The following is a 142,864-nucleotide window of genomic DNA, read 5'->3' as shown; positions in this document are numbered from 1 at the left end:
CACAGACATGGTAGAATTCTTCCAATTCTTCCAACTTGAACTGTGTTGAAACGCGACTGCCTCCAACTGTTTAATACAAAGATGCCCGCTTTCTGCACTCATTAAAAAATACATTACTCAACCTTTCTTAATTGGGCGGCTGACAGCGAAAGTTATTGTCGCATCTCGTGTTGCTCTGGATAAAAAACACATTAGCCAAGGTGGTTTAACGTACCTCGCAGTCCTGAATATTAAGAAAACCATAAATTTTAGTTATGAAGACGCCGCATAATCAACAGACTCTACCACGTCACATTATATCAACTACTTCTATTGTATGTGCACACAAGCTATTCTATTTGGACACAAGCGGTGGGTGTACGTGCCCGCCACAGCCGCGTGGTGTCATAGACAAAACAAAACAAAAAGCCAAGCTAGAGAAAAAAATGCAGTACAAGATAATAAGCACAAATATCTCAATTGAGATTTACGTTGATAGCTTATGTACTGATGAAGCTACTGATAAAGGAAAATTCAAGGCATGCAAAAACACTTATCTTCCGCTGTCGTTCCGGAGTCCTCGAAACACACATCCTGTTACCACCGTGCCCCGATTCTGCGGAGGCCCGCAGTTTGTCGCGCCATCTGGGAGCAACAATACAAAGCCTACAATTACCACGAGTTTCCTATAATCACCTAGAGGGAAAACTGGCTCTGCGACACTGTTGTACGTAAAGCCCCTGCATCATTTAAAAGCCGTCGCGCCCTGCGACGGCCGGTTGGCGACACGTGAACATTTCGGTTTCGCGCGGTGGTACAGGGCCGCTGATCACCCAACCACTCTCATCCCCACTAGCGTTTGCCTCAAAGCAGTGTCCCATTGCTGTTGCTGTTGTTTTTGGGATTATGCTATTTGGCTTTTCTTAGCGTTTCTTCAAAGCATTTCTTAGCGAACTTCTGCGACTTTGAGCGTATCTATCTATCTATCTATCTATCTATCTATCTATCTATCTATCTATCTATCTATCTATCTATCTATCTATCTATCTATCTATCTATCTATCTATCTATCTATCTATCTATCTATCTATCTATCCGCCTACGACTTTGTGCTCTCCTGGTCGCTTGGTTTATCGAATGTGCACCAAAATTGCTATGGCGTAACATGACTGTATGACGAACATAAATGACAAGTCATAACATGAAAATCATGACACGCGTGTCATGTACAGCATGATTTACATGCTACGCTCATGGGGCGCTGGCGGCGGTTTCGCTAGATTTATATACACCATAATTGGTATCTTGCGACGTGACTGTGTAACGAACATAAATAACACGAGTTAACATGAAAATCATGACACGCATGTCATGTACAGCATGACTTAAGTGCCACGCTCATGGGGCGCTCGCGGCGGTTTCGCTAGATTTATATACACCATAATTGGTATCTTGTGACGTGACTATGTAACGAACATAAATAACACGAGTTAACATGAAAATCATGACACGCATGTCATGTACAGCATGATTTAAGTGCCACGCTCATGGGGCGCTGGCGGCGGTTTCGCTAGATTTATATACACCAGAATTGGTATCTTGTGACGTGACTGTGTCACGAACATAAATAACACGGGTTAACATGAAAATCATGACACGCATGTCATTTACAGCATGACTTACGTGCCACGCTCATGGGGCGCTGGCGGCCGTTTCGCTAGCTTGATCTACCCCGAAATTGGTATTGCGCGACGTGACTATGTGACGAACATAATAACACGAGTTAACATGAAAATAATGACACGCGTGTCATGTACAGCATGACTTACGTGCCACGATCATGGCGCGCTGGCGGCCGTTTCGCTAGCTTGATCTACCCCGAAATTGGTATTGCGCGACGTGACTATGTGACGAACATAATAACACGAGTTAACATGAAAATAATGACACGCGTGTCATGTACAGCATGACTTACGTGCCACGATCATGGCGCGCTGGCGGCCGTTTCGCTAGCTTGATCGAACCCGAAGTTGGTATTGCGCAACGTTACTGTGTGAGGAACATAAATAATAGGAGTTAACATGAAAACCATGACACGCATTTTCCTGAATGTCATACAAGACGATGTATGCAGCTCTTTGCTGGCTGCTTCGCATTACATCGATTCCCACAATGCGTGGGATGTGCTGGCTTTTTTTTAAAATGCGAAGCATTTCTGAGCGAACCAAAGGCGCTCTGACTGTTTCTGCCTGCATGCCTGCCTGCCTCCCCGCCCGCCTGCCCGTCCGTCTGTCTGTCCGTCTTCTCAGTTGAAATGAGAACAACCAACCTTGTTCACAGAGCATTAATTGTATTTGAATTTCAGGAAGCTGCCGAGACCTTGGCTTCTACATCTCCTAAAGTTTTGCAATCACTGCTGCTAGCTTGGCCATATTAAAAATAAAAGTATCTTGATCTATAGAAGTTCTGTGGCATATAATCATATCCTTTTTTTTCTCAGTAGCTAATGAGTTAGTGACGTCCCGCTTTACTAAAAACCAACGAGGCTCTCAGCTTGATAGTGAACCTGCGTGTTACAGCAGTCTTACTGCACAAAAAATTTTACTTGCCAGTTTTTGCAATACCGAGTTTACAAGATGTGCGTTATCGTTAAATTAATCTGCGCGACAGACAAAAGCACCACGTGATCAAGTCCGCTACCTCAGCCGAGGCGGCCCGTCTGCGTCGTGCTCGTTACTTATTTTGTGCCGAAAACGAAGTGAAACACTCGCTAGGCCACCTCAAGCACGAGGGTATCCACGGCAGAGGCCGTGCCCGGCCTGGACCCGGCTCTTTCAAGCTTACCCTCCCGAACCCGGCCCGGCGACTCAAAGCGAGGCCCGGGCCCTGCCCGAATCCGTGAAAAAATATCACCTACCCGGCCCGGGTCGACCGCAAATCGGGCCCAACGGGGGCCCGAGCGAGTAATATATTAGTGGTGTTGCCCGAACATGGAATCGACAGCAAGACGTTTTAAGTAGCAAATGTCTACGCTTTGTTGGCGCATGCTTTGCTAACAATTACATACCTGCCAAGTTTGGAGAAACGGAATCCGGTAGATCTACTCAACGGGGGGGGGGGGGGTACTGTGATAGCAATTATATGGACACTGTCAGCGGTATTTTGCGCTCGCCGCTGACCTGTACAGAGTCCAAGCCGCTAACATCGCTTACGCATCGTCTGTTTCACGTGCGAGTAAATGCGCGCTAGCGATAGGGACGAAGGCGGTTGAAGCAGAGATGAAACGACCCGGCCGTCACCGTCGCGCGAAGGGCACATGCGATAATTTCGCTCCGCGTGCGAGGCCTGTCGTTGCTTGCTTACCAGTTATTTCGTCCACTTTGCTCATGTGGCCAGACAAAGCACTGTACGCGCGGGGCAAAACTGGATTTTCGGGAGATTTCTCTATGACCCGTACAACCGGGAGAAACATTCAAAATCCGGGAGTCTCCTGGGTAATCCGGGAGACTTGGCAGGTATGCAATTATGCTCTAACCTTCGGCAATTCTTTGTACAAAAGGGCATCACGGTGGAAACAGTTGAGCGGACATAGTCAGTACGATGAACGTTTTGTTCGGTAGCGGTAGATTGTACATATTTTTTTCTGCGAATACACTGGGAATCATCAAGAGCGTTTTGTAGCGGATATTGCAGCAAGGAAAGTGGTTTTGCAGCATGAGATTCAACAGGGAGAGCGATAAAAACAGAGAGGGCAGAGAACAGAACCCTTTGTTCTCTTTCTGTTTTTATTGCGCTCTCTAATGAAATTTAAATCATGCTCTACCCGCAAACCCAATCGTGCACCCTTTTGGGTACGTAGCATCTGTATTCAGCATAGTAGCACCATGCCTCATCAAGCGAAATAGGGGGAAAAATCAGGATTATGACCTTTCTAGTAAGTACACTAACCTAGATAAAACTTATGATAAACTGGAGCACTCCGTGTACTTTTCGAAATACATATAAACAGCCGAAAGGAAGAAAAAAACTATTTGTCATAGCATTCATTTCGTATATCACACCACTGTTAGTATACACAATCTATACGCTTATGTGACATGGTTTGCCGTTTATTTCTTCACATGTTATTGTGAAAAAAAAATCAAGTTAACTAGAGATTCCGGCTTTTAGCACGCCATACGCTGCTGCATGACATATCTTGCCGTGCTAAAGTTTCTTGCATTCTTTGCGCTAGATGCAGGGGAGCAGAACATCTGCCTTGCGAATTGTGAAGGCGTCGGCAGTCGTTCTTAGACTTCCCGCTCTGGAGCAAATTTCCGGGTGTCTTCGTGGACCTCTGCAGAATGAGCATAGCTGCCCGGCTCATTCCTTCATTTCTCTCGTTCCCGAACGTCGTGCCACTCTTCAATAGCATCTATAAAACTCCTCTTTTAGAGCTTTTCCTTGCAGGTTTCAGCAGTGTATCATGCACGGTGGTACCGTGCTCTCTTCTTTTTGTTTTCATATTATGGTGTATGCCTTCCTAACGATATAGTACCTGTAGAGGGTGGTGATTGGGCTACGTGGGTAGGACTGGCAGGAAGTGGACGAGGAGATCTCGATCAATTTTCGGGGTTCGTTCCAGTTTGGTAATAAAGGCGCGAATAAGCTTTTCGACACTTACTCAATGGATATATGGTTCGAGGTAAGGGGACATCACCCGACATAGAATTCGTAATTGTCCTTTTTCAAGTCAAATATTTCGTCAAGCGAATGTAATTTGCCCCACACCTTGTTAAATGGACCTATACAATTCCTGCACATTGCAGCGCTGTTGCGGCAGTATCATGCAGCTCTCGCATCCTAAAACGGAACAAGCTCAGATGTTAACAATGTGGACACACAAAGCAGGCTGTGCATGTCCATGTCGCGTCACATGACCAATGAGAGCAGTGACGGAGCCTTGAAAAAAGAATGTTTCTTTTTAAGCGATTCTGTCTAACGAGACTACGCGCAGTCTTTTCGTCTGAGTGGACCGCTGGAACTTCCAAGAACGTTTCCCCGCTCTGGAGCTCTTGCGATCGCTCTTGCGATGACAAATTATAGGTATAAATTTATTATATTACATTTGTTACTGCGATTACAACATAACATTTGGGATATAAAATAATAACAAATGCAAATAAAGCACAGAATAGCGAGGTGTTAACTATATAAGCGTCTGGGCTATATACTTTTAGCTCGCCCGTTTCAGATCGACCATGTAGTCCCATATGCAGGAAGCAAAAGAATTTCAGTACTTTTCCCTCAAAAAATCTTCTCCGAACAGCTTGCCCCACATTAAAAAAAACACGTTTTTCTTTTCGAGATAATATATGCACGAAATATGTGAAACAAAATCTCAAAGGGACACTAAAGAGAAAAACAATTTTTCTATTACCACAAGAGGGACCGCAAGGGGGCCACGGAGTGCAGACGTGTATCGCGTCGGCTCCGCGGTTTTCCTACGTTCTTTGGTGGATTTTCGAATGTTCTGTGAAATCTGGCTCACCCGTCATCGACGGAAGTTGCGACGACCTTCCCTATACCACAGTTCTCCAGGTGGGCCCTTTTTCTGGCCATTTTTCGGTGTTCTGTGCCACCACGTTGGTGGCAAAGAGAAGCCTAAATCGAACACATACGACACCATTGCCCGGCCGCTGAGGCGGTAGGGCGGGCTAGGCCTGACGTGTCGTGGGACTTTTTCGGAGACCCCCTTTTCCCGTCGGCAATGTAGTAGGCCTACTTTAGCGTAAAATGGAAGTCGTACGAGTTGAAGGTGTCGCGGGCGCAGCCACTAGGAGATGGCGCTATGTGTACCGCATCACGTGACTGGTGGAGGATCAGGCGGGAAGATCCTCTCTGGGACCTGGGTGTGTGATCGTGTCTGTTGAGCTAACATGTAGTCGCGCGTGCCCGCGTGCTTTAATCCTTAATGTTATATCGTGCATAATGATTAGGACAGCATTAGCGAAGACATCACTGTTTATTCTATCTTCTTCCTTCTCCCTGAGGCGGCCGCCAAGCGCGTGCCATCTCACAGCGCCGTCGTCGGTAGCGACGCCTTATATAACATATCCCCTTTTGCAAAAAAAAAAAAAAAAAAAAGGCACAGTTCTCCTTTACTGTCTAACATAGTCCTTCAACTTCTTCGGAGTCTTCCTCTTACGTGCGCTTCTTCTTACGCACGCCTCACATCCTGACAGGTTAGGGAAAACTTGCGTGCTCTCTGCCGCATATGCTCCAGGGTCTGCATTTTCACGGCTATCCACTCCTGATGTGTCAGGTTGTGATGCACTAGATGACTGATTAGATGTCGGTGACCAGTTCATGACAGCAGAGGTGCCGGATTTCATTTTGTTGACAGCTCCATGGTGAACAGCGGCTAACTTCGATGCGTTCCACACTCGCCCATCTTCCAACAGATACGAGGCTGGTCCACGTTTTTCAATTATCTTCTTGGGCGCGGAGAATTGTGGAGACAGCTTGCCATGAACTGTGGATAACTTAACCCGTACGTAATCACCAACGACGAAGCTGGGTACCTTGGCTCCACGTTTTTCATCGGTGTAGCTCTTCGACATCCTTTGCTTGTTTCTTACGCGCTCTCGCAACTGCTCAATCGCCCTTGACGGGTCCGCGCTGAAGCATTTGTCAGGCAATCCCACGATGTCGAGTCTTGTGCGAGGTTGGCGTCCATGAAGAAGAACAGCGGGTGCCACACCAGTAGTCGCGTGAGGCGTACAGCGATATACTTGCAGGTAATCAAGCATGGCTGTTCTTATATCACGGCGTTCAAACAGGGCTAGTTGAATATATGACTTCAGCACCCTATTAAACCTTTCCACCAAGCCGTTAGCTTGCGGGTAATACACAGAAGAGTTGTAATGAGTTATTCCGCGTTCTGTGAGAAATTCTTCAAAGCTTGCTGAAGAAAACTGTGGTCCATGATCGGATACGAGACCACATGGGTATCCTTCTCGTGCAAAAAGTTCAAGTAAAAACTTCTTTACTGTAGAAGTGGTCGCATCTCGTACGAAAGCAACTTCGGGCCACTTGCTGTGATAGTCAATAACAGTAATGGCAAATCGGCAGTCGGCTGAAGCTTGCGTGAAAGGTCCCACGATGTCGATAGCAATCTTTTCCCAGGCTCTGTCAGGAAGAGGAACGGGTTGCATCGGCGCTGCAGAGGTACGTGCAGACTTGTCACAAGACTGACAAATCACACACGTGCGCACAAGTTCTTCAATGTGGCTATCCATGCATGGCCACCAATAGGACTCTCTCAGGCGCGCTTTGGTACGACTAATGCCTGGGTGTGACTCGTGGGCCAGATCCATAAGACGCCGTGTCACAGTCGCAGGCACGACAATCCTGTCACCCCGGCACAGTATATCACTGACGACAGAGAGTTCAGCTCTCACGTAAAAGTAAGGCAGCAACTCTTTTGACAATGCTTTCTTGTCAGGCCAAGAAGTAGTCGTGAAGTGCTTAACTTCACAAATAACCTGATCATTGGCACTTGCTTCTTGAAGTTCTTGCATGGTAACTACTGGAGACAAAAGACATATAAATTCTTCTTCGGATGTATCGCGGATTGAACTCTGTACGGGTAACCTGGAGAGCGCGTCGGCCACGACGTTTTCGCTGCCCTTCCTGTATTCAACGGTATAGTTGTAGCAGAGCAACCGTGAGGACCAGCGCGCAATCCTTAATGGTCGGTGACCAGTGCCTTTCGTCGAAAGGAGCGTAACCAAAGCCGCGTGATCTGTTCGTAAGATGAAAGGTCGTCCCCACAAGTAAACGTGCCAGTGTTCGCAAGCCCAGACGCAGGCAAGGGCCTCACGTTCGCCGACTGAGTATTTCCGTTCATGCGGTTGAAGTGTGCGTGAGGCAAATGCGACAGTTTGCAGCGAGGTTCCGTTATCCTGCTGAAGTACAGCACCTAGTCCATATCCGGAGGCATCAGTTGTAACGTACACAGGTAAGTGAGGATCAAAAACATGAAGAACTTCGCAAGATGTAAGCAGAGATTTCAGCCGCTCCAAACTGCTGTTTGCTGCCGCACTCCACACGAAAGGCGCATTTCCCCGAAGCAAGGCACGCATTGGCTCGACAACATCAGAAAAATGAGGGATGAACTTGGAGTAGAAGCCTGCAAGTCCCAGCAGCGAGCGAAGTTCGTTTATGGTTGTAGGTGATGGTGCCTTGGTTATCGCCTCAATGGATGACATCAACGGAAATAATCCTCTGGCGGTGACAACGTGGCCTAGAAAAGTCAACTCTGCTACGTCAAAAACACATTTGTGGTTGAGCCTGAGGCCAGCATCAGAAAGACGTTTCAAAACAGCGCGCAAATTGCCCAAATGATCCTCTCGGGAGTGCCCATACACGATGATGTCATCAATGTAGAATAGGACACATTTGCACCCTTTCAGGATCATATGCATCATTTTCTGAAACGCTGAGGGCGCCGATGCCAGTCCGAAGCAAACCCTCTTGAAGCGAAATAGTCCGTCATGCGTTATGAACGTGGTAAGGTCACGGCTCTCTGGACTGAGCGGTAACTGGTGGTATGCAGAAGCTAAATCTAGCTTCGAGAAGCGCTGTGCCCCAGCCAAGCTGTTCAGGAGTTCCTCAGTTTGCGGCAAAGGAAAACTGTCGACTACTACAGCTTTGTTTGGCTCCCGTAGGTCAACGCACATGCGAATCGAGCCATCTTTTTTCCTGGCTACGACAATAGGTGAGACCCACTCTGAAGAGTCGACGCGCTCAATGATGCCCTGAGCTTCTAATTTCTGAACTTCGGCCGAGACTTGCTCGCGAATGACGAGTGGTAGGCGTCTCAACTTGCTGGCCACCGGTTGGACAGACGCGCGAACTTTGACCTTGTGAGTAAAACCTTTCACAGTTCCCAGCTCTTTTGCAAATAGGTGCTCAAACTCGGACCGTAATTCCGGAGGTAGCACAGGAGTTTCTTGCGTCATTAGAAGACACCTGAGAGGCGACCCGTGAATCTTCATATCCAGAGCCGCGATGCCATCAAGTCCAAGAATGGTTGTTCCTCCAGGCACAACGTAAAGTAGGACAGAAGTGCATCGGCCATGGAATGAGGCCGTAGCAATGAAACATCCTTGTATAGGAATTGCTGACTTAGAATAATCGAGGAGCTGGACGGACGTAGACGTCAGTGGATACGCTTTGGAAAAGTGGCGTTGGTAAAGTTCTTCGGCCAAGATCGAAACCGATGATCCTGTGTCGATCAAGAATGACACAGAAATTCCTTCAATTTCCAACGCTGCGTAAATTCCCTTTTTACGGCTCCAGATTTGACAGACACTTAGGTGGTCGTCTGGGTCAGCTGTGTCGTTATCTTCGGCGACATGCTGAACATGTTTCTCATACTTTCGTAGCGACTTGCACACCTTTTCAAAATGGCCCATTTTCTCACACTTTCGACACTTATGTGCCTTGGCCTTGCACTGCGAGCTATTTGCAAGGTGGGCCGTGGAACCACAACGGTAGCATTCCTGCTCTTTCTGAGATCTGCGACACTGACTTTGCATGTCATAGCAAGTACACGTGCTACAATGCCTTTCTCTCTGATATGAAATATTAGCATCTTTTACACGATGAACTTGTGATTCATTTTGTGCAAGTTCTCTTGCTTCTCTAGTCGCTTGATCGTGCTGTTTCGCAATGGTAAGAGCCCTAGAAAGCGTGAGAGACTCTTCCAGCAGAAGGCGTTCACGTAAATACCCACTTGTAGTTTTCTCAATGAGCTGGTCGCGTATCATGTCGTCCGCCAAGTCACCGAAATTGCATGCTCCTACGAGACTTCTCAGCGCGGTGACGTAATCAGCCGCAGTCTCACCTGGGGCTTGCGTACGTCGACGGAAACGGTGACGCGCTGCAGTGACGTTCACCGTGCTCTTGAAGTGACCTTCCAGCGTCGCGATGGCGTGGTCGAAGTCATCCGGGCTTGGAGACGACGCCAATGTTCCTCCCGCAGCGCTTGCAGCCATAAGGCATGGGTCGTCCGTTGTCGTCAGTGTCTGGAAAATGCGCTGTCCTTCCAATCCCAAGCAGTTGAGCAGGATCGCCTTCCGACGAATAGCAGGTAGATCGGAGGCGCCCGAAGCAATCATGTAGTTCTTGAACGCCTGAATCCATTGCTCCCATGGGATGTCCGGGTGTCCAGGTGAAGACAGGAACGGAGGTGGCGGTTGTAGCCCCGAAATACTCATCGTGGAGGAAGTCTCAGCTGAGTGTCAAGCCGGTAGCACATGGGTTGGTGAATCTTCGTCGCCAAAATATGTTATATCGTGCATAATGATTAGGACAGCATTAGCGAAGACATCACTGTTTATTCTATCTTCTTCCTTCTCCCTGAGGCGGCCGCCAAGCGCGTGCCATCTCACAGCGCCGTCGTCGGTAGCGACGCCTTATATAACACTTAAGTCATTAAACAGTTGTCGTTATCCGTCTGCTCGTTCGTGTGCTCTGTTCCCGACCACGACATGGCGGCAGCGGCGGGATACGTGGAAGTCACGACAACGCAGTGAAGAAGGCACCGGACAAGTAGGCCTAATAAACGCCGGCACCGCAACACGGAACTTTGCAGCACTCATGGCAACGCCTACAGTGCCCGCAGCTCAGCCTGCAACGCCGCTCAACCCTTTCGTCGTCGAACTGCCGGAAAAGCTCGACTTTCGGAGACCCGAGGAGTGGAAGCGGTGGTTTACATGATGGGAAAGGTACCGCGTCATCTCAGGTTTGAAGAAACAAGACGACGAAACCCAGGTGAACACACTCATTTACGCGATGGGCCGTGAAGCAGAAGATGTCCTGGCGTCGCTCAAACTTTCCGACGCTGAGAAACTCAACTACGACGCGGTAACACGAGCGTTCGCGAAACATTTCGTGCCGCGGACGAACGTGATATATGAGCGGGCGAAGTTCAACAGCCGGAAGCAAGAAGCGCATGAGTCAGTCGACGCGTTCGTAACCGAACTCTACAGACTAGCCGAAACCTGCGAGTATGGAGATCTGAAAGAAGAATTGATCCGCGATAGGCTCGTGGTCGGTCTCGCAGACACGCAACTAAGCGAGAATCGGCAACTTAACGCCGAGCTGACTCTTGAAGCCGCCATCACCGCTGCACGCAACTCAGAAACGATCAAGCAGCAGCAAAAAGATCTACGGCCTCAGCAACAGACGCCTGCGGCTATAGACACCATGCGTGGATGCTCGAAGAGCAAAGGAAAGCCAAATCAGCGCTCTCAAAAAACACAGCGCTATCAAACGGAGCTGACGAGCAAGTGGTGTGGCTCAACAACGCACCCACCACCACGCACTATGTGCCCGGCGAACGGGAAAATATGCAGTGCCTGCGGCAAAAAGGGACACTTTGCCGCCGTGTGCTTGTCTGCCTCTCCGAGGAAGAAAAAGAGCACCCACCAAGCCGTTTTGGAAGAGGTTTATTTGGTCAACTGACTGACCAACAGGACTCTGGGCCGTGGAGGACTGATGTTACAGTAAATGGCTTGCCAATGAAGTTCAAAGTAGACACCGGTGCAGATGTTACCGCTATACCTACAAGCCTCTACAACGAACAAGTCATGGGCAACCTGAAGCAGGCCCAGAAACAGCTGCTGGGACCCGGCCGGACCAAAATCGCAACAGTGGGTCTGTTCAGCGCAACCTTGTGCTGGAATGGCCGAGTGTGTCAAGAAGAAGTTTACGTGATCGACAAGTTACACGATGCACTTCTCGGATGTCCTGCAATCAAATCATTGGATATCCTTCCAAGCCTCCTCGAAGTCACAGCGTCAACAAGCAAGGTCAGCGACCCTGCCAACATTCTCTGCCACTACCCCAACTTGACTACAGGCCTGGGTTTTCTCAAGACGGAATACAGGATAATATTACTCCCCGATGCCAAGCCAAGCGCTATTACGTATCCGCGGCGAGTACCCCTGCCCATGCTGCCCAGTGTCAAACGTGAGTTGGAGAGAATGGAGAACCTTGGCGTCATCAGAAAGGTCGACGAGGCCACAGAGTGGTGCGCACCTATGGTAGTCGCGAAAAAGAGAGGAGGTGAGCTTCGAATCTGCGTCGACTTCGGAGGGTTAAACAAGAACATTTTGCGGGAACGAGTCGTAATGCCCACCGTCGACGAATGTTTGGCCAGACTTGCCGGAGCTACATGGTTCAGCAAGCTTGATGCAAGGGCTGGTTATGGGCAAGCTCCGCTAGCACCAGAGTCCCAGAAGTACACCACTTTTCTGACGCCATTCGGCCGGTTTCAGTTCCTTCGGTTGCCCTTTGGAATTTCGACAGCACCCGAGTTTTTCCAGAGAAAAATGCTAAGAGTTCTAGAAGGCATTGAAGGCCAAGCGTGTCTACAAGACGACATTATAGTGTTTGGCCCTTCAAGGGAAGAACATGACGCACGACTGCACGAAGTACTGCAGCGCCTGCAAGAAGCTGGCATCACCTTGAACGCAGAAAAATGCGTACTACACCAGCAGTCAGTGAGATTCCTGGGACACATTGTGTCTGCGAATGGTATCAGTGCCGACCCTGAAAAGGTCAGCGCACTATGTCACCTAGCAGAGCCTACAGATGTAACAGAAGTGAGGTCCTTTTTGGGAATGGCCAACCACTTGGCCAAGTTTCTCCCAGGGCTCTCGCAGCTCACAAAACCGTTACGTGACCTGCTTCACAGCGACGCTGTATGGTGCTGGGACAAGCCACAGCAAGAAAGCTTCAACGCTGTCAAGAAAGCATTGGCGACGACTCCAGTGCTTACTCACTACGACCCTTGTAGTCATCACACTGTGTCGGCGGATGCATCGTCGTACGGTCTTGGAGCAGTCCTCCTTCAAGAGATAGCGGGTCAGAGACTTCCAGTAGCCTATGCCTCAAGATCCCTCTCTGACACGGAGACGCGATATGCGCAAATAGAGAAAGAAGCACTGGCAGTTACATGGGCCTGCGAGCATTTCCGCTCCTATCTGCTTGGTCTGCAGTTTCACGTGGAAACTGATCACAAGCCACTGGTGCCATTGCTGTCATCAAGCCGCCTGGACGAACTTAGTCCCCGTCTGCAGCGGTTCCGTATGAGACTCCTCGAGTTCGATTACACCATTGCCCACATCCCAGGCAAGGAAATGCATACAGCCGATGTGCCCTCAAGGAAACCACAGAAGGAAACGGACAACAGCAGGCCAAGGAGCCTTAGCAAGGCCATCGTAGAACATGAAATTCTCACTGTGGAACTTCTGCCTGCTTCCCACGATATGCTTGAAAAGATAAAGGCAGCACAAGAGAACGATCCTGTTCTAGCAAGAGTTAGGGACTACTGCACGACGTCATGGCCCAAAGAATTGGCACTACCTCCGGACGTGCAGAGGTATTCAGCATTTGCCCATGAACTGACACAAGTGGATGGCATTTTACTCAAAGGCAGCCGCATTGTCATTCTACCAAGCATGCAAAGTGATGTGCTAGAACACTTGCATGCCGGTCATCAGGGCATTGGGAGATGTAGGGCTCGAGCCACTCAATCGGTGTGGTGGCCAGGCATTAACCAGCACATCCAAAGTTATGTGTCAAGATGCCCTGTCTGCCAACAACACCGTAAACCACACGCCGAGCCTATGATATTCTCCCCACTTCCTAAACACCCATGGGAAGCGATAGGAATCGATCTCTTCTGTGTGGATGGTGTTAACTACCTCGTAGTTGTGGACTACTACTCACGTTTCTTTGAACTCAAAAAGTTGAAGCGTACCACCACAGAGAACATAACACAAGCACTGAGTCAGATCTTCGCGCGCTTTGGGGCACCGGCTATCATACGATCAGACAACGGCCCTCAGTTTGCTTCGGCACAGTTCAAAGCGTTTGTCAGGCAATGGGGATCAAGTCACGTAACCAGCAGCCCCTACTTCCCTCAGAGCAACGGCGCGACAGAAAAAACAGTTCAGACTGCTAAACAGCTGATCAAGAAATCGCCGAACATCCACAAGGCTCTGCTCGCGTATAGAGACACGCCAGGGAAAGAAGGATTCACACCAGCGGAACTCCTCATGGGAAGGCGCCTAAGAACTGACGTGCCCGTGGCACCACACGTGCTGAGGCCGCAGTGGAGCACCGTAGAATTTACTAAACGAAACGAAGCCTACAAGGTCAAGCAGGGCCAACAATATAATCGGAGACATAGGACCTTGGCAAAAGAGCCCATTCAACCGCAGACAGCCGTCCGCATTCTGTCTGGTGCTCCAACAACAGGGACCGTCATTGGGTCAGCTCACACACCTCGTTCGTATGTAGTGAGCACACCTGGAGGTCTCACAAGACGCACCAGCAAACATCTCCAGCCGCTACAACCTGTGGCGACAACAAGAAGTGGACGAACCGTAAGAGCTCCGAGTCGGCTTGGCCTGTGACAAGAGCAGGAGGGTCACTTCAAAGAAGAGGAGGTGTCGCGGGCGCAGCCACTAGGAGATGGCGCTATGTGTACCGCATCACGTGACTGGTGGAGGATCAGGCGGGAAGATCCTCTCTGGGACCTGGTTGTGTGATCGTGTCTGTTGAGCTAACATGTAGTCGCGCGTGCCCGCGTGCTTTAATCCTGAAGTCATTAAACAGTTGTCGTTATCCGTCTGCTCGTTCGTGTGCTCTGTTCCCGACCACGACAGAAGGAGAGGAGTTGGAGCCGGACGAGTTCGGCGAGGGCTCAGGATGGTGTGAAATCAAGAGACACAGCAAGAATCAGCAGCAAGGGCAGCAGCAGACGGCTGCCACGTCACCTACGGAGACCTCAATGGCTGCCGGCACGGCAGTGAAGTACAAAAGACCGCCCGCCAATTGCGTCAGATAGCCAGGGCCAGCCGGATGCCAGATCTACCGACGAATGACTACAAGGTCGTCGTGCGCCCCCGAGGCGGTTTCAATGTCTCCGACTACAAGATGGACCGAATCTACTGTTGCCTGCGTAGCGCGGCGGAGATAGGTCGCGAAGCAGCCGAAGAGGACAGCATCTGCCTCAACTTCAAACAGAATATTGTGGTGCTGAGCACACCGCCGGAAGACCGAGCCAAGAGATACGGAGCCATCAGGAAACTCCGCATTGGAGAACGAGAGTTCGAGGCGAGCGCCTACAGAGCCGCCCCGGAAAACACCTCTAAAGGGCTCGTCAGAGGCATTTCCAATGACGAGAGGCCCGAGAACATCGTCAAGAGCTTGGTCACGCAGCGCAATCCCGCGTGCTGCACGCCAAACGCATGGGAAATACGTACAACGTGATCGTACTTTTCGACGGTTTCTACGTGCCGAGATACGTGTACTATGCCGCGATGCTCGTCAGATGCAGCCTATACAGGAAGCATATCGACGTGTGTTATGGGTGCGGCAGGCTGGGACACAGAGCCGATGTGTGCCCCAATCCAAATAACAAGATGTGCCGTAGGTGCGGCTACAGCAACCCACCACAAGAACATCTGTGCGATCCGAAGTGTCAACTATGTGGCAAGGGTCACCTCACGGGAGACCGAAAGTGCAAGGCTAAATACAAGATCCCTTATCTGGTTAAGCGGCGCCAATGGAAACGAAGAACACGAGAAGAAGACGCCGCCGTAGAAGCCTACGGCAACGGCTACAACAGCAGCAGTACCGCAAACTACGCCTCGCAAGACCGGCACCTGCGCAGGGAAGGACGCTCGGCCAGCCGCGGAGCGATCGGCGGTGCGGGAAAGTCTCGCTCGAGATCTAGCGCCCGCTCACGTTCACGATCGCTCACTGGTTCCCGTGCATCGAAGCCGCGAAGCAAGTCGAAAATGCGCGTTGCAGCCGGCCCAGGCGAAATGCAGCCGACCGGCTTCGTAAACCATGGCAATAGCAGCCAATACGGAAACGGAAGCTACTGGCAGCGAGAGCAACGTACAGGAGGTAAGCTGGGCGGACGTTGCTGCCTCCCCCGGCGGCGACATCACGGCGCTGCGGGGCGCCGTGGTGTGTCGTAGTCAGTGGTGGCGGTGGCCCCGGTACCGGTCGCGTGAGTGGTGATGAGCTCGAACGAGCCATACAGCAGCGCTTAGGGCCTTTAGAACATACAATTAATGAGTAAAGACGCGAAAACGCGCTTCTCAGAGAAGAAATATCCAAATTGAAAGGCGGGGCTGCACAACGGCAGCAACATAAACGGCAGAAACGACAGGAGATGTTATAGAGCCACAGCCTCTCCCGCCACAGCCCGTGCCGGTCGAGGTGAATACGGTGGACGACAGCTCGGTGGAGACAGCGGACGAACGCGAAGACCTCCCGGTATTTTCCAAGAGGGCCGCGTTAGACCCCGAAAGACCCACAACCGCACCGCGTAGCACTTCCTACGAAAGGCTAAAGAAGCGCATAGAGAATATTGAGACAAGCCTAGACGAGCGTTTCGCGAGCCAGACGGAACAAATTAACAAAATGTTTACCGTGGTCAACAACTCGGTGGCCAAGCTCACGGAGCAAATGACTCATGCCTCAGGCGATTGCGGCGCTCACGGCGCGAATGGACGACTTCGAAGCGAGGCCCCCGCCCCTTGCGGGCAGGCCGTTGCGAGCGACCGGGAAACCATACGCGAGACCGCAGCAGCAGCAAACTCCGATAACAGACGCAGAAACGCAGCACCAACAGCCGAGTCTATCGGGCGACGGGCTACATTAACACACACGCTTCACGATGGCTATACGCGACAAAAAACACACACGCACTAGACAACATCCACAACAGTACACGATCTGGCAGCGGAACTGCCGGGGTTACAGAAGGAAGCGGGGCAATCTCCAGCAATTTGTATGCAACTGCGAGAGAAAGCCGGACGTGATCCTGTTACAGGAGACAAATGATCCGGTCAAACTGGCGGGCTACAAAGCCATAGATGCGGCCGCGTCTAGCGAGGTGCAGAGGCACAGACGACGGCGAGTTGCGTCCAGGGTGTCGGAACGAAATGTTTTTCGTTTCGGTTTTAGTTTCGTTCCACCGCAAAAAGTTCCGTTCCGTTTCTGTTCCGGAACGAAAAAAAAATGTCCCGTAACGGTTTGTAACGGTTTTTTAATGGAAAAATTTGAAGTTAAGGTAATCATAATGAACAATGGATTTGTGATGTAGTACTTGCCCTCCTCTTAGGAAAGTGGGACAAGGGTAAAATACGTTCTTCAGAGGAGCGGAAGTAACTGTACCACGAGTTTCTACCAACTAGCACAAACCAGTATTAATTTCAAGGTCATAGTATTTATTTTCTCAAAAGACAAATACGAATTTTTTTAGTGGGCTCAATGCTTTGTGTGAAGGGAGTGAGCACGATCTCAGAAGCAGCACGTCATTGAGTGTACTCTCTGATGTGCGAGACCGCTGTTCTGATAAAGAGATCGCCAGGCCTGCGCGACACCCGCAGCATAGTCACAACGAAAGCTGGAAGAGCGGACTTTGTAGAGCCCGCTGGAGAGTCCCTTGGGGCAATAAAACAAGTACACATACAAGGTACCCACTACGCCAAAAACCATCCAAATTCTTCTCAGGTAGAGAAGTTCCCACTATGCCATTTTTCGTCATTTTTCGGAGTCACGTGGTACACGCTACACATCTGTAAGGCATTATGTGCACTTTGCGCTGTGACTGATGACGATAAATAATTATAGCTGAGCACTTTGCAGTGGCTGGGAAGCAGTGCGGCGGAATGGGCGCATCCATTCTATTTCAATTCCATTGCGGGGAATTAGAACTTGCCGCAATTCCACTCCTTTCAATTCCTCGGAATAAAAAAACTTAGCCCATTCGCACTCCAGGAATGGCCGGGCAGTTCAATTCCATCAATGCAATTCCTACACGTAAGAAAGGCATCTTCATAGTTTTGTTGAGTTAAGAATGAACTCCCCATAAAGCTGATGTCATCAGATGCATTAAGAACTGCAATAGTAAGCAAAACAGGTTACAAAGGTCGAGGGATAGTAGCTTGGTTACATATCTCGTGCAGTACAACCACCCTACTAATTACCATAGGGGCAGTTCTCCCGCTACCTATAGTATTTGCATGGTCAGCATGTTTGAACGAATGGTGGTGTTTTAATATTGTTTATGCTTAAATGTGTTAACGCTAAAATGACGACGTAGCGTATTTTTATGCTGACAAAAATAGTATTCAAGAAGACTAAGCAGTTTTGCCACGCGTCTGGAGCGGTTGTGAATACGGAGAAAAACAAGATTTGCTTAATGGGGAATAAGACCCTCTAGATCTGCTGGTATTAGTTGGAACAGTGCACCGCTCGGGCACCTTGTGCCTTTGTATCGAATACGGAACACTAGGCCGCACTGCTCGTCAGCACTCACGCTTGTCAAGCGCTCCTCGCAAGCATAGAAGCACTAGCGTGGCACTGTGGTGGAAGACCCGACTGCCACGCAGAGGGCGCGGGTTGAAATGCCATCCGATCTTAGAAAGTTGTTTCTCATTTATTTTTTTTATATCACGCGATAGCGGTCACGGACGCCGGCAGCGATGGACAACTATGACGCAAAAATCGGCTGTTGTGATCTCATAACAGCTTTCGCTGTAACATACTTCAGCGCCGACAATGCCCTCTCTACGCTGGCCTGCGAGACAGGCGCGCAAAAATCCACTTGCGTTAATATAAACATCTCTGGTTGCCACTGTTTTCGTTTTTCGCACAATTTCAAGATATCGTTGCTTTGGAATTCCTGCCTGAGGTACGCGCTAATACCGTACCCTGAGATATGCTCACATTGCACGACCTCAGTTGCTCCGGATTGCGAAGTTTTCTCGTGAACCGAAAAACGATTGAAAGAATTTTGTTTTCACTCCAGAACGAAATAATAGATAAAGTTTCGGTTACGTTTTCGTTCCGGTCGAAAATATCGTATTTTTCGTTTTTCGTTTTCGGTTTTCGTTCCGTTCCGACACCCTGGTTGCGTCGTCCGGCGTTACGTTGCCGGCCGCCGCGGTGCTCGTTCGTCGCAACCTAACAGTGGCGCAGCGTGAGCTTCAAGGGGTGAAGATACCGCACGTCTTTGTAGAGCTAATTCCGAGGAGGGGTCAAGGGCTATTCGTATTGAACGTATACAGCAAGCCCTCGCTGCAGCACAGATTCCGGGAGCTGTTCCGCAAGGCACGCGCAGTCGCCGGCGATGGATCGCTGCTCGTCGCGGGAGAGTTCAACGCGCCTCACGCGGCCTGGGGATACGCACGAGAAACACCCAAGGGCAGGCGCCTGTGGCAGGACTCGGCAGACCAGCGACTGGAACTCATCGCGAACCCTGCCGATCGCACGCGCAGGGGCAACAGCGCATGCGTTGACACGCTACCGGACGTTGCGTTCGTGGCGAACATAGCCAACGCGCAGTGGCACAACATGCAGGAGGATCTCGGAAGCGATCATTCCATAATAGAGATTCAAATAGATACGGGGCAGCATACTAGGGGGTGCCAATTCGAGAGCGCAGGGAAAGCCGTGCTTCTCCCCGCACTGTGCGTGGTATGTTATGCCGAGTGACTCGAGGATGCGCCTGCCCGTCTTGGACTTGGACAGTCGCTCGTATTGTGCGATGTTGTGCGCCTCGATCAGTTCGCCCAGGGTGTTGTGCAGGCCCAGCACCACGTCGGGCGCCGCAACAAAAGAGCGAGCGACCTGCAAGAATGTATGGCAACAGTGAGGAGGCGGTGTACGTGGACGCCGCGCGATATCCAGAGGGAAGGTGTGCTCACGCGATCGCAGTTGTAAATCACACGGGCAAATGCATCGCGAGCGCCACGGTGCGTACGAAACACAGAGGCGGCCGAAGAGGCGGCGATCGCTCTAGCACTGGTCGCGGCACCTGAAGCTGCGGTCGTGATCAGCGACTCGCAGGCTGCCGTCCGTGGCATCGCGCGCGGCCGCATCTCGTGGCAGGCGGCCCGCATACTTCAGACTCGCTATGGAAGCAGGGACGGCGGCGACTTTCGAGGAGCGATGGCCCCGACGTCACCGTCCTCGCATTCAAAAACCGAAAATGCGACGGTCTTTCTCCTGTGGACCCCGGCTCACACCAGCGTCCCGCTTGCAGGCAACCAGGCGGCCCACACCGCGGCTCGAGGTCTCACTTACCGAGCCGCGGCCGACTCCACCTCAGAGAGAGTAAGAACACAACAGCAACCGGAATGGTCGTGGGGCGATCGCCTGACCACATTCAGCGACATCACACAACATTACAGACTAAACAGACGTAAATACCCTCCACCACACGACAAATTAAACAAAAGACAGGCCGTAACTTGGAGATTACTACAAACAGACACTTACCCCAGCCCGGCGATCCTACGCATCTGTTATCCGAGCTTATACCCGACGGACGCGTGTAAAGCGTGCGGGGAAAGAGCCACACTGCGGCACATGCTTTGGGAATGTGCCGGGAGAGGTAATGTCGCTGCCGCCGCTCACTTCGCGACGCATGTTAGACAGGGACGAACTGCTACCACCGCGCGAGGGCAGGGGCCGACCGCCGCCGCGGCTGTGGTCACTGCTGCGGATCGGCTGCGTCGGCGTCGCTGCCGCTGGGAGGCGGCACTCACCAGCGACAAGCTGACCGACCAACTTTGGGCCGTCCTGCAAGCCGAGGATGCCGCCCGGGTCCAAGGGCTTCAAGCCGTCACCTGACGCCATCATCATCGACGGAGTGGGACGGGACAGGGGTTAATCCCCTCTTCCCCCCGCCTCGCCCGGACTTTTAATAAAGTTTATTCACTCACTCACTATTACCACAACACTACTCCTTCGCAACTCCAAAATCACCACACTCGCCGCGACAAGACTGTTGGTAAGCGAGAAAACGCGCAAAAAGAAAATTCGGCTGGGGACGCCACCTTGAATTTCGCGCACCAAACGCCGTGACGTCACAGATTTTGACGGCGTATACTAAGGCCTACGTAGTTCCCAATCGGTAGATCTTTGAACGGGCCATAGACTTTAACACACGAAGCTTTAGGAAATTTCGTTGTGCCAATGTCCCCAAAATACGACAAATCCGTGCCGTCCCGCGCGGAGATTTCGGCGCGAAATTTAAAAACGGAACTTTGACCTTGATTTTCTCCTCTGCTAATAAGCTTATGATGGTGAAATCAATGACATTAGAATTCTCAGAGTACACTCTGCCAGTTTAAACCAATTCATTGTTTCACTTTAACTGAGCAAAGTCGAAGCCCGGCCCGACCCGAGCCCGCCACCTCAAACCCGGGCCCGACCCTAAGCCCCGAGCTTCAGACCCCAGCCCGGCCCGGGCCTGCCATGAACCGGGCCGGGTCCGAGCCCGTGCAATGCTCTAATCCACGGTGCACGCGACCTCTGGCACTGTGCAGTCTCCACATCGAATTGCGAATATACCATTCGCGATTCGAATGATTCGTGCACTCACTATTCGAGTGTTCGCACGCCCTAATAAAATGTAATCGTAGCAGAACACAATGCTTCGCAGGAAACTGGGATTAGCCACACTGGCGACTCCAAATACAGTTTCATGCAGAAAAACACGCGCTCTCGAACGTTAACCGTTTGTATCGAACCACTGGGCGAACAAAACGCACGCGCGGGATCGATCGACCCGTAATATGAAACAATAGGTTACAATAGGTCGTCTTATGGAAGCGAGGCGTGCTTCCTCGAAAGCTTTTCTTGCCCCCACGGCTGCGTACGACGGACCGCCAGCAAAGTACGGCGAGCAGGCACACGGGCCGTGAGGCTCGAAAACGCATGAAGTAGCAATCGTAAACTTCGATAACGGCGGGCACAATTTGTCAGGCCGCTTCGTCAAATACGTCACGCACGTCTGCAGGCCGCTATTGCCGCATACGTTTTGCGCTGTCGCTAATCTTGGCCATGACCTCCGAGATCGGGCTGTGCACGGCGTCTTGGAGGCCAAATTTTGGCGCATTTAGTCGCAAAATCGTGTTTTTTTACTCAGGATGGCGCCTGAATCCTCGTTTGGCGCATGAGGCGCAAGAGCGGGAGCACTGAAACAAACACAGTTCAAGCAGGCGCGCACATACGTTGAGTTGAACAAGGCGGCACATATGCACTCTACATTCATTATACAAACGCCATTAAGATCGCAAAACAGTAGTAAAGGGAATGTTAGAAGGGTTGGCACCCGAGAGAAGCATACAAAAAAAGTAGATAAATTAGGTATTCACTACACAACAAATCCATTAACTCATATAAAAGCTACACGTCGGGTCTATTCTGTGCAGCGGGGACTAACCGGCCAAGATGAAGCGTGCATTCACCGGCTGAGACTCGACGTTGCCTACACGAAATACTTCAAGCACAAGATCAGGCAGTCGGACTCAACCTACGTGCACCACATGTAACACTCGGGAAGTCTCTGCGACTGTTCCCGCTACGACGCCGAACGACAGATTCTGAAGGCAGCACTTCATTTGCAACGCGGCTCGAGCTTGGAGCTGCGGCACCTTCTCGGCCCGTGGCAAGACAGCGTATGGCCGATGCGCAACACAAAACTGCTGTTGGTGTTCTTTTGTGCATATATGTGCGTTTGTGACTGAACGTACTCTGTGTGCATTGTATATACCATTGTCATCACCCGACACCTGTAGTAGCAAGCCAGGCGACAAACAAGGCTAACCTCTCCGGGATTTTAATTGAAAATTAGTATATATATCTCTCTCAATAACTCATCAAGTTTTAAACAAAGCGAACTAGCCAGAGGATCTAAAAGAGAAAAAAAAAACGCCAGGCCTGCGCGGAAAGCGCAGCACAGTCACAGCGAAAGCTGGAAGAGCGGCATTTCTAGAGCCTGTTATAAACTCTCCTGTGGCTACTAATACAGGTACATTAGCAACGTACCCACTACGCAACAAAGCGTAATTTTTGGGAAGTTGGGAAGCACCCAGCACGACATTATTCGTTGTTCTGCGGAGAAGCGAGGTACCACATGTAAGCGATTATGTGCAGTTTGTTGATGCGGCGGTTGATGACGATGAATAATTATGGTTGCGCCCTTTGTAATGGGTTGGAAGCTTTAAACGACCCACTAGTTACGTAATGCATATTGTGTGACGCCCGGTCGTTATTTAACTGTCCCACCACGCTTTATAACACACTTTAACCAGAGAAACGTAGAGCGAGAGAGAGAGAGAATTCACTTTATTGAGACCCTGAGGAAATGGATCATGGGAGCCTTATGGGCTTCCTTGGCAACCAACAGAAGTGCACTTGCGAGGAACCCACTACGCTATAAATCATTGTAATTTTTGAGAAGTAGGGCAGTAGGCACTGTGCCATTTTCCGTCATTCTACAGACAGCCGTGGTACCTGCTAAACGCATGTACGGCATTATGCGCACTTTGTTGATGCTGTGCGTGATGACGATGAAGAATTATGGAAGAGCTCTTTGTAATGGGTTGGAAGCATTCAACAACCTACTCGTTGCGCAATTCGCATTGTGTGACGCCTGGTTACAGAATTCGCGTTGTGCGACGCTTGGTGCTTATTCTACTCTTTTACCACGCCACATTGCATATGCTAATGTGGTTCCTTCCCGACATGAAGCCTGTATAGGACCTTTTTGCAAAGCAGTTTCAAGCACCGGCATGGCTCAGAGGTTGAATACTGGGCTCCCACGCAGAGGGCCCAGGTTCGAACCTCGTTCCATCCTGGAATTTTTTTCTTATTTAGTTTTTTTTTCTTATTTCGAGCGATACTGGTTACGGACACCGGCGGCGGCGGCGGACAACTACGGCATCAAAAACGGCCGGTGAAATGATCTCATAACAGCTTTCGCTGTAAAAAGCCACGTCTCTCACGAAAAAACTTCCTGAGTGCATTTGAATAGATATAGGGTCCTTCGTCAGAATGCTCTACGCGAAGACAGCTGCATGGCACTTCCAACAGTGGGCGCACAGTTTAGAATGATGGACATCAAGAAGGGAGACTAATTTCCTCGCAGTGAAGCTGTGATCGAAGTATACTGCGCGGTAGACAACACGCACAACAGGAAGCTGTGATGCTGAAGCAGGAATCTAGCTTCATCTAGTGAGTCGGTCTTAAGGTACGCGCTCTCATAAAATAATTAGATAAAATAGAAATAATAAAAATAAATGCCAGGAAAACACTGACTGAAAAAAAAAAATTGGCGCGATAATATTTCGGGAAAAACAGGCGAAAGAAAAAAAAAGGCAAGGAGTTGCGGCCCATCGTCCTGCTGTAGCGGGTTTCTCATTTTCTTTATTTGCAGCCAATATTTCTCTTTCAAGCCGGGACAGAAGCGAACGTCGTCGACACGAAAACGATCGAGAGACGCTACACGACTGCCCGTTTCCATTTGCGCAGAACACACCATACATTGCGCGAAAAAATACTCAACGTAACGCGCGAACGCGGCATAGAAATATATTCGTACAGCGAGCGTAAACCTACAGGCCTCCCGTAATCGCCACGATCCCCCCGTAAATACATCCTCCCCAAATAAAGTCGTACAGAACATTAATAAAAGGCGCTTTTAACGCCATAACGTAATGAATCACGCAAGAATTACGGAGACGAAAACAATTCCGTGCGTCGCGCAATGTGCGCTTACACGGAAAACCGCATTTCAAAGCCACGGATTGTAGCATATGATTAGGGGAAATAAATCACGAAGCATCACTCACCCATCCAAAGATGGCGGCATAGTGACGCAAAAAGACGGACGACCGTTGGCTTGTTGTTTCGACCGCAGGAACACGGCCGCTGGCAGCAACGACAGAAACCACACCTTGGTCTTGCCGCGAAGCACAACAATGTTGTCCATTCATTGTCGTCCAGCGGAGCACAAAACGTGGGCACGGTGACGCAAAAGTAACTCACGTAGATGAAGAAAATATGTGATACTTTTGATCACATCCGTACACCGGCGATAACAAAAAAGGCGGGAAGCGACGCTTGTACCAAGCCACACAATGAGCTCATCGAAGTTATCTCGGTCACTGTAGCAGTCTCAACATGACACTGCATGATTCGCGGTTTACGTTTGAAACTCGACTATCTCAATTTGACACGCTGAAGCACGGTATTAGAGGTCCTGATAAAGAAAAAAAAAACAGAGCGAAATAAGTCACACCCGCCTCGCTCGCTCGACTCCGACCGAATGGCGTCCCGGTGCCCAGACACGGCATATGTAACGGCCAAAGTCCCTAGACTGACAGCGTTGGTCGTTCATTTGTTTCTGGAAGAAAGCGTTAATCTAGGGAAATTTTGTCTACTCTTGGTAACGGCTATGACGGTTATCCCAACGTTTCGCGCGGCTATCCCTTTGTTAGTCCCTAGGCTCGATTTTGAATTCTCGCTGTGCTTATTAGACAGATAGAAATTTTTGATGATAAGCCCGGAGTAGTTAGCCTCGTTTTAACGCCTGACTTGCTTAATGCAGGTGTCGAGTGATGATTAGGGTATACATGATGACCACATACTCACAAATTACATACAAGTAGGGACAGTAACAAGTGAACGCGAAACGTAACTTGCGATGACTTTGTGAGCTAGTAAGCAAGAGTTTAAAGGGACATAAAGGCAAATATTAGGTCGACGTTGATTGTTGCAATAGCGTTGCAGGAACCTCGGAATGCTTGTTTCGTGCCAAGGAAATGCTTATTTTGAAAGAAAATCACGTTTTAGTAGTCCGCATGGCGTTAGCGCACTCCAAATCACCAGCCAGCCTCCTCTAGAAAGATGCCTGTGGCGTAGGGATGGTTGATTAAAATTTTTAATCGATTAATTGTTAACCGATTTAGCTTTTAATCGATTAATTGCTTTCGGCGGAAAGTTTGAATCGATTAATCGACATTTTTTTTGGGTGCTTTAAAACTGATATCTGTGATTCTTCCTGGTCCCTCGTCCTGTTAGTAACATTATGATATCTCTTTGTTTGAGAGGCATCGTTCGTGATTGATATGGACCCAAATCTTTTTATCAGACGCGCTGACGATCGAAAATTCCCGCTTTCGAAAGTGTCGACGACGGACCTCTTGTGTCCAGTGTGCGAAAATTCCGACTTTCGCACACTGGACACAAGGGGCCCGTCGTCGGGAGATGGCTGTTGGCTAAATAGCGAGATACTGATAACTTACCTGAAGAGGTGGATTGGTGTCGTCAGGATAGGGTTCTTCAACACTGTCACCTTCGTCGTTACCACCTTCCTTTGGAAGATGGCTGTTTGGCACGTGAATAGAGTGGGCGTGCAGCTGGTGATATCTTAGAGCCTCCGTCGCTGGCTTCGAGAAGTGCTTGCCACATTTATTACAACTTGCAGTCTTCGTTTTCTCATCTTCAGCGAACAACGACCACACTGCGCTCCTCTTCCGATTGCCCGGCATTATGACATCCTAAAGGGAGCAGTATAACCGCCAATGTGTAATAATTACACAATATAGCACGCAAGCAACGCAAGCCCTACGTATACTCAGGCGACGTTCAACCAGCTTACGGGAGAGGAGAAGGCAGCAGCAGTAGACTGTGAGCCGGAGCGAAGCGGGCAAGTTCATTTCTGCCTCGATGGGGTGGAGCCGCCTCCTGTCCGGGCTTAAAGCATTCAGGAGTGCTTGTAGTTCAGGGCGAGTTCATATCTTTCTCTATGGGGTATGGCCAGGTATGGCCGCCGCCAGCTCCGGGCTCGTTCTGCTAGCGCAGAAATATGCGCTGTAGTGAAAGCAGTGAAAGAGAGCTGATGTGCACGGCATCTGCGTCTCAGGACAGCGCACCTCGAAGTCATGTGCTCCGGCTAATCCTTACAAAAATAGATTTATACAGTCGATAGATAGTCTAAACCTATTTTTAGACCGTCTATAGACTGCACATACATTTTTTACGGGAAGGGGGGAGGTTGGCAGAGGGAGTGGGGGGTGCCGTAATCTATTAATAGAATAGCTTTAATCGATTTATTCGATTAATCGAAACGCGGAAATCGATGACGACTAATTGATTAATTGTGGACCTTTAATCGATTAATCGATTAACTGTTCATCGATTTTACCATCCCTACTGCGGCGTCGCTGGCATCCCACTGTAGCCGCCATGTAGCCGCCCTGCCCTGAGTTGTGGTCGCTTGTAGAGGGATGGCGCCACGTACTGCCCTATATTTTTCAATGGGATGGGCGTGGTGTGAAGTCGGGGGTGGCAATATGCGCATGCGCAAATGTGTGTTGCAAGCTGCCACCGCACGGATCGCCAGCTACCGCCTTCATTATAGACGAGGAAGGAGGGAAAGGGAAGGGCAGGAGGTTTTTGGCTCACGCGGCAGGCATCTTTGGCTCACGCGGCAGGCGTTGCACCAGCCTGAACGGACCTTCTGACGTAGCAGTTGCCGTGCACAACGTTGCACAACTCCCAACAGCGGTCATCAACCTTGCCAAGACGCAGCCATGGGCCACTCCGAAACTGCATAGTTCACTGTAATGGAGCTTAGCTTGGCCGGCAGCAGCAGCAGCAGAAGTAGAGTATCGACAGGGCGAAAATAGCGAGAGTCAAGCACACGCAGCAGTACGCGATACCGAAACTACCACTGAGACGCGCAGCTCGGCGAAAATGGAATTTTTGAACCACTCGCGCCGTTACCCATGGTAGCGTCAAGAGGTTCTTTTTTCCATGAATCAAACAGAAACGAACAAGCAGCATTTTATTACGTCTTGTGATGCACAGAAGGGTCTTTTTATAATGCAACTAATTTGATTAGTACTGGTTAATTGTGCTCGGGACTCTCTGACGTCATCGGGATCATTTACAAAATGTCCCACTCGTGGCGCACATCGTGTCCTACATTTACCTTAATTTCTCGATTACTAGAGCACTGTTGTTGATACTATTGACGTTTTAGACGTTCTCACAGACTGACCTTAAATTGTTATTTGCCTTTAGTGTCCCTTTAAGGGGTTTCGTTTGAAATTCGGGGCTAGACGTGCGTACGGAACGAGATAACACACTCAGTGAAAGGGCTGATCTCTGTATTAAGGCAAAAGCCTTAGATGCCTCATCAAGCGCGAAATTTGACCGTCAGCGTCGGCGTTCCGCGGCGTCGAGGACAAGTAATGCCAAATATCATCATCTCGAGTTGACGTCCCCATACACGTCACGATGACGTCACAGATCGTAAAAAAACTGTGACGCCACTGCGACATAAGGTGACGTAACGCCCCGTGATGACGTCATCGCATGACATCGTAGCTTGGTCAAAGGTGGTCCGATCACGGAGGCAATGCAAAACCAGGTGAGCTGCCTCCGATCCTGGAGGCAGTGTAGAATCACGTTAGGTGCAGCAAGCTTTCGGAGGGGGGCGGGACAGGATCGATACATCGACGGAGAAGAAAAAGAAGATGGCTTTGGCCTTCGAGTCGTTTTAAGTGAATGCGTAAGGGACCCCATGAGTATTTATTTATGGTTGCTGTGGGAGGGAGCAGCTGGCTGCAGCAGAGCCGACGAAACAGGCGAAGTTCGTCGCTTTCATCGCGTCAACTTCCTTGGGTGGTTTGTAGTAAAATTGTGTGCAAGCTTTGCCCACGGGAATGACGACGAGCCATGAATTCGTTCAACTGTCACCGCATCAACGACAATGATTTTGGTGCGGCGGCAGCCGTCTCAGTTGTGTACGTACGTTTTGCCGCACGTTGTGAGAAGAAACAAGAGAAGATGGCGTCGCACCAGGTGGCGTTTTAAGAGCGGAGCTGTTTAGGCCAGCCGTAAAAACTTTGCTGTCCGCAGACACCACAGGTGGGTATGCGCCACAGGAATTGGGCAAGCCCCACTACTGAGTGCAGCAGGTGCGAGCGTTAATGGGACATTAAAGGCAAATAACAATTTATGCCATAGTGAAAGCTCAATGTATGACAACTTCTAAAACGGCAATATTATCAACAGGAGTGCCCTACTTACCGAGAAATTAAGCTAAATGTATCACACGATGAGCGCCACGAGCAGCACATTTTGGAAATGATTCCGATGACGTGAGAGCGTCCGACTACAATTAATCACTCGTAATCAAACTAGCTGCAATAAAAAAAGAACTTTCCGTGCATCAAGATACGCAATAAAATGCTGCTTGTTCGTTCCTGTTTGATTCATGGAAAAAAGAACCTCTTTGGCGTTGCCATGATTCACTTTGATTGTTTAGTACGGAACCACCTTGCTATTTGACTTAAATATATTAAATGCGAAGCATTTCTTAGCGAACCTCTGGCACTTTGAGCGTTTCTATCTACGTATCTATCTATCTATCTAGCCGCCTACGTCTTGGTGCTCTCATGATCGCCTCCTTAACTTAGTGAAGACCAAAATTTGCATGGGAGGGTAAGAGGATTTGACGAATATGATTGCCGGGTCATGACATGGATAACGTTAATATCCTGTCGCGTACGTCGTCAAAACCTTTCTACTAAACACGTGTGCCACATAGCCGTTTACCACGGGCCGCTGTTACGGGTATGCGCCACAGGTGATTGACAGTTTATATCTACCCAGGAACGGCGAGAACGGACATTGGTAACTTAAATGCTAGAGCGTTAAGGAAAACCAACAATGGCAGCGTTGACCCAACGAATGGAATGAATGAAAATTAGGATCCTTGCAGGAATCGAACCCAAGCATTCTGCGTGGCAATCAGGTATTCTACCACTGAGCCATGCCAGGTCTATAAATTGGTTTGGAAAAACAGCGTACGCAGACGTAATATCAGTGCAACGTCAATTGTGGTTGTGGTGCTTGCTATCTAATTTTACAAGAAAGCAATAAACACTACATGATAGTCCTACGATGTGTACTCCCACGATACATGCATCATATCAGATTAACGTCTGTAGTTCCAGTGTTGGCTCCGCTTTTATAGCAGTCTAATAAACATTACGTTTGATTCAGCAAGCTATATTGAAGCATTTCTCTACCCCGGAGGAATACATTAACGAAAGTTACATATGATATTCACATCACCGCACCGTAAATTGCACTTAGTCCGCAAGAACGACGCAGTGTCCACTTCATTTCTTACGAGGCTGGGCGATGGCCTCATGCTGACCGAGGATGATGCCAGACTGAGTGACAGCCGCTTTGTAGAATAGGCTACGTAGGCCACATACGCCCAGGTAGTCTACGAATACGACAAACACCATCCACTGATGTTGGTCCACGTAGCACTATCGAGGCCTACCTGCCTCGACGGCCTATACCTCACCAACGCGAAGGGTGGCTTCAGGTTCCTACTTGTCGCCGGCTATGTCGACAGCCGATTTGTCGACGAAATGACCGAGGCATGAGGATGTAGATGCGGTCACTGACCAAGTCAAGGTGAAAAACACAGAGACGTTTCGGGACCCATACGGGTTCCTTGTTCACACTAAGCAGGCAAGAGCCGAGTGTCGCTTTTTTATGCTAAAATGTGACGTAATGAACGGGTGTAGGTGTAGGAACCGAGGCATCCTAGAAATCCAACAGCCCTCCTATACCACATACTTCACTACACATGGACCCCTCGTCACCATGATCACGACCGGATCCTATACCAAGTCATGACCAGCTGCTGGTGCTCACTGATCACGGTGATGATGCCCTTGTTCAAGAACTGTCAAGAACTTCTTCCACACATGCACACGAGTTCGCGAAACGTGCGTGCGTTCTCGGGACACATATGTGGCTCTTCAACATATGTATGTGTGCGTATAAAATTTAAACATATCTTTAGCGTCATTTTGTAACGTGTCGCTCAGTAAAAAAAGTTACGCCACAGTCACCTACCCGCCGCATGCTTCGCATAACATGGACTCCCACGGTACGTGGGATCTGCCGAATTTTTGGTTTTCCTTTGTCTAGGTCACCTTAAAGTATTCTTAATGTTACAAATCTGTAGGTAGCAGAGCCAGAAGTGGCAATAGTGTGAATAGCAGTAATAACCTGCGGTGCTTTGTGCCTCTAGAACACGTCTGAGGCGTTTCCTGGCGGCTCAGGTTCTCTCGAAGAAATGGTAAAAGGTGTTATGTTTGTTGGGGTCGAAAGGACCGTATTACTGGCGTAACGTTGCGACGGCTCGGAGCCGCGAAAGAAACACCGCCATGCGTGAGAGCAGTACTGACTAGGCTTGGCTTGCCTAGACTTTTTATTAATCTCAACGAGCGAGGGGGCGCTAGGAACGATACATAACATGCCGCCCCCCTTCTTTTGTAAGGTAATGTGTGAGACACCAACACAAAAAGCGTTCAGTTCTGGTATCTGGCCGGTAGGCGTACGTGTCTCCCAGTACGCGTCACATAGGTCGACCTTGGCTGGCATTTCCCTGGCTGGCTGGCAGTTGTAGGGTCACCAACACTTGGAACTGGTAAACGTTCAGTGGTTGGTCGACACTCATCCAGGGTGTAGTCTTCTGCTGAGTGGGTGGCATCACTCAACCTTTGTATTCGTGGCCTTAGATGAACACGGTTACGCACAAGTATTGCTCCATCTGTGGTCTGCACAGTGTAGCGCCTTGGCTGGGGACCAACTCGTGTGATGACTGCCTTTTGCCAGGTGTTTTTGTGCCTCACCCAGACTGGTTCATGGATCTCCAATGTCGGCAGTAAGTGAGTACCGATGTCTCCATGCTTGTGCTGCGCTTTTTGTCTGCATTTGAGAAGTTGCTGATGTGACTCAGTGGAGTAGTGCGGTTTTAGGTTTTCTGGTAAGGTTGATATAAACGTTCTTAATTTCCTGCCCATTAACAACTCGGCAGGGGAGCGTGTGCCAATAGTTGGGGTGGCTTGGTAGTTTAGGAGAACCAGAGACAATTCCTTGCCATCGCTGCATGATTTGATCAGCATGGACTTGACCGTCTGTATTGTTCTCTCCACCTGCCCATTGGACCTGGGATAAAGCGGTGATGACGGTTTGTGAACAATGTCCCATTGTTGCAGAAATGACTTGAATGCTTCCGAGTCAAATGGTGGTCCCTGATCTGAAATCAGCACATTGGGGATTCTAAAGCGTGCAAAAATGTCCTTCAGGACCATAATAACTGAGGAGGCCGTCGTCGTTTCCATACGTTTCACTTCTACATATTTTGAAAAGTAGTCAACAACAAGGATGTATGTGCTGCCTTGACAGTGAAAGAAGTCAACGGCCAATTGTTGCCATGGTCGCACTGGCACGTCTCTGTCAAGCAAAGGTTGTTGAGGGTTAGACTTCTGGTTTGACTGGCATATATCACAGCTTGAGACAAGGTTGACAATGTCCATGTTGAGTGAAGGCCAATAGACACTCTGGCTTTCCAAACCCTTACGAGCCACAATGCCACGATGTGTTTGGTAGAGTTTTTCCAGAACCTCAGCTTAGAGAGCTGCCGGAATCACAAGGCGTTGCCCACAGCAAATAAAACCTTCTGTGATGTAGAGTTCACTCCTTATGTGAAAGTATCGTTTTGCCACTGGGTGGACATCAGAAAGGCATTCTGGCCATCCATGTTGAATGTACTTGCTTAGGTTGGATCTCGATCTGTCGCCTCTTGAATCTGCTTCAGTTTGACAGGCGACGCTTGAACCAGAGTTGACACCATTAGTCCTGGGTCACTGTCTGCAGTTTCAATCTTGGATTGAGGATCTCGGGATCTTGACAGTGCATCAGCTACAGACAGTAGTTTCCCTGGTACATACACGAGTTTGATCCTGTAACACTGAAGCCGGAGCATAAGCCTTTGAAGTCTTGGTGACATGTTGGCGAGGTCCTTATTCTGCAGTCCTACTAGTGGTTCGTGGTCAGTTTCCACTGTCACAGATCGGCCAAAAGTGTAGTAGTGAAAGCGCTCACATGCAAACACCACTGCTAGGATTTCCTTCTCAATTTGTGCATAACGCTGCTGGGGCGCTGTGAGTGCAGCAGAGGCATATGCAATTGGTCTGCCTTCCTGCAACAGGAGTGATCCCATGCCATATGAGCTGGCATCTGTAGAAATAGTGATGGGCTTATGCTGATCATAAAAATTCGGCAGATCCCACGTACCGTGGGAGTAGATGTTATGCGAAGCGCGTGGCGGAAAGGTGACCGTGGCGTAATTTTTTTGTACTGGCCAAACATTACAAAATGACGCTAAAGATTTATATAAATGTTATACGCACACATATACGTTGAAGAGCCGCATATGTGTTATATAAGCAGTTTACAGTTGGGTAACGCTGCCAACGGCAACGTGAGTATTACCAACACCAGAAGCGGTAAGCTGATATGAAGTGCTTATACTTGTCCCTTATGATGAAGAACACACTCACGTTTCACAAACCTGTGTGAAACGTGCGCGAACATGGTCATCAACACCGGGATCAGTGCGCACGAGGAGCTGGTCATGACTTGTTATCGGATCCGGTCGTGATCGCGGTGACGAGGGGTCCATGTGTAGTGAAGAATGAGGTATATTACAGCTGCTGGAATTCGTGGATGCCTCGGTCATTTCGTCGACAAATTGTCTCTCGATAGAGCCGGCGACATGTCGTAACCTGAAGTCATCTTTTGCGTTGGTGAGGTATAGGCCGACGAGGCTGGTAGGCCTTGATAGTGCTACGTAGACCAACATCAGTGGATGGCGCTTGTCGTATTCGTAGACTACCTGGGCGTATGTGGCCTTCGTAGCCTAGTCTACAAAGCAGCTGTGAATCAGTCTGGCATCATGTTCGGTCAGCATGAGGCCATCGCCCAGCCTCGCAAGAAATGAAGAGGACACAGCGTCATCCTGACGGACTAAGTGCACTTTACGGTGCGGTGATGTGAATATCATACGTAACTTTCGTTAATGCATTCCTCAGGGGTCGAGCAATGCTTCAATATAGCTTACTGATTCATAAGAATACAAATGTAATGTTTATTAGACTGCTATAAAAGCGGAGTCAACACTGGAACCACAGACGTTAATCTGATATGACGCCTGTATCGTAGGAGTACAGATCGTAGGAATATCATGTAGTGTTTATTGCTTGCTTGTAAAATTATATTGCAAGCACCACAACCACAATTGATGTTGCACCGGTGTTGCGCGTGCATAGGCTGTTTTCCAAAGCAGTTTAGAGACCTGGCGTGGTTCTGTGGTAGAATACCTGATTGCCACGCAGAATGCTTGGGTTCGACTCCTGCTGGGATCCTAATTTTCATTCATTCCATTCGTCGGGTCAACGCTGGCGATGTCGGGTTTTTTAGCGCCCTCGAATTTAAGTTATCAATGTCTGTTCTCGCCGTTCCTGGGTAGATATAAACTGTCAGTCACCTGTGGCGCATACCCGTACACCGCGGCCCGTGGTAAACGGGTATGTGCCACACCTCTCTGGAGGAAAGGGTTTGACGACGTACGCGACAGGATTTTCACGTTATTCATGTCATGACCCGACAGTCATATTCGTCAAATCCTCTTACCCTCCCATACCAATTTTGGTGCACACCAAATTAAAGAGGCGATCATGAGAGCACCCAGACGTAGGCGGATAGATAGATAGATAGATAGATAGATAGATAGATAGATAGATAGATAGATAGATAGATAGATAGATAGATAGATAGAAACTCTCAAAGTGCCAGAGGTTCGCTAAGAAATGCTTCGCACTTAATAACACAACACTGGTGCTGTTAGGAGTTTCTTTTTGGTGAGATTAAATGTCTCAGTATGCCGACTTGTCCAGTGCCACGCAACAACTGTCTTCAGCAGCTCACGTAATGGGCTGGTTGTTGCCGAAAAGTTAGGAATGAACTTCGTCAGATATGTAACCATTCCTAAAAATCTTTGTAGCTGCGACTTGTCGGTCGGTACAGCCATGGCTTCAATGGATTTGACTTTTTCAGGATCTGGAGCTAGCCTCTCTGAGAAAAGCTGATGTCCCAGATACGTGATGGCAGAAAGTCCCAACTTGAGCTTTGCTTTGTTGAACTTCAAATTGTTCTTTCTTGCAACTGTCAGTACTGTTCGAAGGTGGGCCATGTGTTCTGCTGGTGTGCTTGAGGCGACCAGTATGTCGTCGAAGTATGGCTTCACTATGACTTGGCCTTGAAACACCTGTTCAATGGCCTGTTGAACAAGCTCGGGTGCTGTGGCAAGCCCAAAGGGTACTCTAAGGAAACGGTATTTGCCCCAGGGTGTTGTAAAAGTACACAGTCTTGAACTTGCCTCATCCAGGGTCAGTTGCCAGAATTCGCTCTTGGCATCCAGAATGGAGAACATTGTTGAGCCACTTAGGCTAGCAAAGAGCTCCTCCGGTCGTGGTATTGGGTAGTGGTGCCTCTTGAGAGCTGCATTTAAGTTGCGAGGATCCAGACACACACGCACAGTCCCATCTTTTTTCGTTATCACCACAATCGGGTGAACCCACTCGCTATGCTCAGTCACTGGGACAATCACGCCATTCTCCTCCATTCGTTTGAGCTCCCTTTTCACCTTGTCCTCGAGCACGCATGGTATTCTGCGGGGAGCACAAACTGTTGGCACAGCACCGTCACGAAGGTGAATGCTGTACAGTCCTGGCAGTTGGCCGATACCATCAAAGATATCGGGAAATTCATCCAGCACTTGTTGGTACTGCTTTTGAGGCAGAGTCCTGGGTGAGCTCGTTGCTGCATCAAGAATCTTCACACGGGAGAGCAATCCCAAAGCTGTACATGCAGTGGCCTCCAGTATTGGCTTTAGTGGCTCTTTCACCAACAGAAATCTGAGTTGGCACACCTTGTTGTTTACTGCACAGGTGAGTTCACATTCGCAGTCTATCGGAAGCTGTTGCCCACTGTAGGTAGTGACTTTTGCTGTCGTTGGCTTTGTTGCCGGTCTGCACGGCCACTGAGTGAAGATCTGTTTTGGAATTATGTTGACATCCGACCCGGTGTCTAACTTGAATGGCACTTCATGCCCGTTCACACCGACAGTCTCGCTCCAGTCAGCTGTGCGGATATCGACACTGCATGCAGTCAAGCAGCCCAAGTATAATTCCTCCTGCGAGTCTTGCTGTGGATGCTCGTCAAGCAGCCCAATTTGCGGTCTGCGCGCTACCGGCTGCTGACGCGGCTGCTTGCACAGATGCCCGAAATGGCCCAGTTTTCCGCAGTTGTAGCAAGTCTTGCCATAAGCTGGGCACTGTCGAGGGATATGCGAGGTTCCACATCGAGAACACTTGCGATTAGGATTTTCAGACGAGCGATGCAGCTGTGGCGGCTTGTTGGCACTCATCGGGCGATGCTTTGACTTAGTGTGCTTTTTCTGCTCGTGGATGGCATTAACTTCTGGCTTTTGGTCACACGTCGCAATTTCCTGAACATGCCTCTTCGAAATTTCTGCTGCCTTGCATGCAGAGATTATTTTGTCCAGTGTTACGTCGCGCTCCCGTAATAGACGTTCGCGGAAAGCTGCGTCCCGTATGCCAACCACTATACGGTCGCCAATGAGTCTCTCGCACTTGTCACCGAAGTCACATTTTTGAGCCTGTCAACGATGGTCAGTAACAAAATCATCTATGGACTGACCTGGTTTTTGAACCATTGAATTGAACAGGGCTGCCGCCTGTATTACGTTCTTGTACGGGCAATACACGTCGTCAAACTTGCCCAGGAGGTACTTAACCGGGTCTGCATCGTCGGTGTCCGCGGAAGGGTCCACCGGAAACGTCTGTGCGACACGCCGTGCTTGCGGTCCCAGAACGTGAAGCAGCAGTGCCTTCCTCGCTGGCTTAGGCTTAGTATCGTATTCGCACGCTACTTCGTATATGGTGTAGGCTTCCCGCCATTCCTGCCATGCGGTTGAGGGGTCGTCTCCCGGCTGGAAATGCGGAGGTGGCTAAATGAAGGTGGTGGCCATGCTTGGTGGTTGCGGGTGATGATTCAATTAAACTTCTGACACCATGTCATGTTTGTTGGGGTCGAAAGGACCGTATTACTGGCGTAACGTTGCGACGGCTCGGAGCCGCGAAAGAAACACCGCCATGCGTGAGAGCAGTACTGACTAGGCTTGGCTTTCCTAGGCTTTTTATTAATCTCAACGAGCGAGGGGGCGCTAGCAACGATACATAACAAAAGGGACACCTCATATGGTGAATCCCGCGCAAAGATGGCATCAACAAGCACACAGTAAACACTGATACTCGATGTGCACTCCTTCAAAGCGTCGTGAAACGCGAAGAGGAACGCGACGAGCGTCGTGTCTTCCCTCTAGCCTGGCCGTTAATTCTCACAGCAGGGCCAGCGGGAAACGCGGTGCGACTGCAAGGCAAGCGTCGAAGACCTATTTTTCGATACGGATGGGTGCTATGAGCGAGGCTTGGGCTAAAGTCGCCACCTCGCGGTGTGTTAAAGGGACACTAAAGGCAAATAACAATTTATGCCATAGTGAAAGCTCAATGCATGACAACTTCTAAAACGGCAATATTATCAACAGCAGTGCCCTACTTACCGAGAAATTAAGCTAAATGTATCACATGATGAGCGCCACGAGTGGGACATTTTCGAAGTGATCCCGATGACGTATGAGAGTCTGCCTACAATAAATGACTAGTAATCAAACTAGCAGCAATAAAAAAGAACCCCCCGTGCATCAAAAGACGTAATAAAATGCTGTTTGTTCGTTTCCGTTTGATAAATGGAAAAAAGAACCTCTTTGGCGTTGCCATGGGGAATGGCGTGCGTTGTTCAAAGGTTCCGTTTCCGCCGAACTGCGCTTCGCCCAGCGCCCTGCTTCGCTCACGCGGTCGCGTCTCAATGGTAGTTTCGGTATCGCGTGCTGCCGCGTGTGTTTTACGCGCTCGTGAAGTCGCTGTGACAGAAAGTTCGACAAAATGCCGCATGCATGTGATGTTGCCGGATGACCGAATGGTGCACGCCGCCAGTGCCCGCCGCCGCAAAATAAAGGCGGGCAACGTTGGGCACAGCAACAGTAACGTGAGAAAAACCTCTTTCAGGCGGGTGATTTGAAGTGCGCTAACGCGATGCGGACCACTAAAACGCGATTTTATTTCAAAATAAGCACTTCCTTGGCACAAGAGTAGCACTACGAGGTTTCTGGACGGCTATTTCAACAATCAGCGTCGACTTAATATTTGCCTTTAGTGTCCCTTTAAACGAAAACTCTGCTCGGCGAAGTGGAGCACGTGAAAGACGTGAAAGAGAGAGATAGCAAGAAAGAAACGGAAAGAGAGAGAGAAAGAGAAAGTGATAGAAAGAAAGAGAAAAATAGAGAGAAATAAAGGGAATAAGGACGTAAAAATATAGAAAGAAAGAGAAAGAAATAAGAAACCGCGATTTGTAATAAGGCCTATCTCGAAATCTACTCTCCGGTTGCTGGAATTCGTGAGTCATCTCCTCCGCCTAATCGCTTCATCACCCTCCTGTAGGTTCCTGCACACACTATACGCCCAGGCAACACGGTCGCTCACACCCGAGCACTCGTCAACTGGGCTTAGACAGACCCGCCTTTGCTTCGCAGTGCCATGCATCGACTCCTCAGCTACCACAATATAACATTGTTTTACCGAAATTCCGAATGTGGTTTAATTTTTAATTAGTGGAGACAGGCGGTCGGGTGTGCAGCGCGAGTAGTCGGTTTTTTTTTCAATCAAGAAACTCGCTAGCAGACGCTGCCTGCGTCGAAGTTGTCTCTCGCAGGCGAGGGCGCGTTTTCGTTCCTTGCGAGCTGGTAGTTCAGCGTCCATCGCAGAAACAGCGTTTCCATAGTGAACGCGCGCCGTTCGCTCTTTCCCGCGACACGCCGAGCGCTGAGGCGCTGGCGCCCTCTCTTGCGTGAAAGCGAATGGACCATCACGACAGCAGACGACGATGCACGCCGACAAGCCGAGCCCCTAAGGTGCTTCGCCCCTAAAAGTATGCATTTATCAAAGAGGGTAAACCCGGAAAAATGAATTATAGTTATGCCGTCTAAGATGTTCATTAAACAAGACGACTACTTTGTGAAGCAAAACTTATTGTATTTGTTATGACAAACAATGCGAGAAGTACGGAAGAAAAGTATGCCGCGCATCGCGAGCACACAAAGCGATAAAAAATGGCACATACTTTACCATGCGCAAATATATAAAACGAAACATTCCCCGACGATTACGATACAACCTAATTCTGAGCGCAGCTGTTTAAGTGTTTCGGTTTTGCGATAAGCTGAGACAAACAATTTGAGAGAGAAATGTATGTACATACAGTTGCATACCACGCCTTGATCAGCGTGACTGGCGCGGGTAATTTCGTGCAGCCCATTTAACATCAACCGCCCCAGACGGAGCGTGGCGCGACTGCCTCGCTCCACAGCAGCCGCTGCAGACAGGCCTCCATTCATGCAATGCTTTATTTCCATATATGATATCGGTGTACGCCCTCACCGCATACCTTAGTGACGACGTCATCGGCGACCGCACGACGGCGCGTACTAGTGTGGCGCAGTAGGTGGCCGTTGCGGAACCTGTCGTCTCGCCACTGTCGTTCGCTCCTCCTCACTGTCGCCGTCTTTCATCCTCCGCTGCGCTCCACGTTCGCTCTCTTTCGTCCTCGTTTGCTCTGCCGGTTACGACGACGGCGACGCCGCTCTGCGCAGGAACGGACGCTTAAGAGCTGCGCTCTAAAAAATTTGCAGTGGCTTAGCTCGGTTATGCCAGGATATACGTAGCGTTAGCAAAGGTTCAGCTGATTATTCTTAGCTTTCCAGATTGTCTAGGAATATTAGCCTTCTTCTGTTCATTCTTCGTACGCTGAACCACTAATTGCCAGGCAACTACTTCGGGATCCGATGAGATAAGCTTCTCGGCTCTTCTGCGCCGTTGAGCAGCATTTGCGCTCTCATTCTCCATGACGTTACCCACCTGCAAACGCCAGTCTGAGGCGCTATCAAGCGGCCCCAGCACAGTGTCAGATGGCGACTGCACAGCGAAGGTGAATAGCTGCGCGCGCGCTGGCGCCAGTACGTCTGCCAAGGCTACGACGTCACTCCTCTGGAAAGCGCAGACGGGTGGCGGCGAGTCACGCGCGGCGGTGGCGGAGTCTGCGCGCGCGCCGGCGCCAGTTTCTCTGCCGCGGCTACGACGCCACTCCTCTCGAACGCGCAGACAAGCAGCGACGAGCCGCGCGCGGCGGTGGCAGAGAGCGCGTGAGATGCCGGCTCCGGTGAGCCAGCTGTGTGACATCACTGATCCTCGCGCATGCGCAACACGGCTCATGACGATCCACGCGAAATCGGCTCCGGCTAGGCAAGTGTCGCTAGCGCTACAAAAATTGGAGTCTACCCTAATACTTGGCTTAGGCGTCTGGCAGTGGCACTCGCCCGTCGGCGTTCGTGTTCCCTGGAGTAATCCATAAGTTACCTTTGTGTTTCGCGCGTTACCCAAGCAGATCTCAGAGGCTACGTGGAAAAAAATCGCGTGCCTGAGATATGCTTCGCCAGGTGCCGCAACGACAGCTGCTGACAATTTTTCAATGAACTCAATAAGTTAATGTTCATCAACTATCGTGACAGTTGAAAGACCCTTATCTCAAGTCATGCTCCGATATCATATGTATCCAATATAACTCCAAAATTGAACCAGAACCGCCGATTTCAATTTTTTATAACACCTCTTACGAATATTATTAAAACCGGAAGTAAGTGCTAAACCGGAAGTGCTTGGAAGAGAAACAAGAGTGTCACTCGTGCCACCAAAAATTCACAGGGATTCGCTTAAAATTACTCGAAAGCGAAAGCATATGGTAAGCTTTCTGCACCTCACCTGATTTTGCACTGCCTCCGTGTTCAGTCCTCCTTTGACGAAGCGACGATGTCATGTGACGACGTCATCATGAGACGTCACAGGAACGTCATGATGGCGTCAGAGACTTTGGTGATATTTGATTTCATGATGGCGTTATGCGCCGACGTCATCACGCGATGATGATCTTTTACATCACTCGTGCTGACGCAGCCGAAAGCCGACGGTCAAACTTCGCGTTTGATGGGGCATCTAAGGCCTCAGTAAAGTCTGCCAGTCAGTGTCAGCCATACAACACACGGCGAGTGTGACAGCATGCGCCTCTTCTGTTTGCGTTACTACGAAGTGTATAATGCATCTATTGGCCTCGAGATCGTGGAGTGGCGCCCTCTCGCGTGTGACGTCAGAGCGGGGACTCCGCTCTCAACCGCGCTGCAGCAGCCGCTGCTCATGTATGAGGATCATCTGCTTCAGGTGGGAACTTTGTCGAACGGACAGCCTCGCGACGGTCAACTAACGCCTGCAACAAATGTTTTTGAGTGTAATCTCGAACTTGTTTTAGTTGCGGCCCAATCGACAGGGCCAAGACCCCCGGATGGCCGACGAGCGCGCCGATGCCACCGACCGCATCGCTCGTAAAAAAGTGAAACTATGTGTGAGTGTTCTCGCTCGTTATCTTCTTTCCGCCGTACGATACTGATTAGTTTGGGTGTTTCTTCCGATATTTCAGTAAGCGTGCTGTTCTCCAGCATCTACAAGTGTGTAGATAAAGCTTTTGAAAGGTCGCGGTGCCTCATCGAGGGCGAGGCGGTGTACGATGCAGGCCACGTTGTTGAATGCGCGGTCGAGGCCGTCAACGGAGATCGCATCACATTCGCAGCTCTCGTCCTGCAAACAAGTGCGCAAGTGCCGCCTTGTTGCACACCCCCCTGCCGATGCCCATGATCGCAGTTCGTCCTGTAATGTTGGTTCAGTGAGAACGATATTACGTCGTAGTTGATATTAATACCGCACAGGGCCGTCGCATGGGTATTAGAATATAACAAATAGTTAATCGCTGATTATACCACGCTCAGGGCCACAGAGATTAACGTGACAAAGGCAAGCTGGGCCGAGTTTCACGCCATGCAGCCTAACGAAACGCTTAAAGAGCTCCGCTTTTAAAAAAGTGTCTGCACTGCCTCAGGTGAAAACTTTTAGAGAATGTGCACTAAACAGTGGCAACAGGTTTCGTTTATGACTTTACGATAAGCAGTCCGCTAGGCGCGCGCTTGCCTTCATAAGTAAAATACGTATGTACACCATCCAAATGCAGCCGTAGTCTCAGATATTCTGCGCCGCTCAGGTGAGCTCACGAGGCGCGCTTTACGTGCGAGGCGATTCGGAGGTCGCGTCGTCGGCTCCTTGTCTAGGGGCCTTCGCGGCAGGTTGTGGGACGGCACCGCACCTCATGTAAGTCGCCTATGCTTATAGGCTGCATGCAATAAACGCCTTAAGTATTGGCGAGGCGCTTAAACACGGTCAAGCCTACTAAGAGTGGCGCGTACGGTGGGTAGCAGAAGTCACTGTCCGCGAAGTGCTTGCTGCACACGGTCAATGAAGGCGTGGCGCGCTTTCCTATTCTGAGCACTCCATCTTCAGTTTTGGGTCCTTAGGATAGTTGTGAAAGCTGACGCCTTTTTCACGAGCGGACGACGTACACTGAGGCACAGAGCAGTACTTAACCATTGTGCAGCATGCACTCGCCGCGGAGACAAGCGGCCGCAGTTCTACGAAACAAAGAGCTGTAGTTCTAAATGAACGTTAAAAGCTAACCCACGGTTGTTCGAACAGCGTCAGTAGCCACCATACGCAAGATAACCAGTTGAACTGCTTTTTTGTTGAGATTTACCACAATGGTAGTTTCAACACGGCGCTGGCCACAGAAGCCCATACGTTCAGAAAATGGCGGCTCACCAGCTGTTCATAGAGTCACTGGAAAATTTCTGAGTACTGCGAAGGTAGGCTGCACGCGGGCAACATTGGGCGGCGGCGACAAATTCCTTTCCACACCGTCCGGCGCGTTGCTAGGTGTGTTGAGAAGTGACCGATCTTTTCGCCTCAATGCCGAGTTACCCTCGGCGAAACTGCAATATGTGTATGTTTCTTCAAGAGAATATAAGAAGTGATTTCGAGTGATCGACAGTTATGAATCGACTGCGCGGTAAGCTGCGTAACTAATGAAACGTGCTGCAAATGTTGCCATGTGCTCGCGAACTCTCCTTGTGCCTTCATCGGTCTGTTTTCGTGTCACGGCCTGGTATGTTCGCTAGGTCCGAAGCTGTAAACATAGTTTCATTAGCGCAGTGACTTCGTGCGAGATGCCATTTACTTCGACACTTCTTGAATCTTGACTGCGCTAGCTTTTGCGGTCGGTGTTTAGGTTTACTTCATAGCGCACTGGAGAACATTACCGAAAATCATCGACAACATTCAACACTGCGTCCTTCGACTGATCTCTGATGCCTACCTTTCCTGCGCACATACCCGTACCCAGGAATTTTTTTCGTGGGGTGTTTGTGCGTACAACGGCTAACTTTGACAACTGGTAGTCGCTGTGAAGGCGTGCAAGTACTTTAGCGTCAAGCGAAAAGTTAAAGCACGAAAAAATTTCGGGAATTGTCAGAACCCCCTCACCCCCCCCCCCCTAGTTACGGCCCTGCCTGCGCATAACTTGCTTGCACACCATGCTTGCTGTTCAACTGGGTGTTATGTGTAATAGAAGTGGTGTGTGTGCGTGACGTATTTATGTCTCAGTTCAGAACGCCAGCAGCCGAACGCACGGGCGAATCGGTGTGCGGTATAAGGTACACCTGAAGTGGTTGCTTGGGCGTGTTGGTACGACATATTGGAGGGAAACAGCGTGAAAGACCAGGCATAAAGACAGCGCTGTTGTATGTGTCTTTCTCTGCCTGGTCTTTCGTCTTTCGCGCTGTTTCTCTCCAATAAGGTGCATCTTATTTTGCGAATACGTTGTCATTTCCTAACAGATATGTAGAAAATAGGCCATGAAAAATGATTTGCATTACTACTTATTTGTTTAATTTCCTATTTTTTGTCTCCTTAATATTACCAACGTTCTAGTCCATTTTCAAATATTTTGCTGTGTGCGACATGCAGTTTTTTTTGTTGACGTTGCCAGCGCGTAAACAGCTCAGGTTCGGTTTCTGCACTGCAGCGGCCGCTTTTGCGAAAGGAGCGCGCTGCTCACACAGAAATAAGTTAACATGTGACAGTTAGTTCGCGCTGATCCTGTGTATGTTCGTTCCGTGCGCCCTTTCTGCTTGAGCAGCGCTTTGCAAGTTTCGAGCTGCTTGCCGTTCTTCGCGTGACATTACAATTTGTTGCTGTAGCATTCATTCCTTCGCCCTTGGGGCGAAAGAATGAACAACAAACGCTCAACTACGTCTGTGAAGACACGTTCCGCTTTCGTGTTGTACCGATTTCTATGACAGAGGGATCAGCCATGTTTTTTTTTTGCTGCGGCCATTACTCACCCAATAAACAGTATGTAAGGGTACGCTCAGCGCAATGCAGCATTAGCAACAATTTTTTGCATAAAATTAAAAAAAAAATACGCTTAATAACATTGCCTTATACCAAGTTTATCAACAGAGTTCCACGCTTCTGTTTTGCGCAATGGCAAATGATAGTGCCACAGTTGCCTTCAAGGTATACCAGTAAACAGTTATTATTTTAATAAATCTATCGCGCACATTTATTTTTGAACTTACGCTATAGGAATCTTTCTCTCTTTCCCCGTATCTCAAGACAGGGATGTTCTCTGCGATATACTGCGCAATTAGTAACAACATGGCACTCCATGTGCACGCTGAAACATCTCCTCGTTAGTATAGTGGCCAGTATCCCCGCCTGTCACGCGGGAGACCGGGGTTCGATTCCCCGACGGGGAGCGTCGTGTTTTTTTTTTCTTTTCCTATCGCGCACATTTATTTTTGAACTCACGCAATAGGAATCTTGCTCTCTTTCCCCATATCTGAAGACACGGATGTTCTCCGCGATATATTGCGCAATTAGTAACAACATGGTCGTCCATGTGCACGCTGAAACATCTCCTCGTTAGTATAGTGGCCAGTATCCCCGCCTGTCACGCGGGAGACCGGGGTTCGATTCCCCGACGGGGAGCGTCGTGTTTTTTTTTTCTTTTCCTATCGCGCACATTTATTTTTGAACTGACGCTATAGGAATCTTTCTCTCGTTCCCCATATGTGAAGACACGGATGTTCTCCGCGATATACTGCGCAATTAGTAACAACATGGCACTCCATGTGCACGCGAAACATCTCCTCGTTAGTATAGTGGCCAGTATCCCCGCCTGTCACGCGGGAGACCGGGGTTCGATTCCCCGACGGGGAGCGTCGTGTTTTTTTTTCTTTTCCTATCGCGCACATTTATTTTTGAACTGACGCTATAGGAATCTTTCTCTCTTTCCCCATATCTGAAGACACGGATGTTCTCCGCGATATACTGCGCAATTAGTAACAACATGGCACTCCATGTGCACGCGAAACATCTGCTCGTTAGTATAGTGGCCAGTATCCCCGCCTGTCACGCGGGAGACCGGGGTTCGATTCCCCGACGGGGAGCGTCGTGTTTTTTTTTGTCTTTTCCTATCGCGCACATTTATTTTTGAACTTACGCTATAGGAATCTTTCTCTCTTTCCCCGTATCTGAAGACAGGGATGTTCTCTGCGATATACTGCGCAATTAGTAACAACATGGCACTCCATGTGCACGCTGAAACATCTCCTCCCCGCCTGTCACGCGGGAGACCGGGGTTCGATTCCCCGACGGGGAGCGTCGTGTTTTTCTTTTCCTATCGCGCACATTTATTTTTGAACTGACGCTATAGGAATCTTTCTCTCTTTCCCCATGTCTGAAGACACGGATGTTCTCCGCGATATATTGCGCAATTAGTAACAACATGGTCGTCCATGTGCACCCTGAAACATCTCCTCGTTAGTATAGTGGCCAGTATCCCCGCCTGTCACGCGGGAGACCGGGGTTCGATTCCCCGACGGGGAGCGTCGTGTTTTTTTTTTTCTTTTCCTATCGCGCACATTTATTTTTGAACTTACGCTATAGGAATCTTTCTCTCTTTCCCCGTATCTGAAGACAGGGATGTTCTCCGCGATATACTGCGCAATTAGTAACAACATGGTCGTCCATGTGCAAGCTGAAACATCTCCTCGTTAGTATAGTGGCCAGTATCCCCGCCTGTCACGCGGGAGACCGGGGTTCGATTCCCCGACGGGGAGCGTCGTGTTTTTTTTTTCTTTTCCTATCGCGCACATTTATTTTTGAACTTACGCTATAGGAATCTTTCTCTCTTTCCCCGTATCTGAAGACAGGGATGTTCTCTGCGATATACTGCGCAATTAGTAACAACATGGTCGTCCATGTGCACGCTGAAACATCTCCTCGTTAGTATAGTGGCCAGTATCCCCGCCTGTCACGCGGGAGACCGGGGTTCGATTCCCCGACGGGGAGCGTCGTGTTTTTTTTTCCTATCGCGCACATTTATTTTTGAACTTACGCTATAGGAATCTTTCTCTCTTTCCCCGTATCTGAAGACAGGGATGTTCTCTGCGATATACTGCGCAATTAGTAACAACATGGCACTCCATGTGCACGCTGAAACATCTCCTCGTTTAGTATAGTGGCCAGTATCCCCGCCTGTCACGCGGGAGACCGGGGTTCGATTCCCCGATGGGGAGCGTCGTGTTTTTTTTTCTTTTCCTATCGCGCACATTTATTTTTGAACTTACGCTATAGGAATCTTTCTCTCTTTCCCCGTATCTGAAGACAGGGATGTTCTCTGCGATATACTGCGCAATTAGTAACAACATGGTCGTCCATGTGCACGCTGAAACATCTCCTCGTTAGTATAGTGGCCAGTATCCCCGCCTGTCACGCGGGAGACCGGGGTTCGATTCCCCGACGGGGAGCGTCGTGTTTTTTTTTCTTTTCCTATCGCGCACATTTATTTTTGAACTGACGCTATAGGAATCTTTCTCTCTTTCCCCATATCTGAAGACAGGGATGTTCTCTGCGATATACTGCGCAATTAGTAACAACATGGCACTCCATGTGCACGCTGAAACATCTCCTCGTTAGTATAGTGGCCAGTATCCCCGCCTGTCACGCGGGAGACCGGGGTTCGATTCCCCGACGGGGAGCGTCGTGTTTTTTTTTCTTTTCCTATCGCGCACATTTATTTTTGAACTGACGCTATAGGAATCTTTCTCTCTTTCCCCATATCTGAAGACACGGATGTTCTCCGCGATATATTGCGCAATTAGTAACAACATGGTCGTCCATGTGCACGCTGAAACATCTCCTCGTTAGTAGTCATTCTACTTCCGGACGCGCCAGCGAACGGTCGAAGGATGAACGGCTCCGATGGAGCGGCGATAGCGGCCCGTGCCGGCCGCGGTAACAGGATGGCTGTCGAAGAAGATAACGCTTACGAGATTGTGCTGAACGCGGCTTGCGGTCGATTCTTGGAAGCATAGGGGCAGTCTTCGCGCAACTTCATCACGTTGGCAGCTCCCGGTCCTAGGCAGTCCGTGGTCCTGCCCTGAGCTTCCTTATCCAAGTCGTGTTCACCCTCAGCGGTTCTTTCAAGGGTGTCTACGTGCATCCTACTGCGGGGGTGCGGCCGAATCGGGCGGTGCTCTTAGACATTGCAACCTAATGTCTCTTTCGTCTCCCGGCCAGGCATATTCTGCCTGGTCGGCTTCCCTTGCTAACAATGACTTGCCAATCGATCTTTTTTTGCGCAGTGGTCTGAACAGCGTTCCTGTGGCCCTGGTTCCAACCAATGGGGAATCCATTCGCATGAAAAACCCGAGAATAATTCAGGAAGAGCTCCGGAAGATAACTGATCATTTCCAACTGATCACCGAGGTGCGTCAGTTTGGACGTGGTGGCATTCTGTGCTGCTCGCCGGACCAGGCCTGCATCACAGATCTTCTGAAATGCACAACGTTTGCCTCTCATCCGGTGAGCTGTTTCGTGCCGGCCCATTTGGCCTGTGTGAAGGGTCTAGTTCGTGGCGTGGACTCGAGCCTTACACCACTAGAGATACTAGAAATGTTTGCCGTAGCAGGAGCAGTGTCCGTATTCCGGTGCTCGCGTAACGTTGAGAACAAGAAGGTCCCTACAGAGTCGGTGATCGTGACATTTGCCGGCACGACTCGTCCGACCGAAATTAAAGCATGGCCTTTGATTTATCGTGTTGAAGCGCTATCCCCTCGCCCACTTCAGTGTAGAAAATGCTGGAGGTACGGACATACCTTAAAGGGATGCAGATCGGAGGTGAGGTGCCGTACATGCGCTGAACAACACAATACTAATGATTGCTCAACCCAAGAAGTGAGATGTTGTTTATGTAGTGGACTTCACGCAGCTGATGATGAAGGTTGCCCTATGAGGACACAGGAGTTGCAACTCCTCGAGATAATGCAACAGAAACGATGCTCCCGGCGTGAGGCCCGATCTGTTCTTTCAGAGCGCTCACGTGGCTATGCCACCGCTGCCAACCGGGCCAATCAGACGCTCGACTCGTCGCTGACGGATATAATAGCATCAACGGTGGAAAGATCGATGACGAAGTTGATGGAAACTTTATTTGTGAGCCTAACCGAATCATTGGCACAAGTAGTGAATACTCAATTGACACAAATCTTGCAGGGCGGTAATCGATATGCTGACAATCCTTTACTACCTTCTCCAGGTGAGATTACTGAGGTTTCATCTGAACCAGGCCCTTCGAAACCAAAGCCAAGCACGTCGAACACAGGCCGTAAACTAATTGTACCTACTGAACAAGAGGTAGATTGGAGCTCTGACTCCGGATCCCATGATTCGATGTCGGAAAAAATGGACCTTGATTCAAGAAAAATGAAAAGACGTGCTTCCCCTGAAGCACAGGGGTCTTCACAGAACTCCAAAGCAAAGAGTAAGAAGTACCAGAAGGAAACCTCATCAAAAAAGGATTTCTTGAAGGATAGCATTTTGGAGAAAGCAGTGAGTGCTGCTGGTATTTTACCAAAATAGGCAGTCTAAAAGTATTACAGTGGAATTGCCGTTCTATTTTTTCAGCAACTACCGACTTATTCCATCTTTGTGATCATTATTCCCCCGATGTTATTGTTTTACAAGAAACTTGGCTTTCAGAGGAAAAGTGCTTTAAAATTAAAAATTACCGCACATTTAGATTAGACCGGCCCTCTCGCGGTGGCGGTTTGGCAATTTTTATATCCTCCAAAATTGCTCATAGAGCGAAAATTACATATCAGTTAATGACTTCAGATAGCGAGGTTCTAGCATTAGACATTACTATTCCGGGATACCTCCCATTTTCGTTAATTAATTCATATTTTCCAGCGGGTGTTCAAAATTCTGCCGTTCTAGATACCGTAGTTTCAAATTGCCGCAAAGATATTATATTAGTGGGGGACTTCAATTCTCACCATATTTCGTGGGGTTTTAAAACTGACTTGAATGGGAAGCGTCTGTCGGATTGGGCTAATAAGAATAACTTGATGTGTATCAACACCAGAACTCCCACGTTTGTGTATAATCAGTCTTATTCTGTGCTTGACCTGACTTTTTCTAGTGTTAATTTGTCCATCTCAACATGGTCTGCTATTAATTCTGGCACAAGTAGCGACCATATGCCTATATTTTTTGAGATGGTATGCCCAGTAACTTCCATGATTCGACCATCGGTTACGCATGTAAATTTCAGTACATTTGGAAAATCACTACGAGCGGCTATATCTAACCGAGCAGATGATAGGGAACCAGACGCTATCAGATTAAGTGACATCCTAAAAGAATCGTTGAATAAGTCCAAATTCACTATACACAGCTCCAAAAGCGCTTCGACCAACCCTTGGTGGAATGCGGACTGTTCGCGGGCGTATAGATTAAGAAAAGCTGCATGGAAAAAATTACTTTTCAACCAGTGCCCTCGCAACTGGAGTGACTATAAGTATGCCGCCGCGAGTTTTAAAAGAACCGTTGCCATTGCGAAGGACAAATTTGACAGTGAACGTTCTGAGTTTCTCTCAAAGACAGCAAACAGAAAAGCACTATTTCGCTTTCTGAGAACCAAGAAAGTTCTTCCAGTACTGAAAACCGTAGAATCTGTAGTATCAACACCAAGTGAACTGAAGTCCTTTCTCGAAGACATCGCTCAGGGCCTAGAGAGTCGCTTTACGACTGTTCTCTTATACCAACCCCAGACCCCTACGAGGGGTGAGGATTTTGAGGAGGTCACAGCTGCTGAGCTAGTAAATGTGGTAAGAACGCTGCCTAATTCCGCTCCAGGTCCTGATGGTATCACGACGTCGGTAATAAAAGCAGTACATAAGATATACCCCCTTGGCCTACTCGAAATTGTGAATCACTCAATTAGAAATTCTTGGATCCCAGCTGATTGGAGAGTTGCAAAAGTTATTCCGTTATTAAAAAAGCAAGGCGCGGGGTTTACCTTAGATAATATCAGGCCTATAGCACTCACATCAAATCTAGTAAAACTCGTCGAGAGAATTTTACATAGCCGGGTAGATCGCTGGATGTCAGAAAAAATGACACTGAGCCCATGTCAAATTGGTTTCAGGCGTGGTTGTTCCATTTGGTGTGCACATGTTGATCTAGAAAGTAGAATACAGCTTGCTCGATATCAGAAACAATATTCAGCTTTAGTAACCTTAGATATCACCAAAGCCTATGACAGTGTGGAGCATGTGAAACTGATAAATTCGCTTCAGAACTTAGGACTGCCAGAATACTTTGTGGCATGGGTCTATGCTTTCTTGAGGGATAGAGAATTTTATTGCTCGCAATCTGGTGTCAGTTCTTCAAAATATAAGCAAACGAGAGGCCTCCCGCAGGGTTCAGTGTTATCACCCTTATTATTTAACATTCTACTATGTTCTATTCCCATACAGCAGAACGTGCAGGTGTATGTGTATGCCGATGATATCGCATTTTTCGCTACGTCAGCAGACATTCACACTCTTTACCAAACCCTGCAGAAATATATGAATAGCCTGGAAACGTGGCTAGAGGGTATTAATTTATCGCTAAATATTAATAAAAGTGCAATTGTTGTTTTCGCACAAAATGTACCAGTGCAAATTTCATTACTTTACCGACAAGCCGTGATACCTCAGGTCGAGTCAATTAGGTATTTAGGAGTAACCTATACCGACAAACTTGACTGGAGACCCCATATAGAAAACATGGCTACTAAGGGAGCACGCGCAGTAGGGATGCTGCGTAGGCTCAGCAATAAACGTGCCGGTTTGCGCAGAGACGTGCTCGTCATGATTTATTGCATGTACATTCGACCAATTCTAGAATTCGGCTGCGTTTTGTTTTCTGGCTCTCCGGCTTATAAAGTTCGACCATTGGTTTTGTTAGAACGTGAATCATTACGATTATGTCTGGGGCTACCAAAATTTGTTGCAAACAATATTCTATACGAAGAATCACGCCTGCCGTCTCTTATCAAAAGATTTCATATTTTAACAGTACGTACATTCCTAAAAATCTATGCTTCTCCACAGAGGAGGTCACAGTATGTCTTCATTAACCAGCAAGCCTCATTTTTTAACCACCAATGGTCTAGATTACGTTGCCCCCAGGTCATTTTTACACAGAGACTTTTGGACCCATTAAAAGTTCACCTCTGGGAAGTACAGATACTCAGCACTGTAGAAACAATTAGGATTGAATTTGATGATATATATCCCAAGAACGCGAAAAATTTACCATATAAATATCTAAATTGCATTTTGGAAGATCATCTGGCCACTTTAGAAACTAACACTGTGATAGCGACTGATGCGTCCGTTTGTGAAGAGAAGGCAGGTGTGGGAATTGTATCATTCTCTCTAGACTGGTCATTCTCGATTCGGTTACCGGACTTCACCCCTATTTACCAGGCTGAATTGCTGGCAATAGTCCTAGCATTGAGTAAATTGCCCCAGTGTCTATCAGCAGTGGTTGTACTAACAGACTGCCTCTCTGTCTGTTCTGCGTTAAGTGCACCTAATTTATCGAGTACCATACAGACGTTCTATTCGATGATTCCCAGGCATGTACGGCTGGTTCGATTAGTGTGGGTACCAGGCCATAGAGGGCTAGCACTCAATGAATATGCGGATGCACTGGCAATATCATCCCATGATGGCCCTATTTTGTCTGTATTGCCCACGTCAGCGTATGTCACAGCAGCGAGATTTGAAAAGCGTACCACGGCCAATAACTTCGATAAATCTCCTTTGTTTTCATCAGATTTCCCACAGCTAAAGTTTCCTTGGAAGAGCAGATGGTGTTCATCTAGGAAGGAAGAAATACAAATTACAAGGCTACGCTGTCGAGTCCCACCACTGAACTTTTACCTTCACAGGTCGGGTCTGGCTCAGTCACCGTTATGCCTCCACTGTAATGAGAGGGAATCTCTGGAGCACTTCTTTTTGACGTGCCGAAGATTTAAAACACAAAGAAAAAGACTACTAGAAGAACCCCTGCGGAAGTTGGGCTTGAATTTGTCACTTCCGGTGATTCTTTCATTTGGGGCAACCATATTTGGTTTTAGCCACAGGAGCGTTTTCAACGCTGTCTCTAATTTTTTACGAGAATCCAAAAGAATTGAATGTTGAGTGTAGCCTCAGTTGTCTTATATGCAACTGTATATATATATATATTTTTTTTTATTGTTCTTGTTGTTGTTTCTATATAGGCGTTTTTTTTTCTTCTTTTTTCTCTGCTTTAAATCTTGCGAGTTTATATGTAAAGGCTAAACATTTCATTTCAGCTTTTTCCTTCACGAAGTGAATTAGTTTCCTAAGCAAAGCACCGTCCGCTTCATGGCCTATCCCCCGCAGTGGGTTGAGCCAAAGTACTGAGGAACCAACCAACCAACTACTCTGCCCACTGGCCGTGTTGTTCTCAACACGTTGTTTTTGCACGGAGACGTGCGTGAGCGGCCCTACAAGGTCGAAGACTTCCGAGACGCCCTCGCCACTGCTGGGGTGCTCCCTGACGTCGTGGCGTTAGGGGCGTACCAGATCAACCACGTCTGGGCGGTGACCCTGAAATCCGGTGAAGCCACGAAGAAATTAGCAGCGGTTAAGGAGCTGAAGGTCAAGGGCCGCCGCTGCGTGGTTTTTGACCCTGAGGACCAGCAGGTCAAGCTGCGCCTGCACTGGATGCTGCACGGCGTCCAAGACGACGACATTCGGACCGCTTTCGCTGCCTTCGGGAACGTTACCGAGGTTACCCGAGAGCGTTGGCGCGTACAAGGCATGCGAGAGAAGGGCTCCACCACAAGGACCGTATTGTTGAAGCTGAAGCCGGGAGTAAAGGTCGACGACCTGCCCCACCAGGTTCGAGTCGCCGGCGAGTTGGCCCTCGTGGTGGTGCCCGGCCGGGCAATGCAGTGCCTGCGCTGCCACGGCACGGGACATGTTCGCCGGGATTGCAGGGTGCCCCGGTGTTCGAAGTGCCGGCGTTACGGACACGCGGACTCGGACTGCGTCCGTACCTACGCGTCGGCGACGGGGCGGCCAAAGGTCGACGACAACGAAGAGCTCATGGACGTCGCCGAGGCGGAGGAGGCAGCGAGGGGAACCGAGGAGGCAGGAAAGCGGGCGGGGTCACAGGACACGATGGCGCCTTCCGGCAGTGACGCCCCGAAAGCGGATTGTCCTGGTGTCCATCAAAGTGCAGGTGACGCGTCTGGGTCAACGGGCAGCGCGCCGTCATCACAGGTCCTGCATGCAGCGACGTCAGGAGGCGACACCGGCAAAGGCGTCGTTCCAGCACAGCAAGGGGCGGCGGTAGACTCGGCTGCGCCAACCGAGACGGTTGGGAAAGCGACCGACAGTCAACCAGCAGCCAAGGTCGGCGACATTAAGACCTCGATAGAGATACAGCCGGAAAAGAGTGGCGTCCACGCGCCTACCAATGCCGCCATCGCGTCGAAGCGCCCCCACCCCGAGACCAGCAACCACGGCACCCAACCGACGGCGCCTGGCATCGAGGAACCCCCGGCAAAGACATCCCAAGTACGGCGGCCGTCTCTGCGACCGCGCCCGAACGTGTCTTCCGACAAGCGCTGCGGCAACGCGGAGCCCGTAGGGCAAGTCCAAGTACCGGCGCCGGATGGCAGCGCCGGCGATGGCATCGTCTAGCCACGTGCTAGACGCGAGAGGTAGGCACCATGCTGTTGGTCCCTTTTCCTGTCGTTAAAATGGCGCCTGTCTGCCCGTTAAAAGTCGCGACGATAAACGTTAGGGGACTGGCAGGGAAAAGAAAACAAAGCCAGCTTTATCGACTTGTGACCGAACGAGAGATAGACGTGCTGGCAGTTCAGGAAACGAAAGTCGATGGAGAAGAAGAGACCGGCAGCATGGTGCAACGTTTCGCGTCTAGATTTTTTGTTGTAGTCAGTCATGCAGTGGGCACATCGGCTGGATGCTTACTTTTTGTGAAAAAATTGCCGGGGCTTCAGGTGAATGCTCACTTTTCCTGTGCGTCGGGCCGGTGTGCCTTTCTTGACTTCTCGTTGTACAACACCGAGTGGCGTATTCTGTGCGTATACGCGCCCAATAAGGTTGAACAGAGGGCCCTGTTTTTTCATGGCGTCGAAGAACGGCTTTGTTCAGGAAGGCAGCTAATCTTGCTGGGTGACTTTAACTGTGTCCTGAGCGCGCACGACAAGACGAGCAGGAGTGCATTCAGAGATAAGAGCACTGGAATCCTGACACGGCTTGTTGAAAACTGGGACCTGGAGGATGTCGCAGAAACTTTCCAAAGTACGAGTGCTGTAAAGTACACGCGATTCGAAGGTACTTGCCACGCAAGGCTCGACCGTATCTACGTATCTGTCGACATCCTTCAGAAATGTACCAGTTACGAAGTAGTCCCGGTTTCGTTCTCTGACCACTGTTTAGTCCAATGCTCTATAGGATGTTCAAAGCGAAGCAATGCTTTCTCGTGGGATTTATGGAAACTCAATAACAAGCTTCTACAAGACGAAGTTTTTGATTTGGTAGTTAAGGAGGAAATTGGCAAACTAGACCCCAGTGAAAACCTACACTTATGGCAACAGTGGGAACTATGTAAGGAAACTTTAAAACTAAAAGCAATAGATAGGGCTACGCGCATTCGGTATGACGAGAAAAGAAAAGAGGCTGAGTTGAAATTGCTTCTTGACAAGCTACTCAAGCAGGAATGCCGAGCCCCCGGTAAATGGATCGAGGACATTAGAAAAATAAAACAAAAGATTGAGCAGCTAGATGAACAACGTTATCGGGGAGCGCTTGTGAGGGCAAGGGCAGAGGACACCGCTGCTGGCGAAGCGCCATCGAAACGCGCGCTAGCCATGGAAAAAGTACGAGCCGAAAGAAACCAAATATACGAAATAGAATGGGCTGGCTCCCTATCAACCGATAAAGACGGCATCAAATCTGCTTTTACTGAGCATTATCGGGCGCTGTTTGCATTGCGTAATGTAGACATTCAGAACTTTAAAAATGAATTTCTTCCTGGTTTACCCCGTCTGGACGACGAAAGAAAAGATATCTTGGAACGGGCAATAACTGTAACCGAAGTTGAAAAAGCAATAGATAAACTAAACCCTGGAAAATCACCTGGTCCGGACGGATTTACCGCTGCTTTTTACAAAACGTTTAAGTCTGAAATTAGCCCTATCTTATCTGTTATATTCAACGAAGCCTTCAGTTTAAAAACATTGCCTCCTTCATACCGGTCGTCTCACACAGTACTCATTCCTAAAACCGAGGATGTACATAAACTTAGATCAGTTGCAGCGTACCGACCGATAGCACTGACCAACGTAGAGTACAAAATTTTCATGAAGGTATTAGCTCAAAGATTACAGACCGTGATGAAGGACATCGTCGGGTCCCATCAAACTTGTGGGATCAAAGGTCGCTCTATTGTTGTCAATATCCACAAGGCGCGCAGCATACTTGAATGCTGTGATTATTCAAATGAGCGAGTTGCCATCCTACAGATTGATCTAGAAAAGGCTTTTGATTGTGTTGATCATAGGATTTTGTTTGCTGTTTTAGATCACGCAAATTTGGGTTCTGTTATCAGCGAGGGAGTGGCCCTGGCGTATCGAAACTGCACGACAAGGTTGATTGTCAATAAGAGTCTGGGGGCCCCCATTACCGTGCAACGTTCGGTCCGTCAGGGTTGCCCCCTCAGCCCCCTGTTATTTTGTTTGTATATTGAAACTTTATGCCTGAAAATAATCAATGACAATAGAATCAGTGGTTTTCAGTTACAGGCAGTGGAAGTGAAGCTGCTTGCATATGCAGATGATGTAGCTATTTTTGCAAAGGATCAACATAGTATCAAACAGGCTGTTGAAACGGTGCGTGACTTCAGCAAAATTACAGGGAGTGGTGTTAACTGGTCGAAGTGCCTAGGGCTCTGGCATGGGCTGTGGCCAACGAAGCCAGACTTTTTTGCTAATGTGCCTTGGGCGATGATCCCGGGCAAGTACCTGGGCGTCCCGCTCGACGGTTATCGTGACAGCAATCAGTATTGGAAGCAGCAGGCCAAAGACACACGGGAGAAAGCGGAGAAATGGAAAGGAGCCGCCTTGTCGATCTTTGCTCGAGCCACCGTTTGCAACCTGTTTTTTATCAGCAAGCTCTGGTACGTAATGCAGGTGCTGCATTGTTCCCGGACTAATGTACAGAAGTTCCATAGGATATTTGCCATATTTGTCTGGGCTTCTGAGTGGGAACGGTGCAGCCGTACCAACTTGTTTCGACGGGTAAAAGACGGCGGATTGGGACTCGGCCACTTGTTTTTACGGCAGCTTGTCAACCGGTTTTTGTTTTTTAGAGACGTCACCGATCCTTTCCTGCGCACGCTATGTCAATTGAGACTGGGTAGACTTCTGCCTGAGTATGTTGTGTCAACCGAAGATTGCGTAGGAGGGATCGGTGGCTTTTATAGAGAAATAGTGTCTAGTGTAAGATTCCTTACTGTACGATTTTCGAAAGAGTACCTGGCCACTGTGAGACGGAAGGAACTTTACTTAGCACTATGTGATGTTGTTTTCCCAGTGCCGTTGTACAGGTCACTTTACAGTGGAGGCCCTGGTAGCAATGTCTTAAAGAGGGTTAAAAGAATGCATGTACAGCCGGGAACTAAAACCTTTTTCTTCAAACTACATACTGGTACATTGCCAGTTAAAGCCTTTTTAGAGAAAAAGGGATGCGTTGTGCCATGGGGCACACACTGTCTAATTTGTAAACAGCCAGAAACTATAGATCATGTTTTTTTACAATGTTGGGAAGGGGTTTATTTTTGGGATGTTTTGCAAAGAACTATCAAGAAAGAATTGCCACTGAATCCGTACGGCATTCGGTACTTGAATGTAATTTCCGAAGATGGGCTACCATTTGACACAATCATGCTTATGGGCCTCCACTCTTTGTGGCGATCGAGAATGGCAGGCTACCACTTCGATAAAGATGCGCGGCCTGCACGAGCCTACTTCAGAGAAAACATTCATTGGTTTCTCGAGATACAAAAAGCTGTACCGAACCACCCGACTGGCTCTCGAGAGTAGAGCCGCTGGTGACCTTGCGAGAATTTTAACCTGATGATACCAGCAACATGCTGGTTGATAACCATTAACACATGTATAGTGCACATTGAGTGTTTCTACAACCAGTGTTTCTGTGTTCTGTCTGTACCAAAGCCAGGTAATAAAGAAAAAAAAATCTCCTCGTTAGTATAGTGGCCAGTATCCCCGCCTGTCACGCGGGAGACCGGGGTTCGATTCCCCGACGGGGAGCGTCGTGTTTTTTTTTTCTTTTCCCATGGCGCACATTTATTTTTCAACTTAGGCTATCGGAACCTTTCTCTCCTTCCCCATATCTGAAGACAGGGATGTTCTCCGCGATGTACTGCGCAATTAGTAACGACATGGCAGTCCATGTGCACGCTGAAACATCTCCTCGTTAGTACAGTGGCCAGTATCCCCGCCTGTCACGCGGGAGACCGGGGTTCGATTCCCCGACGGGGAGCGTCGTGTTTTTTTTTCTTTTCCCATGGCGCACATTTATTTTTCAACTTAGGCTATCGGAACCTTTCTCTCCTTCCCCATATCTGAAGACACGGATGTTCTCCGCGATATACTGCGCAATTAGTAACGACATGGCAGTCCATGTGCGCGCTGAAACATCTCCTCGTTAGTATAGTGGCCAGTATCCCCGCCTGTCACGCGGGAGACCGGGGTTCGATTCCCCGACGGGGAGCGTCGTGTTTTTTTTTCTTTTCCCATGGCGCACATTTATTTTTCAACTTAGGCTATCGGAACCTTTCTCTCCTTCCCCATGTCTGAAGACACGGATGTTCCCCGCAGGGGCGTCTGCGTAAGCAGGCGTTTGGTGTGTAGCGACACCACGGACCCGAGCTAACGGGGGGGTTTCGACCCCTCCCCACGCCCCGCCGTGCGTGGCTTTGCCGTGTCCGGGGAAAAGGGGATCCTGGGGGTTGAGCCGACGCCGGGTGATTGGACCTTTAAGGCCCCCCAGCAGAGGCAACACACCCCTTTGGCCCTGGCTACACGTAGACGGCACCCCTGGGCTGACCCACCCAGGGGAAATCGGCAGTCGCCTTTTCCTATCTCTCTCCCACATCTTCGTCTTTCTCTCTCACTGTTCATCTTTCCTGTCCTCTCCTCTCTTCAATTAACTTCCGTTTTTCCTGGCGGCAAGGGTTAACCTTGTGCAAATAGCCAACCTTGGTCTAGACGCATTAGGTTATAGCAATGATGTACGGCTGACGCGTGCAAGTAATCCTAAACTCGTACCGTCCCCTCGTTGGGCTCCGTGGTGGGTGGCCGCCATCGTTGCCGAAAGAAATATACATGTCATGCATAAAGCGTTTCCCTTGCTAGCTGATCGCACCGCCACAAAGCGGGCGCGCACCGAAGCCTCTGTCAACTTCCTTTTCAAGCAGAATGAGTCTTTCCCCCGCTATCATGTTATACATAGCAACAGACCTGAGAAGCCAGTAAGAGCGATTTCTCCATTCCTCGTGGCGAATTCACTGACACAAACAATCGGACCGGGATATAAAGCGAGCAAAATGGCAAGCGGCGACCTCCTTCTGGAGCTGTGTGACAAGGCACAATATGAAAAACTTGCTAACATTAGAGCTTTTGCTGACACATCAGTAACAGTAACGCCCCACCGATCTTTGAACACTGTCCGAGGCGTAGTCTCTGAAACTGACTTGCTGGAACTTTCAGAAGCAGAGCTTTTGGATGGTTGGAAGGACCAGAATGTCATCACTGTAGAAAGAATAAAGATCAGACGAGAGAACACCGAAATACCAACAAAGCATCTAATCATAACTTTTGCCTCAAGCACCCTGCCAGAAACCCTCGAAACGGGCTACACAAAAACCCGAGTAAGACCCTATATTCCAAACCCGCGCCGATGCTTCAAATGTCAGAAGTATGGCCACGGCTCTCAAAGCTGTCGAGGCCACCTTACCTGTGCAAAGTGTGGAGAGAAAGACCACTCTTCGGAAAACTGCTCTGGCAAAGCCCACTGCATAAACTGTGATGGCGATCATCCTGCATATTCTCGATCCTGTGAAACCTGGAAGAAAGAAAAAGAAATAATCACCTTGAAAATAAGAGAAAACATATCGTATAAAGATGCCAGAAGAAGGTGCTCCATTTTTCATAAAGGAAGCTTTGCTGATGCGGCGCGTAAGGGGGCAGCGTCGAACCAGCCTGCGTCACTCCCACGACCCGCCTGTAGCGAGCCGCTGGCTGTGGCGCCCGCCCCCGTGGTGGCAGTAGCTAAGACTGCTCCACCGACTCAGTCACAGAGTCCCGCGACTCCAGGTTCGTCGGGCCTCAAGACCACGCCTCGCGAGGCTAGGTCTGAAGCACGGACTGTCAGCCTGCGTGCGCGGGCGTCCAGCGCCTCGCGGGAGGCAATGGACACAACACCGGCACCTCTGGTGCCTAAAGACCGGCGCAGCTCTATCGAGCGCGCCCCGAAAGGGAAGCAGAAAATCTAGTGTCCAGAAAAGGACTCTTGATAACCCAATGTTCTCCAGTAGACGCAGAACACCCTCCTTTATTCTGTCATCATGGTCACACAGATAATGCAATGGAACGTGAGAGGACTTATTCACAATCTCGATGACATAACTGAACTACTCTGCAACCATAAGCCTAAGGTGTTCTGTGTCCAGGAGACACATCTAAATCCGAAACAATTTAACTTTCTACGACAGTTCGCTATTTTCCGCAAAGACCGTGACAATGCTAATGCCTCGTCCGGTGGGGTGGCGATTATTGTAGACAGGTCTGTTGCCTGCCAACAGATCACACTTCAAACCGAGCTTGAAGCAGTCTCAATACGAGGGATTCTCTTCAATCGATTAATTACTATCTGTTCAATATATCTCCCACCAAACTGTCAAGTGAGCAAGACAGAATTTTACGGTTTAATTAACCAGCTTCCGGAACCGTACATTCTAGCCGGTGACTTTAACGCCCACAACAGCCTGTGGGGAGACTCCCGCTGCGACGGAAGAGGCAGATTGATAGAAAACTTCCTAGTTAGTTCCGGTGCCTGTCTCTTTAATAAAAAGGAACCGACCTACTACAGTACGCAGCATAACTCTTACTCCTCAATAGACTTGACAATTGGTTCTGCAACACTTTTTCCACATCTAGAATGGGATGTGATCAGAAATCCGTATGGAAGTGACCACTTCCCTGCAGTGTTAAAATTAAGGGAGGAACAAAGCTCTCTGCCACAGTTTCCTCGATGGAAGCTAGCGTCGGCTGACTGGAAGGGTTTTAAGGAATCATCTCGCTTGTCTCAAGATTTCTTGAAGAATTTAAACATAGATGACGCAGTCACCTATTTTACTGCTTTTATCATTGACTCTGCACAAATGTTCATCCCCGAAACAAATAGTTATTCATCCAAAAGACGTGTTCCCTGGTGGAATGAAGACTGCAGAAAGGCGCGAAAGAAGCAAAATAAGGCTTGGGGCATACTACGCCGTTATCCGAACGCTGAAAATCTCGTTGAATTTAAACAGGCTAAATCACAAGGAAGACGTACCCGACGGCAAGCCAGGAGACAAAGCTGGGAGAAATTTATCTCTGGCATAAATTCGTATACACAGGAAAGAAAGGTATGGAATGGGCTGAGAAGGCTGAAGGGACAGGAAACTTATCCGTTGCCCTTGGTAGATGAGCAAGGAAACAGTTTGGAAGAGCAGGCAGATGCCCTTGGTGCTCATTTTGAGAGCATTTCTAGTTCCATGCACTACACCGAATCATTCCGAAAATACAAAGAAACCGAGGAATGCAAGGCACTCAACCGCAACTGCCAGCAAAATGAGCCATATAACCGTCCTTTTAACATGACCGAGCTGAGAGCTGCATTAAATACATGCAAAAGCTCAGCACCGGGAGCTGACAGAGTCGTATACGACATGATTAAAAACCTCCATGCAGACACTCAGATGACACTGCTTGCGCTACTTAACAATATTTGGGCCACCGGATATCTTCCTGCCGCATGGAAAGAGGCTATCATTGTTCCCATTTTAAAACAGGGCAAAGACCCATCTGTATTAACAAGCTACCGCCCGATAGCGCTCACCAGTTGCTTATGCAAGCTATTTGAAAAAATGATAAATCGCCGTCTGTTGCATTATCTTGAATCGAACAATCTGCTTGATCCACACCAGTGTGGCTTCAGAGAGAGTCGTTCAACAACCGACCACCTTGTTCGCATTGAGGCTAACATACGCGATGCATTTGTTCATAAGCAGTACTTCTTGGCAGTGTTCCTTGACCTCGAAAAGGCATATGACACCACGTGGCGCTTCGGAATTCTGCAGGACCTGTCGGCAATTGGTATCCGTGGTAATATGTTAAACGTTATCGAAAGCTACTTAAGCAACCGTACGTTCAGAGTAAGAATTGGCAACGTGTTATCTAAGCCATATGTGCAGGAGACTGGGGTACCACAAGGTGGAGTACTAAGTTGTACGCTCTTTATTGTAAAAATGAACTCCCTGCGCAATTTTATCCCACATAACATGTTTTATTCCATATATGTGGATGATGTGCAAATAGCGTTTAAGTCATGTAATATCGCTATCTGTGAACGACATATCCAACTGGGCCTCAATAAAGTCTCAAAATGGGCTAATCAAAACGGGTTTAAGCTTAACCCCCAGAAAAGCTCTTGCGTCCTTTTTACAAGGAAGAGGGGACTAGTTCCAGAGCCTCACATTGAGCTTTACGGGCAGTTACTACCTGTGAGCACAGAACACAAATTTTTAGGTCTAATACTAGACTCAAAACTCACCTTCCTTCCCCACATTAAGTACCTTAAAGCTAAATGTCTAAAAACTATGAATATAATCAAAATACTTTCACACACGACATGGGGCAGTGACAGAAAGTGTCTACTGAATCTACACAAAAGCCTTGTAAGATCACGTTTGGACTACAGTAGCATTGTGTATGCCTCTGCGGCACCAAGCGCCCTGAAGGTATTAGATCCGGTCCATCATCTGGGCATCCGCCTTGCCACTGGTGCTTTTAGGACTAGTCCTGTCCAAAGTCTCTATGTTGAATCCAACGAATGGTCACTCAATTTCCAGAGGCAATACCTTAGCGTTGCATACTTTTGGAAGGTGAATGCAAATATATATCATCCTTATCGCTCTGTCATTAATGACACTGCATGCGCGGCCCTTTTTCATAACCGCACTACAGCTAGAGAGCCCTTCTCATTGCGCGTGAGGAGGTTCTGTGAAGACATGGATGTCCCACTTTTTACGCATGCGCTAATGGCACCAGCGAACCCTCTACCGCCCTGGTCATGGCAAGAGATAGACTGCGATATGACATTTGTCGAAGTTTCGAAACATGCCCCAGAGGCGCATATCCACATGCATTTCCTTGAACTTAAAGAGAAATATGCTTGCCCAGCATTTTACACTGACGCGTCCAAGTCGCATGCCGGTGTAGCATATGCAGCGATTGGCCCGTCATATTCACAATCGGGAGTTATGCACCCGGAAACGAGCATCTTTACAGCAGAGGCCTTCGCTCTTTTAACTGCCGCAAAACACATAAAAAGCCTTGAGTTAAAAAAGGCAGTAATATTTACTGACTCTCTAAGCGTAGTTAAAGCCTTAGTAAAAGTCCAAAAGCACAAAAATGCAGTAGTTCACAATCTGTACTCTGTTTTATGCGGCATGTACGTGTTAAACCAGCGCGTCACTCTGTGTTGGGTGCCGGGCCACAGGGGGATTGAAGGAAACGTCCTTGCCGACGAACTTGCTACATCAACAGGGATGAAAGGTGGCAACACTTCCTTAGCGGTGCCTGTTACAGATTTGAAACCACTCCTTCGCAGTAAACTTAGAAGCTGTTGGCAGAACGTGTGGGACAGAGAAACATCAAACAAACTTCACCTAATTAAACCCTATTTAGGTAACTGGCCATCAACGACGAAGTCCCGTAGACGTGAGGTCTTGATCTGCCGCTTAAGAATAGGTCATACCTATACTACCCATAACTACTTGCTGACTGGTGAGGACCCTCCCACCTGCAATAAATGTGGTCAAGAGCTTACAGTTCTTCACGCTCTCCTAGAGTGTCGGCAAGCTGAACCTGAAAGAAAAAGTATTTTCAGCAGGCTTACCGAGAAAACATTCCCTTGCACCCAGCAATGTTCCTCGGAAGAGATCCAATATTTGACACAGACACAGTCCTGAATTTTGTTGACAGAACTACCACACTGCATATTATTAATCCTAAAAATACGTAGCACGGCCTACCTTGAGAGGCCGCTGCTGCGATGATTGTACACCTTATAGCACGTACTCGTCGCCCTTGTCTCCAAGGACCCTGACGAGGTATGAAGTGCTACCTTCATACGAATCTCCTTTGATAAGTTCACTTATGCATACCATACCAGCACACTCATTGTATGTCTCAGAAATCATAACATTCTTTTAACAGCTATTCATGTCTTACGCACTTTACAGCAAACGTTTTTAGGCCCATATACAGCCAACGTTACAGACTGCCATTGTCATTGACCGCATCATCTCCTACACATCAAATACCTTTTGGCGCTCTTTGGCCATCATTGGCCCTTGCGCCACAAAACAACACATATCATCATCACACGGATGTTCTCCGCGATATACTGCGCAATTAGTAACGACATGGCAGTCCATGTGCGCGCTGAAACATCTCCTCGTTAGTATAGTGGCCAGTATCCCCGCCTGTCACGCGGGAGACCGGGGTTCGATTCCCCGACGGCGAGCGTCGTGTTTTTTTTTTCTTTTCCCATGGCGCACATTTATTTTTCAACTTAGGCTATCGGAACCTTTCTCTCCTTCCCCATATCTGAAGACACGGATGTTCTCCGCGATATACTGCGCAATTAGTAACGACATGGCAGTCCATGTGCGCGCTGAAACATCTCCTCGTTAGTATAGTGGCCAGTATCCCCGCCTGTCACGCGGGAGACCGGGGTTCGATTCGCCGACGGGGAGCGTCGTGTTTTTTTTCTTTTCCCATGGCGCACATTTATTTTTCAACTAAGGCTATCGGAACCTTTCTCTCCTTCCCCATATCTGAAGACACTTATGTTCTCCGCGATATACTGCGCAATTAGTAACGACATGGCAGTCCATGTGCGCGCTGAAACATCTCCTCGTTAGTATAGTGGCCAGTATCCCCGCCTGTCACGCGGGCGACCGGGGTTCGATTCCCCGACGGGGAGCGTCGTGTTTTTTTTTTCTTTTCCCATGGCGCACATTTATTTTTCAACTTAGGCTATCGGAACCTTTCTCTCCTTCCCCATATCTGAAGACACGGATGTTCTGCGCGATATACTGCGCAATTAGTAACGACATGGCAGTCCATGTGCGCGCTGAAACATCTCCTCGTTAGTATAGTGGCCAGTATCCCCGCCTGTCACGCGGGAGACCGGGGTTCGATTCCCCGACGGGGAGCGTCGTGTTTTTTTTCTTTTCCCATGGCGCACATTTATTTTTCAACTTAGGCTATCGGAATCCTTCTCTCCTTCCCCATATCTGAAGACACGGATGTTCTCCGCGATATACTGCGCAATTAGTAACGACATGGCAGTCCATGTGCGCGCTGAAACATCTCCTCATTCTGCTTCCGGCAGCCGAGCTGATCGGATCGCAGTGTCATGGGCTCCGGCGGAGCGGCGATAGCGGCCACTATGGGCCGCGGAAACAGGAATACGGATGACAAGGATTATCAGTTTATTTTGCCTCAGCTGCCAAAAGGAAAACTCATTAATAACACCGTGTTTTTACACGGAGACGTCAGGGCCAGGCCTTACAAGGTTGAAGATTTTCGGGATGCGCTGACGCCGACTGGCCTGCTGCCCGATGTGGTGAGCCTCGGCGCGTATCAGATAAACCACTTGTGGGCGGTGACCTTCAACGACGGTGCTCCCATGAAACGCCTACTTGCCCTGAAGGAGCTCCAGGTGAAGGGGAGGCGTTGCGTCGTCGTCGACCCGCAGGACCAGCAGGTGAAGCTTAGGCTGCACTGGCTGCTGCACGGGGTGAGCGACGAAGATGTGCGGGCTTCACTGGCAGCATTTGGAAAGGTGGTGGAAGTGAGCCGTGAGCGGTGGCGGGTCCCGGGCATGGCAGACAAGTGCTCAACCACAAGGACAGTGCTACTGAAGTTGAAGAGTGGTCTCATGGTTGAGGACCTTCCACACCAGATCCGCGTGGACGGGGAGCTGGCCCTGGTTGTTGTGCCAGGACGGCCGATGCAGTGCTTGCGCTGCCAAGGCACAGGGCATGTCCGTCGTGAGTGCAAGGTGCCACGTTGCTCCCGCTGTAGACGCTTCGGGCACGTCGAAGCCGACTGTGTTAGGACATATGCCTCTGCGACAGGACCAGCGAAGAGCGAGGTGGTTGCCGAGCACGTCATGGACGCGGCCGATACGGAGGAGGCCGCTGAAGGTGCCGGCAGCACAGTGGTCCTGGCGACAGCCGGGGGGTCGGCAGCGACAGACACACACAAGTTGTCGGAGGTTCCTCAGCATTCAACCGCACCTGTCATCACCCCGTCAGCAGCTGAACCGGTGCGGGTCGAGCAGGAAGCGCGGCCAGTCGAAGCGGACGAGGCAGCAGAGATCCAAGGAGAGACGTCCGGAAGCGGGGACGACATGAGTGTCACCACGGCCACACTAAAGCGTGCGCGCGACGAGACCGAGGAAATGGACAAGACGTCGACTACAACCAGCGAGGAGCCGCCTGCAAAGACTCCTCAAGGGAGGCGGTTCACGCTGAGACCCGAACCGAAAATCCCAACTGACAAGAGACCGGCGGACAAGACAAAGCAAAAGAATGCCGGCAAGCAGGATGGTCCTGGAGGCGGCTAGCCGTAGGCTAGACGTGAAAGGTAAGCGCCATGCTCCGGGCCTACTCCTTAGAGCGTAGAAGTCACAATGGCATCGTTTCCATCACTCAGCATAGCAACGCTGAACGTGAGAGGGTTGCGGCTAGGCGTAGGCAAAGTCAGCTCCTACGGTTGGTCACCGACCAAGATATCGACGTCCTAGCCGTCCAGGAAACTAAGGTTGACGGGGAGGAGGAGACCGGGAGCATGGTGCAGTCGTGCAGTCGTGAGCCATGCCACTATGCAGTCGTGAGCCATGCGTTAGGGACGTCCGCGGGATGTGTTCTTTTTGTAAAAAAATTGCAAGGCCTTCTTGTTCAAAGTGTATATTCATGTCAGTCAGGAAGAGTTGTGTATTGTGATTTTGTGTTTTGTGAAACTGAATTCCGAGTAATTGGCATATACGCGCCGAATGGTGTAGAAGAGCGTACCCTTTTTTTTTCGAATCTTTTCCAGTGGACGAAATGTGATAAGCGGGTTGTGTTGTTAGGGGATTTCAATTGTGTTTTAAGTGCACGGGATAGAGTTAACAATATGGGCATTCGCGACAAAAGCAGTGACGTGTTGTGTAAGTTAATTAGCGAGAATGACCTGGACGATGTGTACGAATGTGTTGAAGCGGACCGCGAAGTGATGTACACGAGATTTCAAGGGACTAGCCATGCGCGGTTAGACCGCATGTACTTATCGCTAGACATTATACCATTGTGTCGCGGTTACACGGTTGTGCCAGTGTCTTTCTCGGATCATTGCTTGGTTGTATGTCGCTTAGGTATGAAGAAACAGAGTAAGGCTTTTAACTGGGATTTATGGAAACTGAACGCAATGTTATTAAAAGATGAACCATTTTTAGAAGCAGTGCACGAGACCATTAATGAAGTGCTTATGGAAAAAACGGAAACTGTAGCAGAGAAATGGGAGTGTTTAAAGCAAAAGGTGAAAATGAAAGCGATAGACAGATCAAGCACGCTGAAATTCGAAGCGCAGAAAAAAGAAAGAAGTCTGAAGAAAACACTGCAGCAGCTGATAGCCCTAGAAAGTCGGGAGCATGGGACTTGTAAAGACGAGGTGCGCAGTGTCAAGGAAAAATTAGAACAGTATGACAGAGAGAGAGAGAGAGAAGAGGGAGAAAGGAAAGACAGGGAGGTTAACCAGAAGCAGTCTCCGGTTTGCTACCCTGCACGTGGGGAGGGGAAAGGGGATGTAAAAGAATGAAAGAGAAGAAGAAGAAGAGTTTGTGACGACAGCACGCGACAAAATACTACAACAACAATAAAAAACAAACAAACAAAACGAAGTCATAACAGCAGTCCAAGTACTACACAGCAACATCAGTCATTTTTCTTCCATCAGTCATTTTCTTCCATCAGTCACAGTTTGACATTTAGTCTGGTTGCTTGGAGAAACCGCAACAACGCCTTCAGAGCGGCTCGTGCTGAAGACCGGGTAGGCCAGGGCCCTAGGATTTTCTTCTCCGTGAGAGGGCGGTTGTCCAGCTGGCCTAGTGCGGCTGAGAGGGCCGCTCTTTCGGAATTGAAGCGAGTGCACTCACAAAGAAGGTGCGCGACTGTTTCGCTGCACCCGCAGACTTCACATGACGGGCTCTCCGCCATTCCAATAATAAAGGAATATGCATTTGAGAAGGCCACTCCCAGCCATAGACGGTCCAGCAAGGTGGAGTCACGTCGTGATAAGCTGGACGGGATGCGTAATTGAAGATCAGGGTCCAAGGTATGCAGCCGTGCACTTGTAAATGTCGATGATTTCCACAAGTTCAACGTTATACGACGAGCTAGCACACGAAGCTCTTTTGCGGCGTCCGATCTTGAGAGGGGAATGGTGATACTGCTGACACCGTCGTGAGCGGATCGGGCAGCTGCGTCCGCTTGGTCATTTCCCGTAATTCCACAGTGACTTGGCAGCCACTGGAATATTACTTGGTGCCCTTTTTCTATTGCTGCATGGTGGATTTGCCTAATTTCCCCGACGAGCTGCTCATGTGAGCCATGACGCAAAGCAGAGGGTAGACTTTGGAGGGCTGCTTTGCTATCGCAGAAGATAGACCACGAAGTAGGTGACTGCTCCATGACAAATTGAAGAGCAGCACGGAGCGCTACTAGTTCAGCAGCTGTAGTTGAGGTTGCGTGATACATTTTGAGCTGTATTGTGGTAGCTCTTGCAGGAATTATTACGGCGGCGGTTGAGCTTGCAGTCATAACTGAACCATCAGTGTAAATATGGGTGTGAGTGATGTACACCTCATGTAAATACAGTAGTGCAGCCTGTTTAAGGGCAACCGATGACATTCTTCTTTTCGTCGTAATTCCAGGTATGGTAAGGCGCACTTCGGGTCGATGTAGGCACCATATAGGTGAGGATGGTCTTGCTGCAGGCGTATAGTTCGATGGCAAAAAAGTACTATGGTCAGCAATAATGCGGCTGAATGTTGTATGCGGTCTTTGTGCAGGTAAAGATGCCAGATGGTGCGAAGGTACCCGGGCAAGGTGTCGAATATGAGCCCTGAGGGTATCAGTGGTTATGTACGTTGACACAGGATGGTCTCCTGCAATGACGATTGTTGCCGCTGTAGACGCACATTTCGGAAGACCGAGGCATGTCCTTAAAGCTTGAGCTTGCAGGCCCTGCAGTGCATTCAAATTTGTTTTGCAGGTATTTCCAATCACAGGAAGACTGTACCTCGCAAAACCGAGAAATAAGGCATTGTAGAGCTGTAGCATAGACCTTACTGATGTGCCCCACGACTTTCCACCCAGAAACTTGAGAAGATGCGCTATGGTAGTCAGCCGTCTCTTCATGTACAAAACGTGTGGCGTCCATGATAAATCGCGGTCGATGATTACGCCTAAAAAACGGTGCTTCCGGTCGTGGGCAACTGCGTGCCCATTGATCGTTATTGTGTACTGCCGCATTGTCTTGCGTGTAAATGCGACAAAGCAGCACTTCTCGGGTGACAGTTCTAGATTTTGATTTTTCAAGTACAACGAGGTCAGCGTAGCTGCCTTTTGTATCCGGGCTCGTATTTGTAGGCGTGTCACTGCAGATGCCCAGATGCAGATGTCGTCTGCATATATAGACACATGGACTGTATTGGGCAAACATTTCGTGAGGCCAACGAGCACAAGGTTGAATAGTGTCGGGCTTAACACACCACCTTGTGGCACTCCACGTCCTGTCTGATGGTAAGATGTGGCGCCTTCCTCAGTGACCATGAAAAACTTCTACCAGTCAAATAGCTGCGTATCCACTCGAATGTTCGGCCACCAATTCCGACTTCAGTCAACGCGTCTATTATTGCGCCATGCGTTATATTGTCGTAGGCTCCTTTTATATCGAGGAACAATGCTGCTGTGAGGCGTTTCAGGCGTTTCTGATGTTGGACAAACGTGACTAAGTCAATCACGTTGTCAATAGAGGAGCGCCCACGTCGGAAGCCTGCCATGGAGTCTGGGTAAACGCTGTACCATTCCAGATACCACTCCAAGCGTGTCAGCACCATCCTTTCCATAACCTTCCCAATGCAGCTGGCTAGAGCAATGGGTCGGTATGATGGCAGATCTAGCGGCGATTTGCCAGGTTTAAGAAGCGGAACCAAGCGGCTGCACTTCCATTCTGGCGGCACCAAACCCTTCCTCCAGGACTCGTTGTACATACTTAGCAGCATGCGTCGCGCCTTCTCTCCAAGGTTTCCGAGCGCTGAATATGTCACACCGTCAGGCCCCGGAGATGATGAGCGCCTGCAGCTTGCCAGTACTCAATGTACTCAATGGAGGAGCTTGAAGTATGACAGAGAGCGTTACCAAGGCGCCTGTGTTCGCGCTCGAGCAAGTGATCTTGCCGCGGGTGAGACGCCCACTAAAAGGGCGCTTGGTCTCGAAAAAGCGCAAGGACGCCGAAACCATATCGATAAGGTCTATTGCAACGGGACTCTCGCGAGCGACAATGAAACCATCGAACGGGCCTTTTTTGCGTATTATCAGTCACTATTTGGAGTTCGAAAAGCGAATGTACAGGGTTTTAAAGAAGAGTTTCTTAAGCGCATGCCGCGGCTTAGTGACGACACAAAAAAGCTTTTAGAAGGCAAAATAACGGAAGGCGAAGTGGAACGCGCGATTGGTCATCTGAACCCTGGAAAGTCACCGGGACCCGATGGCCTAACCGCTGCGTGGTATAAGACGTTTAGAACAGAACTGTCCCCGGGGTTAGCTGAGCTGTTCAATGAGGCGTACGAACGGAAAACTCTGCCGCCCTCCGTTAGCAAAGCACATACGATATTAATTCCTAAAACGGACGAAGGAGAAAAACTTAAACTGGTGACATTGTATAGGCCCATATCGCTGACCAATGTCGACTACAAGATTTTTATGAAGGTTCTGGCAGCGCGACTTCAAGGTGTCATTAAAGAAATTGTTGGAGAGCACCAAACTTGTGCAATCAAAGGCAGAACTATTAGCTCAAACATTCACAAGATGCGGTGTGTGCTAGAGTGTTGTGACGAGGATTTACTTGGCGTTGCTGTGCTCCAGATAGACCTGGAGAAAGCTTTTGATTGTGTTGCGCATGATATTTTGTTTGTTATCTTAGATCATATTAATGTTGGTTCCATCATCAAGGAGGGAGTGGCCTTGGCGTACCAGAACTGCACAACACGTTTAATTGTTAATAAGTCTTTGGGGGCCCCCATTCACGTAATGCGTTCTGTGCGTCAAGGCTGCCCCCTCAGTCCACTTTTGTTTTGTATTTACATCGAAGCGATGTGCATAGCGATAACGGAAAACGAAAAAATACGTGGCTTCAGCTTGGCGGCAGTGGAAGTTAAGCTGCTGGCATATGCAGATGACATTGCGGTGTGTTGTACGAACAAAGAAAGTGTAGAGGAAACGATAAGTGTTGTGAAACATTTTTGTAGCGTCACAGGGAGTCGCGTAAACTGGGGGAAATCCCTTGGGCTTTGGCACGGAAGGTGGCCTTCAAAGCCGGACCATTTGCGAATGTGCACTGGACGGAAACACCGACAAAGTACCTCGGTGTTCCCCTGGAATGTTATAACGGCAGCGAGGAGTATTGGTCGCGTCAAACAAAAGAGACGAAGGAAAAAGCAGACAGATGGAAAGGCATGAACCTGTCTGTTTTTGCTAGGGCTACTGTGTGCAACATGTTTTTTATCACTAAACTGTGGTATGTAATGCAGGTGCTACATTGTTCAAGGATCAACGTGCAAAGGCTGCACAGAGTGTTCGCAGTGTTTATATGGGGCTCGGAATGGGAAAGGTGCAGACGGACCAATTTGTTCAGGCGCGTGAAGGACGGGGGTCTCGGTTTGGCGCACCTATTTGTGAGACAATTAGTAAATAGATTTTTGTTTTTCCGTGACGTCAGGGATCCGTTTTTGCGTACGGTATGCCAGCTCAGGTTAGGAAGTGCTTTACCAGATCTTGTTGTCACTACGGATAGCCGGCCCGTGACGTTGCGTGGCTATCTCAAGGAAGTGGTGGACAGTGTACGTTTTTATCTGTTCGTTTTTCGTTAGACTACCTAGCAAGCGTTAGAAGAAAAGAATTGTAAAAAGATGTATGTGATATGGTTTTGCCAGTACCATTGTACAGGGCCATATACAGTGGAAGACCGAGACAAAATGTACTGAAGCGCGTGAGAAACATGCAGGAGTGAAAACATTTTTCTTCAAGTTACACACAGGGACACTATCAGTAAAGACTTTCACAGAGGAACGGGGCTTTTTTACACCATGGGGGTCACACTGCTTGATATGTAAGAAACCAGAAACAATAGACCATGTTTTCTTGCATTGTTGGGAAGGGGTACACTTCTGGGACATTTTGCAGAGGACAATAAAGAAGGATTTTCCACTGGATCCCCACGGGATAAGGTATCTCGCAGTAAAGAATGATGAGGGGGTCCCATTTGATGTAGTGATGTTGACCGGTCTCCACTGCATATGGCGTGCGCGAATGGCCGGATACCACTTCGACCCGGATGCAAAACCAGCAGCAATTTATTTCAGGCAAAGCATGTCTGCATTCATTGAGTGTAGTAAAATACAGAATATCGAGCCAGAATGGTTGTCAAGGTTTGAACCTCTGGCAACCCTTAAGTATTTTTAAGAGGACAACATCAGTCCAAATGGGACTGATGGCAATGCTTGTTCCTTTTCCTTTGTATTGTATTATGTGAGTGTGATATGACTGCCCTGTACAATGTCCAAGCCAGGCAATAAAAAAAAAAAAGCTGAAACATCTCCTCGTTAGTATAGTGGCCAGTATCCCCGCCTGTCACGCGGGAGACCGGGGTTCGATTCCCCGACGGGGAGCGTCGTGTTTTTTTTTTCTTTTCCCATGGCGCACATTTATTTTTCAACTTAGGCTATCGGAACCTTTCTCTCCTTCCCCATATCTGAAGACACGGATGTTCTCCGCGATATACTGCGCAATTAGTAACGACATGGCAGTCCATGTGCGCGCTGAAACATCTCCTCGTTAGTATAGTGGCCAGTATCCCCGCCTGTCACGCGGGAGACCGGGGTTCGATTCCCCGACGGGGAGCGTCATGTTTTTTTTCTTTTCCCATTGCGCACATTTATTTTTCAACTTAGGCTATCGGAACCTTTCTCACCTTCCCCATATCTGGAGACACGGATGTTCTCCGCGATATACTGCGCAATTAGTAACGACATGGCAGTCCATGTGCGCGCTGAAACATCTCCTCGTTGGTATAGTGGCCAGTATCCCCGCCTGTCACGCGGGAGACCGGGCTTCGGTTCCCCGACGGGGAGCGTCGTGTTTTTTTTTCTTTTCCCATGGCGCACATTTATTTTTCAACTTAGGCTATCGGAACCTTTCTCTCCTTCCCCATATCTGAAGACACGGATGTTCTCCGCGATATACTGCGCAATTAGTAACGACATGGCAGTACATGTGCGCGCTGAAACATCTCCTCGTCAGTATAGTGGCCAGTATCCCCGCCTGTCACGCGGGAGACCGGGATTCGGTTCCCCGAAGGGGAGCGTCGTGTTTTTTTTTCTTTTCCCATGGCGCACATTTATTTTTCAACTTAGGCTATCGGAATCCTTCTCTCCTTCCCCATATCTGAAGACACGGATGTTCTCCGCGATATACTGCGCAATTAGTAACGACATGGCAGTCCATGTGCGCGCTGAAACATCTCCTCGTTAGTATAGTGGCCAGTATCCCCGCCTGTCACGCGGGAGACCGGGGTTCGATTCCCCGACGGGGAGCGTCGTGTTTTTTTTCTTTTCCCATTGCGCACATTTATTTTTCAACTTAGGCTATCGGAACCTTTCTCACCTTCCCCATATCTGAAGACACGGATGTTCTCCGCGATATACTGCGCAATTAGTAACGACATGGCAGTCCATGTGCGCGCTGAAACATCTCCTCGTTAGTATAGTGGCCGGTATCCCCGCCTGTCACGCGGGAGACCGGGCTTCGGTTCCCCGAAGGGGAGCGTCGTGTTTTTTTTTTTCTTTTCCCATGGCGCACATTTATTTTTCAACTTAGGCTATCGGAACCTTTCTCTCCTTCCCCATATCTGAAGACACGGATGTTCTCCGCGATATACTGCGCAATTAGTAACGACATGGCAGTCCATGTGCGCGCTGAAACATCTCCTCGTTAGTATAGTGGCCGGTATCCCCGCCTGTCACGCGGGAGACCGGGCTTCGGTTCCCCGAAGGGGAGCGTCGTGTTTTTTTTTTCTTTTCCCATGGCGCACATTTATTTTTCAACTTAGGCTATCGGAACCTTTCTCTCCTTCCCCATATCTGAAGACACGGATGTTCTCCGCGATATACTGCGCAATTAGTAACGACATGGCAGTCCATGTGCGCGCTGAAACATCTCCTCGTTAGTATAGTGGCCAGTATCCCCGCCTGTCACGCGGGAGACCGGGCTTCGGTTCCCCGACGGGGAGCGTCGTGTTTTTTTTTCTTTTCTCATGGCGCACATTTATTTTTCAACTTAGGCTATCGGAACCTTTCTCTCCTTCCCCATATCTGAAGACACGGATGTTCTCCGCGATATACTGCGCAATTAGTAACGACATGGCAGTCCATGTGCGCGCTGAAACATCTCCTCGTTAGTATAGTTGCCAGTATCCCCGCCTGTCAAGCGGGAGACCGGGCTTCGGTTCCCCGACGGGGAGCGTCGTGTTTTTTTTTCTTTTCCCATGGCGCACATTTATTTTTCAACTTAGGCTATCGGAACCTTTCTCTCCTTCCCCATATCTGAAGACACGGATGTTCTCCGCGATATACTGCGCAATTAGTAACGACATGGCAGTCCATGTGCTCGCTGAAACATCTCCTCGTTAGTATCATTCTGCTTCCGGCAGCCGTGCTGAACGGATCGCAGTGTCATGGGCTCCGGCGGAGCAGCGATAGCGGCCACTATGGGCCGCGGAAACAGGAATACGGAAGACAAGGAATATCAGTTTATTTTGCCTCAGCTGCCAAAAGGAAAACTTATCAATAACACCGTGCTTTTACACGGAGATGTCAGGGCCAGGCCTTACAACGTTGAAGATATTCGGGATGCGCTCACGCCGACGGGCCTGCTGCCCAATGTGGTGAGCCTCGGCGCTTATCAGATAAACCACTTGTGGGCGGTGACCTTCAACGACGGTGCTCCCACGAAACGCCTACTTGCACTGAAGGAGCTCCAGGTCAAGGGGAGGCGCTGCGTCGTCGTAGACCCGCAGGACCAGCAGGTGAAGCTTAGGCTGCACTGGCTGCTGCACGGGGTGAGCGACGAAGATGTGCGGGCTTCACTGGCAGCATTTGGAAAGGTGGTGGAAGTGAGCCGTGAGCGGTGGCGGGTCCCGGGCATGGCAGACAAGTGCTCAACCACAAGGACGGTTCTACTGAAGTTGAAGAGTGGTCTCGTGGTTGAGGACCTTCCACACCAGATCCGCGTGGACGGGGAGCTGGCCCTGGTTGTTGTGCCTGGACGGCCGATGCAGTGCTTGCGCTGCCAAGGCACAGGTCATGTCCGCCGGGAGTGCAAGGTGCCACGCTGCTCCCCTTGTAGACGCTTCGGGCACGTCGAAGCCGACTGTGTTCGGACGTATGCCTCTGCAACAGGACCAGCGAAGAGCGAGGTGGTTGCCGAGCTCGTCATGGACGCGGCAGAGACGGAGGAGGCCGCTGAAGGAGCCGGCAGCCCAGTGGTTCCTGTGACTACTGGAGGGGCGGCGCCGGCAGACACACCCAAGGTTCCGGAGGCTGACCAGCATTTGACTACACCGGCCAGCGCCCTGTCAGCGGTCGGGCCTGAGCGGGTCGAGACGGACGTGGTTCCAGTGGGGGCAGCCGACACAACGGAGAGTCAGGGAGAGACGGCGGCGGACAGCGAGGACGAGAGGTGCGTGACCAGCGCCACGCTAAAGCGTCCACGCGACGACTCGGGAGAGCTGGACGGGGCGTCGTCCACCAACAGCCAGGAGCCGCCTGCGAAGGCGCCGCAAGGGAGGCGGCTTAGTCTCAAACCTAAGCCGAAAGTCCCCACCGACAGGAGACTGGCCGACAAGGCAAAGGAAAACAGCGCCGGGAAGCAGGATGGTCCTGGAGGCGGCTAGCCGAGGGCTGGTCGTGAGAGGTAAGCACCATGCTCCGGGCCTACTCCTTTAGCGAATAAATCACCATGGCATTGACTCCGCCATTCAGCATAGCTACGCTTAACGTCAGAGGGTTGGCGGCTAGGCGTAGGCAAAGTCAGCTCTCGCGGTTGCTCACAGACCAAGACATAGACGTCCTAGCCGTCCAGGAAACCAAGGTAGACGGAGAGGAGGAGACCGGGAGCATGGTGCGCCGTTTCACTGACCGATATTACGCGGTCGTAAGCCACGCGATAGGAACGTCCGCGGGTTGTGTTCTTTTTGTGAAAAAATTGCAAAGCCTTCTTGTGCAAAGTGTTTTTTTCATGCCAGTCAGGCAGAATTGTTTATTGTGACTTTGTATATGGTGCCACTGAATTCAGAGTAATATGCGTATACGCACCGAATAGTGTAAAAGAGCGTACTCAGTTTTTTTCTAACCTGTTTCAGTGGACAAAGTGTGATAAGAGGGTGGTTTTGTTGGGGGATTTTAACTGTGTTTTAAGTGCTCGCGATAGTCAATAGCACTGGCGTTCGTGACAAAAGCAGTGACGTGCTAGGCAAATTAATAAACGAAAATGAGTTGGATGACGTGTATGAATGTGTCGCAGCAAATCGCGAAGTGATGTACACGCGATTTCAAGGCAATAGCCATGCGCGTTTAGACCGCATATATCTATTCCTAGATATTTTACCTATGTGTCACGATTTTTCGGTTGAGCCAGTGTGGTTTTCAGATCACTGTTTGGTTGTGTGTCGCATAGGCATGAAGAAACAGTGTAAGGCTTTCAACTGGGAGTTATGGAAACTGAACGCATTGTTATTAAAAGACGAACCATTTTTAGAAGCAGTGCACGAGACCATTAATGAAGTGCTTATGGAAAAAACTGAAACAGTCGCAGAGAAATGGGAGTGTTTAAAGCAGAAGGTGAAAATGAAAGCGCTAGACAGATCGAGCACGCTAAAATTCGAAGCGCAAATAAAAGAAAGAAGTCTGAAGAAAACACTGCAGCAGCTGATAGCCCTAGAAAGTCGGGAGCCTGGGACTTGTAAAGACGAGGTGCGCAATGTCAAGGAAAAATTAGAACTGCATGACAGAGAGCGTTATCAAGGCGCCTGGGTTCGCGCTCGAGCAAAGGATCTTGCCGCGGGTGAGACGCCCACTAAAAGGGCGCTTGGTCTCGAAAAAGCGCAAGGACGCCGAAACCACATCGATAAGGTCTATTGCAACGGGACTCTCGCGAGCGACAATGAAACCATCGAACGGGCTTTTTTTGCGTATTATCAGTCACTTTTTGCGGTTCGAAAAGCGAATGTATGTACATGGTTTTAAAGAAGAGTATCTTAAGCGCATGCCGCGGCTTAGTGACGACACAAAAAAGCTCTTGGAAGGCAAAATAACGGAAGGCGAAGTGGAACGCGCGATTGGTCACCTGAACCCCGGAGAGTCACCGGGACCCGATGGCCTAACCGCTGCGTGGTATGAGACGTTTAGAACAGAACTGTCCCCGGGGTTAGCTGAGCTGTTCAATGAGGCGTACGAACGGAAAACTCTGCCGCCCTCCGTTAGCAAAGCACATACGATATTAATTCCTAAAACGGACGAAGGGGAAAAACTTAAACTGGTGACATCGTATAGGCCCATATCGCTGACCAATGTCGACTACAAGATTTTTATGAAGGTTCTGGCAGCGCGACTTCAAGGTGTCATTAAAGAAATTGTTGGAGAGCACCAAACTTGTGCAATCAAAGGCAGAACTATTAGCTCAAACATTCACAAGATGCGGTGTGTGCTAGAGTGTTGTGACGAGGATTTACTTGGCGTTGCTGTGCTCCAGATAGACCTGGAGAAAGCTTTTGATTGTGTTGCGCATGATATTTTGTTTGCCATCTTAGATCATATTAATGTTGGTTCCATCATCAAGGAGGGAGTGGCCTTGGCGTACCAGAACTGCACAACACGTTTAATTGTTAATAAGTCTTTGGGGGCCCCCATTCACGTAATGCGTTCTGTGCGTCAAGGCTGCCCCCTCAGTCCACTTTTGTTTTGTATTTACATCGAATCGATGTGCTTAGCGATAACTGAAAACGAAAAAATACGTGGCTTCAGCTTGGCGGCAGTGTAAGTTAAGCTGCTGGCATATGCAGATGACACTGCGGTGTGTTGTACGAACAAAGAAAGTGTAGAGAAAACGATAAGTGTTGTAAAACATTTTTGTAGCGTCACAGAAAGCCGCGTTAACTGGGGGAAATCTCTTGGGCTTTGGCACGAAAGGTGGCCTTCAAAGCCCGACCATTTTGCGAATGTGCACTGGACGGAAACACCGACAAGGTACCTCGGTGTTCCCCTTGAATGTTACAACGGCAGCGAGGAGTATTGGTCGCGTCAAACAAAAGAGACGAAGGAAAAAGCAGACAGATGGAAAGGCATGAACCTGTCTGTTTTTGCTAGGGCTACTGTATGCAACATGTTTTTTATCAATAAACTGTGGTACGTAATGCAGGTGCTACATTGTTCAAGGATCAACGTGCAAAGGCTGCACAGAGTGTTCGCAGTGTTTATATGGGGCTCGGAATGGGAAAGGTGCAGACGGACCAATTTGTTCAGGCGCGTGAAGGACGGGGGTCTCGGTTTGGCGCACCTATTTGTGAGACAATTAGTAAATAGATTTTTGTTTTTCCGTGACGTCAGGGATCCGTTTTTGCGTACGGTATGCCAGCTCAGGTTAGGAAGTGCTTTACCAGATCTTGTTGTCACTACGGATAGCCGGCCCGTGACGTTGCGTGGCTATCTCAAGGAAGTGGTGGACAGTGTACGTTTTTATCTGTTCGTTTTTCGTTGGACTACCTAGCAAGCGTTAGAAGAAAAGAATTGTAAAAAGATGTATGTGATATGGTTTTGCCAGTACCATTGTACAGGGCCATATACAGTGGAAGACCGAGACAAAATGTACTGAAGCGCGTGAGAAACATGCAGGAGTGAAAACATTTTTCTTCAAGTTACACACAGGGACACTATCAGTAAAGACTTTCACAGAGGAACGGGGCTTTTTTACACCATGGGGGTCACACTGCTTGATATGTAAGAAACCAGAAACAATAGACCATGTTTTTTTGCATTGTTGGGAAGGGGTACATTTTTGGGACATTTTGCAGAGGACAATAAAGATTTTCCACTGGATCCACACGGGATAAGGTATCTCGCAGTAACGAATGATGAGGAAGTCCCATTTGATGTAGTGATGTTGACCGGTCTCCACTGTATATGGCGTGCGCGAATGGCCGGATACCACTTCGACCCGGATGCAAAGTCAGCAGTAATTTATTTCAGGCAAAGCATGTCTGCTTTCATTGAGTGTAGCAAAATACAGGATATCGAGCCAGAATGGTTGTCAAGGTTTGAACCTCTGGCAACCCTTAAGTATTTTTAAGAGGACAACATCAGTCCAAATGGGACTGATGGCAATGCTTGTTCTTTTTTATTGTATTATGTGAGTGTGCAATGATTGCCCTGTAAAATGTACAAGCCAGGCAATAAATAAAAAAAAAAGTCACAGTTTCGCCGCAAGGGCGAAGCAATGAATGCGATAGCAAGAAACTAATGCTATACGAAGTGAGGCCCGCCAATGGACACTCTCAGTTTGAACAGCGCTCCTGTTGCAAAGGTGGCCGAAGCAGCGAAGGAAAGTAGCGTACTTCAAGTGTCGAGCTGTGACACTTGATAGTTCGCGCTCTTCTTCTGTTTGTTCGTTTAGTGGCGTCTCTTGAGCCCGAGTGACTTTCGTACGCTCCGTAACATGAGCGCGGACATCACGGTGAAAGCATGAAACATCCCTCTTCCCCTCACCACGACAAAAACGGGCGAGCAGACAGCGAAAGGGCAAGGTTCTCCCTGCGCAGATATAAGAAGAAGCGAGCGAGCTCGCCGACGACTTTTAAATGCGCCCGTCGCGCTCCTAGCGCCATCTCGCTGGTAATGAAGAAACGCTTATAAGCGAATGCTGTCTCAGAGTCCGTCCAGCGGTAAAGGGTGTGTATATAACGCTCGCCGTTAGCTACGTGGAGGATCTGCGTTTCCTGGCGTAGTGGTTAACGCCACTCGCTGCGGAGCAAGAGGTACCTGGTTCGATTCCGCGCTTCGAAAGCATTTTTTCTGAATTATTTTTCTTTGGGGCTTTCATATATATATATATATATATATATATATATATATATACATACTTATACATATACGGTGCATGACGGCGGCGACGGCGACGGCGACGGCAAAATCCAGCCGAGACTGTCCATATAATTGCTATCGCAATAAAAATCTCCTCGTTAGTATAGTGGCCAGTATCCCCGCCTGTCACGCGGGAGACCGGGGTTCGATTCCCCGACGGGGAGCGTCGTGTTTTTTTTTCTTTTCCTATGGCGCACATTTATTTTTCAACTTAGGCTACCGGAACCTTTCTGTCCTTCCGCATATCTGAAGACAGGGATGTTCTCCGCGATATACTACGCAATTAGTAACGACATGGCAGTCCATGTGCGCGCTGAAACATCTCCTCGTTAGTATAGTGGCCAGTATCCCCGCCTGTCACGCGGGAGACCGGGGTTCGATTCCCCGACGGGGAGCGTCGTGTTTTTTTTTTCTTTTCCCATGGCGCACATTTATTTTTCAACTTAGGCTATCGGAACCTTTCTCTCCTTCCCCATATCTGAAGACAGGGATGTTCTCCGCGATATACTGCGCAATTAGTAACGACATGGCACTCCATGTGCACGCTGACACATCTCCTCGTTAGTATAGTGGCCAGTATCCCCGCCTGTCACGCGGGAGACCGGGGTTCGATTCCCCGACGGGGAGCGTCGTGTTTCTTTTTCTTTTCCCATGGCGCACTTATTTTTCAACTTAGGCTATCGGAACCTTTCTCTCCTTCCCCATATCTGAAGACAGGGATGTTCTCCGCGATATACTGCGCAATTAGTAACGACATGGCAGTCCATGTCCGCGCTGAAACATCTCCTCGTTAGTATAGTGGATTCCACTTCCGGCCACGACAGTGAACGGACGTGCCATCATGTGCTCCCGTGTAGGGGCGGTTTCAGCGGCTCGTGTGGGCCGCGGTATCAGGTGTACCGAAAAGCCAGGCGAAGATTTCCAGGTTGTTCTGCCTCATTTGCCTTCAGGTGATTCTGTTTTGCACACGGTTTTTTTTGCATGGCAATTTAAAAGCCAGACCGTATCGAGTGGAGCATGTCCGAGACAGCCTTGCTCGTCTTTCGCTGCTGCCGGAAGTGGTCGCCCTTGGGGCATACCAAATGAATCACCTGTGGGCAGTGACGTTCAAGGATGATGAAGGCAAAAAGAAGATGCTGGCGGCGGAGTCATTCGACGTCAAGGACCATCGCTGTATGGTGATTGACCCCCGTGACCGTGGTGTGCGGCTAAAGCTATACTGGCTGCTTCATGGCGTGCCGGACGAAGACGTGCGAGTTGCCTTGACGCCTTTCGGAAAAGTCACCGAAATAAGCAGAGACAAGTGGAAGGTCCAGGGTTGCAGTGACAAAGGGTCAACTACCCGCTCGGTTACAATGAAACTGCATGTGGGCGTTACTGTGGACGACCTGCCACACCAACTGCGTGTTGCGGAAGACATGGCGCTCATCGTCATTCCTGGCAGAGCACCGCTCTGCCTCCGATGCCGGGGCATCGGGCACATTCGACGGGACTGCCGCGTGCCGCGTTGTGGGGTTTGTCGTCGCTATGGCCACGATGACTCTCACTGCGTGCGGTCATACGCCAGCGTTACCGGGCCAAGCCGAACGGATGAAGTCTCTGAGCACCTGATGGACGCCGCGGACGCCGAAGAAGCGAGCAGGGAGGACGACAATGTGTAAATGCCTGTAAAGCCCCTTGAACCTTCTTCAGGAGCCGCACAGGAAGGGACCAGTGAAAGCGACAAGCCCCTTGTTGCGCCAGGAATGAAGGCAGAGAAAAAAGCAGGAGACGACGACGCGAAAGCCACGAGCGAGTCATCGTCAGCTGCGCGAGAGGTCGGCCCGGGTGCAACGGACGTCGAGATGACCGCGGCAGGAGCCATCGCTTCAAAGCGGGCTCGTGAGGCATCTGACAGCACAGGAAACGTGGGCACGTCAGGCACCGGAGAACCTCCAAAAAAAGACAGCGACTGGTCGGCGGCCTACCTTGAAACCAAGGCCAAACCTGCCGCCTGACCGTGGGGAGACCCCAACGCCGCCTCCGCCTTAGCGGAGGAGACGTTCCAGAGGAGCACAAGTACCCACTGCTGCGACGTGAGTAGGACACCCGGCCAAGCAACCATCACGAAATGGCGACTAACTTTAAACCTAATATGCGCGTTGCGACGTTGAATGCAAGGGGACTGTATTCACGCAGGAGGCAATGCCAGATTAGTCGCATTCTTTTGGAAAACGACGTAGACCTTTTGGCTGTACAAGAAACTAAAATGGAAAGCGAAGAACAAACTGAGCAAATGGTTCAAGTTTTTCGCCCTAGGTACAATGTATGCGTTTGTCATGCTGTGGGGCGGTCAGGAGGTTGCGTCGTTTTCATTCGTAGTAGCATCGCGGTTGTTGAAAATGTGTCCACCTGCGATAGCGGTAGGCTGGTTGTGTGTGATTTTTTTTTTCTGGAATGCCTTGGCGTGCCGTGTGCATTTATGCACCGAACAGAGCGCACGAACGAGAAGAATTTTTTAAGGCGGTTGAGGGGTTTTTAAAAACAGAAAGAAGTGTTGTGTTCCTAGGAGACTTTAATTGTGTCTGTAGAGCTGAAGATAAAACGACGAATATCAGTGTGCGTGATAGAAGCGCAGAGTTGTTGAGCGCAATAGTGACCGAGAGAGAACTGGAAGATGTCGGTTACGTAATGACGCGAGAGGGCCAAGTACGGTACACGCATTTTCAAGGTCAGTCGCATGCAAGGTTAGACAGAATATATTTGTCGGCGAAGTTGGTACCTCTATGCTCATCCTATGAAACGCAGCACCTTAGTTTTAGTGATCATTGTATGGTCACGGTTAATATTGGCGAAAAACGAAAGGCTGCAACGTTTAATTGGGTTCTATGGAAATTTAACGAAAAGCTACTGCAAGATGAAGTATTTGTCCCGAAAACCAAAGAATGTCTTACAAATGCTCTTCGTTTAGAAACCAACAACTTCATGTCTGTGTGGGAGCAGTTTAAGTGTGACGTAAAGATAGTTGCCATCGAAAGAGCCTGTGTATTACGTTACAAGGAAAGGCAACAAGAGAAGCAGTTACAAAGTGAGCTGGACTACATGTTAAGCGCAGAAAACGAAGCGCCGGTAAAGTTCAAAAAAGAAATAAAGGAGGTGAAAGCAAACCTCGAATTTATCGACGAAGATAAGTACCGCGGAGCAATGATAAGAGCACGCACTGAACGATTGTGGATGGGCGAAACGCCCACTAAGCGAGTGCTCAGTGAAGAAAAGAAACATGCAGCAAACAAAGAGATAACTGAAATACGGTATCGCAATCACACTACACGTGACCGTGCAGAGATAAATCTTGCTTTTGTTGAGTTTTACACGGAACTTCTGAGCAATAAAATTAACGACCCCGAGCGCTTCAAAGAGGACTTTCTGGCCCTTATGCCAAGATTGGAAGACTCTGAGAGGGAGTTAATAGAAGCAGAAATTACGGTGGCGGAAATTGAAGCAGCTATAGACGGTCTAAGTAACGGCAAGTCACCGGGGCCGGACGGCCTGGGTGCTGCCATATACAAACATTTTAAGACAGAAATGGCAGTAGCATTACATCGAGTTATCACAGAATGCTATGAGAAGAAACAGGCACCTCACTCATTTAGGACTGCTCACGTAGTATTGATACCAAAAACTGAGGATCCTGCAAAGTTAAGTTCAGTAGAGTCTTATCGGCCCATTAGCCTGACCAACACCGACTATAAAATATACATGAAGGTGTTAGCTACACGGCTCCAAAGTGTTATCACGTCCCTAGTCGGCCCACATCAGACATGTGGTATTAAAGGCAGAACCATCTTCACGAACATACACATAGCCAGAAGTATCTTGGAATGCTGTGACGCAATGCATGACCGCGTGGCCATGATTCAGCTAGATCTGCATAAAGCGTTTGACAAAGTTGTACACGAAGTTTTGTTTTTATTGTTGGAGCATGTGAATGTTGGATCTGTTATTGCCGAAGGTGTTAAAATGGTGTACCATGAGTGTACGGCTAAGTTGGTAATCAATAAAGAATTAACTGCTTCTATTCCAGTGCGCTCGAGCGTGAAACAAGGATGTGCTCTGTCGCCTCTCCTTTTCGCGCTATACTTGGAGCCATTTTGTTTACGTATGCTTGCAACCCCTAGTGTAAGAGGGTATTCCTTTTTGAGTAGTGAAACCCGAATATTAGCCTATGCTGACGATATTGCCGTGTTCTGCACTGACAAAGAAAGTGTGCAAGAAGTTGTAAGAATAGCTACAGATTTCTGCGCAACGACCGGTAGTGCCGGTTGGCCAAAGTGCCTTGGCTTTTGGCATGGCAATTGGCAGAGCACACCTGAGGTTTATTGTAATATGAATTGGAAAATCACGCCGGGAAAGTACCTCGGCGTTCCTTTAGACCATTACCGGAATGCTACTGAGTACTGGTCTGAGGAAAACAAACGCATCAAAAATTGTACCGACAAGTGGGGTGGCCGCAATTTCTCGATGTTTGCAAGAGCGTCTGTTTGCAATGTATTTTTGATTGCCAAAGTTTTTTATGTTCTGCAAGTGTTAACCATGACCCGAACTTCGGTTCAGAAAATGCACCGAGTATTCGCGACCTATATATGGGGATCGCAGTGGGAGCGCACGAGCCGGTGCAATTTATTTCATAAGGTGAAAAATGGTGGCCTAGGGCTATTGCATCTGTTTCTTAAACAGCTGGTGAGCAGATTCGTTTTTGTTCGGGATCAAACTGATATTTTTTTGAGAACTGTGATCCAAGCGCGATTGCAGAATCCCCTACCCGATTTTGTTGTGTCGTCCTTTTCTTTTGAAGCTGGACCGCTGAGTCCTTATTTGCGTGAAGTTGTTTCGTCTACACGCCTGCTCAAGGAAAGATTTTCTTATGAATACTTGTCTGATGTCACCAAAAAGAAACTGTATCGTGATCTTCGGGATGTGTTTTTGCCAGTACCATTATATCGAGCTCCGTACAGGCTGGGTCCTGAGCGCGATGTGTTAAAGCGTGTTAAAAGAATGCCGGTTAGACCCTCAGTCAAAACCTTTTTTCAGGTGCATACCGGCACTCTCCCTGTGTTGCCATGGTTACAAAGTAAAGGGCTCTTTGTACCCTGGTCAGTGAACTGTTTAATATGCGGGAAACCAGAAACGATAGAGCATATTTTCCTCGATTGCCACGATGCTGTATTCTTGTGGGATGTGCTACAACGGACAATAAAAAAAGAATTACCTATTAGCGCATTCGGAATTCGCTTTCTTCCATGTGCAGGTACAGGGGAAGTGCCGAGTGACATGCTAATGTTGCTTTGCATGCATAGCGTATGGAAGACAAGAATGGATATCCGACATGCTCATATACAGGCTCACTCAGCAAGGGTCTATTTTGTTGAGAGTATGCTGTACACACGAGTCTTGTTCAATGCACAGCCTGAACCTCCAGAGTGGCTACCTGTACTTGATCAATTGGCTTCTGTGAAGCCCTTTTAAAGCATACGCGCTGGCTAAGCTAAGCCAGTGTTTTTATAAAATGTATATATTCTGTATGTGATCATTTTGGTTGTGGTTGTAAAAAGCAATAAAGAAAAAAAAATCCTCGTTAGTATAGTGGCCAGTATCCCCGCCTGTCACGCGGGAGACCGGGGTTCGATTCCCCGACGGGGAGCGTCGTGTTTTTTTTTCTTTTCCTATGGCGCACGTTTATTTTTCAACTTAGGCTATCGGAACCTTTCTCTCCTTCCCCATATCTGAAGACAGGGATGTTTTCCGCGATATACTGCGCAATTAGTAACGACATGGCAGTCCATGTCCGCGCTGAAACATCTCCTCGTTAGTATAGTGGCCAGTATCCCCGCCTGTCAAGCGGGAGATCGGGGTTCGATTCCCCGACGGGGAGCGTTGTGTTTTTTTTTCTTTTCCCATGGCGCACATTTATTTTTCAACTTAGGCTATCGGAACCTTTCTCTCCTTCTCCATATCTGAAGACAGGGATGTTCTCCGCGATATACTGCGCAATTAGTAACGACATGGCAGTCCATGTGCGCGCTGAAACATCTCCTCGTTAGTATAGTGGCCAGTATCCCCGCCTGTCACGCGGGAGACCGGGGTTCGATTCCCCGACGGGGAGCGTCGTGTTTTTTTTTTCTTTTCCCATGGCGCACATTTATTTTTCAACTTAGGCTATCGGAACCTTTCTCTCCTTCCCCATATCTGAAGACACGGATGTTCTCTGCGATATCATTCTACTTCCGGACGCGCCAGCGAACGGTCGCAGGATGAACGGCTCCGATGGAGTGGCGATAGCGGCCCGTGCCGGCCGCGGTAACAGGATGGCTGTCGAAGATAACGCGTACGAGATTGTGCTGCCTACTCTGCCCACTGGCCGTGTTGTTAACAACACGTTGTTTTTGCACGGAGACGTGCGTGAACAGCCCTACAAGGTCGAGGACTTCAGAGACGCCCTCACCACGGCTGGTGTGCTCCCTGACGTCGTAGCGTTAGGGGCGTACCAAATCAACCACGTGTGGGCGGTGACGTTGAACACCGGCGAAGCCAGGAAAAAACTGGCAGCGCTAAAGGAATTGAAGGTCAAAGGTCGCCGGTGCATTGTAATCGACCCTGAGGACCAACAGGTTAAACTTCGACTGCACTGGATGCTTCACGGCGTCCAAGACGAAGACATCCGGACGGCATTTGCAGTCTTCGGCAACGTCACCGAGGTGACGCGTGAGCGGTGGCGCGTCCAAGGAATGAGAGAAAAGGGGTCAACAACAAGAACCGTCCTGCTCAAGCTGAAGCCGGGACTCAAGGTGGACGACCTTCCCCATCAGGTCCGAGTCGCCGGAGAGTTGGCCCTCGTGGTCGTGCCTGGGCGGGCAATGCAGTGCCTGCGCTGCCATGGCACGGGTCACGTTCGCCGAGACTGCAGGGTGCCCCGGTGTTCGAAGGGCCGGCGTTATGGGCATGCGGACGCGGACTGCGTCCGTACCTACGCGTCGGCGACTGGACTTCCAAGGCCGGACGACAACGAAGAACTAATGGACGTTGCCGAGGCTGAGGAGGCAGCCCGGGGAATCGACGAGGCAAAAAAGCTGCTGGGGCCACCGGACACGTCGGCGCCTTCCGGTGCTGACGCCCCGAAAGCGGATGCTGCGGCGGACCACCAGGCAGCAGGCGACTCGTCTGGGTCGAAGGCCAAGCAGCCGGAAACGCAAGCTCTCTCAGAGGCTACAAGTGGCGACGCTCGCAAGGGCGTCACGCCAACGCTTCAAAGAGCAGCGGGCGACTCGACTGGGTCATCCGAGGTGACGGCAAAGACCACGACGAGCCCACCACCACCCAAGGGCGGCGAGCTCAAAAGTGCCAACGAGTTGCCACCCGAGAAGAGCGGCGTCCCCACACCGACCAGTGCCACAGCGGCCTCAAAGCGGCCCCACCCCCAGGCGAGCAACGACGGTGCTGAAGCAACAGCGCCTGGAGTCGACGAACCCCCCGCAAAGACTGCTCAGGGACGGCGGCCGTCTCTTCGGCCGCGCCCGAACGTTTCGGCCGACAAGCGTGCCGGCAACGTGGAGCCCGTAGGGCAAGTCCCGACAGTTCCGCCGGACGGAACCGCCGGCAATGGCGCCGTCTAGCCCCGTGCTGGACGCGACAGGTAGGCACAATGCTGCTGGTCTCTTTTCTTTTTGTTAAAAATGGCGTCTGTCTCCCCGTTAACTGTCGCCACTATAAACGTTAGAGGATTGGCAGGGAAGAGAAAGCAAAGCCAGCTTTACCGACTTCTAACGGAACGCGACATTGACGTCCTGGCAGTTCAGGAGACGAAAGTTGACGGTGAAGAAGAGACCGGCAGCATGGTGCAACGTTTCGCGTCTAGATTTTATGTTGTCGTTAGTCATGCAGTGGGCACATCGGCTGGCTGCATACTTTTTGTCAAGAAGTTGCCTGGGCTTAGAGTGAATGCTCATTTTTCGTGTGCGGCTGGCCGGTGTGCTTCTCTTGACTTTTCACTGAACAACGTCGATTGGCGTATTGTGTGTATATACGCGCCCAACAAGGTCGAGGAAAGGGCCCTCTTCTTTCTGAGATTAGAAGAACGAATGGCTGACGGCAGGAATTTAATAGTTCTGGGTGACTTTAACTGTGTACTCAGCGCGCGAGACAAAACGAGCACTCGTACTTTCAGAGACAAAAGCACCGATAACCTGACACGCATTGTGGGAAAGTGGAACCTAGAGGATGTTGCAGAAAGTCTCCAAAGTACGAGTGCAATAAAGTACACTCGCTTTGAAGGCCCTAGTCACGCTAGACTCGATCGTATTTGTTTCTCTCCACATCCTTCCGGAATGTAGCAGATACGAAGTCGTCCCCGTTTCTTTTTCAGATCATTGCTTGGTCCAGTGCTCAATTGGAAGGTCAAGGGAAAATAGGTCATTCTTCTGGGAATTATGGAAATTTAATAGTAAACTACTGCAGGACGAAGAATTTAATTTATTCGTAATGGACGAAGTCGGCAAATTAGACCCCAGTAAGAAGCTTTATATTTGACAGCAATGGGAATTATGCAAGGAATCCTTAAAATTAAAAGCAATCGAAAGGGCTACATGTATTCGGCATGCTGAGCGAAAGAAGGAGGCGGAGTTAAAGGCGCTCCTTGATAACTTACTAAAGCTGGAGTGCCGAGCCCCCGGTAAATGGATCGAAGATATAAGAAAAGTGAAACAGACGATAGAGCAACTAGACGAACAGCGTTATCGGGGCGCGCTTGTGAGGGCAAGGGCCGATGATACAGCTGCCGGTGAAATGCCAACGAAACGTGCGTTGTGCATGGAAAAAGCACGAGCCGAGAAAAATCACATTATCGAAATAGAATGGCGTGGTACCGTATCGACTGATACAGACGGCATCAAAAGAGCCTTTTTTTAGTGTTATCAGGCGCTATTCGGATTGCATAATGTAGACATTGAAAAATTCAAGAACGAGTTTCTACCAGTTTTACCCCGCCTGGACGAGGAAAGAAAAGAAAGTTTGCAACGGGCAATAACTGTTGCTGAAGTTGAAGAAGCAATAGAGAAGCTAAAGCCTGGAAAATCGCCCGGGCCAGACGGATTCACCGCTGCCTTTTATAAACAGTTTAAGAACGAAAAAAGCCCTATCCTCGCAGTCATCTTCAATGAGGCGTACGAATTACACTGCCGCCGTCATACAGGTCATCCTATACAGTACTTATACCAAAGACTGACGACGCAGATAAGTTAAGATCCGTTTCTGGGTACAGGCCAATAGCTCTTTCTAACGTCGAGTATAAGATATACATGAAGGTCTTAGCTCGAAGACTTCAGACTGCGATTAAAGACATCGTCGGGCCTCATCAAACTTGTGGCATCAAAGGACGGTCTATTCTTGTCAACATCCACAAAGCGCGCAACATACTCGAATGGTGTGATTATTTAGACGAACGAGCTGCCATCCTTCAGATTGACCTCGAAAAGGCCTTCGACTGTGTCGATCATAGCATTTTGTTTTCTGTTTTAAATCATGCTAACCTTGGTTCCGTTATCTGTGAGGGAGTGGCTCTGGCGTATCGAAACTGCACGACGAGGTTGATTGTAAATAAGAGTCTGGGGTCCCCCATTAACGTGCCGCGTTCGGTACGTCAGGGTTGCCCCCTAAGCCCTCTGTTATTTTGCATGTACATTGAAACTCTGTGTAGGAAAATTATTAATAACAATAGCATCCTTGGTTTTAAGTTACAAGGTCCCTGCCGGCGGCAAGTCATCTTTTCGTCCACTTTACTTTCTTCACATTTACATTCTAAATACTACAGATAACACCCCCTGTACTTTCCTTGGCGTTATTGTCTGTTAGTTCTCATTAATATTGTGTCTAACAAAGATAAACGAGCCCTTGAAAAATCATAGCTTTCCTTCAAGCAGCAGAAGTGAAGCTGCCAGCCTATGCAGACGACGTAGCGATTTTCACGCGAGATCAGCGTAGTATAGCAGAGGGTGTCGAAATTCTTCGGAATTGTCAGCCAAGCTACGGGTAGTGGCGTCAACTGGTCTAAGTGCCTTGGGCTCTGGCAAGGATCGTGGCCAGCGAAACCAGACCACTTCGCTAACGTGCCTTGGGTGACGACCCCGGGCAAATACTTGGGCGTCCCGCTCGACTGTTACCGCGACAGCGATGAATATTGGAAAGCGCAGGCCAAGGATACGCGGGAAAAACGGAGAAGTGGAAAGGTGCCGCCTTATCGATCTTTGCCAGAGCCACCACTTGCAATCTTTTTTTTTATTAGCAAGCTCGTACGTAATGCAGCTACTGCATTGTTCACGTACAAATGTGCAGAAGTTCCATAGAATATTCGCTGTATTTGTCTGGGCTTCTGAGTGGGAACGCTGCAGTCGTACCAATTTGTTTCGTCGGATAAAGGATGGAGGACTGGGACTGGGTCACCTGTTCTCACGGCAGATTGTAAGCCGGTTTTTGTTTTTTAGAGATAGTACCGACCCGTTCCTCCGCACTTTATGTCAATTACGGCTAAGCAGACTGCTCCCCGAGTATGTCGTGTCAACGGAAGAGTGTGCTGGAGGAATCGGTGCTTACTTTAAAGAAATAGTGACCAGTGTAAAATTTCTTACCGTACGTTTTTCAGCAGAGTATCTTTCAAATGTAAAGAGAAAAGAGCTTTATTTTGCTTTGTGTGAGATGGTATTTCCGGTGCCTTTGTACAGATCCTTGTACAGTGGAGGCCCAGGTAGAAACGTTTTAAAAAGAGCTAAAAAAATGCAGGTGCGGCCTGGAACAAAAACCTTTTTCTTTAAATTACATTCAGCTACGTTGCCAGTTAAAGCTTTTTTGGAAAAGAAGAGTTGTTTTTTACCGTGGGGCACTCATTGTTTAATTTGTAAATGTCCAGAAACAATTGATCATGTTTTTTACATTGTTGGGAAGGTGTTTATTTTTGGGATGTTCTGCAGAGATCTGTCAAAAAAGAATTTCCTCTGGACCCGTATGGAATCCGGTTTTTGAGCGTAGAAAATGAAGATGGCGTTCCTTTCGACGCAATTATGCTCCTGGGCCTCCACTCCTTGTGGAGATCACGTATGGCAGGCTACCACTTTGATAAGGATGCGCGGCCTGCGCGAGCATATTTCAGGGAAAGTATGCATTGGTTTTTGGAAACACACAAGGCGTCACCGGAACCACCCGAGTGGCTCTCAAGAGTAGAGCCGCTCGTGACCTTACGCGAATTTTAATCTGACGATACCAGCATGATGCTGGTTGACTGCAGAGTCACCGCATGTACAGTGTACTTTGGGTGATTTTATAGCAACTGGTGTTTGTGCCTTGTTTTTTTTTGTACCAAAACCAGGTAATAAAAAAAAATTGCCTCGTTAGTATAGTGGCCAGTATCCCCGCCTGTCACGCGGGAGACCGGGGTTCGATTACCCGACGGGGAGCGTCGTGTTTCTTTTTCTTTTCGTATTTCGCACATTTATTTTTGAACAATGTTTTTCTCCTTCCCCATATCTGAAGAGAGGGATGTTCTCCGCGATATACTGCGCAATCAGTAACAACATGACAGTCCATGTGCACGCTGAAACATCTCCTCGTTAGTATAGTGGCCAGTATCCCCGCCTGTCACGCGGCAGACCGGGGTTCGATTCCCCGACGGGGAGCGTCGTGTTTCTTTTTCTTTTCGTATTTCGCACATTTATTTTTGAACTTAGGCTATCGGAATGTTTTTCTCCTTCCCCATATCTGAAGAGAGGGATGTTCTCCGCGATATACTGCGCAATCAGTAACAACATGACAGTCCATGTGCACGCTGAAACATCTCTGCAGGATGTTGTCTTCTTGTGTCAGACGTGCTATCTCTGTAGCAGTGAACGGAGGTCTCGACAAAGCTTCGAACAATAGTACGTCGCCTGGTGGCCAGGGTTCATCGAGACGTTCTGGTAGTGGCAATCGGCTCAAAGCGTCCGCGTTTTGATGGTTCTTGGCATGCTTGTAGACGATGTTGTAGTCATAGGCCGACAACTTGATGCACCACCTGGTCATCCGTGGTGAGAGGACTTGAGCCGTTGGCTTCCCTGGACCCAGTATGCCGAGAAGCGGTTGATGATCCGTGACGAAAATCACCTTTCTTCCCGCAATATACTTGTGGAACTTGTGTGCAGCAAACACTACGGCAAGGCCTTCTCTGTCCAACTGAGCATAATTGCGTTCCGCTGTCCCTAGCGTCCGAGATGCGAAAGCGATTGGCGCCTCTCTATTCTGGTCATCACGTTGAGACAGAACAGCTCCTATGCCATACGGTGAAGCGTCACATGAGACTAGAAGCTCCTTCTGTTCGTCGTAGTGTGCCAGTACGGTCTGACTGAGAAGCAATCTCTTCAGTTTATCGAATGCTTCTTGATGCTTGGTCTCCCATCTCCACGTAGCGTCCTTCTGCAGGAGCTGGTAGAGACAGCTGGCAATTGTTGCCCTGTTCTTCAAGAACCTGTCGTAGAAAGCCAGCATTCCAAGAAATGATTGAAGTGCTTGCTTGCAGTTTGGTGCTGGAGCCTCCGTTATTGCTCGAACTTTCTCTTCGTTGGTGTGGACCCCTGTCTCGTCAATTCGGTGTCCCAGAAAAGAAACTTCTCGCACTGCAAAGCAGCACTTGTTTTTGCCGAGGTGAAGGTTGCAATTGCGTAGCCTCTTCAGAACTTCTTCCAGTCCCTCGGCGTGTTCAGTGGCGTCTTTTCCACTGATGATCACGTCATCTAGGTATGCGCAAACGCCTGGGATGCCAGACAGCATAGTCTCCATAAAGCGTTGAAAAATGGCTGGAGCTGCAGAGATTCCGAAAGGCAATCGTTTGACCTTGTAAAGCCCTTTCAGCGTGTTCAGGGTCAATATCTCTGCTGTCTCTGGCATTACGTGAAGTTGCTGATAAGCTTGTGCCAAATCCAGGGTGCTGAATACCTTGCCTCCCCTCAAGTGGCTAAGGACTTCATCTGTTGTTGGAAGTGGGTAGTCTGCCTTCTTCGATACCTGGTTCACTGTGCAACGGTAGTCGCCACATATTCGCAACGAGCCGTTTTTCTTTCGAACAAGTACGAGAGGCATTGCCCAATCCGAATGCTGCGCAGGCTCGATTATGCCTTGACATTGCAGTCGATCCAATTCAGCTTCTACAGCTGACCGCAGCGCGAAAGGAACTGGTCGTGCTTTTAGGAACTTTGGTTTCGCTCCTTCCACGAGTTCAAGTTGTACCGCAGGGCCGACGTGTCCTGAGATGTCCTCGTCGAACACAGACTGGTACTTGTCTAGAAGTTTCGAAACAAGTTTGTAGTCTGATACGGCCTTGATGCCCGTGATCTGTATACCCAGATGAGGAAACCAGTTTCGTCCGAGGAGGTTACAACCTGCTCCTTTGATGACAACAAGCGGTAATGTGAAGTTCCTTTTCTTGTGCTCTACATCCACCGTTGCACATCCGAGAACTCGGAGGGACTGGCCTGACCATGTACGTAGGAGAATGTTGTCCGTTTGAAGCTGTGGTTGGTCATCTGTCCACGTAGCTTTGAACGTGGCCTCACTGATGAGTGTGCAGGCTGCACCCGAGTCGACTTCGAACTCCAAGGTCTTGCCATGTATCGGTAGTTGAGTCATGACCTTCTGCGTGCTGGACGCCTCGATTAAGGTGTTGAGCTCGTAAAGCGCCACGTCTGGTGAATCCTGTTGAGTCGTGACTGGTGCTGAGGCCACTTTCGCAGTTCCTTGTCGGGGACATTCGATCTTGTTGTTCTTGTTTGTTCTTGCCTCTTTCCGCTTTTTCAGGCAGGCCTTTTCAATGTGTCCGCGTTTCTTGCAGTAGTTGCAGGAAGCTGTCTGAAACTTGAAAGTGTCCGGACTATGCTGCGCGTCACAATGCCAACAGTGTTGTTTCTTCTTTTGGGCAGAGGCACTCGAGTGACGTTGATTTTCTGTCTTGCCGATACTTGTGCAGGCTTCGTGAATCTCTTTGAATTCCGTTTTCACGTCTTTCCGATCTTCGACGGCGTTTTCAGCTCGCAGTGCAATGTCAAAGGCTCTCTTGAATGTCAAGTCCTTTTCTGGGAACAGCCGTTGCTGGACCTGCTCGTTCCGAAGACCGCAAACGAAACGATCACGCAGCATTACATCAAGAGGCAGCATTGTTGGATTCGCCGCAGCGTCTACGCTTGTTCCAAAATTGCAATCTGCTGCTAGCTTCTTGAGCGCTGTTACGTAATCACTGACCGTTTCGTCATGCCGTTGTTCACGACGTTGGAAGCGTGCCCTGCAGAAGACCTCAGACGGCTGTGGATCAAAGTGCGCCTTGCGCATCTCGACTATGTCATCGTAGCTCACTTGGTTGGGCTGCTTGGGTTGAACGAGGGCGCAGACGACGTCGTAAGTCTGTTCCCCGCATAACGTTAGCAGATGAGCACGTTTCTTGGAAGCGTCCGTAATGTCGTTAGCCTCGAAGAAGTACTGTAGCCTCCCATACCAGGATCTCCAGGAGCCGGAGCTGCCGCTGAATTCGGGTAGCCGACCAAAGTCAGGCGTCGCCACCTCGTTCCGTTCCTTGACGTCGGTGAAGTGCCGGTGAGTCCAGAGTCTTCCTCGTCGCCAACTGTTACGTCTGTACAGTCACTTTTGGCTGTACGACGATTTATTTTATGCAAGCAAACATGAACACATTAAAAAGCGCAGCTGAGGCGTTGGAGTCACGAATGGCTAACGTTCGACAGCAGAATCACGCTCGTGCCACAGCGCCAGTGTGTCGCGCGCGCACTTCATCGTCGTTGTCTTCAAGCGAGACATGTCAGTAAATGTCCAGAAACAATTGATGATGTTTTTTTACATTGTTGGGAAGGTGTTTATTTTTGGGATGTTTTGCAGAGATCTGTCAAAAAAGAATTTCCTCTGGACCCGTATGGAATCCGGTTTTTGAGCGTAGAAAATGAAGATGGCGTTCCTTTCGACGCAATTATGCTCCTGGGCCTCCACTCCTTGTGGAGACCACGTATGGCAGGCTACCACTTTGATAAGGATGCGCGGCCTGCACGAGCATATTTCAGGGAAGGTATGCATTGGTTTTTGGAAACACACAAGGCGTCACCGGAACCACCCGAGTGGCTCTCAAGAGTAGAGCCGCTCGTGACCTTACGCGAATTTTAATCTGACGATACCAGCATGATGCTGGTTGACTGCAGAGTCACCGCATGTACAGTGTACTTTGGGTGATTTTATAGCAACTGGTGTTTGTGCCTTGTTTTTTTTTGTACCAAAACCAGGTAATAAAAAAAAATCTCCTCGTTAGTATAGTGGCCAGTATCCCCGCCTGTCACGCGGGAGACCGGGGTTCGATTACCCGACGGGGAGCGTCATGTTTCTTTTTCTTTTCGTATTTCGCCCATTTATTTTTGAACTTAGGCTATCGGAATGTTTTTCTCCTTCCCCATATCTGAAGAGAGGGATGTTCTCCGCGATATACTGCGCAATTAGTAACGACATGGCAGTCCATGTGCACGCTGAAACATCTCCTTGTTAGTATAGTGGCCAGTATCCCCACCTGTCACGCGGGAGACCGGGGTTCGATTCCCCGACGGGGAGCGGCGTGTATTTTTTTTCTTTTCGTATTTCGATCATTTATTTTTGAACTTAGGCTAGCGGAATGTTTTTCTCCTTCCCCATATCTGAAGAGAGGGATGTTCTCCGCGATATACTGCGCAATTAGTAACAACATGGCGCTCCATGTGCACGCTGAAACATCTCCTCGTTAGTATAGTGGCCAGTATCCCCGCCTGTCACGCGTCAGACCGGGGTTCGATTCCCCAACGGGGAGCGTCGTGTTTTTTCTTTCTTTTCGTATTTCGCACATTTATTTTTGAAATTAGGCTATCGGAATGTTTTTCTCCTTCCCCATATCTGAAGAGAGGGATGTTCTCCGCGATATACTGCGCAATTAGTAACGACATGGCAGTCCATGTGCACGCTGAAACATCTCCTCGTTAGTATAGTGGCCAGTATCCCCGCCTGTCACGCGGCAGACCGCGGTTCGATTCCCCGACGGGGAGCGTCGTGCTTTTTTTTTCTTTTCGTATTTCGCACATTTATTTTTGAACTTAGGCTATCGGAATGTTTTTCTCCTTCCCCATATCTGAAGAGAGGGATGTTCTCCGCGATATACTGCGCAATTAGTAACGACATGGCAGTCCATGTGCACGCTGAAACATCTCCTTGTTAGTATAGTGGCCAGTATCCCCACCTGTCACGCGGGAGACCGGGGTTCGATTCCCCGACGGGGAGCGTCGTGTTTTTTTTTTCTTTTCGTATTTCGCACATTTATTTTTGAACTTAGGCTATCGGAATGTTTTTCTCCTTCCCCATATCTGAAGAGAGGGATGTTCTCCGCGATATACTGCGCAATTAGTAACGACATGGCAGTCCATGTGCACGCTGAAACATCTCCTCGTTACTATAGTGGCCAGTATCCCCGCCTGTCACGCGGCAGACCGGGGTTCGATTCCCCGACGGGGAGCGTCGTGTTTTTTTTTTCTTTTCGTATTTCGCACATTTATTTTTGAACTTAGGCTATCGGAACCTTTCACTCCTTCCCCATATCTGAAGACACGGATGTTCTCCGCGATATATTGCGCAATTAGCAACGACATGGCAGTCCATGTGCACGCTGAAACATCTCCTCGTTAGTATGGCATTCTACTTCCGGACGCGCCAGCGAACGGTTGAAGGATGAACGGCTCCGATGGAGCGGCGATAGCGGCCCGTGCCGGCCGCGGTAACAGGATGGCTGTCGAAGAAGATAACGCTTACGAGATTGTGCTGCCTACTCTGCCCACTGGCCGTGTTGTTCTCAACACGTTGTTTTTACACGGAAACGTGCGTGAGCGGCCCTACAAGGTCGAAGACTTCCGAGACGCCCTCGCCACTGCTGGGGTGCTCCCTGACGTCGTGGCGTTAGGGGCGTACCAGATCAACCACGTCTGGGCGGTGACCCTGAAATCCGGTGAAGCCACGAAGAAATTAGCAGCGGTTAAGGAGCTGAAGGTCAAAGGCCGCCGGTGCGTGGTTTTTGACCCTGAGGACCAGCAGGTCAAGCTGCGCCTGCATTGGATGCTGCACGGCGTCCAAGACGAGGACATCCGGACCGCTTTCGCTGCCTTCGGGAACGTTACCGAGGTTACCCGAGAGCGTTGGCGCGTACAAGGCATGCGAGAGAAGGGCTCCACCACAAGGACTGTGTTGCTGAAGCTGAAGCCGGGAGTAAATGTCGACGACCTGCCCCACCAGGTTCGTGTCGCCGGCGAGTTGGCCCTCGTGGTGGTGCCCGGGCGTGCAATGCAGTGCCTGCGCTGCCACGGCACGGGACACGTTCGCCGGGACTGCAGGGTGCCCCGGTGTTCGAAGTGCCGGCGTTACGGACACGCGGACGCGGACTGCGTCCGAACCTACGCGTCGGCAACCGGGCGGCCAAAGGACGACGAAAATGATGAGCTCATGGACGTCGCCGAAGCGGAGGAGGCTGCGAGGGGAATCGACGAGGCAGGAAAGCGGTCAGGGCCAGAGGACACGTCGATGCCTTCCAGCGGTGACGCCCCGAAAAGAGACGGGCCGGTGGACCAACCAGCTGTAGGCGACATGTCGGGGACAAAGGGCCACCAGCCAGCAACACAAGTCGTCCCAGCGGCGTCAGGAGGCGATACCCGAAAGGGCAAGGCACCAACGCTTCATAGAGGGGCGGGCGAGTCGAGTGTGTCAACTGACGCGACGCCGGCAGTCACGTCGAGTTCACCAGCACCCAAGGTTGGCGAACCTACAAGCTTGAACGAGCCACATCTGGAGAAGAGTGGCGTTCACACGCCGCCCAATGTCACCGCGGCCTCCAAGCGCCCCCACTCCACTACCAGCAACGATGGTACTGAAGCGACCGTAACTGCCAACGAGGAACCACCCGCCAAGACTGCCCAAGTACGGCGGTCATCCCTTCGACCGCGCCCCAACGTTCCGGCCGACAAGCGCGGCGCCAACGCGGAGCACGTGGGGCAAGTCCAAGTACCTGCGCCGGATGGCAACGCCGGCGACGGCATCGTCTAGCCACGTGCTAGACGCGAGAGGTAGGCATTGTGCCGCTGGTCCCTTTTCTTTTCGGTAAAATGGCGCCTGACTGCCCGTTAAAGGTCGCGACCATAAACGTTAGAGGACTGGCAGGAAAAAGAAAGCAAAGCCAGGTTTACCGACTTCTAACGGAACGAGAGATAGACGTGCTTGCCGTTCAGGAAACGAAAGTCGACGGCGAGGAGGAGACCAGCGGCATGGTGCAGCGTTTCGCGTCTAGATTTTTTGTCGTTGTTAGTCATGCAGTGGGCACATCGGCTGGATGCTTACTTTTTGTTAAGAAGTTGCCGGGGCTTCAGGTGAACGCTCACTTTTCGTGTGCGTCGGGTCGGTGTGCCTCTCTTGACTTCTCAATGCACAACACCGAGTGGCGTGTCGTATGCGCATATGCGCCCAACAAGGCTGAAGATAGGGCCCTGTTCTTTGGTAGCCTTGAGCAACGGCTAAGGAAGTTAGTATTGTTAGGGGATTTCAACTGCGTCCTCAGTTCCCACGACAAAACGAGCGCTCGGTCCTTTAGAGATCAGAGCACAGATGTGTTGATTAGAATCGTTGAGAACTGGGACCTTGAGGACGTTGCCGAAAGTTTCCATTGTTCGGGTGTTCTGACGTATACGCGTTTCGAAGGCCCAAGCTATGCACGACTCGACCGCATTTATGTATCGGTCGAAGTACTTCCTGAATGTGCTAGTTACGAGGTAGTGCCGGTGTCCTTTTCTGAACACTGCTTAGTTCAGTGCTCTATCGGAATCACCAAGAGAAGCAACTCTTTTTCGTGGGAAACCTGGAAATTAAATAGCAAGCTCCTGGAGGATGAAGAATATAATTCGACTGTAATGAAGGAAATTAACAAATTAGACCCTAGTGAAAGCCTGCACATTTGGCAACAGTGGGAGCTACTTAAAGAAACTTTAAAATTAAAAGCAATTAACAGGGCTACGTGCATTCGGTATAACGAGAAACGGAAAGAGGCTGAATTAAAAGCGCTGCTTGATAAGCTACTCAAGCAGGAATGCCGAGCCCCTGGAAATTGGATAGAAGACATCAGAAAAATAAAACAAAAGTTAGAGCAGCTGGACGAAGAACGTTATCGGGGTGCGCTTCTGAGGGCAAGGGCAGAGGACACCGCTGCAGGCGAAACGCCTACGAAACGCGCGCTATGCTTAGAAAAAGCGCGCGCCGAAAGGAACCACACACACGAAATAGAATGGGGTGGTACCTTATCAAAAGATACAGATGACATAAAAAGAGCTTTCACGGAACATTATCGGGCGCTATTCGCATTGCACGACGTAGACTTTGAAAGTTTAATAATAATAATATGTGGGGTTTAACGTCCCAAAACCACGATTTGATTATGAGAGACGCTGTAGTGGAGGGCTCCGGAAATTTCGACCACCTGGGGTTCTTTAACGTGCACCCAAATCTGAGTACACGGGCCTCAAACATTTTCGCCTCCATCGAAAATGCAGCCGCCGCGGCCGGGATTCGATCCCGCGACCTTCGGGTCAGCAGTCGAGCGCCATAACCACTAGACCACCGTGGCGGGGCAGACTTTGAAAGTTTCAAAAATGAATTTCTGTCTGGTTTACCCCGTCTGGACGACGAAAGGAAGGAAAGTTTAGAGCGTGCAATAGCAGTGGCCGAAGTGGAGCACGCTATAGACAAGTTAAATCCTGGAAAGTCCCCAGGACCGGATGGATTCACTGCCGCCTTTTATAAAATGTTTAAACACGAAATTAGCCCGATTCTAACGGTTATATTTAATGAAGCGTATAAATTGAACACATTGCCTCCATCATACAGGTCTTCCCACACTGTTCTTATACCCAAGACCGAGGATGTACACAAACTCAGATCTGTAACAGCGTATCGACCCATAGCCCTAACCAACGTTGAGTATAAAATTTATATGAAAGTATTGGCTCGAAGATCGCAGACAGTCATAAAGTACATCGTCGGGCCTCACCAGACATGTGGCATCAAAGGGCGATCTATTGTCTTAAACATTCATAAAGCGCGGAGCAAACTGGAATATTGTGATTTTTCATATGAGCAGGTTGCCATATTACAGTTAGATCTGGAAAAGGCTTTTGATTGTGTTGATCACAAAATTTTGTTTGCTGCTTTAAATCACGCTAACCTCGGTTCTGTCATCTGCGAGGGAGTGTCCCTGGCGTACCGAAACTGCACGACCAGGTTGATAGTAAATAAGAGTGTGGGGGCCCCCATTAGTGTGCAACGTTCGGTTCGGCAGGGCTGCCCCCTCAGCCTCCTGTTATTTTATATTTATATTGAAACCTTGTGTTTGAAGGTGATCAACAACAACAGAATCAATGGTTTCCGGTTACATGCTGCTGAAGTCAAGCTGCTTGCATATGCAGACGATGTAGCCGTTTTCACAAAGGACCAACACAGTATAGAACTGGCTGTCAAAATTGTGCGTGATTTCAGTCAAGCTACAAGGAGCGGTGTTAACTGGTCCAAGTGTCTAGGGCTCTGGCACGGATCATGGCCATCGAAACCAGACCACTTTGCTAACGTGCCCTGGGTGACGACCCCGGGCAAGTACTTGGGCGTCCCGCTGGAGTGTTATCGCGACAGCGATCACTATTGGAAAAGTCAGGCTAAGGATACGCAAGAGAAAGCAGAGAAATGGAAAGCAGGTGCCCAATCGATCTTTGCCAGAGCCACTATTTGCAACCTGTTTTTCATCAGCAAGCTCTGGTACGTTATGCAGGTGCTGCATTGCTCACGGACTAATGTGCAAAAGTTCCACAGGATATCTGCCACGTTTGTCTGGGCATCTGGGTGGGAACGGTGCAGCCGTACCAACTTGTTCCGACGGGTAAAAGACGGGGGGCTCGGACTGGGTCACCTCTTCTTCCGTCAGCTCGTTAACAGATTTTTGTTCTTTAGGGATGTCACTGATCCTTTCTTGCGCACCATATGCCAATTGCGACTAGGTAGACTGCTGCCTGAGTATGTTGTCTCAACTGAGGAGTGTGTAGGAGGGATTGGTGGGTTTTATAAAGAAATAGTGTCGAGTGTGAGATTTCTTACCGTACGGTTTTCGAGAGAATATCTCGCCAATGTGAAAAGAAAGGAACTTTACTTTGCTCTTTGTTATTATTATTTATTTATTATTTGTCGATACTGCAGGCCAATATGCTGGCCCATGCAGGAGGGGCAATACAATGACAAGGTATTCACAAAAGACTGACAATGCAAAAAGAATAACAAACTGTACATAAAAATATACGACCTATACTATAAGCCAAAAAAAAAAAAAAAAAAAAACAAACAATATGCTGGCCCATGCAGGAGGGGCAATACAAAGACAAGGTATTCACAAAAGAGTGACAATGCAAAAAGAATAACAAACTGTACATAAAAAGATACAACCTATACTATAAGCCGAAAGAAAAAAAAAAAGAAAAAGACACGCCTAATACTATAAGCCATCAAAGAACGAAATGCTTGCTTTGTACAAAATTTACACAGGTGAAAAACTACGCGAAAAAACTCTTCAGACAATAGCAAGGCACTGTACACAGCATGCGATTCATGACGGAATTGCAAGAACAGTTTAAAACACTGCTCAAATTTATACTCAATTTTGAGAAAAATGCTTTTCTAATTCTTTTGTAAAGTTCCTTGATTGTATGACGTGAATAGGTAGAGAATTCCATTCTGTTATGGTACGCGGGAAAAAACTGTTCATGTGAGACTTGGTTTTGGCAAATAATGGCGTAAGAGAAAAGTTGTGTCTGTGTCTAGTCAACCGTGTTTTAAGGGGTACTAAAAAACGAGGCAACTGAAGGCCAGTTTCCCCTTTTATGATGTTGTGTAGAAACTGAAGGCGACTAAGTTTACGGCGATGTTCCAGTGAACTTATTTTATTGGTGTCTGGCGGGTTATCACTTTGATAAAGATGCTCGGCCTGCACGAGCCTACTTTAGAGAAAGTATTCATTTGTTTCTAGAAATTCATAAGGCAGCACCGGAACCACCAGAGTGGCTCCCAGCAGTAGAGCCGCTGGTGACATTACGCGAATTTTAATATGACGACACCAGCGTGACGCTGGTTGACAGCTCAGTCACCGTATGTACTGTGTACATTGGGTGTTTTTACAAGTGTTGATTGTAATATATGTTGTGTACCTAAGACAGGTAATAAAGAGAAAAAAAATCTCCTCGTTAGTATAGTGGCCAGTATCCCCGCCTGTCACGCGGGAGACCGGAGTTCGATTCCCCGACGGGGAGCGTCGTGTTTTTTTTTTTACCTTTTCGTATTGCGCACATTTATTTTTGAACTTAGGCTATCGGAATCTTTTTCTCCTTCCCCATATCTGAAGAGAGGGATGTTCTCCGCGATATACTGCGCAATTAGTAACAACATGGCACTTCATGTGCGCGCTGAAACATCTCGTTAGTATAGTGGCCAGTATCCCCGCCTGTCACGCGGGAGACCGGGGTTCGATTCCCCGACGGGGAGCGTCGTGTTTTTTTTTTACCTTTTCGTATTGCGCACATTTATTTTTGAACTTAGGCTATCGGAATCTTTCTCTTCTTCCCCATATCTGAAGAGAGGGATGTTCTCCGCGATATACTGCGCAATTAGTAACAACATGGCACTCCATGTGCACGCTGAAACATCTCCTCGTTAGTATAGTGGAGATTCCACTTGCGGCCGCTGAAGCGAACGGACGTGCGATGGCTGGCTCCAGCGGAGCGGTGACAGCGGCCCTTTTAAGCCGCGGAAACAGGGCTTTTGAAGATGATAAGGACTATGAAGTTGTATTGCCAAACTTGTGAAGCGTCTGCCTTTTTAAATCCCATGTGCTGAAAGGTGGGGCAGCACTTTTACATGACACTGCACAGTATTTTTATATGTTGATTGGTACTTTGTTCGCTAAGCAGGCAATAAAGAAAAAAAAAACTCAATGGGCTAAACGCCCGGCGGCCATCGTTGCGGACTGAAAGGTCGTGGCTTCGACTCCTGTCAACGGAACTTTTTCTTATAGTTTTTCTTTTCTTTGCCATCTGATGGCGTTCATTTTGCTGACGTATTTCCGTGACGGAAATACATCATGAAAGTCTTGGTGGACCCCGACATTAAACACTTTCCTGTTAAAATGGATACTCGCGGCAATATCGAGCCCGTTGTTGCGGTCCTTTTCAAGGACGATCGCCAGGCGGGTCGGTCGGCATCGAGTATTTAGCTGCAGTGGCACCTCGCGTGGATCGCACGGAAAGTACCTCATTAAAAAGGTGCTACAGTTGTCAACAAGCTTGACATGGATGCTCGGCAGCGTAGCCTGAAACGCTTTCATTGACGCCAGGGCCGCGTATCTTTGGGTTGTGTTACTGAGATGTTACAAATACATGCTGACGTACTATTCAAGCATACCGAGATATTATCACTGCAACAGCGCCCAGCAATTCGCGGCTGGCAGCAGTGAAACCAGTCAATGCCAGGCTGCGGAGCGTTCGTGTTCAGTGTGCTGACGGCTGTGCGTTGCGAAAATAGATAATGTACGTTGACGCTGTCCTTGCTTTTCCTCGTTCCGGTTTTGTGTTAGTTTTCGCTGTAACGAATACGTAAACCATTCCGGCAAACACAAAAAAAGTCATGAGCCATTCCACCATGTGAACGTGAATGACCAGGGAAGCTGTGCAGCCCACGTACAAAGGTAACAGACAGTTTTGATGAAAGGTAGAAAAAAGCATATAATTAAGGCACCTGCACCTCGATTTTCTTGGGCCAAAACTGCAGCGCGCACGTTATTTATTAATTTATTGATTTATTTACCCATTTGTTTACATATGTATTTATTTACCTATATATTTCTGTTGCTTTGCACATTCATTCATTCATATACATATTTGAGTATAACTTTTGAATTCAGCGTATGCTCTTTAAAGCACTTACACCTCGATTAGTGCGGGCCAGAAATGTAGCGGGTAGAAGTTGCCTAATTTATTGATTTCATTTATTTACTTCCTTACTCAGTTTTTTCCCTTTCATTTTTAGTGGACCTGTGGTGAGTATTTGAGTTTGCCCAATTTCTGTGGCATATGCCTGCGACGGGGAGCGTCGTGTTTTTTTGTTCTTTTCCTATCGCGCACATTTAGTTTTGAACTTAGGCTATCGGAACCTTTCTCTCCTTCTCCATATCTGAAGACAGGGATGTTCTCCGCGATATACTGCGCAATTAGTAACGACGTGGCAGTCCATGTGCGCGCTGAAACATCTCCTCGTTAGTATTGGCCTCGAGGAGTTACGGAGTCGCCCTCGCGGACGCGCCTCGATTGCGTGCTAGGCAGGATACCGCCGGCGCGCTCCCCATAGGTTTTGCTGTCGGCGCTCTACAAAAACACCTCGCGGAAGCCCTCCAGGGCATTTCTGTTAGTACTTTCGAAATGAAGTGGGTTCTTTAATGTCAAAATAATCATTTTCGACGAAATGAAAGCAGAAGATAACTCTACAGTCGCTGCCTCTTTGCAAACAACCGAGCACCCGCTTCACGCTGTCACCGCGTTGGAGACCCGTGAACCGGCTTCTTGCGTGAAAAGTAGTCACTCGCTGAGTGCAAACTATGTGAAATATCTCGTTAGAGTAGACTGCCTGTGTAACCAAACGGACCATAACAGAAAGAAGCCTCAAGCCAGCGATCGCACGGGTTCGCGACGACTGACGGTGCCTCTGCATGTATGAACGTCTGCATGTATGTTCGTACTGATGGTTTCGCTTTTGCTACGAGCGCGTTTTGGCACCGCGCTGTGAACTTTAGGCCGAAAAATATGAGAATTTGTGAGTAAACAAACAACTACTGTTGCGCGGACGCTATCAGAGCAGTTCAAAAACGATTTCCTTACAACTGCGGCTTCGGTGCGCATGGTAACTTTGTGATCTGCCGTCCCGACGATTCAGTGTTTTTTTTTCTTTTTCGGTCTAAATTCGGGTACGTTTCAATGTCATTTGACAAGTTGTCTCGCACTGCGTATTGATCGGTCTTCTCAGCGGGCAAATGCCGCTGCTTCTGTTTATTTATTCAGCGCATTCGTTTCGTTTGGTGCTCACACAAAACGTGAGCAAATGCGACGCCTTTTTTTAATGCTCCCTAATTATCGTTCCGTTTGCATTCCAGTGAACTTGCCGCTCTCTGTCATCAACAAATTCATAGACCAAAGCTTCACCACTTCGAGATTGCTGGTGGAAGAAGAACCAGTCTACGAGACCGAGCATGTAGTAGCATGCGACGCCTAGGAAAAGAAAGAAAATATAGTAACGTTTGCCGGACTTGTTCTGCAATCGTCGGCTGTGAACTAAGACCCACATGAACTTGAAATAGCGGTGAATAAAATAGAAGGTATTGCAGCAACCAGGAGCCGCAAAACAGGATAGTAATTATTTGGCGAGTACCCCAGCAGTTTTGGCAGCAGTGTCGTGTCTAACGCCAACATCTTTCCCACGTAAATAAATGAGGCTCCAAGAAAATACATGGGGTTGGCCGGTGGGCCGATCATCGGTGGGCCGATCACGGAGGCAATGCAAAATTTATGTAGCTTATGAAGCAATGCATGCCTCATCAAATGGGAAGGTTGCCCGTCGGCGTCCCGCATCGGGGGCGTCAACACGAGTGATGTAAAAAATAATCGTCGCGTGATGGTGTCACCATATGACGTCATCATGACGTCACAAATCGCAAGAATGTGTAGCGTCATTATGACGTCACATAATGTGACGTCACACGATGACGTATTCACACGTCATGGTCGCTTTGCATTGCCTCCGTGATCGGTCAGGGAGGCCGTGCAAAACCGCGTTAGGTGCAGAACGCTTTTGGAGGGGGGCGCGGGAGAATCAGTACATCGACTGAATGGCTTTCGCCTTCTAGTCATCTTTAACGAATGCATAAGGGACCCTGTGCATTTTTTAATTCAACGTATCTAAACAATGACTTGCGCATCTGCAGCCGATTTTGTGGACGCTGAGCACGGGGCCGACGATCAAGAGGTCGCATTGGAGGGTTCTGAGATGGCATCGCACGTGGTAAAAGGTAGCACTTTTACCATCCTGTGGCAGGTACGCATCATTTGCCGGCGGGAAGCGCGCGCGAGCCATCGTCTCAGTGTGCGCTGTCTGCTATTCACCGAACATCGCAGGCCCGACGCAGTAACAAAAGTCTTCGTCGCGGAAGTGCTTGTTGCACACAAGACTCGTAGCGGATGGCTACTTGCCGGTTCTTAGCTTTACAACCCATGCTTCACGCTGTTTCTTGTCCCGCGGTTACCAGTGCAGGCTGACACTGGGCTCCTTTGCGTAAGCGCGGCACTACGGCACCTAACGGTAGAGCCCCATGTTCGTCGCCTTCGGAGGCAGCCACTCTATTAAAATGGTTTCAATTGAGTAGAAAATGAGAGAAAACTTCCGAATTTACACAGACCGCAGCGCATGTGGGACTTGAAACTCGTTTTCAAAGCACGCGGCAGTGCGCCACAAGCAGCCGACGCGGCCGCTGAGACCACGTGATCCTGCCAAGCACGTCACGCCGACGGTGGCGCCGGCGTTTCCAGTGGTGGGCCTCGAGGCCAATAGTGGCCAGTATCCCCGCCTGTCACGCGGGAGACCGGGGTTCGATTTCCCGACGGGGAGCGTCGTGTTTTTTTTTTTTTTCTCTTCGTATTGCGCGCATTTATTTTTGAACTTTTTGGCGAGACTCGCAAGGCGCTGGGCGCGCCTTGCGAGTCTCGCCCTATAATGGCGACCGAGAGTGACGGGCGAGGAGGAAACGGCGCTGAGAAGAGGAGTTTGCGCTACCTTTAAAAAATAGAGGGACCTTAGGTCTTACCAGAAGGGCTGACTGCCAATGAACGCGTTTTCTTAAACTTCTGAGCTGATGTCTCTTTGAAAATCCCGGATAGCGGCCCAACATTTGGGTCAAGGTCACTTGCCGACAGCCGACCGCGAGAGTTTTTCATGCTTAATATCCGAGCGCCTGGCGGAGCTTGGTGCCACGACCGCCGTCTGCTGCGACGAGTTTCGCGCAGGCCCTGTGAGCATCGCGCGCACTGCTGTTGTGTGGCGCTTCCGCAAACGGTAGCGGACGACACAAGAGCAGCACTCACAGCGCGCCATGCATGGGCCTGCATAGTGTCGATAGTGTCGAGCGGCCGCCAGGCGCTACGATGTTCTCGTTATTAGTGGACCGCTGTGTGCATGGGTGTACTTAAGTTACCCAGTTTTCAAATTTAAGCAAACGTTTATCATCGGCAAGGATATCTAGAATGCCCAGAGGGAATCGCGATCACTGGTATTGCCCTTCATTTAAACATATGTGCTGAGTTTACTTTTCTAGTATAGACCAGAACACAGCGAATTCCATGCGTAGCGCCATATTGGCATCGCGCGTCGCGCCATCTATCGTACACACTACGAAACAACATGCCCGGGCTGCCATGCCAGCAGACGCTACACAGAGCAAACACGGAACTCCCGAAACTCAGCCCGTCGGAGCGCGTGTTTGGCGTTTTTTCTAGCCTGGAAATTTTCGCCGTTTTTATCAGATCATCAAGAACACCTTGCTCATGCAAGTCCACAATGTATACGCTATATATACGTGCTGAGCAGGCTGCGGAAGCAACCTTGTCAGGTACATACGCTGTTACATTTGTAGATAAAACGTCCCCGCTGTGGTACGCGTGAGTCGCAATTGTAATGCAGCTCGCGAAAGAGTGAAACGATGCTTTGTTGCCGCATATTACAAGTTGCGCGCACAGGTTTGTGAAAACTCGTTCTTTTAACATGCATCGCGTAATAATTAGAGTACGCTTTTCGCGTAGTTTCGCAGAACGTAATTTTTGTTCCACAAGCGCTCTTACAATAATGCGTCTTGCTCACAAAAGCGTGCTATCAGAGAGTATCACCTGCAGTGGCGTTCATCGATCCCTTTTGGAAGCTATCTGCGTGATTTTAATCTGGTAACGATGATGATTTACACGCGACACTATGCTACTCTTAGTTAAGCCGATACTGAAATGGGCGGAATCCAGCTGTCTCTTATTAAATGCATGCTGTGTAAAAATGCTAAAAATTTAGCTGTTGAGCTAGCGCTACGCCTGTGACGTAAAGGACACTGGCGCGAGCACTGTTTACTTACGTGCCAATATATGTATTATGTGCAGCTGGATGCCTGGTGTCCAAATAAATTTGGGAACATCAAACACTGAAATGAAAGCACGAAATTCTGGCCAGTGAGGAACACCGTACCATTTACTACCTTTTAAAGGCGAAAGCTTGTAACCTTGAAGGCGTCGATGTCATCAAAATCACTAAAGCTTGATACTACGTTGAAAGTGGCAAAGCATGCCGATTGCTTGTGCTTGAAAGCACTACCTTGCACTACATTTTCGCCAAAGGAGACACCTAAGGTATGAAGTGCACGCCCCCCCCCCCCCCCCCCCCCCACACACACACACACAAAGCTCGCGCCTGCCTTCAACCCAGCTGCGTGTCACGCAAATTAGATTCGCAAAATGAAATAGGTGGGCATCACACTGCAGAATACACGCAGTTAGTGTACCTACTCGCGCATTTTCACTCGGCTCCTAGTTTTTCTGCTTGAATCACAGTTATCCATTCGCGGCGAAGCTCAAGACACCGCGCCGGCGCTATTCCCGTTGCACGTCGTGATCGCCGCAGACAACGCTAAGTAATATCCTCCTGTTGCGCTGCTTGTTTTGGCATTCAAAGACGACGCAGTTGTGCCCAGACGAGCTTTTATACGCTGAAGCGGCGTGAACGGGTACTTTTCGCACTTTAAAGCCTCAGAACTGCAGCTTGCCCTGTTTATTTGGTGCAACCCGCGCGCGCCTTGGCAGTCCGGCCAGCCCGGCGTCTGGGTGCGAGAGTATCCTCTCGGCTCGCCAGCGGCCTGGGTGCGAGACAGGCGTGCTCTGGTGTATAGCGCTTAAGTTTTCCACATTTCTTACTCCTGCTTAATCTCGTGGCTCAGTTTCGGAAGCCTTGCACATTTCTAGTCACTTGCAGAAGTGCTGTAGGCATAGTATGGCACAATGTAACATTTCCAGTCGGAGCAGACTGCGTATACATGGGATTTCAACATGTGATATGTTTAGCTTATGTTTGTAACTTAAATATTTTATTTGCTGGCAATACAATGGCACTGTTGTGTAATGCCTGCGTTGTGCATGCTTCTAGCCCACAAATATGCGCATTTCTGGAACGTGAACCACATAGCTGCATTGTATGTGTAATTGTGCATTTATTATCAACACTCTTGTCAGCGTCCAGTGTGTGTGTGTGCTGTCAAAATGCACAAAGAGGTACCTTTTCAAAAGTTCCTGTACTTGTTCGGATGAAGGAAGGGGATTTCGAGGGCTCGTTTCTTTGTGTGACACAACCTTAATGAAAACTAGCAGATAATGAAGCCAAGGAAATCAAGGGGACGTTACTTGTACTGTTTTAGGTGTATGGTAATTATGGTGATATACACGTGAAGAAAGTAAAGTGGACGAAAAGTCAACTTGCCACCGGCCGGGACCAAACTTGCGACCTTGCACGGGAATTTTTTCTAAAGATAAGAATATTCTAAAGATAAGAATATTCTAAATATTCTTATCTTAAGATAAGAATACACGAGCGCTGTCCCTGTTTCCATCCCTGTATTACCGCTATGTTTTTCGTTTAAATATGTATAAAAACAACTAGCCCACCAACAAGCATCATCCAAGATGAGCACCTCCAAAGTTTTTTTTTTTCACTCCTAAATTCGCAAAATGCAGTCTTGCAAACATGCAGGAATGGCTTCCATTCCTGCGAGACTATTGTGAATGTTTAGCAGTGAAAAAGAACTTTATAGGGAATTACTTCGGCTGCAGAGGTTGCTACGATTTATCACAGCAAATTCTCCCGAGAGGGATAAATTAAAATATCATAAATTCCCCCTGTTCCGTTCGAAATAATATTAAAATTCCCGTTCTTCCCCTTAGAAACGCTTGGAAAAGTGTTAGTATATAACTATAGACCACCCTAATTCAACCGAAAATGCTCCCAAAAAAGAACGATAGAAGACCTGTTGATCTACGCGGGAACTTTTATTTAGGCACAGTGGGAGCAATATTTATGCCTAATGTGCACAGTATAGGTGCCCATCCATAGAATTTATTGCTTACACCCATTCTATGGAGGTAAACACGTGTACAGGTAGGAGGCTCTAGAGGACAAGCAAAGAAGTCATGCCATATCAACGAAGTGAATGATGATTGAGGAACTGGCGAGCCCTCCGCTCCGCCGCCTTTTCTTCTTCGTTCACGTTGTTAGTATTCTGATGTTTTGTTCTTTTTCTTTCAAGAAATAATGATCGAGTGATCACATGAGCGGATCATTAAGCTTTTCCTAACGTTGAGGTGTAAATGATCGTTCAGACAGGTATGAGACGCGGTCTAACCATATGTGGTTTTGCCTGCGTTAATGTCATCATCAAGGCGCTCGAAGAACAAGATGAAGAAGACTTCTCTTTTGCGCGAGCGTGGGCATGCTACAGCGTGGGCATGCTACAGTGCGCATGCTACAGAAGACCTCTCTTTTGCGCGAGCGTGGGCATGCTAATATGTGGTTTTGCCTGCGTTAATATCATCGTCAAGGCGCTCGAAGAACAAGAGGAAGAAGACTTCTCTTTCGCGTGAGCTGCGCCTCTAGCGGTCGGCTCTGGAACTAAGGTTACGCGTACGGCGCGGGACTTTGTCCCATGCTTAAGAAACTGGCGAGCCAGCTCCTAAAAACTGCCATGTGGGCGCTGTTCTCCTTAGAGTGCCGGGTTTCTGATTATACCGATCGTGCAGCCAGTGTCAAAGCAAAAAAAGTCGATCCCGAAAACAATATGCTTTGTTTATCTATTATTGCACAAGCTGTCTCCGGGCGCGTTCGCTGCTGAATGCAATCTGCTACTAGTGTACGAGACGCACGCGCTGTCTGTCTCTACTATATTGCAGCGGGTATGCTGGTTAGCTGGTTTAAAACGACAAACGTTAGCGAAGTGGGTATTCTTCCTCTAACGAACACACACCGTCATGCGCACGACTCATGAGGTGTAGCGAATAACCGTTTTCACGGAGAGGAGGAGCGTAGCCTCGAACCGGTGTATTTTCACCGCTTTCTCTCTCTCCACCTCGGCCGACCGCTGCCGCTGGTGTGTGCGGATTCCCGAGTTTTGCACTGCGTGGTGCGTGAGAGGTCAGCGTGTTTCCATTTTTCGACGCGCTGAAACAATTGTGCTGCCGCAAATCGAAATGTCGGACGAGAACAGGTCGACAAGCTATCCACTGCGCTGTGTTTGGCTGCGGCAACAGCTACGGCAGCCTGAAAGACTGGCAGCCAAGGCATGCGAAGTGCACAATGTTTTTAAATGACTTCGCTTCTCTCAGGTCGCACGCCTTCTTCTCCGACAAATAGTATATTATTATATGTGGTGTCTGCACTTATGGCCATTTCTCTAAGTCACCACACCGGCTTGTGATTGTGCTTGGGTGCTGGTACACTTTATCATCTGCACCAAAGAGAACCAATATCAAGGCTGACAATTAATACACAAAATGTTTGGCCAAGAGTTGTTCTGATGAACCTCTCTGATTTCTATGCTACAGCACATGATTTACAATGCCTGCGGCTAGAAAACGTTACATTTTAGGGCGTGCAATTTCGAGATTATTGAATGTGCACTTTTCAATCTACATGTCAGAAAGGCCCGCATGACATGTGTTCTTTGCGCAGGCACGCGTTTCTAACATTTCGTCGAGAGCACGTCTCGACTTGTCAATTTTGTGACGATAACTGGGGTAGCGTTATGACAACCTTGGTTGGTAACAACTTTATTGGTGGTCCGGCAGAGCTTTCGCCGACTGGGCTTTAGGTCCCCCACCACACTTTTTTTTTTTCGCGCGGCAGCCTGGGTGTCGTGAATAAGCGGCCCAGGTTCGTTAAAGCCAGGTCGTTACCTGGACACGTGCGCTCGTCGTAATGCTTCTGAAATACTCGCCAGAAAACAAATTGACAATGTTGTTACCAAAAAGAAATTGGCCGCGTATCTGCGTGCTTCGCTGCAAATGTCGTGTAAAGACGATAGAAGAGGCGCTGTGTGAGATATGGACGCCATCTGGCAATACGTCGGGAAACATGAGTGCTGTGTTGCGTGCTGGTAGTCCCGGCGCAGCAGCAGGCGAAGACCGGCGGTGACCAACGCGACCGGCGGGGACGCCAGCCAGCCCGAAAACGCGGTTTGGCGCGAAGCGCTGAAGCAGAGAAACGTCCGCACTCAACGAGTACTCTCCACACACTCTTTTATTTACACGTCGCCTGGGTAAAACAGGAACGCCAGAGCGGCGCCCCCAAAAGGCAGCCTGAAGGCTGCCCACAACGCTGCTTTTTCATTTTTTAAATATTTTTTTTTCACCTTCTTGGCCTTCTCAAAACTAAAGTTTTTCAACACCAACCCATGGCATTCGTACAGTGCAATACAGAACCGAAACCGAAACACAACAATGAGCTCGTGCGAAGGGCACGGAGGAAGGCAAATTTCAGCGCAGTCGCATTTTCAGCTTTGTTGAAACAGCGCTCACTAGACGACGACGAAGTAAAAGAAGGCACAGGACAGGCAGCGCCTGTCCTGGGCCTTCTTTTACTTCGTCGTCGTCTAGTGAGCGCTGTTTCAACAAAGATGAACGCATACCAACTCGCTCAAGCTTCCATTCTTATGCATTTTCAGCGCAGCTTAAGAAACTAGGGTCCTTAAAATTACGTATGTATGCATTTTCTATTAAAGGAACACGCCACCTAATACTTACCTAGTGATGTTGCACCTCAGATATGCATGATATTTACTTTTTGATCGACAACGTTCACAAGTATGAACAGCCATACCAGTTCAAGACGGCTGGCCCTTGGGCAAGTGGTTCAACTTTGGCCGAGTGGCTGAATCGAGGGACGTGCCGACAAACAGAAAGACAGAAAGACAGACCAAAATTTCTGCGTTTAAGCTCCCCAAGAAAGACTATCGTCTTTAAAACGAGCGCCCTTTCGGCGTATCGCTAGTGGCGGCGGCTCGCGCCGAAGCGAACTTACGCCATGCCATGCTTACAGATGTGCAACAGGCTTATTTTTATTTTATCGTCCACTCTTAAAAAAAAAGAGAGTCAAAAGGGAGTCACGTCTGCTTGACTCTCTTTGTGGCAGCCGATGACCACCTTTTTTTCTAAAGGGAGTCACAATGCTCTGGTCGACGCTCCTGAATGAAATAGATGACTCCCTTGCTCCAAGGGAGTCAGTGATGGTTCTGCATATACAGGGTGGGTTTTTTTTAAAAAGAAAGCTTCACTGGCTGCGACCAAGATACAGTTCGCTGCTTTGGCTTGTGGTATACCGAAAAATTTTGGTTGAGAATATACAACATGGATTCGTAAAATGTGGAATTACGCACGTATTGTGTTATGGCTTCAGTTACGATATTGCTGAAACGGCGCTTCGAAAACGTCTACAAGTAAACAGGGTTCTTAAAAAATCTTGCCCCCAAGCGAAACATTCAGAGTTATGACAACGTTTAACAATGGCAGCGCTGACAAATTTGCGAATCTTCGCACGTTTGCAAGCGAGGTTTGTAGATTCCTACGACAGCATGTATGGCAGAAAACATACATTTATTAGTGAAATGGACGTGCATGGTGTTGAACGCACTGGCGATCGGGAACACATCTAACTCGACGGCCGTAAAAACATGTGCCGGAAAGCTGGCATGATAACCGCGCAGACCGGTCATCAAGGCGACGCTTTACCGCGTCTCCTAAATAGCGACAATACTACCAGAATTATAGCTCGCGTGGTCATCATTTCTGCCCGCCACAGCTAAACTATATCTTCACGATAATCCGCGCGGGCCACCAAATCGCTCAGCAAACGTTGAGCACAGCTAGGCACGCACACACGGCCTCACCGCACTCTCCCTAGCCCCTAGAGCAGGGGATGCACGTTCACCTGCGCCCCCTCCCACCGTGCAGCCCTTACAGACACACACAGGGCACGCTTCGCCTCCTCCACCCTGATATTATTCAATAGAGCTTTAACTATGCATGGATGTGTGTTCTATAGCACCAAAACAAAACCGAAACCATTTAGGCGTTCGTGGAGGCTACTTTAATCCAAAGCCGAAGCCATCAATACGAGACAGCCATTTTGGCCTGGCGTCGTGAGACGGCATTCGAGAGTTTTAGCAAGTTACGGAAATACGGTACGCAAATACGGTACGCAAATACGGTAAGGCAGTACGGTAGCGTTCCTCCTTTCCCGCTGGTTGTGCTTTTGCCGCTCCCCGTTCCAGTGACAATGCGTACCCGAAACGACAGGTGTCTCGTTAACAATGCGTGGGCTGGCGGGCAACAATAAGCCGTGACAACCCCACAGTAAATTTTGAAAAAGCTTTTGTGGTGTTGGGGTGCCTTCCCGGCAAAAGGTCGACGACCTGGAAAGGAGGAGCGGTACCGTCCTACGATAGCGTATTTGCGTACCGTATTTCCGTAACTTGCTAAAACTCTCTATTGTTCGTGATCCGTCTCGTTGTGGTCGTTCTTTAGTCCGCCAGAATAATCTGTGTCGTCAGGCGTGATTGCAAGTGATTGTTTTGCGTGACTTTCTTCGTGCTATGCATTCGTGGCGTAGTATCGTATCGTCGGCTCGCTCTTGCCGTGTCTGGCTGATCGTTTTGCGTGACTTTCCTTCCGTGCTATGCATTCGTGGCGTAGTATCGTGTCGTCGGCTCACGCTTGCCGTGACTGGCTGAAGCAGTGTCACTCAGTGTTTGGGAAAAGCAGCCTCCGGACGGAGAAGTCCCTGCAGTAAGCTTCGTTTCGTCGTGAACTTGCCTGAGCAAGATGGCAGCGCATGACGGATCCCAGTGGCACCGACAGACGAAGCCTGTGGACGACGCTCCTACGGTCGTTATAGATTTCAGGTGAGTTCTGCCGGCTTCTGCCTACAACTCTTTTATTCGCTTCACACGTAGCTTTGCCACTTGTCTTTCTGATGTTCCAGTTGCACGGATTTTGCTATCGTGTTTCAATGGCTTGGCAACGACGAAAACCGCACTGGACTATCCAGTAGCGGGTAAAACGGAGTGGTGCGCGGCAATATCGTGTTTCCTTATTCCATACATGCCAGAAAAACATGAAATTGCGAGTTGAAATCTCGGTTGCAAGTCGAGTGTGGTGACACGTAGAGCAACGTTGCACCGATATATATTTGAAGGGTAAGTAAGATCAGCTGATCAAAATCAATCTAATGCACCCGGCCCGAACATGCCTGATATCCAGATCATGATTTTGGCTCGTGAAACTCTAGAATTTAGTGTTTCTTTCCTTTGCTACCCAGACGTTGAAACACGTTTAATACGTATTTATTCGCTGCATATTCGAACTTCTCGCCGTGTTTGCTTGTTTTTGTGTGTGTGTGTGCGCGCGTGCGTGCGCGCGCGTCCGTGCGTGCGTGCGTGCGTAACTGCTATAAAACTTTGATGCAATAGCTTTTGTAGCACGGTTTCATTTAATTGAAACAGTGGTAACTTGATCTTATGATGCTAAAAAATATCATGCAACAAAGGTAAATCTGAGTTCACTTCAAAGTTGTAGTATTTTTTTTTTCCACAAGCTGCATACGAGCATAACCTCATCCTCCTGTGATACTTGCTTTGTCTAATGTGGTGTGGTGCTAGTACCTAATAGTAAACACAACACCAGCTAGTAATAATGGCAGTAAACATACTGCTCAAACGCTGTGTTTCGTGGATATTGGATGCCTTTGTTATACCAGCCGTGGTTCAGTTCGTTATTATTTTCAACACAAAGATACAGTCTACAGTGATGTTGTGGGCAGTGGACAAAAATCCCTTAAAATGGACTTGGAAGCGTTACGCTGCGAAGCCCAAGGACGCGGGTTCTATTCCTGACCCCGGCAGCTGCATTTAGAAGGGGGCGAGATACAGAAACTCCCATGCCCTCTGATTTGTGCACGTTGAAGAACTCCAGGTAGTTGAAATTAATCCGTGATCTCCCACTATGTAGCACCGCTTAATCGCATTGTGCTTTTCGCTCATAAATCTCTAGCAATTATTGCTTCGTCATTATACCTCGAAACACTCGCTGTATCCTATTTGAATTCTATTCGCCATAGTCTGCAATGAATATTTAGCACTTTTTACAGCAGGGTACCTCATTTGACATTCTTTTACAATGCACCTTAATTGTCCCAATTTCGTGCCATAATCAGCTGTTGTTTTTAATATGTATATAAGTCACTTCAGCACTGTTCCTTTTTGTTTGACCGCTTCTCATCACCTCGATTGTTTGAGGTTTGAGGTGATGTTTGTGCTGCACAGTTTGCCCGAGTTTGCTCCCAACCCTCTATACTGGTCAACGCTGGCTGGTGGGTTGTCCTTCCAGACAAACGGAAAAACGAGACCTTTGCCTGTTGATATAGATCTGAAGAAAAAATGGCACATTAGGCCTTTAGAATAGCTGCACCTTCGTGCAGCTGTTCTGAAGCCAGGCACTAGAAGGGCACGCTCACAATGATGCGACAGAAAGAAGGCAGTGAAGCCAAGCCTAGTCTTGTCGTACATTCGCCATATTTCGTGTAGCTGTATACACATTTTGCCGTTTTCTTCGTTAAACTAATAATAACATTTGGCGTTTAACATCCCAAAACCACGATATGATTGAGAGACGCCATAGTAGAGGGCTCTGGAAATTTCGACTACCTGGGGTTCTTTAACGTGCAGCTAAATCTAAGTACACGGGCCTCAAACATTTTCGCCTCCAACGAAAATGCAGCCGCCGAGGCCGGGACTCGATCCCGCGACCTACAGGTCTTCGTTAAAATACTGCTAGTCTAGTGGTTATGGTGCTCTACTGCTGACCCGCAGGTTGCGGGATCGAATCCTGGCCGCCGCGGCCGCATTTTCGATGGAGGCGAAATGGTTTAGACCCGTGTGCTTAGATTTAGGTGCACGTTAAAGAACTCCAGGTGGTCGAAACTTCCGAAGCCCTCCACTACGGCGTCTCTCATAATCTTATCGTGGTTTTGGGACGTCAAACCCCAACAATTATTATTATTATTAAAATACTGCTGCCATGCTATACAGGGTGATTTTTTTTCAGACAGTACATATCTTTTATAAAAAAACTCTATGACAGTCACGCTCCAGTAGTACTCTAGTTCGAGGCGGAAATATTCTGCCGCAACAAAAAATGCGTTGACGGGACTAATTAACAAAAACCCGTTAACTAATTTTTATTTATTGACTTGAGGGCAGTTGTTTATATTAGAAATTCGTAGTGCGTGCCGCTTTATGGTATACCCATTTTTCAGAAATCATGAAAGTTGTACGTAACTCGAGATATTTATTGTGAAATTTTAAGGGCTAAATCAAAACTGATCGTGTCCGGCACACAGAAAACGCGGTTTTTCTGTTACGTCAGACCGGAGCTGCCCGCGACAAGGGAGTGACGAAATTTGAATGAAGGCGCGTCGTGGTCGTACCTTTTCGTGAAAACTGGCAAGTCATCTAACTTGCGTCAGCGGATCGCCTTACCTTTGCATGTGGCGTTTGGTGCTCATTTGTTTCTTTCGAGATGCGCGCATCCGAAACGGCAGTAATATCAACCTTTTCTTTCTATGTTTACAGATAAGTACCACACATCGCACCCAAATAATAAGCTGTTTACTTGTGTATTTCTGAATGCTTGCAGATTTTCCTGATCACATTCTGCTTCAGCCCACCTTCATTAAACTATCATCACCTTCTTTTCACGTGTAGCTCCGAGCTTACGTAACAGAGAAGCGACGTTTCCTGCACGTCAGGCGCTATCAGTTTCGATTTCGTCCTTGAAATTCAAGGATGAATATCACGAATTACGTGTAACTTTCGCGATTAAAAAAAATGTGTATGCCATAAATTGGCACGCGATACAACTTTCTAATATAAACAACTACCTCCAGGTCAGGAATTAAAAGTTAATTAATGAGTTTTTGTTAATTAATCTCTTCATTGCCATTTTAGTTGCAGCAAACTATTTCCTTCTTGACATAGAGTGTGTGCGCGAAAACATCTTGAGCATGACTATTATACAATTTTGATAAGAAATATGCGTTCTCTAAAAAAACATCCTTCTAATTGTACGGAGGTCATGCAGCGGAAACAGTTGCAGCTGGCTAAGGGAGTAACAGACCCTCAAAGTACAGCAAAGTTAATGAGTATCCCTGGTTTTGTTCATTGCCATGACACTTCATGGAATCTGGTGTGTGAGCGCTGCCCTTGTCAGATTAAAAGGTGATCGATCTGTCTGTCATCATGTGTTTATTTTTGTGCACTTGACTATTTCAGGTTGCTTCAAGACTGCACATTGAAGCTCTACAGCTGCATTTGACCAGGAAGCCTCCTTGGAAACTTCGTGTCTTGAGGTAGTCAAGACGTGTCCAAGAATTCGGAATAGCCACGCTTAAGGTCTGGCCGTGAGTGGTCTCGAATCGGTGCAACCTGCTGTCCTTTTCGCCAGAATGCCACCTGACCCTGACATGGTCTGGGAACACGACACTGCCAAGCTCATGCACGCAAGCTGTGTCACCTATTGGGGTCCTGTATCTCAGATGACTACATGAGAATCCTGTACTACATGAGAACTACACATGTTGCATGTTTTGCGCTGTATGCCACATAAAATATGTAATGGATGTCGCAAAGAAGTGCTTGATGGCTGGCCATTGATTCCTATTCATAAAAACTGACTGCTGGCTATGCTAATGTTTATGCCAGGTCTAGTATATTGCCGCATTTGACAGTAATGAACGATGTTAGCGAAACTATTGCTTTTCATATCTCACTCATTCTGACAGTAATGTGTCTCGCTGTATTTCTGGACGGTGTTTCTGTATTTCAGTTCTGTACAGAACTCTCCATACCACCGCTAAATATATATATTTATATATATCATACCTTATATATATAAGGTACTTGACACACGACGTACGTTTTAGCATTAGCATAGTGCTAAAACGTACGTCGTGTGTCAAATGCCTTCCTACAGTATCAGGACCTTCGTGATCTTTCTGTAGCTCTTATATTTAAGGGTCATTCCATGCCAAGTGTCCCAGACGTGGCGCTCGCACATCGCAGCTTTTGCTGATAAAATTTGTGCCTTTTTCCTGTGCCACATGGAGTATTGTGGCAAAACATTCTTGCTCGAAAAAATTTTTGACGGTCCTGGCACCCCCTCGAATTTCGCTTCTATTTATTAAACTGTACCTAATAGAAAAATGTGTATAAAATCTACTTTTGTCTGTTGAGCTTCTAAACTGCGCTTGCGCTATCGCAGAGGTTCTGTTTAGTTGTCCCATTCATTATTTCCGAATTTTTGTGTTTCACTACCAGCTACGTAGCTTCAAAAACTACAAAAATCTTCAAAGTTCGTGAATTTTTCTTGAGCTATCTGGAGCTCACCCTAACCAATATTAATAATAGCCTGATTTCCAGGAAAGTGTATTTTAGTACAGAAATGTTTAGGGGTAAAATAGACTTCAGATCTTTCCGAAAAAAAATTGTGAAATTAGAGAAAATGTACGATTTGTTGCATGTTTGACTATATTTTTCATACTGATGCGGTCAAAGTAAAAATCCTCGTCATGCGGCGTTTGATAAAAGACTTCATCGTTAAGTAATGAAAAAAGTCTTATCAAATCATTTTTTTCTTTTAAGGAAGAAAATAATTTTTGAATTTGGCCCTCCGAACGCGCAGTGCATTTCATTTTGTTGCCACTTCGCCGCAAAGCACGTGGTAGCCCTTGCAGCTGACACTCGTCACAGGCAACGGCCAGATGCGAGATGTATGTCAGTGGCTCGTGAGTGGTCGAAAGTCTTGTCCCGTTGATGTCAGGGCGACGAGTAATGAATTCGCGTTACAATGTGAGCTTGCTTGGCGGGCCCAATGGGAAGTATGGACGCCCGAGAGCAGCCTATGGCGTCGTTCGCACATTGTGCTAGAGGGCGTCTGTACAACATGTATACCCTGAGAAAGAAGTGTGTACAGTGTGCATTATTTCTTTCAGTATGTGTATGCTAGTTGTGCAGACGTCCCTCTAGGACATTGTGCCAACGACTCCACATGCTGCTCTCGGGCGTCCATATTTCCCATTGGGCCCGCCTAGCAAATGCTCATTGTAACGCAAATTCATTACTCGTCGCCCTGACAGCGCGACAAGACTTTCGACCACTCACGAGCCGCTGACATACATCTCGCATCTGGCCGCTGCCTGTGACGAGTGTCAGCTGTAAGGGCGACCACGTGCTTTGCGGCGAAGTGGCAGCAAAATGAAATGCACTGCGCGATCGGAGGGCCAAATTCAAAAATTATTTTCTTCCTTAAAACAAAAAAAAATGATTTGATTAGACTTTCTTCGTTACTTAACGATGAAGTCTTCTATCAAACGCCACATGACGAGGATTTTTACTTTGACCACATCAGTATGAAAAATACGGTCAAACATGTGACAAATCGTACATTTTCTCAAATATCACAATTTTTTCGGAAAGATTTGAAGTCTATTTTACCCCTAAACATTTCTGTACTAAAATACACTTTCCTGGAAATCAGGCTATGATTAATATTGGTTAGGGTGAGTTGCAAATAGCTCAAGAAAAATTCACGAACATTGAAGATTTTTGTAGTTTTTGAAGCTACGTAGCTGGTAGTGAAACACAAAAAAAAATCGGAAATAATGAATGAGACAACTAAACAGAACCTCTGTGATAGCGCAAGCGCGGTTTCGTAGCTCAACACACAAAAATAGATTTTATACACATTTTTCTATTAGGTACAGTTTAATAAATAGAAGCGAATTTCGAGGGGGTGCCATGATTGTCAAAATTTTTTTCGACCAAAAGTGTTTTGCCACAATACTCCATGTGGCACAGGAAAAAGGCACAAATTTTATCAGCAAAATCTGTGATGTGCGAGCGCCACGTCTGGGACACTTGGCATGGAATGACACACACACACACACACACACACACACACACACACACACACACACACACACACACACACACACACACACACACACACACACACACATATATATATTGAGAGAGCGTAGGCATCGGCAAGTTGGTAATTCATGTTTGACTTTTTGAGCGCGCAAAAGAACAGGGACGAAAAACGACGCAGACACAGCGCTGACTTCCAACATATGCTTTATTTTCTACAGTGGTACATATATATATATGGACAACAAAAAGCAACGCACGCAGGCGCATTGTACAGGAAGGCTTCATGTAAAACCACAAAGAAGTATGCATGATAAGCAATCAAACAACCTGATACCGGATTTTTTTCTTCTTTAAGAGATCAAGCGGTCATTCCTGACTACCACTATCGTCTAGTCACCCCGTGGGCCTTGCTTAGAAAGTCTAGTTCTTTTTGGATAGGTCAATTGAAGGTGCACTAATGCACATGTCTCCCAAACTTGCAATCTTCGCCGCTTCAGTTATCTCCCGTGTTGTTTGTGCCTGGCTCCTTCCTGTCGCAGTGCACTGCGAATACATGGGATCGCACCACACTTCCTGCAGTGGAAAGCCAAATGTCCCACACCTCCAGTTCGCACGTTATTTGCGTGCTCACGCAGCCTGTCATTGGCACACCGTCCCGTCTGCCCTATGTATTTCTTGCCACAGGACAGCAGTAACTCATAAACGATATTGTTCTCACATTTAACAAAGCTTTCTTTGTGCTTTTTTTGGCACCTGGGTTTTTCAGAACCACTGTAGGAGGCCTTGCACAGATTATAAAGCTTGTTTGGTGCTGAAAGGACGACTCTTACGTTGGCGTTGTTTCCTATCTTTTTCAGCCTATGTGAGACATCGTGAAGGTACGGTATGACGGCGCATTTCTGCTTGACAGGCTCCGTTTCTGGTGAAGCCTGCTCCTCACCCTCGCGAGCATGTTTGACAGTCTTGAGAAGACCCTCCGCCACAGATGTGACGACATACTGAGGAAACCCCGCCTTTTTCAGGCGGTCAGCTTGCGCCTGGAAACTGCACGAATACTTGTGAGGACATGAGCGGCGAAGCGCATTCATTAGGGTTAATTTTGCAATACCCCTTTTAACTAGCTTGGAGTGGCCCGAAGAAAACGGCAGAAGCGGCTTATTGGCCCTAGGCTCGTACGACCAGCAGACCTGGTCTCGCTCAAAGAACATTCGTAAGTCAAGAAAACGCAAGGCGTTGTTTTGCGGCATTTCATGCGTGACTGCGAGCGGTTGCAGGAAACGCGTGAACAGATCAAGTACGTTTGAAGAATCATTGCCAAATTCGCCTGGACTTGATTCTAGAAAGACAACGTAGTCGTCTACATATCTAAACACCTTCTTTACATTTGTGCCTGTTACTAGAAACTAGAAACAGAGCTAACAGGCACACATGTAAAGAAGGTGTTTAGATATGTAGACGACTACGTTGTCTTTCTAGAATCAAGTCCAGGCGAATTTGGCAATGATTCTTCAAACGTACTTGATCTGTTCACGCGTTTCCTGCAACCGCTCGCAGTCACGCATGAAATGCCGCAAAACAACGCCTTGCGTTTTCTTGACTTACGAATGTTCTTCGAGCGAGACCAGGTCTGCTGGTCGTACGAGCCTAGGGCCAATAAGCCGCTTCTGCCGTTTTCTTCGGGCCACTCCAAGCTAGTTAAAAGGGGTATTGCAAAATTAACCCTAATGAATGCGCTTCGCCGCTCATGTCCTCACAAGTGTTCGTGTAGTTTCCAGGCGCAAGCTGACTGCCTGAAAAAGGCGGGGTTTCCTCAGTATGTCGTCACGTCTGTGGCGGAGGGTCTTCTCAAGACTGTCAAACATGCTCGCGAGGGTGAGGAGCAGGCTTCACCAGAAACGGAGCCTGTCAAGCAGAAATGCGCCGTCATACCGTACCTTCACGATGTCTCACATAGGCTGAAAAAGATAGGAAACAACGCCAACGTAAGAGTCGTCCTTTCAGCACCAAACAAGCTTTATAATCTGTGCAAGGCCTCCTACAGTGGTTCTGAAAAACCCAGGTGCCAAAAAAAGCACAAAGAAAGCTTTGTTAAATGTGAGAACAACATCGTTTATGAGTTACTGCTGTCCTGTGGCAAGAAATACATGGGGCAGACGGGACGGTGTGCCAATGACAGGCTGCGTGAGCACGCAAATAACGTGCGAACTGGAGGTGTGGGACATGTGGCTTTCCACTGCAGGAAGTGTGGGTGCGATCACATGTATTCGCAGTGCACTGCGACAGGAAGGAGCCAGGCACAAACAACACGCGAGATAATTGAAGCGGCGAAGATTGCAAGTTTGGGAGACATGTGCATTAGTGCACCTTCAATTGACCTATCCAAAAAGAACTAGACTTTCTAAGCAAGGCCCACAGGGTGACTAGACGATAGTGGTAGTCAGGAATGACCGCTTGATCTCTTAAAGAAGAAAAAAAATCCGCTATCAGGTTGTTTGATTGCTTATCATGCATACTTATTTGTGGTTTTACATGAAGCCTTCCTGTACAATGCACCTGCGTGCGTTGCTTTTTGTTGTCTATATATATATATGTACCACTGTAGAAAATAAAGCATATGTTGGAAGTCAGCGCTGTGTCCGCGTCGTTTTTCGTCCCTGTTCTTTTGCGCGCTCAAAAATGTCAAACACACACACACACACAGATATATATATATATATATATATATATATATATATATATATATATATAAAATGCTTAACAATTGTGGTGACGTGGCTAAGGACTACGCATTATTCGCAGGATGTTGTGCCTATAGTTTAGGTGCTTACTGATAAAACAGTAGGTTGTCATTACAATGTGAACATGTATGAAATGGCATGAAGTGTTTAAAACCGATTCAAAGAATAATTTTACGAAGCGCAGAAATTTCAGTTTGTTTATAGGATGAAGGCATGCAGACGTGAAAGAGAAGACACAGACAAACCAAACGCTAGCGTTTGAGCTGTCCGCATCTCTTCTGTTTCCGTGTTGCATGGCTTACTTTCTTCTAGAATCAACATTTTTTGTTGTTTTACGCGAGCGGAAATTGTTCTGAGACTCATCTATATAAACTTCGAGTAGTATTTTATTTCCCCCAGAGGAATTGAATGCAGCACTGTAAAGTTGCTACAAAAACTTGTTGCGGCTGTCATGCATCCACCACAGTGTTCCTGTTTGAGTAAACCCGGTGGCAGTGCCTTGTTGAGTAACAAGAGGTAGCGGCACCAACTTTCGTCGATTGTCAGATAAAAACCCTAATGGTGTTCGCTCTGATTTGAAGTTCTTTTGAAATTCTTGATCAATCTCTATAAAACTTGTTTAGGTTATGTGTATTTGTACGCTTATTTTGAAAATGCAAATATTTTTCTACTATTATATGTCGTGTTAAGTATATCAAACATTTCATGTGCCATGTTAGGCCTGTACGAGTTACAAAGTAAGCATATCACAATAATATGAAATGGGAACTGTATGCAACATAACCAGAATGCATGTCCTAAACCCACTTAACAATAGTCACAGTATGCTGAACATTGACCAGTAAGTGTATGTCTAGCTGGTGATTCGCTCACGAGAGTTCAATATTACGTAACTTTTAACTCAAATGGGTTTAAAACGCGAGTTCGTATGTGGGCTAGTGGGTTCATGAACATTATGCCAGAACAGCGCAGTAAACTCCTTTGCCAGAACAGCGCAGTAAACTCCTTTAAAACTATTGCATACAGTTTTTATCCCCTAACTATAGCGATATGTCGATTTACTTTGTAACTCCAAGTTTGGAAAGGCTTGCTCATCAAGACACATGAAATTTTTATGTGTAAAAACTGCGTTTTCTTCCAGATAATTGCATATTTGAAATCGCCACATAAGTAAACCTAAACTCAGCAAGTTTCATCAATATCGACCAAGAAGAAAAATAAACGCATTATTTGTTGCAGAGTGTCTCATTGAGTACCACGAAGTGGTCACATTGACTCTTGCCAGGGGAGTCATGTACACCACTGTCCTTAAGGACAACGGAGTCAAAGGAACGCTCCAGTGGGGGTCAGCGTTACCATGGCAAAGGGGTCACCCTGACTACCTAGAGGTACTAGCAGGAAATAAAAGGTAGTCATGTAGACTCCTGCGTTGGGAGTAACGTAGACTCTCTGCTTGTGAAGAAGGGAGTCATTGGTCTGAAGAACGAAGGGAGTCGTTTGACACCCCAAATTGTGAAGAAGGGAGTCGTTGGTCTGAAGAACGAAGGGAGTCGTTTGACACCCCAAAAGGTCATCATATGTGTAGCGAGGCGATTACCACCCAAAGGTAGTCAGTACAGACACCCTTTTTTTTAAGAGTGTCGGTGTTGTTTCTACGGCGAATTTTGAGCTCACACGTCGTACTTCTGTTCCTTATCCTGTGCAAGGATCAGAGGCCACAAGCTACTACGGCGACACGAATAAACACAGGCATCGGTGTTTGTGCTCCTGTCGTTCCGTGAACATTGTATTTCAACGTGCCAAGCGGAACCAAAATGGTCTGTCAGGGATTAGAGTTACGTTGAACTTGAATAATCACGGCACGGAAACCCGGGAGCCATCCACCTAGCGCGCAGCCGGACAATGGCCTACGTGTTCGCTCGTCTCCATTTACGTTTGTCCGATTATACTTCGACAGTTGTCGTAAATGTTAACGCTCTTTTATAGTGATTATTCCAAGAACCTCACCCGGCCAGCTATAACAAAACATACAAAGCAATTACCAATTTACACATGCTGCTTAAGAACTGCATTGGCATTATTCTCATCGTCGGCGCTGCTGCGGGAACGTCTCGTGGGCCGCCGCTGCTTGCTGTTTCAGCCATTTTGAAGCTGAAAGCTTAGCGATTATTTATCAGTGCCTTTACACTCGAAAAGCGTTGCTCTGTTTTGCCCGTGTACCGCGAAGAACAGAAATACCTTGGAACCGAGCGCATACGCTGCATACACCGCCGCGGAACCCCACACACCGGAAGGGCGGCGAAACGTCGCAGACGATAGACGGCGCTGCGGCGGTGGAGTGCTTTAAAAATGGCAGCCTCCTTGTGAAATTGGTGTATAGCTACGGCTTGTCGCACGCATTGACGATGGTCATTGACAACATCTGCCCAATATTTCAACCCAACTCCGCTTATTGCTCAGCCACGGAATTCTGCTGTTCCACTTCGGCCGTTAGTAGTACAACACAATTAGCACAACACATGTTGCTTTTAGGAGCTTGCTGCTTATGCTCGGGGCTTGTCCATCGCCGTAGTAGCCGCCAGTTCTCATTGCTCCCGCTAGCTTGGCTCAGCGCACGCTCGCGCAAAAGAGAAGTCTTCTTCCTCTTGTTCTTCGAGCGCCTTGATTATGATATTAACGCAGGCAAAACCGCACATAGCATAGCCAACTGTGGGGCGCGCGCACTTCGTCAACGCTTCACTCAAACATGCAGCTAGACAAAGCAGGGGTACAAAAAGAAGCGGTCTGCGTAAGTTTGTGTTTTTTTGTATCGCGTTCACTAACGTGCACACATTACATGATAATAGTTGGAATGACATATACAAAGGAAGCTAATAAACATCGAACATGTTGCAGACGCTTTACTGTCTCTTAAACGTTCCCCCCTGATTTCGTTTACTTTCTGCAGACTTTTGTGAAGTGAGTGCTTTGAAAATTGTCTGTTAAACATATTTCGCTGTATATGTTGTTTCCGGTAGTATTGCTGCATTTTGCGTTGTTTTATACTCAGCAACTCAAAATGTCCTTGCCGCACACTAAGCTGAATCTCTTTCACTGCAATCTATATTGACGCTGTTTTTCTCATTGCGACCATTGTGTATTGCTCTCGCAAAATTTTGAAAGCTTGCAGTTACAATGCTCCATTTGCAGTGCTGCCAGGTTTGCATGCTTGATTGCGAATAATAAAGAGAAATGGCGACAACAGCATTCTTTTTTGTTATGTAGGCGTCAACGTACGACGTCTTTTGTAACGTCAGCAGTAGGAGATGTACACACTTCAAAAACTTCAAATGAACAATTGATAGCTTTCCTATATCGTTTTTATTAAAGGGACACTAAAGGCAAATAACAATTAATGTCAAAAACAGGACTTCCGCATCACCTTCCTCGTCCCCTTGAGACACTCTATCGTCGACTTCGCCTCAACGCAGCATTCACCAATAGCTACATGTGCCGCCTTGGTTTGACCACTGACCCATACTGTGATAACTGTGGTGCTCCAGAAACAATAGAGCATATCTTATTATATTGCCAGACATACAGAGAAGGAAGAACTTGTCTCCAAAGTAGAATATGCTCAACTTCCCAAGCACCGCTAGATCTCGGGAATATACTTGGACCTACGTCTTCTCCTTTTCAGCAACGTAAAATTTCAAAATTTCTGTTCAGATTCCTCGAGGACATTCACCGAATTGATAAACTGTAATTTAACTTACATCAGCATCATTACTTGTGACATGTACATACCACGATCATATTATCTTTTTTTTTTCTCCTCCTTTCCTGCCCCTCCTCTTCTTAGGCCTTTCTGTCCTCAATCCCCTCCCCTATACAAAATAGCATGTAGGCGCCTTTATATACGCCGGCAGAATTCTCTGTTTTTCATTAAAGAGCTTTCTCTCTCTCTCTCTCTCTCAGAGTGAAAGCTTAATGTATGACAACGTCTAAAACGGCAATATTATCAACAGCGGTGCCCTACTTACCGAGAAATTAGGCTAAATGTATCCCACGATGAGCACCACGAGCGGGGGCATTTTGGAAATGATCCCGAGGACGTGAGAGAGTCCGACTACAATGAATCACTCGTAATCAAACTAGCTGCAATAAAAAAAGTACCTTTCGTGCATCAAGAGACGTAATAAAATGCTGCTTGTTCGTTTTTGTTTGATTTAAGGAAAAAAGAACCTCTTTCGCGTTGCCATGGGGAACGGCGCGCGTGGTTCAAAGGTTCTGTTTTCGCCGAACTGCGCTTCGCCCGGCGCCCTGCTTCGCTCACGCGGTCACGTCTCAGTGGTAGTTTCGATATCGCGTACTGCCGCGTGTGTCTTGCGCGCTCGTGAAAGTAGCTCTGACAGAAAGTTCGACAAAATGCCGCATGCATGTGACGTTGCCCGATGCCCGAATGATGCACGCCGCCGCGCAGTAAAGGCGGGCAACGTTGGGAACGGCAACAGTGACGTGGGAAAGACCGCTTTCAGGCGGGTGATTTGAAGTGCGCAAACGCGATGCGGACCACTAAAACGTAATTTTATTTCAAAATGAGCACTTCCTTGGCGCAGAAGTAGCACTACGAGGTTTCTGCACCGCTATTTCAACATTCAACGTCGACTTAATATTTGCCTTTAGTGTCCCTTTAATAACAGACCGGTGCTGCCAGCTGGCAGTGGGTACTTTGCCTCACAGAATGAACCTTAACATCCAGTAAATAGTGCTGTTATTTCTTAATCGTGTCGTTAAAGATTTCGAAGCACACGTTGCGTCAAAAGTGTTTCATTTCTGGTTTTTCATGAGCTAAGTCTTCCCAGTTCGAGCCTGCCGTAATTATGCACGAACTAAAAATAGGGGAAGAAACTCTGGCGGTGCTCGTAACTGCTGTTCTCCATTGCATATAAGAGGAGCGGAGGAGGAAAGGAGGAAGGGGACCGTGTAAGCAATTTCACGGAAGCATAAAGAGCGTCTATGTACTTTTCACATTTAAAACAATTGCAATCAAAATGGGGTCATTCCTAATTGCAGCATAAGCTCAGAAAAAGTTTCAAATAAAAAATGAGCCAAACCCTTCGTCTGTTTGAGTCAAACCAGAGTCCTTCAATGCTTTTCTGGTCACGAAACTCCTCCGTAACGCTATGGGGAGAGCTTGCTATGTCGCCGCAGGTGCCGCGCGGCGGCGCCAGGAGCGCGCGGGGGGTATTGAGGAGACCTTCGCCGGCTTCGCTGCGTAGGGAGAGCCGGGAGAGCTGGGGGCCCGAGGAATCCGGCGGCATCGGCGTTCAGTTTTCCTCGTTGTTTCTTAATTTGTGTGACTGGCGGGTGCGAGAAATGTGTGCGAGGACACGGATGGTGTACGTGAGTGACAATGCCGAAGACTTGATGTGTACCGGGTTGTCGTTCCGGCTACAGAGGTACGAGCGGAAAGTTTGCCGACGGATGGCGATGAGAGGGATGAATAGAAACGTGCAGTACCGCGACAGGAAGCTAGGAAGGTGGCGGATTTACCTTCGATTCTGAACACGTTAGTGTGTGCGAGAAACATTCTGACGCCACCGACGTAATTCCAACGGACGACTTCATAGTGAATGGAAAAAATGAGCCTTTGCAACGCGAGAAGGCAAAGTTGCGGGCCGGAGCTGTTTCTTTCGCAGCTTGCAATGCTAGTTGTTTAGAATAACAGAGAGCTGACCTATAGTTGGTAAGTATTCATTCTAAAAAGACACAGCGTGCAAGCACGGACACAAGAAAGAAGTCACGACACCACATACGCCGCTTGTGGTGGCGTTTGTGGTGTCGTGACTTCTTTCTTGTGTCCGTGTTTGCATGCCCTGTCTTTTTAGAATAGTTTTTTTAAGTTCTTTCCAGCTTAATAATTGCTTGCATTATTTCCTTGTTTGCCGTTGTTAAAAAAGGCGTTTGTTCTATTTTTATTGACTGAATGGCAATTAAGCTAATTTTTTCAAATTTTTATTTTGTATTTCAGAGTTTTCCTTATTTTTTGCATTAGCTTGCTCCCTTCATGTACTGTCCGTGCAGAGAGTTTCGATACGCTAGGAAACTGTCCCTCGTAGCTTTCTGTTTTCTGAGGTATTTTTACAATAAAAGTTTTTCTATCTTTCTCTTTCAATCATAGCATTGCTTTATTTACTGTAAATTAGTGGCTCGACAGTGGGATGTTCTGAAACATGTCCATTGAAATACGCAATTATAGTGAAGTATGGACGCAAAGGGCGTTAGTGTTTCCTCAGCTTGAGACGTTTTTGGGTATTTTGCACCCTGTTACGTTTTCCACGTTCTGAATAATTCGAAAGCGCAACAGAGCTCTGCTTGTGAACACATGTGCTTATTTTCTCTTGATTAGCGAAACGCGGTTTCGTTTCAGTCAATCAAGTCTCCCCTGTGCAGTCTTCATTAAGAAAATCGTTGCGTCACATTGTGCAGACGTAGTCCATCTAGGCAGTCAAAATTACGCACGTTGTCATTTATGAAGGTAACACGAGCGCGAAGATTGGAGATACCCGAGTGCCTTTGCGACGCTGCACAATGTAAAGCTCGAGGCACTTTCACTCGTGCAATGTCCACGTAACATGAAATTGTCAAAGTTACTCGTAGAAAATGGACAAAACGTGGTTACAAACTCGGAGTTAAGGCTACGTTAGGTCATGGAGATCAGCTGTTCACGCGGCACACGGACATACCTTGCGAAAGCTTCGTCACTCCCTATTTCAAGTGTTGCCGAAGCTCTGTGTGGTAGGCTGCAGCGGAGTGAAGTTAGCTTTTATGAAGTGTTAACACAGGAATGTAGAGCTTTTCTTTTTTGTAATGCGGCCGTGGTAAACTCCCGCGGCGTAGACGGCCTGATTGCAAATAGCGCTATCGGCGCTGGCTCAACTCCCGCTACGAGACTTCAGTTGGCGAGTTGGTGGGGCTTGTGCAGTGTGACAAGTCTAGGTAAATATACCGTGCTCCACTGCCTGAGGTAATACTTTCGTGCTTCACTGCCTGAGGTAAGGAACCTCGCTGGAACAACATATACAGCTAATATTGCTGCGTCGGCACGACTGTATCCATCGCAGTTCCTTAAATAAACACAGTTGGAAGTTAGCGCCAGTCCCGTCCTCTCTGTCTGTCCGTGTGTTGCTCTGCGCTACAATTTTTTCCTTCAGATGTCATGAACCAACTAGCCCAACAAAACGTATTGCTTCAGCAGTAGTCTCTGCAGCTACCAAAGAACGGCCTAGCAGCGGCTGTGATTTGACCGGAGTGCTTGTATGCGTGGATTCCTGCCAGCACTTGGGTAAGAGTGCACGGGCAGCTGAAAAGGCCAGCGTGATCAACTGTACCCGCAAGAGACGACACCTGCCTTTCCGGGCAAGGAGAATGTTAAAACGGAAGGACTGTGATTATTTATATTATATCGTATGTAGAAGACGATGCTAGTCTAGGTCTTCGGTGTTCGTGTCACTAATAACGTTGAGCCCTTCCATTCTTCTCAGCATTTGTGACGTTACACAGTTTCTTTTTTTGTAAACTCTCTTTTTGTATTGCAGGCGAAGTAGTAATCGACAGCTTAGCGCGTTACTGGGTTTATTCTATATAGCTCCCAATATCGTGAACATCGACTCTCGTTCGATCAAGTCTAATGCAAAATCACCGAAACTTCGGCCCTGTTGAGCACACAGCGCGTGCTGCCACGCGGTACACTCAGGTTTTTGAATGAAGAAGGAGCACTTCGCCCTTCGCGCGTTCTTGTTGGTACGTGCTGTACGATTCTCTAGACACGTTATCTTGCGTCCCTTTAATATCAAGTGCGAAAAAAAAATAGGAGACAGAACCAGGATATTCAGTTTACGCAACTGTTTAAACCATTAACACTAACTCGCACAACAGTCTTTTATACTAGCTAAAGTGTTTTAGAAACAAAAACAAAAGGTGGTGCTGCACGTACCGTGACAACGTCCGTCAAGGCGATGTTGTGGTTATCGAAGTCCAGGTAGGTCCTCATTATGGTGTTTTTAAAGTTCACATTATCAATGAGCTTGATTCGGACGTTGAAACTACATTAGAGGTGCATTCACCAGTAAAAATTTGCAACACGTACACTTCGCTGGTACTAGTATATGTGGGGAAGTTCACAACATCTTTGGAGCCGTATGCGCTCCCGATGGCGAAACTCAGCTTCCGCAGAGAAAAAAGAAGCAGAACAAGCAACGCGCGTCCCATAATACAAAATACCTTATCTCCCGTACTGCTGCGTTCGATGCATATTCGGTACGCATCAGACAAGAGTGACCACCGTACGCAATGGAATCAGTCCGTCTAATGCACCTGTCTGTTTATTTACATTAGGACAATAACAGAATACTTAAAGATGCAAGATAATTATTTTATTTGTTTTGTTAAAGTGTTTATTTGCCGGCACTCAGCGACAATACGTAATGGCGACAGTCACGGCCAAGCACGGACTCTCAGTGCGAGCGCCGTCCTTTCAGAAGAAGCCAAAGAGGACGACCCACTAGAAGTCCCTGGAGAGCGCAACCCATTACTAAGTTCCAAGGCTTCGCTACAATTACCCCGTGTAAGAAAAGGGAGCCGCCCGGTGACCTAACAGCTTGTCACTAAGAACGGGTCATAGTAGGCTTTGAGGCAATAATAGCCTATATGCTTGAACGTAGGTCTCTCCAAAGCAGTGCATTCGGCGCGTTTGGTGAGCAGTGCATTCAGCGTACAGGGTGTTCAGGTGCCTGTCTGCTCAGTTTTCGGAAACAAGCAACTGAAGTACTTGAAGACTATAACTAAACACGCCTATATTAGTTTGCAGCGCACTACAGCCCAAAAATAAAGCGGGCGTAGAGCATGACTCTGTAGAAAAATTGCAATGCTAAAACAGAAGTATATATGTGCTTAGCTTGTTTCTACACCAATATTCCCTTGTTTATTGCAAAAACCGGTGGGCATGCAGTGTTCAACAATAGCGGGAACGAATAGTTGTGTATGGTGCTAAAGGAATGTTCGAAATATTCAGGACGTTTTCGCGTCGATGCTGATGCACCAATTGCCAGCTATTCCTCAGTGCGACAGGACGTGTGAAAGACGAATATGTTTTGTTGAAAAAAAGAAGACGGGAATCTTTTTTTTTTAATTCTCTCGTATGAAAACTGTTCAAGCACGCCACTATAAACGGTGAAAGCCCGAGCTTTCGCACTTCATAAAATGCAAGCGGGTGCAAACATGCACATCACAGACGCCGGCTTATGCCCGGGAAGTCAGACGACGACTTCTATGTGCGTGGCGATCGCTACAGGTCGGGGCAGGCCGATCGTAAGAGCGTCAGTGCACGGAGAATCATGCTCTACAGCGGAAAGCGAAATTATAAGCTCTCCATCGGAGAAGCCGAAATATAAATTCATGGGGAGCTTATACACCAGGGGTCTCAAAAACGCGGCCCGCATATGACAGACAGTCTTCGTCCAATAATTTTTATGACTTTGGGGCTATTCGTCATATTGCTAAATGGTTCTCGCATCATTTTGTCGTTTATCGTGACTAATAACGCTTTGTTCGGGTTAGCTGCACAAACGTGACTGGTGTTGAGTTTTTCATGAGGTACACAATCTGGTCACCTTGCGGCGAAACATTACCGCAGAGCAAAAACTGTATACTTCAGTCCAGGTTTTAGTCATGGTGGAGAAAGATATCGATATGTTTCTCGAATCCCTACGTCAAATCCCGTTCAGAGATGATCCATATATGCAAAATATGGGGAATCCCTTCATTTCAATGTTAACGTACATTAGCTGACAATTGGTTCAAACTACACTACCCCCCCCCCCCCTTCCGCTTCCAACTTTTCACTGTCCCGGCCCTTTGCAGGACTAAATTTCGTGAATGCGGCCCGGTAGCTCAAGTGAGCTTGAGACCCCTGTTATACACCGACAGACACCTAAGACACCTCACGACTCTTCCTTCAGGGGAGTTCTACCGGTTGTGGTCCGTCGCACACTTGTATCATGTCTACAAATGGGTCATGACATAATCTGCTGCACGGCACAAACCGGAGTGGAAGGAAACGATCGTGTGGACCGCGTGGCTCGAGGCATGGCCAGCTGGGCCGCGATACATACCGCTCGAACGGAGGCGTCTCTGACACCCGGCGGCACAACGAGATACATACTCGAGGCAAAAGGATTGGAAAGGTGAACCAAAGACGCGCCGCCTCCCAAACTTAACAAACAACACCCGAGCGACTGGCGCCGAGTGCAGCTAAACACCTATCCACACTTACGTAGACATCACAGAACAGTTCCCAAAAAACAAAGCGACATATATCCGTGATGCGACTCCACCCTGACATTCGAACACATACCCTCCGAAAGCACGCAGCATCCGGGAGCTCCCCTCCCACCGCTAATCAAAGAGAGAGTGATCAATTATTGGTCGGAGGCGCGAACCTCTGAACTGGTTATGCATCTTTGAAGCGGGCGGCGCAAAAACAAGGACAGAAAGAAAGGTACGACACACCACAGAGAAAGATGCATAACCAATTTCAACTTACCCAGACAGCAATTCTTCTGCTCGGAACTGGACCTGGAAGCCAATTGGCGACCTTTGTCCAGGGTTTGCGAGCGGCAATAGCCACTGGGGTCCTGGATGAGGGGTTGCACTGATAATAACCAAGCTGCCGAATTCTATGAAATTGATCTCTCCCCCTCCGAGGCGCCACATCCAATAAAAAATCACAATTTTGCCGCAAGGGCGAAGCAGTACAGGCGATAGCTACACCTTAATAATAATCATATCTGGGGTTTAACGTCCCAAAACCACGATATGAGAGACGCCGTAGTGGAGGGCTCCGGAAATTTTGACCACCTGTGGTTCTTTAACGTGCACCCAAATATAAGTACACGGGCCTCAAACATTTTCGCCTCCATCGAAACTGCAGCTGCCGCGGCCGGGATTCGATCCCGCGACCTTCGGGTCAGCAGCCGAGCGTCATAACCACTAGACCACCGTGGCGGGGCGATAGCTACACATTGTAATGTTACACGAACTAAGGCTAGCAGCAAACTTTTTGGATCCGATCTCATGTATCTCTGCAAAACGCTGGTCTCAGGAAATATGGTTGCTGCAGGGAGAGAACCGGTTTTCTGGTCCTCCTGTCTACTGGTAAGAACGACGCATGGGTTCCAGCCAACGTTGGTCAAGTGCAGAAGCGTTTGTTCCATGTCGTCAGCCTACTCGCCGTGCTTCGATCGACGCGACAGCCTTCAACGCAAGGTGAAGCACTCAGTTCAAATAAAGAAGAGACATCATGCACAGGTCCACCATAGTCCACGTCTACGTGCGCACGCACTCTCCACTCACAGGCGCGTGCTCGCAAAGATCCAAACGTCAATCGTGCGTCCACGTGCTCCCCCCGATAACGCTCCCACACAACATCCTGACCACTTTTGCAGGTAACCATCTCACCTGCAACAGGGAACAACGTTACCCGAGTACTCTTGGTGGAACGCTCCCGTGCAGTACCCGTTCTCTGCACCACTCGGAGCCCCGACCTCCCCACAAATTGAGAACCCCTTCGCTATTACGCCGCCTCGACCAGGTCTGCCAAATGGACATACTAAATTTGACTGTTGTTGTTGACACCTTTGTTCACGTTTGTGCCCCTGGAGGGCTGCGGTCAATGAAGGGGGAGAGACGTGATTAAAAAAAAAGAAAAACGGGGGATGAGGGCTACAGTAAAAAGCAGTCTTAATGAGCTTCTTGCGAATTGACGTTCTGGCTGTCACGCCCGACACGGAGCCATAGCTTGTTGGGGGCGGCGGCGGTGCTGCCCCCGGGTAGTACCCAGGCCTGGAATGAAATGGGACGCTATTCTGTTTGCCTGGGCCTTGACTCGCTTTCTTTTTCCTTCGAGAACTTGGAAAACCTGTCAAATATAAAACGAAGCATTTGCAAAATTTCCGTGAAAGATTATCTTCCTACATACAGCGCGAAGTAAGAAAAAAATTTGTCGAAGAAGCGAGTTTTCATTTTAAAAATGTACATTTAAAAAAAAAAGAAATAAAAAAACTCCGGTTTCAATTTTAACAAAAATTGTGCGACGAAGTCCACTCATGTCAGTCAAAACATGGGTTCAGTATTATGTGTCCTCATTTGCTTTGTTTGCAAAATATATCCGGCCAAAGTGGCGTATGCTGTTCAGGTTAGACTCAGTACATTTTCTGGTTGTTTATCAGCTTGCATGTACGTAAAGCTACCGTTTTAAAATATTCTGCTGCAGCATAACCTCACTCTTGTAAAGAGGGCTTGTTGCTGAGCTAGTTGGTTCATTACTTGAGGAAAAACTGGTATATGGCGCAAGGAAGACGGGGACGAAGCGAAGACACGAACTGACAGACACGCCTGCCAACTTCCAACTGTTTATTATCAGAAACCGCGCCGTAGCTCTTGTAGTAAGGTGGCAAATTGGGCTAGTTGGAACGTACTCGCCATGTTCAGCGCAAAACACCTGTAGCGATCGCCACGCACATAGAAGTCGTCGTCTGACTTCCCGGGCATAAGCCGGCGTCTGTGATGTGCATGTTTGCACCCGCTTGCATTTTATGAAGTGCGAAAGCTCGGGCTTTCACCGTTTATAGTGGCGTACTTGAACAGTTTTCATACGAGAGAATTAAAAAAAAAGATTCCCGGCTTCTTTTTTTTCAACAAAACATATTCGTCTTTCACACGTCCTGTCGCACTGAGGAATAGCTGGCAATTGGTGCATCAGCATCGACGCGAAAACGTCCTGAATATTTCGAACATTCATTTAGCACCATACACAACTATTCGTTCCCGCTATTGTTGAACACTGCATGCCCACCGGTTTTTGCAATAAACAAGGGAATATTGGTGTAGAAACAAGCTAAGCACATATATACTTCTGTTTTAGCATTGCAATTTTTCTACAGAGTCATGCTCTACGCCCGCATTATTTTTGGCCTGTAGTGCGCTGCAAACTAATACAGGCGTGTTTAGTTATAGTCTTCAAGTACTTCAGTTGCTTGTTTCCGAAAACTGAGCAGACAGGCACCTGAACACCCTGTACGCTGAATGCACTGCTCACCAAACGCGCCGAATGCACTGCTTTGGAGAGAGCTACGTTGAAGCATATAGGCTATTATTGCCTCAAAGCCTACTATGACCCGTTCTTAGTGACAAGCTGTTAGGTCACCGGGCGGCTCCCTTTTCTTACACGGGGTAATTGTAGCGAAGCCTTGGAACTTAGTAATGGGTTGCGCTCTCCAGGGACTTCTAGTGGGTCGTCCTCTTTGGCTTCTTCTGAAAGGACGGCGCTCGCACTGAGAGTCCGTGCTTGGCCGTGACTGTCGCCATTACGTATTGTCGCTGAGTGCCGGCAAATAAACACCTTAACAACACAAATGAAATAATTATCTTGTATCTTTAAGTATTCTGTTATTGTCCTACCGTAAATAAACAGACAGGTGCATTAGACGGACTGATTCCATTGCGTACGGTGGTCACTCTTGTCTGATGCGTACCGAATATGCATCGAACGCAGCAGTACGGGAGATAAGGTATTTTGTATTATGGGACGCGCGTTGCCTGTTCTGCTTCTTTTTTCTCCGTGGAAGCTGAGTTTCGCCATCGGAAGCGCATACGGCTCCAAAGATGTTGTGAACTTCCCCACATATACTAGTACCAACGAAGTGTACGTGTCGCAAATTTTTACTGGTGAATGCACCTCTAATGTAGTTTCAAGGTCCGAATCAAGCACATTGATAATGTGAACTTTAAGAACACCATAATGAGGACCTACCTGGACTTCGATAACCACAACATCGCCTCGACGGACGTTGTCACGGTACGTGCAGCACCACCTTTCGTTTTCGTTTCTAAAACAGTCCATTAGCTAGTATAAAAGACTGTTGTGCGAGTTAGTGTTATTGGTTTAAACAGTTGCGTAAACTGAATATCCTGGTTCTGTCTTCTATTTTTTTCGCACTTGATATTAAAGGGACGCAAGATAACGTGTCTAGAGAATCGTACAGCACGTACCAACAAGAATGCGCGAAGGGCGAAGTGCTCCTTCTTCATTCAAAAACCTGAGTGTACCGCGTGGCAGCACGCGCTGTGTGCTCAACAGGGCCGAAGTTTTGGTGATTTTGCATTAGACTTGATCGAACGAGAGTCGATGTTCACGATATTGGGAGCTATATAGAATAAAGCCCAGTAACGCGCTAAGCTCTCGATTACTACTTGGCCTGCAATACAAAAAGAGAGTTTACAAAAAGAAGAAACTGTGTAACGTCACAAATGCTGAGAAGAATAGAAGGGCTCAACGTCATTAGTGACACGAGCACCGAAGACCCAGACTAGCATCGTCTTCTACATACGATATAATATAAATAATCACACTCCTTCCGTTTTAACATTCTCCCTGCCCGGAAAGGCAGGTGTCGTCTCTTGCGGGTACAGTTGATCACGCTGGCCTTTTCAGCTGCCCGTGCACTCTTACCCAAGTGCTGGCAGGAATCCACGCACAAAAGCACTCCGGTGAAATCACAGCCGCTGCTAAGCCGTTCTTTGGTAGCTGCAGAGACTACTGCGGAAGCTTGTTAGATGCCACAGTCTCGTTAATGGAATGCAAACGCCGGGCGAATTCCAGGAACGGGCGTATCCATCCCCCTATACAGATGTTGATCTGTTTTAGCCCATTCATTGCCCATGCCAAGATAACTCGGGCGCTCTTCTCGCACACCACGGCAAACAAAATTAACGCACACTCAAAATTTACAACCACAAACGCCAGGCCTGCGCTGAAACCGCAGCACAGTCACAGCGAAAGCTGGAAGAGCGGCGTTTCTAGAGCCCGTTGTAAGCTCTCTTGGGGCTACAATACAAGTACACTAGAAAGGTACCCACTACGCCATAAATCACAATTTTTGTGAAGTTGGGAAGCACCTACTAAACCATTATTCGTCATTCTGCGGAGAAGCGAGGCACCAGCTACACGTCTGTAAGGCATTATGTGCATCTGCGAGGGCCTCATTTGGACATAAATTCTGGATTTCTGTACACTCGCCGGCAACGCAGGATTTGCGCTTAAGCATCCTTTAAAGAACTCCCAGAAAATATCTTGCGCCCGTGAGCTCCATTTATTACGCACGTTCACCCTGTTGGATGGTCCCGAGTTATTTCCTGAACTCACATCTGTAAACATATTATTATGTATCCTGTTGCTCTAAGATTAGAGTAGATATGGCCTGCCTGCATTGTTTATAATGAGAATTATTTTCAGGCTATGTCCTGCTCTCTTAGTGAAATAAATGTTAAAGATCAAGGAGATGCGTGGCCCACTGACAAAATGCGAAGTACGCAATAAGTACCCATAATTAGCTTTCCGTCGACTTTAAATGTTTCTTTTTCCTAAAATGGCGATAAAAAATCTCTTCTACGCTGTCATATGGACCGTTCTGAACGTTTGGAAACCAGTGCCACGATAAATTCTTTTAACACGAAAGTGCTTTATGCCGGGGTCCACCAAGTACATCTGTCGGATATGACGTTGATAAAATGGACGCCAACGGGTGAGAAAGAAAAAAAAACCCCGCTGGGAATCGAACCCACGATCTTGCGGCCGTGACGGTAAGCGGCCGACGCTAAACCGAGTAAGCTACCTTGGCAGATTCCGGTTGTCCTGTACTGGTTAACCTCCCTGCCTTTCCTTCTCTATTATTTCTTCTCTTCTTGGCAGATTCCGGGCACTTCACGAACACGCCTTATATCTTTCGCACATTCTCTCTCTCACGGTGCTCTCTGTTGGCGAAGTAGGTAGGCGGGGCGGAGCGGGGCGGTGCCGCCGTCTGTGAGAGGTGAAAAGAAGTAATGCGTCACGATCGAGACTTACTAGCGCTTACTCTGAGATTGCCCGCGATATCGGAGGTCATGGTTAAAGCGTCTCAATATCAGCGAGGGACATTGGCCGCGCTGGCGTCCCCGAGGCACCCTAAACGCAGTTACGTTCTTTGCCTTTCGCTTCGTGTTAGCGTGCGCCTGCTCATCGGAGTAGCGCAGCTTCCACATGCACCAACGGGATTTCTCCGCCGCCGACTACTTCGATTGCGAGAGCACTGAATAACAATACTGCTACAATACGCGTTGCAGAAAGGACACGATTTCGACGGGCGAATGTCGTGCCTTGGTGGTGCGAGACAGAGGCCAGCGGGACGCACGTGTTTGAGGCTCAAGCTACGGATCTCTGCCTCCCGTGTTGCTGAAGCGCAGTGTGGTAGTGTATGCATGAGCACAGGCGTCGGTCACCCATTACTAGAAAGCGCACACCGTGCCGTTTCTCTCCTCAATTGCCGACGCTTTGAAGTTCATATCGAGGACCAGTGTTTATGATGTGCTTGTTGATGTCATCTTTGCGCGGGATTCACGATATGCTGTGTCCATGTATATGTTAAAACCTTCAGCTACCACAATGGTTAAATCATGATCATGGGCGTTAGTCGTGGCGATGGAGACATGTCACTAGGCGTCAACATGGGTGCATCCACGTCAAACGGTGCTATAGCTGCCAAACACGAGTAGACATTGTACACGCTCTCATACATTACTACACAATAAGGACTACTTCTGTGAAGACACGTTTCCCTTTCGTGTTATACCGATTCCTATGAAGGAGGTAACAGTAGTCTTAGACCTTCGTCGCCGACGCGAGCGTCGTTGTCTATTTCTCACCACATCAGCAGCCTCTTTGTGCGTCGGGCCGTCCCACACCATCTGTTTCATGACGCTCCATTCTTCTTTACGCGATCTCCTACTCCGACAGATCGTCGGACTTCCCTTAAGCGACAGCTACCACCACTGCCGCCACCACCACCGCCCAATGCATCACAATTGGAGAGCCGGAAAGACGCAGAAGCTTTGAAAGCGGCGGCAGATGTCTCGTGGCCCTCACTGCCACCACTGCGCACTCATAAAGAGCCGATGCAGAACGCCCCGCAGTGTGCTTCATCGTCCACAAATGATTGCCACGACAAGAACCTGCAAGTCCTCGCTGTGTTGAGGTCTCTCATGACCACGATGCGCACTCTCCTCAACGGAATGACAACTCTGTCAGCTCAATGCGCTCTGCAAGTTCTCGATTCCTTGGAGCCAGTCCTTGCAAGCCTTTCTGAACATCTCGCAGAGGAACCGATGTGCGCGTATGCGGTGAACACTGATGTGTGTGCGCGTATTACTTGTTCTCTCTTTCCTCCTCGCTCTCTCTATTCTTTTTTCTCCCCTTCCCTCTCGCCCCGTGTAGGGTAGCAAACCGGGTACAACCTGGTTAACCTCCCTGCCTTTCCTTCGCTTTTATCTCTCTCTCTCTCTCTCCTATGAAGGAGGGATCAGCCATGGTTTTTTTCTGCGAATCCTCATTGAAATCAAACGGTACAGAATGCAGTTTCAGTGAATCAATGTCCTTTGAGCAGCTACGTTACTAGAAATTTTAGTTATTCCTCTTACAATGGTCTGCAACGGGTGTTCCTGTCGCTCCTGTCGGTACTCTCTCCAAAAATATAGCTCTGTGCCTCGCGACAGTGAAATCAGCAAAAATATTCGGAAGAGATACAGTCGAAATGTCATCAGTTGGTCCAATCTACAGATGTTTTCCCCTCGCTGATAGGCAAGATGGTTTGGAATGTTTACCACCTCAGATAAAATCAAGGTTATAAGAGAAGGCTTACCTGCAACGATGGTTCATACTTATCGGTGTGCGTACGATAAATGGATATTTTTGGCTTCGAAACGAAAACCATTCGGCCTTCGCACTACAAGTAGGCTTGGTCTGCGTCATTCGTGTTTGCGTAAAACCTAGCAATCAACTTATTTCCCATCGCATGCGATAGTGACCACGTAACACAGTGGGCATGCTAAGAGCATGTCGTGGCAGCGAGCTACGCTCCGCACACAACAGTCGAAAGCAAACGCTACACTGTATCGACGCATTCGCAACCTGCGATAGCACGCGCAAGGCTGTGGCATTTGTAGTTCACGAGCGTTGGTCGTCCCCGCTGGTGGATCTTGTCGTACGGTGGAGTGTGGCTCGTAGCTCTGCCTTTAGCATGGACATGACTGAATTGGTATCTTTCAAGGCAGTGCCAAATAAGGTAAGGTCCTTTTATGCCCCTTCGGTGTAAGATTGAAAAAAAAAACGGTGAGTATTAAACTTTTTCATAAAGTTTCATTTGCTCGATATAAGACACTACATTTCTTGCTTTTGTTCTGATGTCCTAGCTTCGTATCATGAATGTCGCACTATTGAAAAATTGTAAAACACTATACAATTCTTGTGAAACTCAAGAGGGATTAATTCTTAATAAAGTACAGCAAGCTGCTCGGGGGAACGTTAACGAGCACGTCCTTTTTTTTTTTTCGTTCGAGAATACTACAATAAGGTATCGGCTGTATCTGTAAAAATCCTTCAGTCGTTCGCACCATAAGTGCAGTCGCCTGTCTATGCTGGGAATGCTTCGAGGTGCTAATGCTGCGAGCATGTTATTGGAAGTTTTGCTATTTCAGCATAATTGAAGCCTCTTGGTGATAGAACCGCGATCAACATGGCCTGCT

General features: G+C 48.4%; 1 protein-coding gene and 24 non-coding genes across 25 annotated transcripts in view; 24 read left to right on the top strand and 1 right to left on the bottom strand.

Annotated features, from left to right (window-relative positions):
* The first annotated feature begins 44,611 nt into the window (after positions 1-44,611).
* Positions 44,612-44,683, top strand: Trnad-guc (transfer RNA aspartic acid (anticodon GUC)). Its single transcript has one exon. It is a non-coding gene; the product is annotated as a tRNA-Asp (tRNA).
* A 160-nt stretch (positions 44,684-44,843) lies between these two features.
* Trnad-guc (transfer RNA aspartic acid (anticodon GUC)) lies at positions 44,844-44,915 on the top strand. Its single transcript has one exon. It is a non-coding gene; the product is annotated as a tRNA-Asp (tRNA).
* Positions 44,916-45,074: 159 nt separating this feature from the next.
* On the top strand, positions 45,075-45,146 carry Trnad-guc (transfer RNA aspartic acid (anticodon GUC)). The gene has a single exon. It is a non-coding gene; the product is annotated as a tRNA-Asp (tRNA).
* Positions 45,147-45,743: 597 nt separating this feature from the next.
* On the top strand, positions 45,744-45,815 carry Trnad-guc (transfer RNA aspartic acid (anticodon GUC)). Its single transcript has one exon. It is a non-coding gene; the product is annotated as a tRNA-Asp (tRNA).
* Positions 45,816-45,976: 161 nt separating this feature from the next.
* On the top strand, positions 45,977-46,048 carry Trnad-guc (transfer RNA aspartic acid (anticodon GUC)). The gene has a single exon. It is a non-coding gene; the product is annotated as a tRNA-Asp (tRNA).
* A 160-nt stretch (positions 46,049-46,208) lies between these two features.
* On the top strand, positions 46,209-46,280 carry Trnad-guc (transfer RNA aspartic acid (anticodon GUC)). Its single transcript has one exon. It is a non-coding gene; the product is annotated as a tRNA-Asp (tRNA).
* A 154-nt stretch (positions 46,281-46,434) lies between these two features.
* Trnad-guc (transfer RNA aspartic acid (anticodon GUC)) lies at positions 46,435-46,507 on the top strand. Its single transcript has one exon. It is a non-coding gene; the product is annotated as a tRNA-Asp (tRNA).
* Positions 46,508-46,666: 159 nt separating this feature from the next.
* Positions 46,667-46,738, top strand: Trnad-guc (transfer RNA aspartic acid (anticodon GUC)). The gene has a single exon. It is a non-coding gene; the product is annotated as a tRNA-Asp (tRNA).
* A 159-nt stretch (positions 46,739-46,897) lies between these two features.
* On the top strand, positions 46,898-46,969 carry Trnad-guc (transfer RNA aspartic acid (anticodon GUC)). Its single transcript has one exon. It is a non-coding gene; the product is annotated as a tRNA-Asp (tRNA).
* A 10,616-nt stretch (positions 46,970-57,585) lies between these two features.
* On the top strand, positions 57,586-57,657 carry Trnad-guc (transfer RNA aspartic acid (anticodon GUC)). Its single transcript has one exon. It is a non-coding gene; the product is annotated as a tRNA-Asp (tRNA).
* Positions 57,658-57,817: 160 nt separating this feature from the next.
* Positions 57,818-57,889, top strand: Trnad-guc (transfer RNA aspartic acid (anticodon GUC)). The gene has a single exon. It is a non-coding gene; the product is annotated as a tRNA-Asp (tRNA).
* A 159-nt stretch (positions 57,890-58,048) lies between these two features.
* Positions 58,049-58,120, top strand: Trnad-guc (transfer RNA aspartic acid (anticodon GUC)). Its single transcript has one exon. It is a non-coding gene; the product is annotated as a tRNA-Asp (tRNA).
* Positions 58,121-64,591: 6,471 nt separating this feature from the next.
* On the top strand, positions 64,592-64,663 carry Trnad-guc (transfer RNA aspartic acid (anticodon GUC)). The gene has a single exon. It is a non-coding gene; the product is annotated as a tRNA-Asp (tRNA).
* Positions 64,664-64,823: 160 nt separating this feature from the next.
* Positions 64,824-64,895, top strand: Trnad-guc (transfer RNA aspartic acid (anticodon GUC)). The gene has a single exon. It is a non-coding gene; the product is annotated as a tRNA-Asp (tRNA).
* Positions 64,896-72,604: 7,709 nt separating this feature from the next.
* On the top strand, positions 72,605-72,676 carry Trnad-guc (transfer RNA aspartic acid (anticodon GUC)). The gene has a single exon. It is a non-coding gene; the product is annotated as a tRNA-Asp (tRNA).
* A 160-nt stretch (positions 72,677-72,836) lies between these two features.
* Trnad-guc (transfer RNA aspartic acid (anticodon GUC)) lies at positions 72,837-72,908 on the top strand. The gene has a single exon. It is a non-coding gene; the product is annotated as a tRNA-Asp (tRNA).
* A 620-nt stretch (positions 72,909-73,528) lies between these two features.
* Trnad-guc (transfer RNA aspartic acid (anticodon GUC)) lies at positions 73,529-73,600 on the top strand. The gene has a single exon. It is a non-coding gene; the product is annotated as a tRNA-Asp (tRNA).
* A 6,689-nt stretch (positions 73,601-80,289) lies between these two features.
* Positions 80,290-80,361, top strand: Trnad-guc (transfer RNA aspartic acid (anticodon GUC)). The gene has a single exon. It is a non-coding gene; the product is annotated as a tRNA-Asp (tRNA).
* A 159-nt stretch (positions 80,362-80,520) lies between these two features.
* Trnad-guc (transfer RNA aspartic acid (anticodon GUC)) lies at positions 80,521-80,592 on the top strand. The gene has a single exon. It is a non-coding gene; the product is annotated as a tRNA-Asp (tRNA).
* A 160-nt stretch (positions 80,593-80,752) lies between these two features.
* On the top strand, positions 80,753-80,824 carry Trnad-guc (transfer RNA aspartic acid (anticodon GUC)). Its single transcript has one exon. It is a non-coding gene; the product is annotated as a tRNA-Asp (tRNA).
* Positions 80,825-85,805: 4,981 nt separating this feature from the next.
* On the top strand, positions 85,806-85,877 carry Trnad-guc (transfer RNA aspartic acid (anticodon GUC)). The gene has a single exon. It is a non-coding gene; the product is annotated as a tRNA-Asp (tRNA).
* Positions 85,878-86,036: 159 nt separating this feature from the next.
* On the top strand, positions 86,037-86,108 carry Trnad-guc (transfer RNA aspartic acid (anticodon GUC)). Its single transcript has one exon. It is a non-coding gene; the product is annotated as a tRNA-Asp (tRNA).
* A 159-nt stretch (positions 86,109-86,267) lies between these two features.
* On the top strand, positions 86,268-86,339 carry Trnad-guc (transfer RNA aspartic acid (anticodon GUC)). Its single transcript has one exon. It is a non-coding gene; the product is annotated as a tRNA-Asp (tRNA).
* Positions 86,340-135,183: 48,844 nt separating this feature from the next.
* On the bottom strand, positions 135,184-135,256 carry Trnas-gcu (transfer RNA serine (anticodon GCU)). Its single transcript has one exon. It is a non-coding gene; the product is annotated as a tRNA-Ser (tRNA).
* Positions 135,257-142,193: 6,937 nt separating this feature from the next.
* LOC119371641 (ninjurin-1) overlaps positions 142,194-142,864 on the top strand; it is an 8,786-nt gene continuing 8,115 nt past the window's right edge. Inside the window, exon 1 of the mRNA XM_037642089.2 lies at positions 142,194-142,404. Coding sequence (XP_037498017.1) covers positions 142,360-142,404 — 45 coding nt within the window. The 5' untranslated portion in view covers positions 142,194-142,359. The remainder of the gene's footprint in view (positions 142,405-142,864) is intronic.

The sequence above is a fragment of the Rhipicephalus sanguineus genome, chromosome 10 (genome assembly GCF_013339695.2).
Source record: "Rhipicephalus sanguineus isolate Rsan-2018 chromosome 10, BIME_Rsan_1.4, whole genome shotgun sequence".
NCBI lineage: Eukaryota > Metazoa > Arthropoda > Arachnida > Ixodida > Ixodidae > Rhipicephalus > Rhipicephalus sanguineus.
Note: the sequence above shows the minus strand (reverse complement) of the source record. Positions and strands in the feature narration are given on the sequence as shown.